This window comes from Canis lupus, chromosome 1, assembly GCF_048164855.1.
Source record: "Canis lupus baileyi chromosome 1, mCanLup2.hap1, whole genome shotgun sequence".
Taxonomy (NCBI): Eukaryota; Metazoa; Chordata; class Mammalia; order Carnivora; family Canidae; genus Canis; species Canis lupus.
The window spans coordinates 99,463,350-99,596,437 of record NC_132838.1 but is presented as its reverse complement, the minus strand read 5'-3'; the positions used below and the strand labels follow the sequence as shown (position 1 = coordinate 99,596,437).

General features: G+C 54.8%; 1 protein-coding gene and 2 long non-coding RNA genes across 12 annotated transcripts; 2 read left to right on the top strand and 1 right to left on the bottom strand.

Moving 5' to 3' along the window:
* The first annotated feature begins 31,343 nt into the window (after window positions 1-31,343).
* Window positions 31,344-131,861, top strand: WNK2 (WNK lysine deficient protein kinase 2). 10 transcript variants are annotated; one of them, XM_072842250.1, is made up of 30 exons: window positions 31,344-32,000; window positions 56,193-56,365; window positions 56,550-56,770; window positions 59,627-59,784; window positions 61,902-61,990; window positions 63,339-63,558; window positions 66,865-67,147; window positions 70,206-70,408; window positions 71,569-71,700; window positions 71,970-72,161; window positions 73,358-73,912; window positions 75,606-75,899; window positions 76,346-76,395; window positions 77,089-77,257; window positions 77,342-77,458; window positions 77,692-77,862; window positions 78,064-78,109; window positions 78,568-78,687; window positions 101,444-102,177; window positions 102,450-102,519; window positions 104,190-104,251; window positions 104,333-105,024; window positions 107,141-107,352; window positions 108,028-108,216; window positions 108,837-108,935; window positions 114,103-114,147; window positions 115,408-115,667; window positions 117,933-118,044; window positions 129,096-129,201; window positions 131,658-131,861. In XM_072842250.1, exons 1-30 carry the CDS (start codon window positions 31,344-31,346, stop codon window positions 131,662-131,664), a joined length of 6,438 nt encoding a protein of 2,145 aa, XP_072698351.1. In that variant the 3' UTR covers window positions 131,665-131,861. The 10 variants fall into 10 exon arrangements, with proteins under 10 accessions (XP_072698351.1, XP_072698373.1, XP_072698358.1 ...); XM_072842272.1 differs by lacking the exon at window positions 108,028-108,216; XM_072842257.1 differs by lacking the exon at window positions 108,837-108,935.
* LOC140641819 (uncharacterized) lies at window positions 32,479-39,469 on the top strand. The gene is made up of 2 exons (XR_012038417.1): window positions 32,479-35,844; window positions 37,084-39,469. It is a non-coding gene; the product is annotated as an uncharacterized lncRNA (long non-coding RNA).
* LOC140641816 (uncharacterized) lies at window positions 40,988-46,103 on the bottom strand. Its single transcript, XR_012038415.1, has 2 exons — window positions 43,934-46,103; window positions 40,988-41,519 (listed from the first exon to the last, which is right to left on the bottom strand). It is a non-coding gene; the product is annotated as an uncharacterized lncRNA (long non-coding RNA).
* Window positions 131,862-133,088: the final 1,227 nt, after the last annotated feature.

The window sequence follows — 133,088 nt, the reverse complement described above, 5'->3', positions numbered from 1 at the left end:
CTGGGTCACACAGGCATGGCTGGGTCAAGGGTGCTCCCGGGTCAGGGGGTGTGAAGTGGGCACCCATGCACGGGTCTGCACCATCTCCCACGGTGCACCAGCGAGATGTGACCTGCCAGGCCCAGGCGGTGAGAGGCAGCAAGCCCCAGAAGCGGAGACACTGAGTCATGGCGCAAAGCTGGCCCAGACAGTGTGACAAGTGGCTTCCTCCCTGGAGCAGGGGCAGCCAGGGCAAAGGTGGCAGGGTCAGCGGTCACCCCACTGTGAGTTCTTCCCTTCTCCCCTGTCCATTTTCAGCTTAGCACATGGCTTCCCAGAAGAGAAGCTGCGTGTCCCTGGCTCTCCTGCCATGAGAGGCCCGTGTGGCTTTATTCTGGCAATGGGAGGGGGTGTGCAATGTCTGGGAGGGGACCTAAACACAGAGGGGGTGCGGTTTTTTATTACTTCCCCCTCCCCCCATGGTCTGGGGGATGGAACACAGATGTAATAGCTGGGGCGCCAGCAGCCACCCTGGCCCATGAGGGGAACTTGGGCCTGGGAGTCTCACGCAGCAGACCTAAGACAGAAGCAGCTGGCATCCTCAGTGCCTGGCCCCAGGCCTTCCCTGCGCTCAAGAAGTCTTGAGTGCAAATAAGAAAAAAAAATCTTATCTTGTTTTGAGGATTCCATAATTTTGGGGGGTCTATGATACAGCTGATTTCGATTATTATTTTTTAATGTGTTATGTTTTTCATTAATAAATGGATTTTCTTCTTTAAACACAAACCATGTAACAGATTGAATCACTTCTCCCTCCCATCTTAGTTTGGAAATGTGTATCAGATTATGTCATTGGCCAGTTTAAATCCCTCTGAAGTCTTCCTGAAAAAAATCCTTGCTCCTGGACCCTGAACACCTGAGACCCTGAACCCTCCCCTCCCTTCAGCCACCCCTCTGCCCTTCCCATTCCATGGACTCTATACCTCAGGGCCTTTGCACTCCCGGCTTACCCCATCTGAAGATCCTGCCCCCAGGCCTCCACGTGGTGGCTCCTTCCATCACCTGATCACAGACTTCTGCAGTGGCCCTGGGCCCCTCTCACCCCACCCCACGCCCTGGGCAGCTCCTAAAAGCACCGTGTTTACATATGCGTGTGTCCTCGTGGGCCCCTCCCTCACAAACACAAGGCCCCGTCCCTGCTGACCCTCAGCCTACGCCCTGTGCTGCCGGGGCATGCCCTAGCCCGGTCTGCTTTGTGCAGCCTCCAGGCACCCCTCAGCCCCACTGGCTGCGTCTCATCCTGCAGGTGCTCCGCAGACCACTAATGACGGGTGGTGGGCTCTGCGGTCCGGGCCCTGACGTCACTCGCTGACTCACAGCCACGCAAGTGATCGTGGGCGTGTGGATGGCTGTCTGGAGTCCCGGGCAGGTGGCCTGTGTGGTTTGGCAAAGAGACACTGCTGGCAGCTCTGGCATAGTCTGGGTTCCTCCTACTGCTTCTGAAAGGCCGCTGGCCAGTCCAGGGAGCCACCGGGAGGAAGGCCTGACTGCAGGCCAAGGGGAGGCCCTCTGGGCCGCAGTGGCTGCGGGACCGTAGGGCCCACACGCTCCAGGCCTGCAGCCTCCTTCCCTGCCTCCCCCTGCCCAGGGCCGGAGACCCCCCATTCTCCAACTCTGGGGGCCACCTCCTCCAGGAAGACTCCGGATACCCCGATCCACCCTGCACACCTAGGTCTCTCCCTGCCCCTCCCAGGGACATCCCCACCCCCTCTGCACACACATGGAGGCTCCTGGTGGCTTCCAGGTTGTTTCCTGCTTTGGGGTCCAGGATCCCGCAGGTTCTGACCACATAGAGACACCACTACCATGAGCCCCGGGATGTAACTGTCAGGAGTTGCTCAGGGCCTCCGCTGGGGCCTCAGTGAGCAGAACCTGTGCTCCCAGAAGGGAGATTTGTCCTCAGGTGTCCTGAGCTCACCCTATCCACCCCAGCTGCTGGGGCCTTTCCTCCGGTGCCTCAGACCCCATGCTGGGGGGTGTATTTGGACCCCAGAGGCACAAATCCCACCCCTGTCCCTGCCCTGCACCTTCCAAACCTGCCAGACACCACACCTTGTGGCCCCATCCAGGGGGATGTCCTTGTCCTGCCTCTGCTCCCATCAGCATCACAACCACTGAGGGGCCTGGCCTTCTGGCACATCCCCAGTTCCCGGGGAGGCTGTGCAGCTGGACTGGGGACCCCAGCTGAGCCCCAAAGTGAGGATTTAAATCAAGCCATGGATCTGACTGAGGGGCACCGAAGGGGAAGCCTCCCACCCACAGACACTGGCACTTGCCACTCCCAGCACGGGGCACATGTCCCCTGCCACGGGAAAGTCCAGGCTCGTCCATCAGCGTGGCATGTTAGGAGATGGGTCTGCATCAGCTCAGGAAGGAAGGAGGCCTGCGGAGGGTCTTCCCAGGTCCCCGGCCCAGCCAGCGCCATCCTCATGCTGCTGCGTTCCTGAGGACCATCCTGTCCCTGGTCACGTCTCGCGGGTGATGAGCAAACTTGGTCCAAGGGAAGGCGAGGCTGCCTTCTCCCGGGAAAGGGTTTGTTGTCCACAAGCAGGGGTCCTGGAGGACGTTTCTCTAAGAACAACTGCAGACGGGGCCACACGGGCGCAGGCTGCCCTTTGCTCTCTGGCCGCTGCCCACCCTGGGACACCTGCTTGGCTTCTCAGCCTGAACACGCCAGGCTCCTAGCTCTCCCCGCAGGCTCCTTGGGCCAGCCTGGCAGCGGGTCCCTGCTTCCATCCAGGGGTCAGCCACGGCTGATCAGAAGGCTGCAGGCTGAGAATTTCTGCTTGGATTCCACAGCGGCTCCTTCCCGAGGAGCGGGCACACAGGTTTAAGGGTGACAAGCTTGCCCAGAAAGCAGGTAGGGGCCAGGCGTGTCCTGGAGGCCAGGTCTGCAGGGGCTGGCCCACCCCAGGGCTGCTCCTGTGGCCACTGCCGCTCGGGGGCCGAACCTCCAGACCGCCAGGGCCCCGGTCACCTCGTCGAGGCCAGTTTGGGAACCAGGACATGCGTGTGACCTGCTTGCCTCTCCGCGGGGCCCACTGCCTGGCCGGACTCGAAGTCGTTGCCCACCCTGTGGGGAGGCTCCCCGAGCGACCCGTCTCCGCCCTGCTCTGCTGGCGTCCAGGCTGGCAGCAGGCCTGGCTCTGGTAGGCCCGTTGCTGGGCAGAGGCCGGGACAGTGTGCAGCCGCTCTCCTTGAGGGCATCTCACAAGTTGGGGGAAACCCAACCAGTACAAAGGGGCATTTATTGGACTCGGGGCTGCGTCTTGCCTGAACACGGGGAGGACAGAAATAGCCTTTCACCGAGCGCCAGTAGGGCGGGGCTCCGCGGTGCACATGTCGCCTCCCGCTCCTGGCTCCTGAGTCCGACCCTGCTCCTGAGGAAACTGTTAGAGGCAGGGAGGGAGGAGGGGGGAGGAGAGGAGAGGGGGAGGGGCAGGGACGGGGAGGGAGGGGGGAGGAGGGGGAGGGGGAGAGAATGGAAACCGGAAGTGGTTCCTGTGGCCCAAGTGCTTCCAGCCACAGCTCACCTGACCTCGGGGAAGATGATAGCAGGTGGCCTCATTCCAAGAAGAGACTCCTGTGTCCCTGACAGTGGCTACTTTTCCCAGCGTGTGCAGCTTTGCTTGTGCTACTCTTTCTGACTAGGAAGTGTCTCCAAAAGTGCACCAGTAAGCAACAATTAAGCCCCATGTGACAACTATCAATAATGTCTAAGACTTTAATGTGCTGAAACCAAGACTAGCGACGTTTTGAAGACGTTAAGGAGCCCAGTTGCTAGTAACGGAAAGTTCAAAGACTTTACAAATACAGGATTGTTCTCTGTCATGAAACAAGCATGAAATCAGGAAGTCTGAGGCTGGCATGACTTCTCCATGGTGTTATTGGGGACTTTTCTTCTCTGCCTTGCATACTGTGGAGTTTCCACCCTCAGAGTAGTAGCCTCATGGCCCAAGATGGCTGCTGGAGATCCCACCATCGGTGGTGCCGGAGGCAGGCATAGGGGCGGCCGGTGGGGGTGGTTTCCGGTTGCCTGGCTCTCCTTAAGGAGCTTCGCAGATGACTCTGTAAATTCTACTTACATTTCAGCGCCTCGCCAATGCTGCAGGAGGCAACCTGCCCCTGGAGTAAAGCCAGGGCTCATTCCCTGAGGGCCGTGGGCAGGCGATCCATGTGGCCTGCTGCAGGCTGGCACCTCTGAGTCCGCCGGCCGTGCAGCTCAGTGGCCGAGCCCTCCAGAGGCAAACCTTACACGCTGTCCGCGAGGGGGTGCAACGCCCTCATGCCCCACATGCATTGACCCTCAATCACTGACCATGATGATCTGAAATAAATTTATTTTTTTTAAAGATTTTATTTGTTCATGAGAGACACACACAGAGAAAGAGAGAGAGAGAGAGAGAGAGAGAGAGGCAGAGACACAGGCAGAGGGAGAAGCAGCCTCCATGCAGGATGCCCGACGTGGGACTTGATCCTGGGACTCCAGGATCATGCCCTGGGCTGAAGGTGGCGCCAAACCGCTGAGCCACCCGGGCTGCCCTGAAATAAATTTCTAGTGGGAAACTCGCGCACATGCTGTACGGCATGCACGTGCTGGGGCAGCCTGTACATCATGGTCAGTGTCATGCGTGAGGACACACTGTAGCTCAGCACAGCACTCGTGCCGTGACTTCAGAGGAAGGACTGGTCAGCAAGATAGGCGTCGTGTCAAAATAGCATGAGTTACCAGTGTCTGAGGCTGGAGGTGCAGGCCGCCTGCAGCGGCCAGATTCCCTTTTCAAACTTTGCGAAAGCTTATTTCTCACACATACATTCTTTACATAAAATAATTTAAAACACTTATATAAATGATAAGACATGAACACTAAAGATGTACATAAACGCTGAAACCTGTTGTAATAATATAAACAATATGCAGTAAATAGACATAATAAAATACTCTAATAAGCAACATAATGTGGAATAGAATTTAGGAAGTGAAGGTGTGGGGCACCTGGGTGGCTCAGCAATTGAGCATCTGCCTTCACTCAGGTCTGATCCTGGAGTCCTGGGATCGAGTCCCACATCAGGTTTCTTGCATGGAGCCTGCTTCTCCCTCTGCCTATGTCTCTGCCTCTCTCTCTCTCTCTCTCTCTCTCTGTGTGTCTCTCATGAGTAAATAAATAAAATTTTTAAAAAGGAAAAAAAAGGAAGTGAAGGTGAGAACAGAGAGATTAAGTCTATGCTGTGGGAGGAGGGGCGGGCTGCTCACATGCATCTGGTACAAGAGCGGCTGGGAAGGTGAGGGAGTGCCCTGCTCGTGCATCTGGGGGTTGGCTGGGGCTCGGCGTGTCCCCGACCTGGGACCACCTGCTCCTTGGGGCCAAGCCTCTCTTTCGGGGGCCTGGGCTCCCCAGCCTCGCAACAGGGCATGCGAGTCCTCCCAAGGCCTCAGGTTGGGACAGCCACTGAGGCTGCAGGTGGCTTGTCCTCAGGTCACCGTGGTAGGAGTGTCCTCCGCCCCGTGAGGGAGGCATGTGCACACATGTCATCGTGACCAGAACTGGCCCGGACACATAGCCTTCCACACCACTCTTCTTTATATGAAGTCATGTCCTTTACACAACAGGATCGTTGTGCTTACGTCATATGTGGCTTAGTTACGTGCGACGAGCACATCTCTCCACATTGTGAAAATTCTCCTTCGGCACAGGACAGCCTACGATGCTTTTGTGGTCGAATCATAACTTACTCAAGTGATGCACGTGATGTTTTCCTTCTCTTTTCTGCTTCTCTCTCTCTCTCTCTCTCTCTCTCTCTCTTTTTTAAAGATTTTATTAATTTATGAGAACAGAGAGAGAGAGACAGAGAGAGAGAGAGAGAGAGAGAGAGGCAGAGACACAGGCAGAAGGAGAAGCAGACTCCGTGCAAGGAGCCCGACGTGGGATTCAATTCCAGGACTCCAGGATCACACCCTGGGCCAAAGGCAGGTGCCCAACCGCTGAGCCACCCAGGTGTTCCTCTTTCCTTCTTCTCGAAGCAAAACTGCAACAACCCTGTCTGCATGCTTCCATGACCTCTTCAAGAACGTGTTTCCGTGAGCGAGACCGTGGCCTCCAGACGCCCTGACGATGCTTGCTTTCACCTGCAAGCCACGTGTGGTCTCCCTCACAGGGGATTGGCCCGGCCTGTGCGACTAGTGACCTGGGCAGAGCGAGCCAGTGCCCTTGAGGCCGGGTCGTCCGGTGCACCGGGGCTCTGCCTTTTCCCTCCTGGGCTGCCTGCTCTGGGGGCACCACATGCTGGGGACACACAGTCTGCACTGTGGAGACCCCCGTGTGGGCAGGCGCTGATGCCCCCAGCCAGCAGCCGGCACCACTGAGGGAGGGAATCTTCTGGAAGCGGGTGCCCGTCCGTGGAGCCTCCAGGTGAGACTACAGCCTCACGGGCGACCCCGTGCCAGAGCCACCCTGCAGAATCACTTCTGGTTCTCGGCCACAGAAACTACCAGACACACTGAATGATTATCAGTTTTTTGGCTACCGCATCTTAGGGTCACTTGTTTCACAGCCATAGAAACGAAAACTGTACTTTGGTCCTAAGGCCGAGCTGCTCTGTGGTACCAGAAGAGCTCCAGCATCTTGGGGACCCACCGGGAGGACGACGTGGGGTTTCCCTGCTGGTCACCCAGGGCCGCAGCGCACTCCTCTGTGACGCCAGGTCACCTGTCCCTTGTGGCAGTGGGAGTCAGTCATGTGACCACAGCTGGACCTGCAAGGCCCGGCTTGGGTTGGTGTCAAGTCAGCACTGTATGGCTGCCGCAGGGATTCATTCACCAGGACCCTTGGACGCCAGCGCCACTGCAGTGACGCAGACAGTGTCATTGGGGTGGCGGGGGTGGGGGGATCTTCCTCCTCCGACCTGTGTGTACTTGCAGGCTCCCCAGGGCATACCCGGTGCAGGTGCAGGTGATGTGTGTGCCGGTGCAGGTGTGTGTGTGCCGGTGCAGGTGTGTGTGTGCCGCCGCCTCACCATGTAACTGCAACAAATGTGAGACCCTCCTGTGGTGACACTGGTGCTCCTAACCCCTAATCGAGGCGCTTCTACTGGCCTTGCTGGCCCCTGTCCGGTGACCTCTTCCCAGCACTCCTGGAGCATCCCCAGGAGTGGATGCAGGGGGTGGGGGGGCCCAGGCAGCAGTAGGGACGCCTTGGGGAGCACCTGCACCCTGGCCCCACCTCCCCGGGCTCCTGAGGACATCTCCCGCATCTCTGGGTCCTGATGCCCGTGATCCCCGTGATGCCTGTGATCTCCTGTGGCCCCATGATGCCCGCGTCCCCAAGATGCCTGTGATCCCCCACAATCTGTCCCCGAGATGCCCGCATCCCCAAGATGCCCCAGTCCCCTTGATGCCCCTATCCCTGTGATGCCTCTGGCCTCCTGAGGATTGTAGGAACCTCCAGCAGTGGCCCTCTGCTCCCAGCCCACAGTCCCCCACGTGCACGGTCTGTGGTGCGTCCTTTAGGGAAGGCTGTGACCTGGCTGTGGGGCAGGAGGAGTGATGCCTGATCATGAGGAAATCATCAGGGGAGGACTGAGGGGGGACGACAGGAGCCTGACAGACCAGCTCACCTCTGGCCATGTGGCCTCAGGCCACGGTCTGACTCTGTGGGGGAGATCCCATGGTGGAGCCCGGGTGCTGAGGAGCACCAACCTGTGACCCTGCTGAAGGGTGTCCTGGGCAGGACGGGCCAACAGCAAGTGGCCCTCACAACAAGCCAGCTATAGGTACTATTATCCCATTTCATAGACAAGAAAACTGAGGCCTGCAGAGTGGTCGAACCCGTGGGTAGAGGGGGAGGCTGGAGAGCCCAGACATCCCCGTAGTGCTCTCCCAGGGTAGCAGGTAGGGTTGGGGTCCCCAGCTCCACATGCTGCAGGTCCCACCCACAGGGACAAGGGCACAGGTGGTGGTCAGGGCCCCGGAATAGCTCAGACTTCAAGGAGGCTTGGGGGCCACCAGGGTGGCTGGAGTCGCTGTGGTGGGGGCGGGCCGCAGCAGGTGCCTCCCTGGCAGGAGTGAGAAGGTCATCAGTGGGAGCCCAGGCCACTGTGTCCCCTCACCCCCCGGGGCTCGGCCTTGGATGTGGCCTGTGGGAAAGCGGAGTGGGGCCTGGTGGCCAGAGGACAGATGGGGATGGTCGCGGGGAGCCTGACCACCACAAGCAACACCAAATCACGGCCGTGGGCACTGGCTAAGTCCCCCGAGGGGTCCCTCCATCGCCATCACACGTGGGCAGAGGCTGCGGGGTGCTGCCGTCGGGGTCAAGGCCGGGGGTGGAGCCCAGCGATCAGGGGACACCAGCTCGCTCCTCACCCCGTGTCCTCACTCACAGACTCCCAGGAAACAGAAAGGATTCAAAAGAGGAGGGGGTCTGGTAAGCCTCACAGAGAAAGATGTGGGGAGAGGGACACAGAGATGGAGAGACAACAGAGAGATAGAGAGAGAGGGGGATGCAGAGAGAGATGGAGACACAGAGAGAGGGAGACAGACAGGATGGAGATACAAGTTGGAGATACAGAGAGAGGCAGAGAGACAGATGGAGACACAGACAGAGATGGAGACAGAGAGACAGATGGAGACACAGAGTGAAGGAGGGAAAGCCATGGGTGGGGGGGAGGCCAAGAGACCCCCATTGCCCCCTCGCTCACCTGTGTAGTGTGGCTGCTTTCGAAGCTGCTGACCACCTATGTCTGTCGGGGCACAGGTACATGGTGGCCCTGGGCTCCTCCAGAGAGCGGGCAGGGGGCCTGGCTTAGGGTGTGTGTGTAATGTGGCTCTGGCCTGAGGGACATGGGGGACTCCTGTGGGTGGTCCTGCGACAGGCCTCCGTGACCCGGGGTCCACCCTCTCGCTGAGGCCCTGGTACCTAGCTCCCCCTGGGGTGGCCGCTCCTCATCAGCACAGCATCCTGGTGATGGCGTCAGCCCTGGACTGAGGCCCAGCCTCACAGGGGTCATAGGGGGTCCTCCAGGATGCAGCCTTGCGAGGTGAGCCTGCCCTTGCCCTGGTATAAAAGACACCTACCAAGGACTAGAGTACAAGTTTCCAGCCATATTTGAAAATAGCAGCATTAATTTTTCTGCCACTCATTTGTTTTCCAGAAATTGCCTAAAACACACGTTCTGATTAGAAAGGCTGCAGATGACCTTTCCCTTCCTTCCATGCTGGGCGTGGTTGGGGATGGAGGGGACACCCGACTCATGGGAGATGGGTTCTGGGAGCAACATAAGCCTGTGGTCTGGATGCTCCGAGTGGGGAGATGCCGGCTGTCACTGCAGCCGGGCGTCAGGCAAGACATTATCACGAGTGGTGGCAGCAGCGATGTCCTCCTCTCTGGCAAGTGGCCCGATGGCAGCCGGGGACCCCAGGCATTCACCCAGTCCTGAGAACTGGTCCTCGGGGGCCGCTGTCAAGCAGGTTATGAGCTAAATGTACCTACCCGGTAGGAACGATGGACGGAGCTTCATGTAACAGAAACGTGATTCCTCCCGTCGTGTCACTAGATCAGGCCTGGCCAGCGGTTGCCTCGTCAGAGGCTCAATGCTGTCTGGGTGGTAGCTCTACGTTCTTGGCCTTCTCCCGTTGCTGCCTTGGGGTCACAAGGTGGTGGCCACAGTTCCAGGCATCGCATCTGTGTGCAGGCCAGGGAGTAGCAGGGACAAGCCACTAGCCCATATCTGCTCCCTTTTCTCCTGAAAGCAGAAGCCCCAAATGTCCCCAGCACACTGCCCTTTGGGGCCCTGGGCTGCTCTTCACTGCAGAAGAGTCGGGAAATAGGAGCAGAATGGACCCTACTTCCACCTGTTGCCTGGGCTGTGCTGTGCCCGGGCGGACACTGCCTCTGAGTTCCCCTGTCGCCCTCCTGATTTTTAGCGACAGAAGCCCTACATTTATCTGGGTCTCTCCATAGAAATACCCTCCCCACTCTACAGTGTGAGATTGGGAAGGAAATCCGCTGCCATGGAGAGTGGAGGGTAAGCAGGGGGCACTCTCAGCCCCAGGGGAAGGGCCAGACTCGAGCTCACGACCACAGAGGACCACCCCAGGAGATCCCTGGGCTCCTTGGAGAAGCCAGCCTCTCTTCTGCTGCCCGGACTGGTCTACAGGTACGCCTCTGTTGGCGTCTAGGGGAGCGATTCTCTCTTCACGACTAAATCCGACGTGGCCGGTCAAGTACCTGGAGGTTCCACCAGGAGCTTACAGCGCCTGAGCGCCGCTCCGCTGGCCGGGGCACCAAGGGGGCACAGGCCACCGGGGAGGCCGGAGCCCTGCTGCTTCTGGGCAGCTGAGTGGAAGGTCCCCCTACCTGGCACCTCCCTGGCCTGCTCCTCGGACAAACCTCTCACCATCTCCAGCTCCCCCTGCCCCCTGGTGAGTCCTCGTCCACAGCAGGACTGTCCCCTGGGCCGGTCTGGACGGGGTGGGACAGGGCAGGGTGGGGTGGATGGGGTGTGGCGGGGCTGCACGGGGCTTGAGGGGATGGGGTGGTGTGGACGGGGCAGGGCAGGGCAGGGTGGACGGGCTGCAGAGGTCAGCGCCAAATTGTGACTCATCCCTGCCTGGAGAATCACATACAAGGACCATCACGAATGTCAACACTTGGGACACTGTTGTCCCCAGAAAGTCCTGTGAGGCAAGCATCTCTCCCTGCTCCACAGGCTGCCAGGTTCACATTCAGCTGCCCGTTCTAGAATCACAGGAAATGAGTCTCAATTAGGCATCCGGCCTCTCTGGCGCACACAGCGGGTGGAGAATCCGGGGAGGGCATGGCAGGAACGGGCATGTCAGGTGCGGGAAGTCAGGAGCCGGCCCTCTCCCCGCTCCCTGCTCCTACCCGGAGCTGCAGGCCGCTGCCAGGCCCACCCCGAGGGCGCCTTCTGAGGAAGCCGCTCTTCACGCTCGCGTGCGAGGACTCATGTAAACACATGTTCACACTGCTCCTGGGCAAACAGAGTGGGATTTCTGGTAGATGCACGTTCACGGAGTCACACACTGCACACGTGGGCCACCGTGTCCTCACAGCGAGGGCCAGGTCCCCTTGTGCACCCTGCCCTTTTTTCGGGGGTCTCGGGGCACCCCGGGGTGCTCAGGGCTGCCTGTGGGCCTTTTCCCGGGAAGCATCTCCTCAAGTCTTTGGCTCATTGCATCTGTTTATTAGTTAATTAATTTTTGGAGAGAGAGAGCTTTGGCTCATTTTAAATTTGGGGTTCATCTTTTTAGCCTTGACTTTAAGGCGTTCTTTCTCTTTATTTGTTATATGTGTATATCTGTTGACTTTAAAAATAAAACAATGATTTTCCCAGAAGAAAATTGATTTATTCAGGAATAGCGGAGAATCCCAGCGAGGGAGCAAAAAGCTGCGGCCCTACCTTCTGGCCACACACACGCGGCGGGAACGGGAACGCCAAACCGGTGAGTCAGAGGGGCGGGGAGGGTGCTTGTGAGGCAGAGGCCCTTGGAGCAACAGGAGCAACGTGGGGGCTCAGGGTGAGGAGGTTTCCCACGGGCAGCAGTGGTGTAGGGTTTCTGTGGGGGATGCGGGGCGCAGCGCCCCCTGCCGGGGATGCAGCACACACGACACCCTCCTGGCGACCCAGGGCACAGCGCCCACTGCTGCCAGGGGTGCATCTGAGAGCTGGGTCTGTGGGGGGACCCAAAGGGACACACGGGGCCGAGGACTGTGTGAACTCCCCCTGCTGCCCTAGGCTCCACTTCAGCCAGGTTTCCTTTTACTAATTTTCACATTTCCCCCTTTGGATCAAGATTTGTTTTTCTGTGGGCGCCTGGGGGACTCAGTCCGTGAACGTCTGCTTTCGCTCAGGTCATGATCCCGGGGTTCTGGGGTCGAGGCCTAAGTCCACTCCTTGCTCAGCGGGGAGTGTGCTTCTCCCACTCCCCCTGTGTGCGGGTGTTCTTTCTCTCTCTCTCTCTGTCTCATATAAATAAATAAAAAATTTTAAAGTAGCACTAACTTAACTGCTACTTTTTAAAAAAAGATTATTTTTCCTAAAAGTATCACTGATCAAGAGTCAGGTTTTTAGAATTCAGTGTCCTTTGTCCCTCGGCACCAGAAAGGGGCTTTCAGGTGTCATGGCCCACGTTGGAGGGAAATTGTACAGACTGGAAGCCAATTGGAGTAACAAGGAAGGTCAGGGGGAAGAAACTCCAGTACCTACCTTCTGTGGTCCACATTTGTCAAGATCCTAAGCACTGGAGATCATCCCCTTACTGTACATCATTTTTACACAGGTTTGACAGGGAACAAAATACAAAACTCAAAATAATTATACAAGACAAAAGAAGTTACATAACAATTCCAAATTGGACAATGATCCTAAACCAGGAAACTTTCAGGTCTGAAAGTAGCCAACTGAAATATCTACTGGTATTTATTACGACTTAGGGAAGAGTGGTTCTCAAGAAGGCAAACATGGGGTCATGTATACCTCCTGGAAGTTTCTGCCTGAAGCAATTACAAAAGCTGATTTGTGGAAACTGTAGGAGCACACGGAAAGAATTAACCAAGTACATTCGGGAAGATACCATGCAGATATAAATATGAAGCAACAGCTGATGAACATTTGTAAAAACAGCACAACTTCAAAGACGTTGTAAAACAGTGTTGTTATCTCAAAAGAACTGTTGGGAACCAAATCTGCTATTGATAACACAGCCTATAAGCCTGCCAATTCAGAGACCAGGAATTCGGATAAGAATCCAAAGTCAGTTAATAGTTCAGAAGAAAGAAGACTTTTGTGAATTCTGAACCTTCTAACCCTTTGAGGAAAGCAAGTGAAAATTAACTTGTCCTGGAATCATAATAAGGCTATTTTAAAAGACATAAAGAAGAGGTTTCCCTCTTTCACAAGGACTGGATAAAGCAGAAAGGGGCATTGTCTCCTTACAAAAGAGAGAAGAAACAACAGTGAGAAGAAGATATCCTGCCCTGGTCCAGACATAGTGAGAAAGCTGTGTGGTTAGGTATCATCTGCTTCCATTCTGGGAAATCTGGACTTCGGGGTCACCAGATGGTGTGTAGGGCCAGTCAGGGTCTGGTGCATTCTTTGCATATGTCACGTGAATCCAAGAGCCTACTCCCTGGAGTTTGGCGCACTTTCCAGCGAGGTTGGAGAGAATCCTGGAGGCATCTTTTCTGATAGCCGAAATCTGCAGTTGCAAGGTGTGATGCGGGTCCCTGTCCCCAGGAGCACACCATGAAAAGATGGCTCTGCCAAACCATGGTTATTTGTAATAGAAGCAGCTGGGCCTCGACACCATCGCAGTGGGTCTCCTTTTATCAGCTGTGGGTCCAAGGAGGCGGAGGCCAAGCGGGCTGAGGTCCTGGGACTATCTCCAAGGATGAGAGTCCAGGAGTTCCAGAGAATGGATCTGAGATTTAGAAAGACCCACGGCAGTGCTTTTGGCCAAGATGTGCAGAGGGGTCTCTACAGATTTGCCCATTGAGACATCATGATGCCATCAGTGAGTGTGACCAGCTCTGAGGACTGAGGATGGTGGGCACAGGGCAAGTGTGGTGATACCAGCCAGATGGCACAGATTTGTCGAAACACTTGACAGGTGAAGCGGGTTCCCCAATCGTTGTGAAGGTTGAGAGGAGTCTCCAGATAGGGACAACCTTTCTCACAGACTTTCAGCCACAGAAGGAGCAGTGGCCTGTCTACAGGGGAAGCGTAGGTCCAGTCACAGAACATACAGACCACAACTAAGCTGTATTGACATCCCTGAGATGGGGAAGCAATATGAGATCCATGCACCAAACCTGGAGTGAGAGTCTGGGAGCAGGACGGTTATCCCTGGATTATGGTTTGAGCAGGTGAGACGAGCAACGTAGGCACTGTGGGTTCTGCCAATAATCGCCAGGGATTTTGCCCATAAGGAAGATGGCAGCTGATCTAATAGGGACGGATGATTCATGTCTTTGGAATTAGCTCTAGTTAGCTCAGAGATGGAGCAAATAAAAGATGTTGAAGGGGCATTGGATTTACCTAGTTGGCTACTTTGATTGCCCCCATCAAGTTGACAGGGGCTGCTTCATTGGGGTGGGGGGGGGGAGGTTGAGCCCTGAGGGTCAATACAGAGATTCATCCCAGTCTGAGGAGTGGTTTCTCCAGGTGGATTAAGAGCGAGGACTGAGAAAAGCCAAGAGTTCCTTGGAGCCCCATCACTGGGAATCAGGAATACTGGAAAACATTGAGTAGAGGGTAGAAGGTGCCTGGAGCACTTAAGTTGGTAATGATCTTTTCTCCAACATCCTGGCCCTTTGCAATAACAGCAAGCACCATGAGGTTTTTGGTATTAGGGGCCTCCATTTGCCAGAGTTGAAAATTGGAGAATTTCAGTGGACTTTGTTTTATGTGACTTATTTAGGATTCGAACAAGCTTGTTTGCCGTACTGACTAAATCTGGGGCAGACATAGTTTCCCATTCCATTCTGGTCCTTTCAACTGAAAGAGAAAGTTTCCAGATTGACCCCTTAATAAATGTAGAGTTCAGTGCTACCAGGTTGGATTCCATGCCTAAAGGAAGACCAGAATTTTCTCTAAAGACCATTTGGAATCAGTGAGCATAATGTAATGAACTGACTTGTTGGATCACTACGTTGTACACCTGAAACCAGGATCATGTATGTCAAATCTATTGCAATAAAACAAAAAGAAGAAGATTGAAAATTTTTGACTAATATTCTTTCAAACTACCATCTGTCATAAGCAACATAGAAAAACAGCAAATAAACTGGGGATGAAACATGGAACTATCTACAATTAAATTGTCAATGTTTTTAGATACTAAAAATTATTTTAAGTCAATAACATAAAGCCAAATATCCCAATGAAAATATCAAAGAAAAAAAGAAAATATAGAAGAAAGAAATGAACAGAGAATGCACAAAAGAAAAAAAATACCAAAGACTTATAACATAAAAGACATTTTACAGCCACAAAAAATATCTCTAATCATAGCATCAACTCGATTGGCTGTGTTGATGTAGAACATATATTAACTTTATGCCTCAATTTACTAATCTGTGAAATTAGGATTAAAATTAGTAACTAATTATAATTTTTGTGAGATTATATAATATACACATATAAGCTATGTACCACAGAAGGTGTTCATTAATGTTGACTATAATTTATCATAGTTTTACAAATCTTTTCCCCCAAATAAACATATTTGAAAAATACCCATTGCTTGTAAGGAAGTATAGAAATGTGCCTTATGTGTTGCTTATGGTTGTGTAAATTGAAATTAATATCTAAGAGTTAAATTTGAAATTACACATCAAGATACTTCAGGTATTATTGTTTACAGTAGTAAAAATAGAAGCAACTTGGAAGTCCAAGGTGGAAATGGAGCATTAGCTAAGGAAGTTGTTAATCTGTACGATAAAATACTTTTCACCCACCAAAGCGAACCTACAGAATATGATATAAGATGTTCAAACACTCATGTTCTTGTCTGATAATGCAAGTTATGGATACTGTGCAATATTAGCACATAAAATGACAATTTGGAGTCTGTTGTGATAGTGATGAGCAGGTGTGTCAGGATTTGGTGTTGGGAGAAGCCCCCCTACATGCTTGCGGGAGGTTCCAGTGAGCGCTCGGGCCTCTGGCCCAGAGTTTGGGTCTGTGTCTCTAAATCCCCTTCAGACTGTTTCCCTCCAGTTAGCTTCCTCCAGTGTTTGGCTTGGTAATTGCTGATAACACGTGGCCTGACTGCTGGGGTCTGAGAAACCAGGTTGGTAGATCTGAGTAACTATTTAAATTCTTCAGCAGGCCAGTGGGGTCCTCTGTCACTTTAGGAAACTCTCTGTGGCTGGCGATTCAGCCTAAGTCCAGGGAACATAAGAAAGTTGGGGTTTATTTGGATCCTCGGAAGCCTTGAGTTTAGAGGGGCCGGTTTAGTACATTTGGGAGGAGGGTAGGAGAGGCTCGGAAGGAAGGGAACGCTGGTTGAGAGAGTCAGATGGGCAAGGGAGGGAGCAGGGGAGGTGGGGGCCCCACGCAAGGAGCTCCAGAGCACACAGTGGCAGTTGCGTGTCAGGAACGGAAAAGAGGGGTGGGGTCTGTCCACACCCCCAGTCTAATTTGTAGGCTGTCTACCTCAGTCTACAAATTAATGCTTTTTTTTTTTTTTTTACTTATTTATTTGAGAGAGAAAGAGAGAAAGAGAGCAAGCAGGGGCAGGGATGGAGGGAGAGGGAGAGAATCTCAAGCAGACTCCGTGCTGAGCATAGAGCCTGATGCGGGGCTCAATCCCACGACCCCAAGATCATGACCTGAGCCAAAATGAATCAGATGCTCAACCGAATGAGCCACCCAGGCCCCCCTCCATCTGAAAATTTTGCAAAGAGGTGGCTTTAGTTGCAACAACCATAGAGCCGTGATCCAGTCAGCTGTGAAGAAAGTCTTGGGTAGCGTGTGGTCCCTGTAAGGTCCACTGAAGTTCTGAAACCTTGTGGTTCACTTGGTCCGTGTAGTTAGAAATGCATGTGTGGAGGGGCTGCAGTGCTCACACGTAGGACTGGCCAGGATCTCGGGGCAGCGGGGGCGGCGGGCAGGCACCCTCGGAGCATTTTGACAACTGGGATCCCATTTCTTAGAGGTTCTTCTCTAGAGCAAAGAGAGAAATCCTTAAGCAGCACACTTTCAACAGGAACAGTCTGTTCCAAAAGAAATCCAAGCGAAGCCAGCACATTTCCAGCTGGGAACAGTGTGGTTCCAAAAGGGACTGGGACCAAAGACCAAACAGATAGTCTCAGAAAGAAGCCTGAACACAGATCCGGAGTGAAGCCTGGAGAGCTCAGAATGCGGAGAGCGTGAGCTGGAGACCCAGCAGACACGGCCCCCGAGCCCAAGGGTCGCGAGGAAGTGGGGTCAGCGGGCTCTGTGGGCACCGCTACCTGCCCGCCTGCCAGCCTTGTGCTGGGCGGGCGTCTTCTCCAGCACCAGGCAGTGTTGACCTGAAAAATAGAACTGCCGGTTATTTTACCAGCAAAAAAGGATTCCTTTGAGAACAGCAGAGAATTGCAACCCGGGACAAGCGAGCGACCTTGAAACCGTGGCGTAGGTTAGAGCAACCGAGAGAGGAGCACAGGTTTATGGGGAAGGAGGAATGATTGTGTGGCAGGCAAGTCGCTGGGAAAGCAGGAGTCCGGGCGATGGCGGTTTGGTGCTGGCTGGCGGGGGGCTGCTGTGCACCTTTCCAGGCACTTGGGGTCCTTCTGTATGTGGCATGGGTGGTGGGCGCAAGGCCCCCTGCCCGCCTCCCTCCCCACTCCAGGACATGGGTCTTGCGGATGGATTTCCCAGCTTGTGCCCCAGTGGGGTTTAGGGATGAGCAGGAGGTTTTACCAAGTCCACACATCAGCCCCTGTGATCGTGTGTCTTGGCTCCCGACCCAGAGCCTCTTCCTCGCAGTGTCCATGCTCTGAACACCCTCAGCAGCCAGTGTGAGGTCAAGCCCCCAGTGCAGGGCGCTGGGGGTCCACAGTGTGGGATGAAGGCCTCGGTGCACAGCGTGCACCTACTGTGACCTTGGAGCCCTGCCTGGCCTAAGGTTGGCCTCCCATGTCCTCTTGACCTGTGTGCCCCACTCGAGGCCTTGGCCTGCGTCCTGTTGCCCCCTGCCCACCTCCCTGTTCCCCTCCCCCTGGCTTGGCCCTTGGGCCTGTGCCTACATTATGGGGGCTGCACATCAGCCTGGCATGTGCAAACCAGCAAGCAGGTGTGCCCAGGGCCTGGGGCAGGTTTGCGCTGTGCTGCCTGCGAGGGCCCAAGGATTGAGGCTGTTTGCTCCTCTCTGCACCCTTGCCTCTCTCAGACACTCCGTGAGAGACACACGTTCTGTGCACACACGCTCCTGTGCACACATGTGTTTACATGCCCACACATGTACACGTGCATGCACGCATGTACTCACACACTTGCACTCCTGCAAGAGTTTACAGAACAGCCTCCCCAACACATCCTCACGTGCGTGCACACACTCACACACACTCTCTTGCTCAGCACCCTTCCCTTTCAGCCTGGTTTCACGAGTGTCTGGACAGCAGGGCTGCGGTGAGGACTCAGCCTGCTACAGCCCGGACCCCTGCTTACGGCGTGGCTGTGGGGCCTCCCTGGGAACACAGCCACTTGTCTGCCTGCTCCAAGGGCATCTGTGCAACGTGTGCAGCCCTGGCTGCTTCTGCTCTGGCACTCAGAGGACTTTCCCGCCACCCAAACAGCAGATGGTCAGGAAATGAAGACTCACTCCAATATCAACCAGAGGAAGATCTAATTCAATTGGCAAAGTGCATGGTCAGAAAAGCATGTGAGTCGACACACCTCATTTTGTTGGGGCCGCAGCCCTCAGACCAGGGTCCAGTGACTAACAGTGTGCCGAGGTCTGGGCTCCTTTCTACCTGCTCCGGGTGCAGCTGAGCCTTTGGGCTGATCCTCGGGGGGTGCTGGTGACAGGCTAGATGCTATGTTGCTCAGGGCTGGGTGTGTCTACAAGGGACCCAACCCCCAAAGTTCGAGGTGCTTAAGCAAGAACGACGTTTCTTCTTCCTCCCGTAGAGGCTGCCCTGGGGCCGGCAGGGCAGGGTTGCTGTGGGGGCTCCCCCGTCCCGTGCCCTTGTCAACGTACAGCCTCCCCTCGTGGCCTGAGGTAGATGCCGGAGTTCCAGCCACTGTGCTTACATCTCACCCAGCCAGAAGGAGGAAGGGAGAAGGCAGGTAGAGCCTCCACTCTGGGACACTGGTCAGACATGTCTGGACACATGTGTTCACATCAATGGCCCAACCCCAGCCACGTGGCCATAAAGAGACATGAGGGAACCGGGGGTGCACCCCTGTGTGCAGGCAGGGTCCCTGGGTGTGAGGAGGGGGGACCACAGTGGATGCACGCAGCCATCGTGCCACACGTTCTTCCGGAAGCCTGCATCTGACTTACATGTTTGGTTGAGCAGTCTGGTCACACAGGAGGAGATCCAGAATACTCCATGGTGAAGCCTCTCCCTCTGCTCCTGGGCCTGCAGGTCGTCGGAGCCCCAGGCCTGCCCGGGGTCACAGGGGGGTTCAGAAATGCCGATTCCAGGGCCCTTACTGTAGACCCACGGCGGGGAGGCCAGGAGTCTGTGCTTCAGGCTGCCCTTGAGGATGCTGAGGTTGAGGCGCCGGCACTGCCCTTGCTGGCCTGCCCACTATCCATAGAGCTGCTTTGGAGACGCAGGGCAGCCCCTGTGCAGCTTGGCTGAGACACAGCCCCTAGAGGGTGTGTGGCCGCGGCCTCCATGTATCCCTGCCGTGCGTCCATCCTCGTCGGTTCCAGGACACTCTGGTCCTCCTCTCATTTCTGGTTTGATCAGTGACCAGTCTTGTTCTCATGACTGAAGCACCTTGAGAAAGCCTCTGCTGCCCAGCCTGTGTGTGGCCCCACACCCAGGGGATGCCATCTTGGGGCCGTTTCCCTCCCAGGTGTGTGGGAAGGATGCCAAGGACTGAGGCCTGCGCCTCCCTGGCCTGCGCCCCAACCTTCCCCACCCTATGGCTGCGGGCCCTTCAGGGAGCAGGACCAAGGCCTCCAGCACCCACGCCCTGGGCCCCTTCTGTCAGTGCTCAGCTCCAGGCTGCTGGCTCGGAGACAGCATCCCTCCTCTTCCAGCCCAGGCCCCAAACCCTGACCCCAGGCCCCGGGCCGGCCCTCAGGCTACTGACCTGAACCCCTGCGGTGTGGATCCTACCAACGTGTGTGCCGGGGCCTGTGCATGTGTCCTTGGGGTGTGTGGGGGTCACTGAGCCAGCCAGCCCATCCCTGCTGCCGCACAGTGACCCAGGACCTCAGACCCACTCCCCCAGGAGCCGAGCATTGCCCCTCCCAGAGCCAGGGGCAGGCCACTGTAAGAGGCAGCTGAGGGGCAGCTCATCCCTCCTGCCCTCTCAGAGGAAGGAGAGCCCTGTAGGCAGCTGTGTGGCTGTGCCTCATCCCTCAGGCTGCTCCTCCTCTGGGCACCGGGAGGGGTGCAAGAGCCCAGGTCTTCGAGGGTCAGAGGGTCACAGAGGGGGGTAGGTGGGCGGTGGGGAGGGCTTGGAGCAGGATGGAAAGGGCCCAGCTTGGACAGAGCCGTGTGTGGCATGTACTTCAACATCCGGTCGGGTACAGACCCCTGAAGGTGACACATGGCGTCTTCAGCACGAACGCACTTTCATGGGTCAGAGGTCAGAGGGCGCTGCCTGGGACAGGCCACCCAGGGAGGTCATGGATCTGACTGCAGCCTCACGTCCAGAGCACACACGGCATCCCTGACGGTCAGCAGCAAAGAACCTGGTTCAGTCAGAGGCCTCGAATAGACATCCCCCAGGAGGTCACCAGTCTCCCAGGAGATGTGCACCCGAACCATGGCGGGATTAGGATGGGGAACACGGGGCCCACGGCTGGTGTGGGGTTCCCCCAAGGGCTGGTGCACAACAGCCTTGGGCCCCAGGAGCCCCACGGGTGCTTACGGGACAACGTGTGGGTGAACATTTGTGGCCCAAATCGGGAAAGAACCCACACAGCCACCACCACATGACAGCGGGTTGGTGGTTGGGGTCCGTGAGTGTGAAGGGGGTGCAGTCGCGGGGACACACTCCAGGGCGACGGGCCCAAGGGCACCTGGCTATGGGGGAGAAGCCACGTGTGGCCTGCAGAGCCGCGTCCCCTGGCACTGCGAGTCTGTCCTGGGTGCGGGCGGTGCGGTGGCTGTGGGTGTCTGTGGCTGTGGTGACCCCCCGGGCACTCACCTGACAACTTCAGTGCATGTGAACTGTCTCAACTGAAAAATGGACGTGCTTGGTGTGCAGAGGCCACCGCCAGGGTGGGTTTTGATGTACCCTACATGCTGCTCGGCGTTCCTGCCCAGTTTCTAGATGTGTCCACTCCGACAAGGCCACGGGCTAGTTTGTTTTTACCCTGTTGTTCTTTCTCAGGGGAGATGTGGCGGGGAACCTGGCCGGCAGGAGCCAGAGCAGGGGCCGTGGCTCTGGGCGGCTGTTTGGGTCGTCCGCAGAGTATTCGCCATCCCCAGGACCCTGCTGGGCCATCCTGGGGTAGCCACAGCCCGAGTGTGCCCTAAGACACAGGATACCTGTCCTGGAGGGATTTCCCTGGGCTGGCGGCCCTGGGCCCAGCGCCAGGTGTTGGGAGCTCAGGATGAGCCCCAGGCCCTGTGCTGCTGTGGCTTCCATCCTGTGAGTCTGCAAGGTGAGTCCAGGGCTGTCAGCGGCCTGCCCAGGGCTGCACAGCTGATCGTATGGGGCCGCTTCCCAGGTGACCCCTGGATCATCTGGGCAACGGCTACCATGTTCGCTTGTCCCTTCCCCGCCCTCCCGTCCTTGCAGGTGGGACACATGCTGGGGAAGGGTGTGGACGCTGCCCCCTGGCTGCCTCCCCAGAGCTGCATGGCAGGTCACGGGGTGCACTCAGGCCCTCCCAGGGGCGCTGCTTGCTCCAGAAGCCCGTCTGCGGGGGCCTGTCCACAGGGTGTGGGGGGAGGCTCCGGGATGTGCTGGGACCCTGCCTGGATTATGACCCTGGGGACCCTGCCTCATCCAGGGCTGTGTCCCTGACCCCAGCACAGCACCTGCCCCTGAGGAAGACCCAGCTTTTCTGAAGGCGTGGACACGCACATGTGAGACATGCGCATGCTGCAAGTGGTCTAGAAGGGACAGGTGGAGCACAACGGCCATCAGGCAGGTGCTGGGGTCACAGGGGGTGCCCTCCTTCTCCATACATTGGTGGCGATGAGGCCACTCACCCCAAAGAGCCCGTCTCACTAGCAGACAGGGGTGGGGGTTGGGGGGCAGTGTCCGCGGCCACCCTGGGTGCCAGGTGTGGCAGGGACACCCTGGAGAGCCTCCGTGTGGTGGGGAGCCAGGGGGAACCTGCGTGTGAAATCACCCTGTAAGCTGCATTCCCAGCAGAGCGCAGGTCCTCGGCGTTTGTAAAACTGCAGAGGACGACGTCGTGGCACAGATTGGGACGGGCAACATGCTGCCCACCGCGTGGCCACTAGGAACAGTGTGGGTACAGCGGGGTCCCCTCACCTCCCAGCCACGGGTAAGCTGCTGGCAGAGGGGGCAGCACCTGTGGTGGCCTGCCCGGGCTCTGGCCACTGTGCTGAGGGCGCCTGACAGCGGAACGGTGGACGCTTGGGCGGTGGCTCTCTGAATGGCCCTCTGCTAGGTCCCTGCCGCCTGCTGGGGGACATGAAGCCCTGGTCCTCCTGCTGGTCGTACACGTGGCGCCCTCGGCGGAAGCTTGAACAGGACTTCGGGCGAGGAGCCTGCTCTAGAAGGGTGATCTGAGGGCGGGAAGCCGTCCCTTGCTCTGCCCCCCTCCCCACAAAGCCTGTGGCAGGCTCATGCAGAACAGGGATGGGAACAACACCGTGGGGACAGGACAGGAGCACCTCGGGATGTGGACACCTGGGGGTGTCACCGGAGAGCGCACTGGGGATTCACTAGGCCGCCCAGTGCCTTCGTGGGGAGTGTGTCATGCTTTGCGGCGGAAAGAGTCTACAACACAAATAGGCTAACAGATGCCTGGTTTTCAGGAAAGGAACATCCATGTGCCCACTGCCCCTGGGTCCCCAAGGCAGGAGGAGCCATGTGCAGAGCGTGCTCTGGAAATGCAGCGCTGGGCCTCCCGTGGCCCTGTGGACAGAAACAGGCGGGAGTGGGGGGGTGGTGGACACCTGCTGGGTGGTGGCCAGCTCTCTCCTGCCATGAATGAAGTCAGGCACATGTGGTCTCACTGTGAAGACAGGTCAGGGCTGTGGGGAGGGAGGGGGGATGGGTGTCCCTGCAGCTGCCCTCTGCGGGCCACCAACCCTGGCAGGGGGATGATGGTCCTGTCGCCAGTCATTCTGAGGGCAGATCCCATGCACCCTGCACTCTGTCCCGGGCCCAGGCGCCGCCCCCAGAACACCTGGGCTCACAGCCTCGGGTCCCAGTGGCACGGGGGACCCTGGCCTCCCGTGGCAGTCCCTGGGGAGGGCTTCAGGCAGGCCTGAGGGCTGGGAGGGGTTGGGGCAGCTGCTCGGGTCCCCGGTAGACGCCCTGTCCGAAGATGCCAGCAGACAGGAGCCTGACCAGCAGGAGCCGGGTGTGGACAGAGTGGTCAGCGCATCAGCTGCGCTCCAGCCATGGCACCGGTGGACAGCAGAGCCGGGGTTGGGGGAACTGGCCCCAGCACCATCTGTGGGAGGCGGGGGGGGGGGGGCGGGCGCAGTCTTAGCACCTGGAGCCCCAGGGACTGATCCTCTTATGATGCAGCCTGGCCGTGCCTTTGAGCCCTGCAAATGTCCCCCCTCATCCTTGCGGTGACCTGGGCATGGTGGGGCCGGAGGGGCGAGCTGAGGGGTGGTGGCTGCCGATGGCGAAGCCTGGGGTAGCCCAGGGGCCGCCACCCTGGCATCCATCTCGGGGCGAAGGCCCTGCATGGTGGGACCCAGGCGAGCGAGGGTGACTCGTACACCTGGCCTAGGCAGCCTCCATGGCCTCTGAGGGGGTGGGGGCCAGGGCTTAGGAGGCGGGACAGGGCGCACAGCCCCCCCACCCTGGGCAGTTAGCAGGGAAGAGATGTTGGGAATGGGGAGCAGCCTGGGCCGTGGGGCAGAAGCTGTGCTCACGCAGCAGGAGATGCGGAAATTACAGCCCTGCTTTCCTCCTCACGCAGAAGCCAATTAACATGCTCCGTGGGCGAGGTGGCCCCTCTGGTGGGAGTGCAAATGGGCACGACCTCTCCCAGGGGCCGGAGAGGATCTACTGCGACCATAGTGCAGAGTGTGACCCCACAGCGAATGGGGGGTGGCCACTCGGGCACACGCACACGCACGGGCCAGCTAGGCCACTGTTGGAGAGACACGGAGGAAAGGGAGGGGAATTCATGCCAATGAGAAGAACACTCTGACATCGGGCATGTTTCCTGCACCAGGTTTCACAGGGATCCTGCCTTCAGCCCTCAGGAGCCTTCCTTGAGCTGCCCCAGGCTTGTGGGGCCGGGATGCGGAGGCTCGGATCCCATGGTTTAGGGGGACGTGGGGTCCCCAGGCCTTAGACATGGGGCCTTCTGTCTGTTGGCAGTTCCAGGAACTCAGGGTTGAAAAATCGTGGGCCCGCATGTGCCTCCCTCAGGGAAGTTCCAAGAGGAGAAGTTGGTAAGATTTTGCCAAATTGCTCTCCTGAAAGCTGGTCCTGCGGACTGGGGGAGAATGGCCGTCCTGCTGCCAGCTCAGTGGCTTTGTTACCCAGGCGAGGTGGCCGACGTCCTGGAGGACCCTTGGGCCCCTCCCACCCCAAGACCACTGTGACCTTGACTGTCTGAGCTCGTTCCTCGGCTCTCCTGACTCTGGGGAATTTGGTCTTTCGGACTCATACTGACTCCCGCGAGTTCTTTGTATGTGTTTTAAAAGGTTTTTATTTAGGGGTGCCTGGGTGGCTCAGGGGTTGAGCATCTGCCTTGGGCTCAGGGCGTGACCCCGGGGTCCTGGGATCGAGTCCCAGGTCGGGCTCCCTGCAGGGAGCTTATGTCCCTGCCTCTCTGTGTGTCACTCATGAATAAATAAATAAATCTTTAAAAAATATTTTTTTATTTATTTTAGAGAAAAGAAGGGGTGAGGATGCAGGAGGGGGAGAGAGAGGGAAAGAATCCCAACCTGACTCCGTGCTGAGCACAGAGCCGCATGTGGGGCTTGATCCCACAATCCCGAGAGCCCAACATCACGACCAGGAGCCGAAACCTAGTCGGACGCCCCCCGCAGCTCTTCCCGTGTTAACAATACCCTTACCCTGCACATCTGCTGTGAACTCGTTTCCTCGAGGAAACGCCTGTCTTGTTGTCATTCCTGAATATTTTGAATTTCAGTTTGCCTTTGTTCTACAGCCCAGCTCCCCAGCCCCACTGCGCCTGTGCTGGGAGGCCCACATGCACGTCTGATGAGTGTTCCTGGAAAGCTCCCTCTGGGCGGACAAGCAGCCTCTCTTCACCAGCCTCTGTGGTCCGCTCGCCGGGCACCCCTCCCCAGGCCTCAGTCACAAGGCCTGCTGTGCCCTGGCTGGCGTCCACACTGGCCTACACCCTGCAGTCTCAGGCCCAAGGCCACCTCTCCCCAGACACAGACCAGAGCCCCGTGCAGCATGCACCACCCCATGTCCTCACCCCGGGATCTCCGGAGCAGGTCCTGGCCTGGCCGACCCCCGTGAGCTGGCAGTCCCGAGGGATGCCAGCCACACCTCAGGTCTCTCTACGGCAGTGAAGGCCTCCGGTCATCAGTGCACAGTTATTTTGCCAAACGGCAATTCCATCTCCAAGATCATGAAGTCTTGCTCATCAGAGGGTCACCGCTGTGGTTTATTGATTGGTGATGGTGTTCCTGCACCTGCAGCTCATATAAAACCTCGCAGGGAATGAGATGCTGCCCCTGCAGCCGTGACCTGTGCCCTACACCTGCAGCGGTGCCCAGCATGCTGAGCCGGGGGGATGGGCAGCCGGCAGTTAGAACGAGCCTCCTACCTGCCAGGCTGCATTTTGCCTGGGGCCCTGCGGGTGAGGGGGACGGGGCATGCCGTGACCTGGGCCTCAGCAGGAACTGGCGGAGAAAGCTCCCCAGCACCTGCACCCATGCTGTGGGGGCCCCACAGGGGACAGCTCTCCTGATTCTGGATGTGTCAGAGGCCAGAGCCACAGGCCTGGCTCCTCACACATCAGAGGAGATGATACTTGGACACAGTGGACTCACGGCAGGCCCTGCTGCACCCAGGCAGATGCAGAAAAGCCGTTGATGGTGAATTCTTGGTCCTTGAGCTTGATGTGCAGATGCTCAGGTGCACAATCCAGGCCACACCCCGGGACGAGGTCCTTGCGTCCAAGGGCAGGTGCGCGTGTGTCTGCAGCCCACGGGGCAGCTGGTGTCCCCAGGGCCGCAGTCACCCTCAGGCTCTCAGCGCAGCCTGTCTGTGGGAACGTAGCATCAGGATGGTCTGTTTACAGCTGTAATCGGTGACCTTTTTATTGTGAGCAAAGTGGCACTTTCCCCAGGTTTTCTGAGGCTGTGTTCTTGCTGTTGATTCTCTCCTTACCTCTCTTGTCTATCTTCCTACTGGCTGTTGGTCTACCAGGCAGAGGCTTATGGGACTAGATTCACCCGTTTGCTCTAGATGCGGCCCAGGCTCAGCACTCGTGGATGGAGTCCATGTTTGTGAATTTACCTACTTGTGAAAGTTTGTTTCTGAGCCATAATCAGCAATTGCCTCATCTTCTGGGTCACCTGTGGCTGCGCTCAGAGCCATGAAAACCACACGCTGCTGAGGCGTGTCCCCGCCACGTGTGACAGCCGATGCCCTGTCTCCTGGTCCAGCTCTCATGTTGCAAGCTGCCGTCCTGCTCTCAATCTCTTTGGCGTCAAGGTTTGTTTTGGCTTTTGTGTTTTTATGCCTTTTGTTGGTGATTTTGCTGATTAAAATGGCCCTGGCATCATGCTGATGAGCCGTGTAGCATCCCTGAGTGTAAGAGGATGCACGTAGGGGACAAGCATCCCTTGGGCACCAGATGCAGTCTCCCCAAGTGCCGTGGCTCGATGGTCTCCGACGTGGCGTTGGCAGTGACTTCATACAACACAAGTGCTGTGAATAATGGGTATTGGCCGAGCATCCCAGACCTTCAGAGGAGACCACCTGTCCATCTTCCTCCTCCCGTCTCTGCCTCCCTCAACGAGTGTGCCTCCCATGATGTGGCCATGTTCCAGGGTGTGTGCCGGGCCTGGCAGAGGTTTAATGCCGCCTCAGGTCACCGGGCGCCTCCTCAGTCTGAATGGCCAGGCCCACGCAGAGGCAGGTGCCATGGGGAGCTCTGAGTAGCTGGAAACCCCATGGAGGTCAGCCCGAGCCCCACAGTGGGTGGAGGAAGTGTGTTGTGCGGAGAGTGGTGGGTCCCCCTGGAGCTTCCACAGGGCTGCATGGGGCCCACCGGGTGCCGAGTGGCAACTCTGGGCAGAAGAGACCCCTGCGAGCCCTGCGGCCCCCGTTGGCAGGACCACGACGAGGCACAGACGGGCCTGAAGACCCCCACCCAGCCTGTTGGGCGAGTGCCAAGACACGGGACTGCCTGGTTGCCCACTTGCCTCCTCTCTGCTCCCTGCACATGCCTGCTCCTCAGCTCTGTGGTCCTGAGCACATGGAACCAGGCTCTTCCTCTATCCACAGCAGGTTCCAGGGAAGGACACGGAGTCCAGGAGAGCCACTCTATCCCCATCCTTCAGCATGAGGACTGACACAGCAGCTGCCACTCCGAGAAAGCAGCTGAGGATGGGCTGAAGGTCAAGGCCAGCAGGCGATACCAGGATCTGAAGGAAGCGTCTCCAACCTTGCTGTCGGCGGAGCCTCCTCTGCGCAGGGGTCCGCCTGAGCACCTTTCCCACTGTTGCCACCAGACTGTGGCGGAGCCACCTCTCCACCCACCATGTGCAGGAAGACGCACAGAGGCAGAAGTGCCCTCTGCTCCCGTCCAGGCATGCTTTCCCTGTCCCTCCGGGGCTTTTCCTGCTGTGTCACGGGGTATGACCTCTAATCACTTGCTGGGTCATACATTCTAGGAAGAGTATTTAAGTAGATTTGTCCTATTGGATCCTGTGAAATATCATTTACCTGCTCATTTGCAACTACTGGGCATTGACGCCATTCCTAATGCCTCTGGTACGCGATCCTTCAGTGGACACCTTTGTGCACTGCTCTCCGGAGTGCACAAAGTGCTCTCACTTCATCCAGGTCTACTGTCCATAAGGGAACTCCCGTTCCCCCCAGGACCTGAGCTCCAGAGGATCCACTTGGGCCCCGAGGTCTCACCTGCAGCTGGGGCCGGCCCCACATACCTATTGAGTGAATCCGTGGTGTCTGAGGGAGCCCCTGGTGGGGAGGGGCCACCTCCCTGTGCTGTGGCCTATGGACTATCGGGGGGCCCTGGAAGGTGGCCTGGCCTCACCGTATCTGACCACAAGCCCAGCTACAGTCCCAGAGGTCTCCTCAGAGGCAGACCCACCCCCAGGTACCTGGCGATAGGGCTTCCTGGGGGCAAGGCCGACCCTGCTCTCCCTAGCAGAAGTCCTCCTGCTGGACCACTCTGGCCATCTCCAGAAGAGCAGTGTGATGATACAGCCATGGCTCCTGCTGGGGTCCTGGCCTGGACATGAGCCTGCATGGGGCAGGTGTGTGCCCTGGCCAGCTCCCTGGCAGACCAGGCCCAGGCACCAGGACTGCCTGCCCTGGAGTCCCAGGGAGCCCCCTCATCTGCTGCGGAGGGGTGGGGCATGACTCCAGCTCTGTGGCCTTGAGCAAACTACTTAAGCCAAAAAGTCTCTGTATTGGGCCTCAACTTACTCATCTGTGATGAAGGACTCATTGTGGCCCTTGGCCTGACAGCTGTAGCAGCTCCGGGTAGTGGCTCCAGTCAAGGCAGCTTGCATGTGTTCCTCTACAGCCTGGCCTCATGGGAGCCTTGGGATAAGCAGCAGAGCAGACGGGCAGTGCTTGTTACCCCATCGGAGCCAGTGGATGGAGGCTCAGAGCTGTCATGAGATCTAAGGACACGGACCTGGCAGAGCCCTGGTCCTAAGGTCCGCCCAAGGATCCCTCAGGCTGGATCCAGGGACCTGCTGCTGAGCCCAGCCCGAGGGTCCTTGAGAAAGAGGACTGTGACCTGTCTACTGGCTGCTTAGCCCTGGACTCCAATGGACATGGGTCAGCAGAGGGAATGAACTCCCTGTCACTGGAGGCATGTAAGCACAGCTGCCTGAAACCACCCCGGAGGGCTCAGAATGTGTAGCACTCAGTCAGGGACAGGTTCTCCCCACTCCCCGTGGCCTAAGCTGCCTCTGTGATATGGGGGTATGGCTGCCATGCTATGCACATCTGCCAGCTGGGGGTGGGCATAGCCTGCAGGCAATGCTGTGAGTGTCCAGCTGTGTCCTTTGTCACCAGACGGGCACGGTGCTCGCTCGTGGCCAGGGTGGCCCAGAAAGCAGGGAGGAGGCCAGGCTGCCTCAGGTCTGTCCACAATGCACTCAGCTCCACCTCTCCTCAGTCTCCCTTGGACAGGCCTGGCTGGGGATGCCTCCCAGACTGACAGAGTCTTGGAGGAACTGGCAGTCTTCAAGGTGGACAAACAGGATGGGCAGGCTGCTTCTGCAGGGGAAACTGAGGCTTGCTACAGGAGGACTCAGCTACAGTCCTGCAAATGGCAGGTTAGCGGTCTCTAGGCTCTGGACAGAAAGAGCCTCAGCAGCCCCTGCCCCCATCCCCGGGCCTGGGAAATCCCACTCAGATCCCTGCCTCGTGGCGTCTCAGGCCAGCGGGGCTGGTGTTGGAGGTTGTCCCTTCTTCCTCCGGGCTCTGGGCTGGACAAGAGGTAGATCTGACAACTGGAGAGCATGTGCCAGTTGCCCAGCTCAGCACCATTGCACCGTGGAACCACACTCTGAGGGGAGAAGCTCCGTCTGCAGCATCTGCCCACGTCCATGGTGCAAGTGCTCGCAGCGCCACAGGGTGTCAGTGAGTGGAGCTGGGAAGGGCTGTCGGCCCTGGTGCATCAGTCGTGACTGGCTCCAGCAGTTGGGAAGTCAGCTGCTCTGGGTGACAGCAGCTGGGCACACCCCTCATAACTGTGATGGTCTGAGGTCCCCTGGGGTACTTTGTGCCAGGGCCTTGGAGCCCACGGGCAGCCCTAGGTCTGGTGGCATGCCAGAGCAGGGGCAGCGCCAAGCTGGGCACCACTGCACAGCTCCCCTGGACAGAAGAGCTCAGGGCCTCCCAGGGCATAGGGGCTCTGAAATGAGCACAGAGGTCTTTGCCATAGGCCACCTCCTGGAAATAAGGTTCAAGATGCCCGAGACAGGGTTCTGTCAGGGAGACCAGAGGAGAAAGAGGGAAGGAGAGATCAGGAAAGGCTCCCAGTGGGAGGTGGCATTTGTCCGGGGTGGGGGACGCAGAGCGCTGTGGGTGCAGGGGCTCCCGGAAGCCTCACAGGCCCCTATGCACTAGCATCCCAGTGCAGCCTCTGTCCTAGAAGCTCTGGGACTTCGGGCCTCCGTCTGCTCAGCCGCAGAGCGGGCATGATGACCACAGCACCCCCCTCCTGGTGGTCAGTCCCCATGGATCCTGTTGAGATGCAGGGGGAAGGACACTCCACCCCTCCCAGGCTCAGCCCCGGGGCTGGGGTCTCGAGCTGCCCTGCCGCTGGGGATTGTGGGGGGACCACCGGCCGGGCCTTTGCCTTGCAGCCCGCCCATTCTGCCCTGGCGCAGGGCTGCGAGGTCTGGCGCGCCGGCGGGGCCAGGCGAGGACGTGGGTGGACAGGCGGGACCCTCCGCGGCCAGCAGCCCGCCGGGCATTCCAGAGCCCGGCCCCGAGCCGCGCGGCCGCGGGGAGGGCGGGGACCAGAGCCGCCCGCCCGCCCGCAGGTGGCCGCGCGCGCCCACGGCCAGGTGGGCGTGCCAGGCCCCGCCCTCCCCGCGCCGGCCGGGGGCGGGCAGCCGAGGCCCCGCCCTCCCCGCGCCGGGTCGGAGCCGGTGCCCGAGCGCAGCAGCGCGGAGCCGGAGCAGCACGCGGGAGTGCGGCCCCGTAGCGGGCCGGACGAGGGAGCAGCGCGGAGACCCGGCCCGGAGCGAGAAGCCCGGCCCCGACAGCGACTCGGCCCCCGGCCCCGGCCCCGGCCCCGGCCCCGGCCCCGGCCCCCGGCCCCGGCCCCGGCCCCAGCGCGGCCCCGCTCGCCCCGCCTGCCCCGCCCGCCGGCCCCGGGCATGGACGGCGCCCGCTCGCCCTGTGAGTGCGGAGCCCCCCGCCCGCCGCCTTTGTGTGCGCGCCGCGCCGCGCCGCCGCAGCCCCCTCCCCGCGCCCCTCCTGCGCCCCGGGCCGCGTCCTTTGTGGTGGAGCCGCCGCCTGGCCGGTGCCTCGCTCTCTCCGCGGGGACCCCAGGGACGCCCGGAAGCCCCCTCCCCGGCTCGGCGGGGCGCGCGAGCCTCTCCCCCGGCCTCCGCCGCAGCCCGCCCCCGGGGAGGCCCCGGCGGGCGCCCCCGGCCCCCGCAGCCCGGCCGGCGGGTCGCGGTGCAGACCCTCCCCGGGGCGGGGGGCGCGCGGGCGGGCGCGGCGGCGCCGTCCCCTCCGCGGCCGGGCAGGTGCGGCGGCGGGCGCTCACGCGGCCGGTGTCCTTGCCCGCAGAGATGGACGGCGATGGCGGCCCCCGCTTGCTGACGGAGGCCGGGCGCGGCGCGGGGCCCGCGGGCATGGCGGAGTCGGCGGCGGTGCCGCGGGCGCGGGCGGCGCGGCCCGGGCCCCAGCGCTTCCTGCGGCGCAGTGTGGTGGAGTCGGACCAGGAGGAGCCGCCGGGCCTGGAGGCGGCCGAGGCGCCGAGCGCGCAGCCCCCGCAGCCGCTGCAGCGCCGGGTGCTCCTGCTCTGCAAGACCCGCCGCCTCATCGCCGAGCGCGCCCGCGGCCGCCCCGCCGCCCCTGCAGCCCCCGCGGCCGCCGCGCCCCCCGGCGCCCCAGCCGACCCCGGCCCCGAGCCCGCGGGCGCGCAGGAGCTCCGCCCGGACCCCGCGCCCTCGCCCCCCGGCGACCCCCGGGAGCAGCAGGAGGCGGCGGCGGCCGCGGCGCGGGAGGACGCGGCGGCGCCCGAGGCGAGGCCCGAGCCCGGGCGCGCGCGCCGGGAAGAGCCCGAGGAGGAGGAGGACGACGAGGATGACCTCAAGGCCGTGGCCACCTCCCTGGACGGCCGCTTCCTCAAGTTCGACATCGAACTGGGCCGCGGCTCGTTCAAGACGGTCTACAAGGGGCTGGACACGGAGACCTGGGTGGAGGTGGCCTGGTGCGAGCTGCAGGTGAGGGTGCGGGCGGCCTGTGCGGTGGCCCGGGGTGCGTCCGCGCCGGCCGGTGGGGCTTGGAGGGCGTGTGTGACGGTGGGGCTCGGCTCGGCCGGGTGGGCCGCAGCCAGGTGTCTGTGCGCAGCGGAGCGCGGCTGCGGGAAGCCAGCGCCTTCTGGAGCCCGGCGAGGTGGAGGTGCCCCGGCGGGGACGGTGGCGGCGGGGACGGTGGCGGGGCTGCGCCCACCCGGGTCTGTGCGAGGTGGGGTTGCCCAGGGCCTGGAAGTGCCTCCGCGGCCTCCCCGCGCTCCCAGAGCCCAGGGGCTCGAGAAATGGACGTGTCAGAGGTCGTAAGACCAAGTCGTACAAAATGCAGGGAGGGTTGGGGCTCCCCCCCTTTTTTTTCTTTCTTTTTTTTTTTTTCTTTTCTTTTTGATGCAAAGGCTCTGGACATGGATTTTTCATAACCTTGCCCTCACGTTGGCTGTGTCAGCCCTAGCCCCGGAAGATTATATAAACGGTAACCTGAGCTGCCTGGGCCAGCCTTGGAAGCCAGGACAGTGCCCGGCAGAGCAGTGTTTACAGGCCCTCCCTCACTGGGGGGAGGTGAGGGGGTCAGCTGCCAGGCGTGGGGCTCTCCTGAGCAAGGAGAGCTGGGGGCCGGGTGTAAGCCTACCCGGCACCCTGTGAAGTTAGCGGAGCCTTCCAGGCCTGATGCAGGGCAGCTCGCCACACTGCAGGCTGCCTGCCTCTGGCTCAGAAACTGGGTTCGGTTGGTCTGTCCTTTGGGCCCCTGCAGCATGGCCTGTGTGTGTGTGAGCCCCATTCACTTGGTGGGTGTCAACCTGTCCTTGGCCCCTCTCCAGAGACAAAGAACTGCGGAGGCCACCCTTTCCTGCAGTCCCTTGGCTTTGCAGTAGGAATGTGGAGTTTTGTCGGCAGGGCTGGTGGCATCCAGTGGAGCCCGCCAGGAGGGACCGAGTCCTGCTTCCTCGTGGCTGAGAGGTGGCTTTGGTGGTTTGTGGTCTTGGGGCCCTGGTGTGCCAAGGATGATGGCGTGGCTTGAGCCTGCTCCCTCCCTGAGCAGCAGGGCTTCGCTGCCGCAGGAGAAAGGGAGGACCGCAGAGGAGCCGGGGACCCCGGGTTTCCGAGCGGGCCCTGTGCCTTCTCTTCCCACCCTCTCCCTCTCACCAGGTGACCCTGCCTGGCGCCGCGGGCCCCCACTGGTGCTTTGCCTTGGAAGGAAGGCCAGTGCAGGGTGGCGGGCAGGACTGGGGGCGGCAGCAGGCGGGCTCTGAGGTAGGCCTCAGCCGTGATGAGGCATTGCAGGCGCACATGACCCTTGGAAGGGTTCTTCGTTTCCGTTCCCTGTAAGGTAAGGCAGGCGGCTCGGCTCTGCCTCCAGCTCCCTGAGCAGAACACAGGCCTGGAGCCTGGCTGCTGTCCAGGAGTCTTTTATGCCTGGACTCTGGGTGGTGGTGGGAAGGCTGGAGAGGGCTTCCCGAGTGTCCTGAACAGGAGGTGCTGGGAGTCCCATCGGCGGGACGCTGTCCTTGTAATTCCCCCGACGACGGGGCAGCTAGTGTTTCCTCCGGTTCCTTGGGCAGCATCTGGGGTCAGCTGCCTCTGCTGGGCCGGTCCCGGGGGGCCCTATGGGAGATGGGGTCTGGAGCAGTCGGGCAGCAGCCAAGAGCCCGGGGGTGTCCAGTGGCCTCCTCGCCAACCAGGAGGCTGTTATATACCATGCGTGTTGTTGGGGACCCCCCAAGGTCACCCTCGAGGACACAGGCAAGAGAGGAAGCTTCTATCCTGGCAGGCCATTCTCTGTGGAGGAGGCGAGGGTGCGAGGAGGGCTCTGGGACCACCATGCGGCCAGGCAGGGCAGCAGGTGGCACGTTGGGTTTGTGCCCGGGGAGGGGTTTCCTAGTGCCCCGCGTGGAGGTGCTCATCAGCTCCCGGCCCCCAGGATTGCTGTGGTCAGTGTCCCGGTAGAGGGTGGGTGACCAGGAGCTGTGCCTTTAGCATGCAGAGCTCCGTAGCCTCCCCTTCCTCAGCCCCCTGGAGATACCTTGGCTGGCGGCTTTGGAATGCCCCAAAACTGACTCTCCAGAGTGTTTCCTTCTCCTGCCCTTAGGACGCTGGGGGGGCAGGTGCACCTGGTGGCCTCCGCCAGAACAGAGGACATCGCCTCGCCAGAGCGGGAAAGGCAGTGTCCAGACCTGGGGCGGGGGTTGGCTCCGAGGACGACCTCTGTGAATCAGTGTGGGAAGGGCTCTGCGACCAGGCATGGTCCCTCCTCAGTCCTCAGGACAGCCCGAGCTCACGTTGGCTGTTAGAGGGAAGCCATTTTAAAGTATTACCTCCCTGCCTTTATTCTTTTGAATGAACTTTTAATCTGGTACCAGACATGTTATGAGAGCAGTAGCAGAAGTACATGCACACACCCCGAGGGGCTGCCCCTGCACATGTCCCATGTCCCCCGTGCTGTCCCTGGCTAGCTCTGGGCCTGTGTAGACCCAGTCCCTGTGTAGGGGCAGATCTGAGGGAACCTGCTGCCACCTCTGAGCCAGTGGGGGTCCCTGAGGGCAGAGAGCGCGGCCAGCCCAGGTGCGGCTGGCACCTGGAAGCTGTGTCAGGTGGGCTACTGGCCTCCCCAGGGTTGTTTGTCACTTGTGTCTTCTTCAGGATCTTGGAGAGAGCCTGGTTTCAGTATCCCCTGTCTGTGGCCCTGCCTTCGGGGAAGCTGTGGTCCGTCTTCAGGAGGCTTTGGGAGCTGCTTTTGCAGGGCTGAGCACTGCTCCGGGGTGGTGGGGGGGTCCCTCCTGGGACCGTGCTTCTTGTGCTGGAGTTGGGGCCTGCGCGCCTTGTGGGGGTTGTGCTGCCTCATGGGGGTGTTGATCCTGGACCCTCTGCTGGGAGTACCTGTGGGGCCCTCGTAGGGCAGGATGAATCTACAGATAAGCTGTGGGGGGCTGAGCACAGCAGCCAGGCACGGGTTCCCAGACCCCGTGGGTGCTCTCGTGATGTCGTCCTCTGCTCTGCCTTGCCCAGGGGTGATTGGGCTTCCGAGGGGCACGCCAGGCCTGGAGACCACAGGGCCTGCTGACAGGGGACCTCTGGCATCCCCCTTGTGTGTCCCCAACGTGCCTGCCATACCAGATGTCTATGTGCCGCTCACCTGGCTGCACCCGGGGAGGCTCATTGCGTGTGGGTGTGTGGGTGTGCTGGGTGTGCCCGTCCCCTTGTTGCCCTCAGAGCATCGTGGGTCAGCCTCCCTCCAGTCCAGCCCAGCAGACCCTCCATGGCCGCGTGTGCCCCACCTGTGTCTTCCGCAGACCAGGGACACCTGCTGTGCTGGGTGGCTTCGTACCCGGGTTGAGAGGCCCCCTCGGTGGCCTTGTGTGCTCTCTCAGTGGCCATGCGTGGTCAGACCTGTGAGTGGGGGCTACATGAGGAGGCCGCTGTGCTTGCTGGAGCATGATGTGTGGCCCTTGGGGCCCAGGTGGACGCTGGCTGCTGGGCATCTTGCGTGTCTTTATTTGCACATGATGTGATTGTGCAGTTCTGTCGACAACTGGGGTTTGAAGTCAGCAGGCCAGCATAGAGCTTGTTGCCTTGAGCCACGTTCCCCGTTTCCGATGCTGGGCCCTTTGTGGTTCTGGTTCTGGTTTGGTTGCCGGGAGACCTCTGTTGACAGGCTCTCTGTCCCCCTGCCTTTGCAGCCCTGGGGTGCCATGTTGGGGGGCAGTGTGGTCAGCAGTGATAGATGAGCACCCCAAGCTGTGGTCACTGTTGTGGGCGCCCTGGATGCTTGTGGCATGTTCCCACGGCTCAGCAGGTGCCTTTCAGGGCATCTTCGGAGGTGGGCTGAGCCAGATTTGGGCCTGATGATGGCCAAGTCACATGGGCCCCAGACTCAGTGTGGGGGGCTAGTGGGCATCCTCACCCCCCAACTGCCAGTGTCATTTCTGGGTCGTGGCTTAGGCAGGTGCACAGGCTTTGCAGGTGGGCTGTTAGCTGGAACACACGTGGTGGGGAGCTGTCCCAGGAGGTTCCAGATGCCAGGTCCCCTGTCAGCGGCACAGGCGGCTGTGGCTCATTGGCCCAGCTGGCATTTGTTGAGCGCATGCCCTGGTTCCAGCCTGGGGGAGCGGGACAGACCACCCCACGGTGGGAGAGCAAGGCCCTTACAGAGGAGGGGTGTTTTCTAGAAGCTTGTGGGAGGCGGGACGGACACGTGTCGGGGGAGGCCATCCTGAGGTCCTGGGCTGGCAGGCTGGCCCTGTGCGTGGCTGTAGGCCTCACTGGGGGCCTGTAGCTCCAGCCCAGCTGTAGGCTGAGGCTGGATGATGTCCAAGGTGACAACATGGAGCTTCAGGTCAACCTCTCTGAGGGAATAGAACTTGACCCGGTCAATGGAGTTTCGGGCTGTGTGCCTGGGTCTCCTTTGCCCCACATGTAGCCGAGTGGGGTGGCAACTGGCCTAAGGTGCTGGGGGGCATGTAGGAGCCTGGCAGGTGGGCTGGGCATCCCAGGCCCACAGTGTCCCCGTGGGGAGGCCTGGGGAAGGCACCTGCTGTGAGCCTTGGTTTACCTGCTTGTGATGTGGGAAGAGTGCAGGCTGACCGTCCTGGGGTGGTCGGGACTGTCGGGAAATGTCTGGCATCGAGCCCTGAGCAGGGTGAAGCACACCCTGCACATGATTGTGAAAGCAGAGACTGGAGTGAGAGCTGGCTGACCCTAGAAGAGCATGGAGGCCTGCCTGCAGGCGTAGTTGGTCCCCGTGGGGTAGGCCCCCCAGGTGCAGGCGGGCTGGGGCCTGTGCTCCCTGCTGGGTAAGGGAGGGTGTGACCCCGGTAGCTGGAGTTTCTGAGGAGCTGCCGAGGATCTGCCTGTGGCCACACGCAGATTAGGGCCCATGTTGGGGGTGGAGAGGCCCCAGGTGGGGATGGTTGGCTGCAGGTTTTCTCACTTCAAATAAGTTTTCAGACCTGGTTCTGTTCCCCGGAGGGCTGAATTCTAAGATTTTCCGGACTGCTCGATCATTGCCTCTCATTGGTGTCAGCTTTCTTTAAATACACGTTAAGTTTTTTTGGAAAAGGATAAAAGAAAGAAGATGAAGTGTGGAATGGGCGAAAGAGCAGACAACTGGTTCAACGAGACAGGACAGACCCACGTGATGGAGTTAACCGCCCTGCGACAAAGGAGCAAAGGGAAATCAGTGGAGTGGAGGCCGTCTCTTCAACACAGGGTGTTGGAACAACTGGACGTCCACGCACAAAGAAGTGAACCCACATGCAGACCTTACTCTTCTCACTCCTTCCTCCTGTCACCTGTCTCCCCATCCCCCCCACCTCCCCTCTGGTACCAGCAGTGTGTTCTCTGTAGCTAAGAGTCTGTTTCTTGGTTTCTCTCTCTCTGTTTTGTTTTTTAAATTCCACATATAAGTGAGATCATATGATATTTGTCTTTCTCTGACTGACTTCACTCAGCATAATATCCTCCAGTTCCATCCACGTCAATGTAAATGTTAGGTATTAATCCTTTTGATGGCTGAGTAATATTCCGTTGTATATATATATACCACATCTTCTTTATCCTTTCATCTGTCAAAGGACATCGAGGCCCTTCTACAGTTTGGCTATTGTAGACATTACTGCTATGTACACTGTGGGGCAGGTGTCCGGCGTTTTACTGCATCTGTATCTTTGGGGTACATACCCAGTAGTGCAATTTCTGGGTCACGGGGCAGCTCTATTTTTAACTCCTTGATGAACCTCCACAGTTTTCCAGAGTGGCTGCACTGGTTTGCATTCCCGCCAGCAGTGTAAGAAGGTTCTCCTTTTTCCACATCCTCTCCAACATTTGTTTCATGTCTTGGTAATTTTCGCCATTCTCACTGGTGTGAGGCAGGATCTCCTTGTGGTTTTGGTTTGTATTTCCCTGATGCCAAGTGATGCAGAGCATTTTCTCATGTGGTTGTTGGCCATGTGGAGGTCTTCTTTGGAGAAACATCTGTTCATGTCTCCTGCCCATTTCATGACTGGATTGTTTGTTTCTTGGGTGCGGAGCTTGATAAGTTCTTTATGGATCTTGGATACTAGCCCTGTTGTCTGATGTGTCATGTGCAAATATCTTCTCGCATTCTGTAGGTTGTCTTTTAGTTTTGTTGACTGTTCCCTTTACTGTGCAGAAGCTCTTTATCTTGATGAAGTCCCAATAGTTCATTTTTGCTTTTGTTTTTCTTGTCTCTGGCAATGTATCTAGTAAGAAGTTGCTGTGGCCAAGGTTACAGAGGTTCCTGCTTGTGTTCTCCTCTAGGATTTTGATGGTTTCCTGTCTCAAATTTAGGTCTTTCATCTATTTTGATGTTATTTTTGTGCATAGTGTGAGAAAGTGCTCTAGTTTCATTCTTCTGCGTGCAGTTGTCCAGTTTGCCCAGCACCATTTGTGGAAGAGACTTTTTTTTTTAAACATTGGATGTTTTTTCTTGCTTTGTTTAAAATTAATTGACTCTGTAATTGTGTGTTCATTTCTGGGTTCTTTATTCTGTCCTACTGATCTGTGTGTCTGTTTTTGGGTCAATACCATACTCTCTTGATCACCACAGCTCTGTAATATAACTGGGAGTCAGGAACTGTGATGCCCTCAGCTTTGCTTTGCTTTTTCAAGGTTGCTTTGGCTATTGGGGGTCTTTGGTGGTTCCATACCAATTTTAGGATTGTTTATTCCAGATTGCTTTGGGTGGTGTAGACATTTTAACAATATTGTTCTCCCCATCCATGAACATGGAATGTTTTTCCATTTCCTTGTATCCTCTTCGATTTCCTTCATCAGTGCTTTATAGTTTTCAGAGTATAGGTTTTTGCCTTCCTTCATTGGTTTTTTTCCTTGGTATTTTATTGTTTTCATGGCAATTGTAAATGGCATTATTTTCTTAATTTGTCTTTCCACTACTTTCTTATTCTGTATAGAAATGCAACAGGTTTCTGTACATTGATTTTGTATCTTGGGACTTTACTGGTTTCATTGATCAGTTCTAGTCATTTTTTGGTGGAGTCTTTAGCGATTCTCTATAGAGTATCATGTCATCTACAAATAGTGAAATTTTTGTTTCTTCCTTACCAATATGGATGCCTTTTATTTCTTCTTGTCTGATTGCTGAGGCTAGGACTTCAGTGCTGTGATGATCAACAGCAGTGAGAGTGGGCATCCCGGTCATGTTTGTGACTTTCAGGGAAGAGCGCTTAGTTTTTACCCATTGAGTATGTTAGCTTGGGTTTTTCATATATACGTGTATACCTACACGTATGTATAACTGTTGAGAGCTTTTTTCCAGAATGCATGTTGTACTTTCTCAAATGTGTTTTCTGCATCTATTGAAACGATCACATTGTTCTTGTTGATGGGATCTATCACGCAGATTGATTTGTGCATGTTGAACCCCTGCAGCCCAGGAATAAATCCCGCTTGATTGTGGTGAATGATTTTTTAATGTAGTGTTGGATTCAATTTGCTACTGTTTTGTTGAGGATTTATGCATCTGTGTTTATCAGGGATGTTGGCCTGTAGTTCTCTTTTTTTGTGCGGTCTTTGTTTGGTTTTGGTCTCAGGGTGATGCTCTTGGCAGTGACATTTTAGGTACAAACCAAGGGCACAATCATGGGAAAACAAAACACAAACTTTTGCTGTCGCATAACATAAAGGAATTCCTAAAACTCAGCAGTTAGAGAACAAACAACCTGATTGAAAAACGGGCCAAAGACCTTATTCAACAGACACCTCACCGGAGGAGACAAGCAGACAGCAAACAAACACGTGAAAAGATGCTCCACGTCACGTGTCAGCAGGGAAATGCAGATTAAAACAGGATCCCATCGCTCGCCTGCTGGCCCAGCGGATGTCCAGGACACCAACAGCACCTGGTGCACCCCGGCAGGCTACAGGGGACACAAGTTGCCACCCTCGCTGCTGAAGATGGCTCGGCAGGTTCTCACAAGACAAAACATGCCAGGGGTGCGTGGGGGGCTCCGTCGGTGAAGCCTCTGGCTTCAGCTCAGGTTGTGACCCCAGGGTCCTGGGATCGAGCCCCATATCAGGCTCCTTGCTGGGGGAGAGGGTCTGCTTCTCCCTCTGCCCCAACCCTACTCTCTCTCTCGCTCTCCCAACTAAATAAAATCATAAAAAAAAACCCACAACCAAAGAAGCTAAACACGCTCTTGCCATTTGATCAGCAGGCAAACCCTAGGTGTTGACCTCAACCAGCTAAAAAACTTAACTGCACACAAAATCCCACACTCTGATGTTTACCCAGCTTTATTAGTAATTGCCGACACTCGGAAGCATCGGGAACGTCCTTCCGTGGGTGCTGGACACATCAGCTGGGTCCATGAGCCCAGGGAAGGTGACTTGGCAGCGAAGGAGATGTGCTGCCAGCTGTGGGAAGACAGAGATGAGCCCTAACTGGACGTTATTAAGAAGAATGTGGGTGGAGAAGGTTCCAATGACGTGAGTTCTGGAAAAGGCTCAGCTATACAGCTGTGAACAGGTCAGGATTGCCACAGGCCGAGGCGGGGACCGGGTGATGGGGGGCGGGGGGGCTCAGGGCGTTTCCAGGTAGTGAAGCCACCCGTGAGGCGAGGCAGAACCACAACCCGCTACGGAGGGAGATGCCTCGGTGAGGAGCTCACCTGTAGGAGCTCACCTGTAGGCCAGCCGGCAGCTGTCAATGTCCCTGATGTGCATGTTGACAAAGGGAGGCTCTGGGGGGCGAATTCTGTCTTTCCTGCTAAATCCTTGCAGGGACCTAGTACCTCTGCAAACACGGTCAGAAAAGCCACCGTCACAGCCGCCTAGATAATGCCTGATTCCAGTCCCCTTTATGTTCTGATGTGGCCTGACCTTCGGGTTCTTGTCCCTACACTGTGGGTGTTCTGCACCTGTGGCCTCTATCACAGGGCGTCCCGGGATTGAGTCACCCACCCACACATTCATTCATTCATTCATTCAGTTTTTTAGGATTTATTTTATTTTTAGAAAGAGGGCATGTTTGCGTGTGGTGGGAGGGGCTGAGGGAGAGAGGGAAACCTCAGTGGACTCTGCCCTGCGCAGGGGGCCATGTGGGGCTGGATCCCAGGATCCTGAGATCACCACCTGAGCTGAAATCAGGAGTCGGGCGCTCATCCGACTATGCCATCCAGGTGCCCCAGGGGGGTGTGACAGGTATTAAAATCTTTCTGTGTCTAAAGGGTCTTCTCATGCCGTTGGTTTTTACATGGAGGCTGTGGTTCAGGGTTTGTCGCTGTCTGTGTGCTGTTCTAGAAAGTTCTCCACTGGGCTGGCTGTGCGGGGAGAAGCTGGTGCTGGACTGAGTCTTCCTGGGCACAAGGCGGCAGCTCTGGGTTAGGGGCTCCCCGTAGGTCTATCCAGGGGTGTTGGTGCCAGGAGGGCCCGGACAGGTGGTCCCTCTCACGCCCGCCTTCCTGAGGTGGTGAGTCTCCCAACATGTTCAGGAGGGAGGCCTCCCCACAGTGATCCCTGAAATAAAGATGCCACAGTATGAGCCCTGGGGCAGAGGAGCCACTGGGGTGGAGGGGCATGTAGTGAGGCTTGGCTTGGGGCCCCGCATCCTGCCCTGGCCTGGGGCCTTGTCCATGGGGAGGTCTGGGCATGGCTATCAGCTGGCTGCAGCCCCAAGGGGTGGGGAGGCCCTTCTCAGGCTCCCAGACCACTTGCGCACTAGTTGGGTCTGCAGAACCACCATGAGAAATTTTGGGTTTCTCGCTTTTACAGGAGAGGGGTCTCGGCCTTGGGTGAAGGGTGGGGGCTTTTGTTGGCGGGAGGGGGTCAGGCTGTGGGAGGGTGCCCGCCCAGGTCTGTCCAGATACCTCATGTCTCCCCCCGCCACCCCGGACACCTTACCCCTCGTCAGGCTTCCTCCCGCACCAGCGATGCTGTCTCCATTTCCCCACAAACATTTTATTTAGAAAAACTTAGGGAAGTTGGATGGCCAGGGTCTGTGTCCTGCCATGTGTCTGGTCCCTGTGGCTCCGCGCACTTGCCCCCTTGCGTGCCCATGAAAGCACCTGTGCGTCTCGCTCATGTCTGACTTGGTGACCATGCTCTGCCACAGGCTGTGCCTCCCAGTGGAGCTAATCGGGTTTGGGTCCAGGATCCAGGCCCCAGTTGTGAGCTATGTCTGGTCGTCATGTCGGTTTTTGTCTAGCACAATCCCTCCGCTGTGTCCTGTCACTGTCTGAGTCTTTGTCCACTGCCATGTCCCACAGAGACTGTGTCCTCGCAAGGTGCCCCTGGGGGCGTGGGTGCGGGTCTCTGGCCAAGGCAGGTCCAGATCAGGTGACGAGGAAGGGACTCTGTGAGGGAGGGGCTGCTCTGCTGCCCCACTATCTCTGACCTGGGGCCTTGGGGTCTGGGGACACTGTGGCTAGAACCATCCAGACCTTGGGAAGGATCATGCTGGACCCTCCCAGGGGGTCAGCAGTGGAACAGGACACGAGGCAGGACGCTGGGCTGCGGGTGCGGGGGCTCTGGGGCTCGGGCTGCAGGCCTCCTGCCTTCGGGATCAGGGAGCCCCAGGGGACCACACCCCAGTCCTCCATTTGGGCTGAATCGTCCATGCCCGGAGCCCCTGCTGGCTCTGTTCACTCCTCTGTTCACTCCAGCATTGGGCTGCTGGGCAGGGGCGGGGGGGTTGTGAGGACGTGGGGGTGCTGCAGGGTGGGGTTCCCTAGGGACCCTTCTGGGAAGGTGCTGATGGGAGGGACGCCGACACTGCCCCAAACCTCTTTCCTGATGCGGCAGCCCTCACCTGGGCCCCTGCCCTTCTTTCCGCTGTTTTCTGTGCTTTGGTATTTTTGCAAAGTCATGATTGTGGTGTCGGAGCTCACACGTGTGACAGTGACTCACAGCCCACAGCCCGCGGCCCGCCTGCCTCCCCAGTCCCTGGGGCCTTTGTGGGGGTGGGCTCACACCCCTACCCCCACCCCAGCCCTGCCCACAGCAGGTGCTGGCCTCCAGCAGGGACCAGGTGCACGGTGGTGGTGGGGGGGGTCGTCCTGTGTCCTCAGTGCGGCTGTTGTTGGGGCCCCAGAAGGAAGCCACCAGGTTGTGTCTGTGCGCTGGGGAATTCCTGGCTGGGTGGCCAGCACAGGGCCACTGGCACCTGCCTGGACGGCTGTCACACAGCAGTAGGAGGGCCGTCTCCTGGGGGCAGAGGGGCCGTAAGCTTGGGTTCAGGGAGAACTCTGTCGTCACTCTGCACGGGGTCCACGGGGTCACCGCTTCTCAGCAGCCTGGGGTGGAGGGGCCCTTGGAGGAGGACACCCCCATCCTCCGCAGGCAATGGCCCCCGCTCCTGGTGGGCAGCGATGCTGAGGTCTCTGTGCGGAGGGGCCCAGGTGGAGCCGGCCGGCTCCCGGACCGAGGCCCAGCTGTTTTTCTTCTCAGCACCCCCTGAGCTGGACTTTTGAGGGTTCTAGGCGGGGGCTCGGGGCCCAGGCATGGGGGCCAGACTGTGTGGGTGCCCGGGGTGGCCAGGGCAGGAGGGGAGGGAAACAGGAGGGCAATTGTCTCTCAGGGTGATGGCTTGTCTGATCTCAGGAGTGCTTCCCCAAGTCCGTGGAGCTGGGAGGGTGCAGCGAGGGTGCGGCAGAGACCCCAGGGAGGCTGCAGGGGGTGGGACAGGGCATCCCCAGCCCTGGCTGTGGACTGGGTTCCTGGCCTCTGGGTGTCAGCCGACTGCCTGCCCCACCCACAGGGTGTCAGGGCGTGGGTGCAGCCCCGGGGCACCTTCTCGCCAGCTGGGTGGATGTGCTCACACCACTGCCCTCCACTTCCCCCAGCTGCCCCACCTGGCCGGCCCTGGGCTGCGGCCCCCCAGAGGACACGCTGCGTCCTGCTGCAGGAGGCCCCGCCTCGCCCCACCTGCTCACCTGCGCCTCCGCGTGTCCAGGGGAGTGCGGCAGTTGGCTCCCAGCGGCCTGCCTGGAATAGGCCGTGAGCCCCTGTAAATATTTGATGATGGCCGAGATAGCAAACAAAGGGCTGCTCTGTTCCGAGGGATGAGACGGTGATCCTGGAACGTTCCGGCCCCGCGGGCTGCTTCCTGGATGGCTCACGGATTCGCGCTTTGAGGCAGGCCCTTTGTGCTTCTGGGCTGAGCGGGCCCCTGTGGCCTGGTGAGGGGGAGAGGGCGGCCTTGCTAGCTCTCCACCTGGAACCGGCTGGGCCTCTCCGGAGGCTGCCCGCCTGGCCAGAGGTCACTGTGGGGTCTTGCCCTTCAGACGCGAGAAGAGGGACCCATTCTTGGTCACAGGCTCTGGGGAGAGGTTCAGAGAAGCCAGGGGACGAGGGCTTGGCGGGGACACCCCACGGCCCAGCAGAGGGGTGCGCGCCCAGCCGGCACTGTAGGGCCCTGTTGGTGCTGCAGACGTGTCACACGCTTGCCCCTGTGGTCTGCGTGTGGCAGCAGCAGCTCCTGATCCTGTCTTCTCTGCTGGCTGGCTGGGCATGCACACGTGCTGTCTTGGGCTGGCACGCCTGGGGACAGGCCTGCCTGCCCCGGAGTGCTTCCGTGGGAAGGCCGAGCCCTTTGCAGCAGCCCTGCCGACGACCTGGAGCAGGTGCTTGGGTCCTCGCAGGGGAGCCACAGCCCTGCCCTTGGGCGGGGCCTTTGCCCTTGGGCGGGGCAGTACCTGGGGCATCCCGGGCAGCCTCACTGCTGATGGCCTCTGGCAAAGGGTTCTGCTGCGTTCTCTCTGGGGAAGGAGAATACTATGGGCGAGGCCAGGATAGGGGTAGCTGGTGGAGGTTGAGTCACGAGGGTATAATTATTAGTGGTTGTAATAAGCAGGGTGGCAGTTTCCTGCCAGTGCACCGAAGCCCTGTGCAGACCTGCTCACCTTCTCTGGTTGAGCCCTGGCTGCACCCCAGGGAGGCTGGCCTCTACTTACGGAGGCCGTGGTGCTGGAGACACCCTCACTGCCCTGGCAGGCAGGGGTGGCCCGGGGATGGTTGGCGGGGAGTCTGCAGGGGCAGCTGCCCTTTCCAGGCCCAAGGGTATGTGGGAGGCTGGGTGGGGGCTGCACGCCTCAGCCTGTAGCTTTGCCCCCTTACGGGAGGGACTCTGCAGGTGTACTTGCGTGAAGAGCCCTGCTGGGGGTACCCGGTGTCATCCCTTGGGTGCTGACCACAGAAGGACGTGGTGGCCTCTAGAATGTGGACAGGGGAGAGAATCTCTGAGGAGCCCCCCCGGGGGGGGGTGGCCCTGTGTAAACCTTGTTGACTTGGCCTGGAGGCCTCCTTCCTGCCTCTGGCTCCTAGAGCTCAAAGAAAGAGGGTTTGCGGTGTGGACCGCACGGCATTTGCTGGGCGGCGACAGGAAGTCATCCTGCCTCCTTGTGGACGGCGTGCAGCCCAGGGCCCGAGGGGCCACCCGGACCACAGAGGGCCATGGGCAGGGCTCCTTATGAGCGGTGCTGGGGCCCGCGGGGCTTCGTGTCAGGGGGTGATTGGGTACTGCTCAGGAGCAGCCCAGGTGCCCTGACTGCCTGGCCTGGTCAGTGGGTGTGCGGGGACACTGGGGAGTGGTATGGAAGTCCTCTTCAAGGACAAGGGCAAAGAGCTAGAGGGGAGGAGCCAGGAGCAGTGAGGGTAGTGGGTTGGTGGAGCCCCTCTCTAGGAACCCATCCCTGCGGGCAGCGTCCTGCTCACCCCTCCTGGGGACAGGGCCAGCACCATGGGGCAGAACCTCAGGCAGTGGGGCAGGGCCAGCCCATGGCCCGGGGATTCCTGGAGGGGCTCTGGGGGTCCTGGGGAGCTCAGGCTCCTGCCCCTGGGCCCGGCACTTAGAGGGGTTGGTGCACAGGCCCATCGCAGAGCCACACACGTCCTGGGGCCACAGGGAAAGTAGACCTCATGTGCCAGGTGGGGCCTCAGGGCCCGGGGTCCCTAGGCAGGGAGTCTGGGAGTGGGGTTTCCTCAGGGTTCCACTGGTGGTGCTGCTCCCCTGTGGGGGCACAGTCCAGATCAGAGGGTCAGTGCCAGGCTAGGAGTCAGGGCCATCTGGGGCCCCCCCTCCCTAGGAGGTCCACTTTATGCCCTGCTTTCTGGTGCACACACTGCCCTTCAGTACCCCCCCCCCCCCCCCCCCCCCGCCACCAGGTCTGGCTCACAGCCCAACTTCCCAGGGCTGGGTGTGCAGGGGGACGCTTGGCTGGTATGGCCTCCACAGCATAGACTACCCTCCCCTCCTCTGGCTCTGCCTTCCTCCATCTCTGTCCCCCTCCCCCGGCTCTGCCTCTCCCCCATGTCTGCCTCCATCCCTGTCCTCATCTTTATCCCCCTCCCCATCCCTCCTCCATCCCTGTCCCCTCCCCCAATTCTGCCCCTCCCCCATCCCTCCCTATCCCTCCTCCAGCTCTATCCCCCTCCATCCCTCCCCCATCCCTGCCCCCATCTCTGCCCCCTCCCCATCCCTGCCCCATCCCCTCCCTGAACCCTCCTCATCCCCTGTCATCCCTGCCCCCTCCCTCCCTCATCTCTGTTCCCACCCCCCTGCCTGCTGGAGCCCTGTATCCATAGCAACAGTTACTGCTGTGGAAGCTGGCGCCTGCTCCCTCATCCCGAGGGGAGGTATTTTTGGCACTGCGGAGAGATTTTATTTTATCTTTGGTGTTGACTTTTACTCTTTGAGTGAGCACCGCACAGAGAGAGCTGGGGCAGCTTTCAGGGAGGTCTGAGGGCTTCGCGTGGTTGTGTAGATGCTGGCTCTTCCCTGTAGACAGGGTGGAAGATGCTGGCTCCTGGGAGCTGCCTGTAGGGGGTCCACGGGCTGTTTGGGGCTCAGGGCAGTGACTCTGGGTGATGGGGGGATGGGGTGGCCGTGGTAGAGGCCACTCAGAAGCCCCTCAGCCTCATGGCTTAGCCGGTGGCCATAAGAGCAGAGTTTAGGGTGGTCTTGGGTGTCCCCTTCCAGGACATCTTCCTGCCCCTACAGGGCCCGCATGGATGGCGTCATGTTGGGCTCGGGAGTCGGGACGCCCCTCACTCTCCTGGTCCTGGTGGCCATGAGCACAGGTGCAGTATGTGCAGGTGCAGTATTTGGCACCTGCTGCTGAGGCATCTCCAGGGGGGCACCGAGGAGACTCTGGGGTATGACCCCCACACATGTGGGCGTTGTGGCTGGGCTGTGGATTTCCAGGGGCCCTTGCTTGGGTGCACGTGCCTGGGGAGGGGCAGGTGCACCTGTGTGCCTGTGAGGACTGCTGGGGATGGCCTGCGATGCACCTGCTGTCCTCAGGAGGGGAGTGCCTGAGGAGCAAGCCTAGTGGGTTGTGTGGCCCCGGCCCCTCAGACGCTGGAGATGCCCTCTCCCGGGCTTCCCTGGGACACACGTGGTGGGGTGGCTGGGTGTGCAGTGCCTTGGGGTCCCTGGAGCCACTCCCTGCCTGACCCTCCCTCTCCTCATCTGCAGCTTGCAGGGGGCTGTCGGGCCGGGCCAGGCTGCCCCCGCAGGGTCAGGCCTGGGGCATCTAGATCAGGGGCTGAGGCCCAGTAGAGCGATTTCTGCCTTGTCATCCTGGAAATCCCAAACAGGCCAGAAAGAGAACTGCCGTCCAGCCTCCTCTCTCAGTGTTACTGGTTGTGTCTCATTCATTAATCTTCCCAAAGTCTGCATCTCGCGTGAGCTCCCAAGTACAGGCTTGGGGGGCAGGGGCCTCGGGTGCCCCCCACGAGGCTGTCTCCTGCCACATCTGCACCTACAGCACCACCCCCCCCCAGCCGGAGCAACAGGGGGAGGCATTCAGGTCTGTGGGTTTTACAGAATGAGGACTTCTGCTCCTGGAAGCTGTTTAGGGAACAGACAGGGGAGAGGGCATGGTGGTCCCCACCCTAGGGAGGGGACAGAGGCAGGCTGAGGGCCGCTCTGCTCATAGTGGGTGAAGTTGAGCCAACTGCAGAGGACTGGGCGGAGAGGAAGTGGTGCCCCCATGCCTGCCTCCTGAAGGCAGCCCTTCTCCTTCACCGTTTGGTCGGCCCCTCGGCCTGCCCCTGCTCTCCCTGTCCCTCCACGGCCGCCGTGGGCAGGCTCTGCTATAAATAGCCGTGCGGTGGAGGCTCGGCGGGCACCCAGGCCACGAGGCTTGGATGGCTTCCCTGCGGGGGCACAGCCTGCCTTCTGGCACGTGTCGTCTGTGTAACGCGGTCTTTGCGTCCTCCTGAAGGCGGTGGAAGAAACAGGTTTCCGTGCGGGAAGAGCACCCGTGCTGTTACCGCCCGCTCGCCCTGCATGCGCCCTGCCTGGGCACCTGTGCGCCCACATGGCCCACTTGGAGGGCGGGGGTCTGTAGGGATTGGGGCATGCTGGGGGGACCAGCTGGGACAGAGGCCTGCTGGGGGCGAAGCCATGTCAGGCTGTGTGGCCCTGTGTGGCGCTGCCTTGGTCAGGTGGCTGTGTGTGCGCCCTGGGGCTCCCAGTGCCCGCTGCCCCATGTGGGACACCTCCCCCAGGCTCCTTCTGGATCGGGGACGCCCGGCACATCTGGTGGGCAGACTCCCTGTGATGAGTGCTACCCCAGAACTGGGGGCCGAGCACGTGGCACAGCCTCAGCAAGAAAGCTGACAATCCATTTGTACAGGTCACACATAGCCTGAGTCCTGGCCCTGGCCCCGTCCCGGGGAATCCTGATGCCCATACACGGGAGGGAGGAGCCAGCCTTTGTCCAGATGGACAGAGGACATGCTCAAGGACACTGATACGTGAGGCTGGCCCTTCCCTCAGTGCTCTGTGCCCTGGCAGGCAGGGGCAGTGCGGGGAGGGTGGTTGTGGGGCTGTGGGGTTCTGTCTAGGAGTCTGGGGTGGGCAGGCCCTGTGGGGTGTGGAGGACTCCGTGCCATAACGTACCCAGTGTGGTTTGTTTCCTGTGCTTCACCTGCTCGTGGTTGATACAAGCGCCTCTTGAATCTATGTCTGAGTGTCTTGCTTCAGTTTTGGGAAACTTTGGACTTACTATTTTATGCATGTTGCCTTATTCCCATCTTTATGCCTTGTTCTTCCAGAATCCCATTTATGCACAGGTTGGACCTTCTCACCATGTCCTATGAGCTGCGTTTCCTCTTCCTCGTGTTTCCAGCGTTTGTGCATCTGTGTCCCAGTCTGCGTGTTTCCTGTGGGCTTGCCTTCCACTTTGCCGATCCCGTCTCCAGCCATGTCTTACTTGCTGCTGAGCCCCCGTCTCAAGTTCCCTGTTTCCTTTCTTAGTTCCAGTTTCCATTTGGTTCTTAGCACACAGATTTTGGTGAATCTCGGTTATCTATTTGACTTCTTGCATAAGAAAAAGACATTTTTAAGAATTTTTTATGTTTCAGATTTTTTGGATAGTTTTTTATGTTTTTAAATTTTATCCTAATTCCAGTTCACATTCAGTGTAATATTAGTTTCAGGCATTCCTTCCTCCCGTCACCTGTCTCCCCCAGCCCCACGCATTTCCCCTCTCCTAACCATCAGTGTGTTCTCTGTAGCTAAGAGTCTGTTTCTTGGTTTCTCTCTCTCTCTCCCCCACTGTCTCTGTCTCCCCCCATCTCTCTCCTCTTTCTCCCCCCCTTCTGTCTCTTTCTCTCTCTCTCTCTCTCAGTTACATATGTTCTTGACTACAGCAATCACAGGACTGCTGCTGTCTGTCTGATACAATATTCGGATCCTTGGGGGGGTTTGTTGCTATTGTTTGCCTTTTTCCCCTCTTGCTGTTCTGTCATTTGGCCTTGGCCAGGCCTGGTCGGTCTGGCCATTTTTGATCAGCGTATTTGAAGCTCATGGAGATCTTTGAAATGGTGGGGGATCTTGGTTTCCTCTAGAGAAGATGGACTTGTGCTCTTAGCAGATGCTGTGATGAGGGCGGGCCGTGTTCATCCTGTCTGGACTCGAGCCCAGCCTTTGCAAGGCCTCTCTGCTCCATTCTGTTCATTCTCCCAGTGTGGAGGCCTCCTGGAGAAAGTAGACAGAAAGCTCGTGTGTTCACCCTCAGACGCCAACGCTCTGCTCAGTGGCCCAGCGCCTGGTGTCCGCCTGCTGCTGACGCTCTGAGGCCGGGCTGTGCAGGAGCAGTGCAGTGTGAGCTACGTGGGGAGTACGTGGTTTAATAGCCACGTTGAAAGTATGAAAAGAACAGGTGGAGTTCATCTTAATATTTTTCTATGGTTCAGTACATCCAGGGTATTGTTTTTTTAAGATGTGAAGCGTGAGCTATTAATGAGGTTTAAACAATTAAAAGGGAGTTACCGTGTCTCAGAAAGCTGGTGTACTGTCTTACACGTGGATGACCTCTGTGTTGGGAAGAGCCCATGTCAGGCACTCACAGCCACGTGTGGCCTGGGGCTGTTGTCTGGGGCAGAAGGTGGGGGCTCCTGTGTCTCCTGGAGTCACGCCCAGAGCTCGCGGCTCATTTCAGGTGTGTGTGTGTGTCTGTGTGTGCGCGCGTGCGTGCGTGTGTGTGTGTGCGTGTGTGTGCTCGCGCGCGCCGCTGACCCCCTACCATCTTGTCTGTTCAGTGGCCCTAAGGCTCTCGCTGCCCCCCTTGGGAGGAACTGCGGAGTCAGTTCACAGCCTTGGGGCAGACGTGAGCCCTGGGGCCTCAGCTTCTGTCACATGTACTGGGTCTGTCTGGCAGAGTGTCCCCTGGTGCAGCGCTGGCCCTGGGGGTCACCCCCTTCCCCTGTCCCCCCAGTACAGTGCTGGCTCTGGGGGTCACCCCCGTCCCCCTTCCCACCCCCTGGTGCAGTGCTGGTCCCAAGGGACACTGTAGATACTCAGGCCTGGGAGCATGTCTCCCCTGGCTTGAGCCCATTGGTGGCAGAAATCCCTGCAGCCTGATCTCTGGGGCCATCTTAGACCTGTTGGCAGGATCACCCAGGCTGGACAGGGCCTCTAGACAGGAGGGGAGTGAGGTCCTGGCCACTTCTTTTAGGGGGGGTGGCACTGGGAGGTGTCAGGATCCCCTCCTCCACGCCTTAGTAGCCAGAACTGCGGTTCTGGGGGTTCCGTGGGTTGGAGGCGGGCAGGGGAGAGGGGTTCTGCTTCCTGAGGAGACTCCAAGGCATTCAGTACATTGTCACGAGGACCTCACACCTTAACTGCTTCCCGGTGTGCCCCAGTGTTTGTACCCTGTGCGAGGGGGCACAGCCACAAGGCAAAAGGGAGGTGACTCCTGGCTGGCCCCGCCCCACAAGGGTGACCTGGCAGCAGCTGGCCATGAGGTGGGGCAGTCCTCAGTGTCCTCACCCTCATCCCTGCAGGCCCATCCTTGGTGCAGGTGTTCATCTCAGTTGATTGTGACCGAGGTGTGTCCACATCTGCCTGAGGCGTCCCTGCAAGGGTGGCCTGGGGTGAGGCTGGCCCCTCCTAGAGGGTGTGGGGCCTCAGGTCACCCACCCAGGGCAGACACTGCCTATTGGGCGGGAGCCCGGGAGGGAGGGAGGGCTGGTGGGTTTCTCTCGCTGGCTCCCGTGCCCATAGGCCCCTCTGCACATGTCACACCGTGGTGGCCCACATCTCTGGCCCAGGGGCCCAGGGTTCGGGCAGATGTTCCCCCGAGAACACCTCGAGGTTCTGACCCCACTCATGGTTTCCGTTGTCCCACTGCCCTGATCCCCCGTCCACCTGCCTCCAGGAAAGAGTGGACTCCAGCAGGAGACGGGCCAGCAAGGCCTCCACTTGGAGCCGGGACCCTGTGGCCAGCCAGGAAGGGGCCAGCTGGACTGTGGGGGCTGACTCAGGCCTGAGAGCAGAGGAGGCCCATCTTGACCACATCCATCTGGGTGCCCGGGACTATCTGAGGTCCAGATAGTCCTGAGGTCCTGGGAGAGGTTTGCTGGGTAGACAGGCTGGCTTGGGCCCCCAGGTGGCTCAGGCTTGCCCCATGCATTCCTGCCCTGGACGTGCTGTGCCCTGTGGATGCTGGTGCATGTGGCCGGGGGCCCCGAGCAGGCCTGGACTCCCCCTCATCCTCCTTGTCTCCTGCTGGTTTCCTGCCAGGGCCCGTCTGCCCTGTGACGAGGGCGGTGGGGGTCCTGTGGCTGCTCGTGACCCAGGACGCCTGTGGTCTTGGGGGCCCAGCGGCCACAGTGCTGTTGCAGCTGTGCTACCCTTCCCACCAGGTCTCAGGGCTTTACCTCTGCCCACCTGTGCCCTCACCCTGTTTCTGGGCATGTGTGATCTGGTGTCTGCGGGCCCAGAGCCCTGTGACTGGTGCCTGAGGGAGGTGGATGCCTGTGCTCTCCAGTGCGGTCACCACCTCAGGGACGCCCCAGGCCCTGGCCCACCTCCCGCCTTAGGCACGTCCTCCAGGCCTGGGTTGGCTGGGCCCTCTCCCTGGGGCTGGGGACCACAGAGACCCCTTCCTGGGTCCGCTGTCCCTGGAGCCCCCGCCCTGGGCTGATTCCCCGACTGGGATGGTTCTCAGCAGAGGTCCTTGAGGCGAGCATTTGTTCTCATTTACAACCAAATGGCAGGATGGGGTGTGAGTCAGCTCGTCCCCCTGGGACTCTGCAGATGTTGGCACCTTCCTGCTGGCCCTGGGTGTGGATCCTGCCTTCTCCTGCCTGGGCTCGGGGTCGCGGGGCAGCTCTGCTTGGCTGAGGAGATGGCTTCCCAGGCCCCTAGGGCTGCTGACTCTCTATGGGTATGGGAGAGGTCGGGGGTGGGGGTACCCATGGCTGTCCCCTGACCTCAGACCACCTGTCCCGGGAGGCTGTCCATGCCTCACCTGGCCCTTTGCTAGAGGGGTGAGGGACATTTCCCAGGATGTTTCTGTCCCTTATCTGATTGGCCCCCACTATCTCTGGGGACCTGCTGGGGGGAAGCTGCTGAGTGACTGCTCATCCGTGTCTGGTGGGGAGAGCTGACCCCCCAGACCCCACCCTGTGCAGAAAACCACCTGATTTTTCTTAAGTAAATCATCACGTGTGCTGAGTCTTCTTGGACACTCGGGGTGGCTTGTTGGCCATTTCTGTATCTTATCTGCTGTGCAGGAACCACCTGACTTGGGGCATCCCTCTGGCCTGTTTCATGACCTTGAGGCCCCTAGCAACTCCATTAGGACCTCAGCCCACACACAGTGGGTCTCCCTCTGTGGGGTGACTGAGCAGCTGGCCACATGCCGTGGCCGGGACTGGGCAGCTCCATGAGGGGCACTGGGCAGCACTCTGAGGACATGCCAGCTGACCTTTCAAATGATCAAATGGTGTGTCATACAGTTAAAAATAGCCAGGTGGCTGAGAATATAAATGAGACCTGCTCCCTGCACTTTCCTCTTCCAGGCCCGGCCCTAGATGCTCCCGCAGGGCCTTTGATTTCTCCCCTTTGGCATCAGCGGGGGGCTGTCCATGTTGGTTCTACTGTTTATGACACAAACTTTTTCTTTGAAAGTCCAGTGAAGTCTCTTACTTCTGTCGAACGATGGCACATAAAGGATGTGGGGGTTCCTCAGCATCAGGGACCAGAGGGTGGTTGGTGGTTGGAAGGGCCTCGCAAGCAGAGTGGGTGGGGGGCGCCTGGGGAGCGCCCGTGCCCCCCCATGAGGCAGGGCCTGCCTCTGTCACCCACCCTCCAGGCCACGACCCCCCCCTGCAGGAGCTGGGTTTGTGGGTACCCTCTTGCAGTGACTGCCTGACAGGGCGCCCAGAAGGAAGCTGTGGTTGTCACGTGGGAGAGAATGAGCCGTTGGCCTTGTGGTTTGATGTCCATGTGGCTGGGCTCCAGGACTGCGATCCCCCGCTCTGTGCTGGGGAGCCTGTATTTCAGGGGCAGGTCTGGCCTGGGCGCCACACACACCTTCACCAGGCGGCCATCTCCCTTCTGAGACCTCAGGCTTTCGGCTACCACTTCTGCTCCTCTGATTCGGTTATTGGATGTTTTCACTTTAATTTTTGACCTTTGAAAACCCGAGCTATTATTTACATGTAATGAGATGCAGATATTACGTGTCCAAGTGGATGAGATGCACACACATGTGACCCGCATCCTTTGTGAGGACGCAGACTATTCCCCCTGCCCCCCTGCCTCCAGGTCCTGCACCCCCCATCCATCCCCCCTGCCCCCCAGTCCCCACCCCAGAAGTGAACATCCTTGGCCTCAGGTGCTCTGATTTTTCTGGACTTTGGTGCTGTTCTGTGTGGAGCTACTCTGAACCCGTGTGCCGCCCTGGGCAGGTCCCTGGGTGGGTCCCTGAGGGTTCCTGGTGGGTCCCAAGCGGGTCTGTGGGTAGATCCCTGGGTGGGTCCTGGTGGATCCCTGGCGGGTCCGTGGTCGATCCTTGGGTGGGTCCCGGTCCTTGGAGGGTCCCTGGTGGGTCCTTGGAGGGTCCCTGGAGGGTCCCTGGTGGGTCCCTGGAGGGTCCCTGGAGGGCAGTGGCTGGGCCCTGGGCAGGTGTGAACCCTCCTTGTACCCCTGATGCGTCCAGAGGCCTCAGCTGCTCCTGGCGCCCCCTGCGGTTCTGTGGCCCCCTTAGTTGGGCCTGCTGGTGGGCATCAGGTGTCATCTCAGGGCTGGAAGGGACGTCTTCTTGGACACTCGGGATGGCTTGTTGGCCATTTCTGTATCTTATCTGCTGACACCCTGTTTGGTTGTGGAATTGCAGGGGTCCTGTGTGTTTGGGTGGAGTCCCATGTCAGAGGTGTCATTGGGAACCATTTCTCCGGTCTGTGGCTTGATTTTTCTTAAGTAAATCATCACGTGTGCTGAGTGAAGTATGTTTCCATGTCATTGCCGGGATTAAATGTTAGTGTATTTGTACCTGATGTTTCATCTTATTTCCAAACTGGAGCCTTCGTGGGACACTTGGTGGTTCAGTGCTTGAGTGTCTGCCTTTGGCTCAGGGTGTGATCCCCAGGCCCTGGGATCGAGTCCCATATCGGGCTCCCTGCAGGGAGCCTGCTTCTCCCTCTACTTGTGTCTCTGCCTCTCTGTCTCTCATGAGTAAATAAATAAAATCTTAAAAAAAAAACAAAACTGGAGGCTTTGTTTGCCAGGGCACTTTCTTGATTGCTACTTTAAAAAAAATGCTTATCTATTTACTTACATAGAGTATGAGTAGGGAGGGGCAGGGAGACCCTGCAGCAGACGCCCCTCAGGGCTCCATCCCATGGCCCTGAGATCATGACCTGAACCCCCCCAGAGTTGGACCTCCACCAGCAGAGCCACCCTGGTGCCTCTCAACTGTTCCTTTTTAATGAGAATCTTGCTTTCACGTATGTGTGTCAGCCTCCTGCATTCCACTGAGCACATAAACTAGATTTTTTGAAGTGCATCTGTCCCCGAATTATTTTTCTCTGGGGTCAGCTACGGGATGGTTCTCCAGGTGTTTCTTTGCTCTGCTGGGGGTTGTGAGGCCAGGGAGGGTCTGTGGGGGCAGGGCTGGAGGGTGCAGGTGTGTGAGCTGGGGCCTGCGGATGGCCGGTTCCTGGGGTGTGGCTGGCAACAGTGGAGCCCTGTGGTTGGCTCTGAGCACTCCATGGGGTGAGCCCACCTCTGCGGGCTGTGGCTGTGGCCCCAGGGCAGGGTGCAGGGTGGGTACTGGAGGGGTCTGTGTGGTGAAGGGTGTTGGTGCCTCCCTTGCAGGGCGTGGCTATAGCCTTGTGTGGGCACCGCCCCATGGGGACTCCCAGCAGGGACAATGGTGTTGCTGGGTCCTAGGTAGCCATAATGTCTGGTCAGCTCAGACCCTAGAGGCCTGTGTGCTGTGCCCCCGGCACCGCTGGCCTGCCTGGGACCCTCGTTCCTGGGTCTCGTCTGCTCTGGTCGCGTGTCCTCGAAGTTGCGTGTACATGTACATTGGAAGGGAACCGATGTGTCTCTTGCGACAGCACCCAGAATGCGGGTGTTGAGGACAGGAGGCCTTACAGGTGTTTTAGGGGAGGATGTGCGAGTGTGGCAGTGTGGGTTCTCCAGGAGTCTCAGGCTCCCAGAGACCGTTTTGGTTTGTCCAGGTGCAGGGGCTCATCCGGGGCCACGGCGCTGCTGACTTGGAGGTTGTGAGTGGGAGGACCCAGCATAGGGGCCAGGGCAGACCCTTTACAACCCCAGACGCCAGGCCCCTCCCTCTGCTGTGCCCTGCATACCAGGAGCCATGAGGAAGGCAGGCAGTCCCCGCTTGGGCCCCTGGCTCCGGGAAGGCCTCAGCCTGTGTGTTTCTCCAGGACCGGAAGCTCACCAAGCTGGAGAGGCAGCGGTTCAAGGAGGAGGCAGAGATGCTGAAGGGCCTGCAGCACCCCAACATCGTGCGCTTCTATGACTTCTGGGAGTCCAGCGCCAGGGGCAAGAGGTGCATCGTGCTGGTGACCGAGCTGATGACGTCAGGGACACTGAAGACGTGAGCGTGCCCCTGCCGGCTGGCCGGACCCTGGGGTGGGCCGGGTCCAGGGCGCGGGGCCTCCGTCCGCCAGGGCCTCTCGCAGGAGCAGCCCCGCCTGGGGTCTGGGTGGCACATGCACGTCCTCCGGTCTTGGAAGCGCCCTCCTTGCAGGAGCCGCTGGTGAGCCGCGCCCCGCCCGCAGGTACCTGAAGCGGTTCAAGGTGATGAAGCCCAAGGTGCTGCGCAGCTGGTGCCGGCAGATTCTGAAGGGGCTGCTGTTCCTGCACACCAGGACGCCCCCCATCATCCACCGGGACCTCAAGTGTGACAACATCTTCATCACGGGGCCCACTGGCTCTGTGAAGATTGGCGACCTGGGCCTGGCCACCCTCAAGAGAGCATCCTTTGCCAAGAGTGTGATCGGTAAGCCCTTGCCCCGGGGCCCCAGCTGCAGCCCTGATGGCCTGCTGGGGGGTCCCCGGCTGTGGGTCTGGTGCTGAGGCTGGTGGGTGCCCTCGGGGCAGTGGATGCTCAGCAGGAAGGAAGCCCCAATGACAGAGGGACTCAGGCTCTGTGGCCAGTAAGGCTGGCACAGGCAGGGAGGTCGGTGCCCTAGGGCCTGAGGCCCACAGACAGGAGTCCCTGGGGATCTGGGCCCCGAGGAGCCCATGGGGCATGGGACCAAGGGGATTTGCTGTGGCTGCTGGTGTGCTAGCCTCTTCTTTCCGAGTGTTTGGTCCTGCTCTGAGAAGTGTCCCCCATAGCCTTTCGGGGTGAGGCCCCATCCACAGCTTCCCTGCAGGGATAGGCTGCACTGGAGTCCTGGTGGCAGCGGGCATTGGGCTGGGGCCTCTCCAGGGCTTTGTGGAGAGAGTGCTTGGAAGGGCAGCAGGCAGACAGGGTTTGAGACATCTAGGTAGTGCTGCAGGGCTGGGCCGCCCTGGGTGTGGCTGCAGAAGTCCTGGTTAGCAACTTGGGGTCAGGGGCCAGGAGGGGGCCATCTTGCCAGTTGAAGCCATGTGTGGGGACAAAGCAGGACAGGAGGCTGATCTCAGGTTCTGCACGCTTCTTCTGATGAGCACATTTGGGGACAGAACTTGGCCTATTTGTGGCAGATGAAACCGCTGGGGATCTGGAAATGTCTCGGGCAGGGTTAGTGGGTTTGGAACGTGACATCTGGGGCAGGGTGGCTGCCAGGGGTGTCATGCAGGCCTGGTCCTTGGTCTGTGAAGTGGATGGGGCCTGGCTGGTGGGAGCATGCCTCTGAGCTGCTGGGTTTCTGAGCAGGTTTTGTAGGTCCGGCCTTGGGTGTGGGGTGCTTGGCCAAGCCCCCTGGGGTTCCCATGGCTGGTGGAATGTCAGTGTACTGGGTGCAAGCTGGATGGCCTAATGGGGGGATGTGAAGGCTGGTGTCTCCAGCAGGTGCGTCTGCCCCAAACCCAGTACAGGGTGTGCAGCTTTGTGGGGTCCCTGATCACCTCAGTTTTCGTCTGCTGAGGCCACAGAAGCTCCAAACTCACAGAGAACAGGGGGTGATTTGCACGTCTCCCCGGGCACTGGGCACTGGGCAGCAAGGCCCCTTCCTCAGCAAAGGGCCAGCACCAAGAGGGTCCCTTGGTTAGGTGTGTGTGGGGAGGGGTCCCCACGCCTGTGAGTCAGGCTCCCAGCCCTGTGCTGCATCCTGCAGGGAGAGTTGACGCTCTGGACGCCCTGTTGGGTGCAGCTGTAGGGGTTTGTGCCTGCATTTGGGTTTGTACTTTAGATGCGGCCCACTTTGCACATTGGGTGGAGGTGTCCAAGGACCTCTCCCCTTGCTCTTGGGGGCCCTGTGGTCCCAGGCCCAGGGGCTCTGTGTCGGCTGACGGGAAGGGCCCGTGGGTGGATTGGGTGAGATGGTCCCCAGCGCCCAGGCGATGACCTCATCACAAGCGCTGTGGCCACAGCCCCTCGATGCCGTGTGCACACACAGCCAGGGGTTACGTGCCCCTTGGGGGGTTTGTCCCCAAGAGCCGCCCTCATCTGATGGCATCACTGTGCTCTTGCCGCACTTACGTTGGCCAGGCCCTGTGGTTCAGAACCTCAAAAAGACAGAGACATTCGGACTCCTGTTCTCTGTCTCCCTTCTTTCTGTCATTTCCAGTTTGGAATCCCCTAGAATTCTTCATACAGATCCATAAACCCAGAGACAGATTCCTGTTTTTGCCATTTCTCATCCAAAGTGTTAACTTGTTTTGTTAAATATATGATACGGTTTAAGTGGAAATTATGGGTAAAGGAGAAAAAGTTGGACTCTCATGTAACCATCCGCATCCCTGAGAGCCACAGGCAGCGCAGTACATCACATCATGTGCTCCTTCACATGGAGTCTCTGCTATTCTGCACCTGCTTGTTGAAGAAACGGGAAGATTTTGAAGGCTTTGAGGTGGAGGAAGCCCAGAAGGTGGAGACGTGACAGTGTTGCTGAGAATGACGTTCCCGACATCTCCCTTTGCTTTGCGTTCGGCTGGACCTATTTTAATAAGAGGGTTTTGTGAGTTTTAAAGCAAAAGTTTGTTACAGAAAATTAAAAAAAAAAAAAAAAAGCCAAGACCAGAGAAACTAAAGGTGGAATCAGCGGGAACCCCCTGCCTGCCCTGCCTCCCCGTCATCCTGGGTCTGTGCTTGCCGCTGTGTGGCGACGAGGTCATTGTGCACTAACAACCGAACGCTTGGTTTTATTCAATCTGTTGAAAAATGCAGAGTAAGCAATGTTTTGAAACAGCCCGTGTTTGGGCACCTGAGCACTGAGCGGGCACCTTGTCTCTGCTGCCCAACATGCGCCCTCGTGTGCCTCTGGGTACATCTGGGGCCCTCCTAGGATTTTGCAATTTGGTAGCTCTGTGGGGACCATGGTTTTTTGTCTGTAGTGGTTGTCCAGCCCAAGGCCAGGAGACGTGTGCTGCTCTGTGGTTGACACCCCCGGTGTGGGGCGCACAGATGCCTTGGGGCGTACCGGGTTCCGAGCTGTGGGGGCTCCTAATGATGTGAGCGGATCTGACCCGGGATCAGGAGGGTCTGGGTGTGTGTGTAGGACCCCCAGGGTGCAGAGCACTCTTGTGTGAACCTCAGGTTCCAGGACTGACCCTGACTCTAGCCCTGACCCTATCCTAGCCCTGACTCTGACCCTAACCCTGACCCTTACCCTAGCTCGATGCTGACCCTGGCCCTGACCCTGACCTTAGCTCTGACCCTGACCCTGGCCCTGACCACTGACCCTGCATCTGCTGCTCCCGGGCACAGGTACACCTGAATTCATGGCACCCGAGATGTACGAGGAGCATTACGATGAGTCCGTGGACGTCTATGCCTTCGGAATGTGCATGCTGGAGATGGCCACCTCGGAGTACCCCTACTCAGAGTGCCAGAACGCCGCCCAGATCTACCGGAAGGTCACCTGTGTGAGTCCCCTGGCCACTCAAAGGGCCGCTCTTTGTGAAACGCTTTGTGGGAGCAGGGAAAGGATGCTGTCACAGGGGAAACTGAGGCTGCCTAACTCAGTGCAGTGGTTGCAGTGGTGGTGTGGGTGCAGGGGTCCTTGCAGACTGTTGGGGTTTCTCTGGGAGGCACCCCCACTGCCTGCCCGAAGAGCCCCTTCTCTGGCCACCCCTGGGCCACTGGTTTCCTGTGTCCTGGTGTGTCCCCAGGCCAGCCGGTAATCGGGTAGCTTCGGCTCTGCAAACACATCTCCCCGTCCTCCCTCCATGGCTGTTCTACCTGGTGAGGCTGACTTTTCTGGGCACCAGGCCCCATGGTCCCTGAGTCCAGGCTGCCTTGCCCCTGCCTGGTGCCCCCTCACTTTTGCAGATGTATGAGGAGGAGCATGGTCCTTGGCGCCCTGGGGCACCTGCCCTTGCCCCGCCCTCCCCCTGCATTCCCCGCAGGTGTAGCGCAGGTGTAGCTTGTTTCTCTCCTCCAATCTTAGTTGCTTGTTTGAAGGCCTCCCTGCTGCTCAGGGTGGAAGGTGGGGGGACAGGGCTTTGGCTGGTGGCCCTTGTCAAAGATGCATAGGTAGGTGTGCGGCCCCCTCCCCGTGATGCTGGCTGGACAGGACGGGCTTGACAGCTGTGGGCAGTGGTCCTCCATGGGGAGGGGTCACCGAGGAGGTTTGGGCCTCCTTCCCGGGCCTTGGAGGGGTGCAGGGGAGCAGCCCACCAATCCTGCTCTGCATGCGGGCATGCACGGGGCTGTGGTCCGTCCGCTGGGCTGGGGAGACAGGATGGGTTCCCTTGGGGTGCTCCTCAGCCACCATGGCTCCCCCGTCAGCCCCGGGAAATGGAGCTCAGGCCAGGGCTCCTGAGTGGGCCCAGGTCAGCTTGGGTCCTGCTCCCTGAGGAACGCAGAGGGCAGGCGTGTTCCCGGATCCTTGGTGTGGTTTGTGGTCATGCCCTGTGGGCCCACTGGTCCAGCTGCCGCCCCTGACTCCAGGGCTCTCAGGGATTCTGTGTCCCTGCTGCCAGCTGCCCGGCTCCTTGCCTCTGAGCCTGGGGACAGGAGCCCCTTGGAAACAGCACCTGTTCCTCACCTGCTTGGGGGGCCCCAGGCCTTCAGAGGTGCGAGTGGGCACAGTAATTGTGGTGGTAGTTGGCCACACCACCTGCCTCCCGCAGGGACCCAGGCCCCTTCAACCTCCTTTCCTGGTGGCTTCAGGAAAGGCCAGGGCTTTGCATCTCCAAGGGGAACCCCTTGGCTGTGCCTGGAGCCCAACATCCCTGTCTATTGCTGCAGACTCTGCTGCGCAACACAACCCCCATCGGTTATGAGCCAGGGGCCAGGGGGCCAAGGGTGCAACGGGCCCCGCCTGGGTAGCAGGAGCCACTGGAGGTCCTGAACTCCTGTGGCCGCCCCTGGGCTGGAGGCCGCTCCTGACCTCTCACCCTGTGGGGGAGCATACATGTCCTATGCTTTACATCAGAGTCTTATTGGAAGACCTGATGGGTCAGGCCCTCAGTGAGTTTAAAATGGTTAAAAATCAGTGGTCCCTGCCTGCAGCCCTGTGCCATGCAGCTCAGTCCCAGCTCCTCCCGCAGGCCCCTTTGCCTGCTGGGCTGCACCAGTTCCTGCTCCCCCACGCCATGGCTGTCGCCAGCTGAGCTGTGCCATCCCACAGGCACCTGCTGTGTCTGTGGTCAGTGTGGGTGCTTCTGAAGGCCGCCTGGCTGCAGAACTCCGTGGCTTGGACCTGCAGCCACCAGGCCTTGGAAGTCAGCCCTGCCCGAGGCCACAGCAGGGCCAACGCAGTGACCACACCACGCCCTGGGCACCCTCGAGGGAGGGCATGGTGAGCAAGGCCGCTGTCCTGCCTGTCGTGGCTGCACTGTGTATAAGTGCTCTTGTCCACTGAGGGCCAGGCCAGGCTCCTCCCCAGGCCCCACTGCTCCCAACAGCCCCTCCTGGGGATTCCGGAGGACCTGGGTCCCCAGCCAGCTCGTGCCTCTTCTGCCTTCCCCCTGTCAGGTTAGTGCCCGCCGGGCAGGAAACAAGGCCCTGATGGGACACTGCTTGTCTGATCTTACAGGGTATCAAGCCTGCTAGTTTTGAGAAGGTGCATGATCCTGAGATCAAGGAGATTATTGGGGAGTGCATCTGCAAGAACAAGGAGGAAAGGTGAGTCGTGGGGTGCTAGGCCTGGGTGACATCCCCACCACGGCCCACATGCTGGAGACAGGCTGCTGCTTCAGGCCAGATCTCGGCTCTACTGCTTGGAGTCTAGGCCCCTGCTTGGGGGCCACCTTGGGGCCTCCCCACTCTGCTGGCTGCTTCTCACCTACCTGGCCTGGAGCAGGGGCACCCCCAAGCCCTCAGCCTGCCCCCCCGCCCCCCCCCCCCCCCCCCCCCCCCCCCGTCACCTCCAGGCTGTGGATCCCTACACCAGAGCCCACCTCAGGTCAGACCCTGGGGCTGCCCCAGCCAACCAGCCTCCTCAGCTGGCCCTCCAAAACGCTGCCCTTCCCTCTCCTCCATTCCTCCCCCGCCCTTTCTCCTCTCACCTCTCTTCCTCCTCCCCCTTCTCTCCCTTCCTCTTCCCCCTTCTCTTTCTCCCCCTCCCCCTCCCTCCCTCTGGCCTTCCCCCTCCTCCCCTCTCCCTCCCTCCTCCTGCCTTCCTCCTCCCCTGCCAGCCCCTCCCCCTCCCTCTCTCCTCCTCCCTTCCCCCTCCCCTCTCTTCCCCCCACCTTCCTTTGCCCTCCCCACCCTGAGCACCCAGCATATGGCCACTCTGTCCCTGTCCTCAGCCTCCATCAGGCCACCATCAGGCCACTATCATCTCACGCAGGCACCCTGTTCTCATCCTCGGGCACTCTCCTGCCCCCTGCAGGTTATCGTATTTTATTCTTTTAGAGAAAGTAACTAAGAAACCCTGAGCTGTATTTCCCCTCAGAGAAGTACAGAAAGCCATGTGGAGCTAGAGAACCCTCTGCACAGACCCCGCAGGACTGGCAGGGGCTGTGACCTCTGCTCTCCCCAGGGCTCAGGGCCCCCCTTTCCTGTGTGCTCCGTGGCCCTGGGCTATAGACGCCACCCGTAGTTAGGGCAGGGCTGACAGATGGGACTTCAGGAGGAGTCCAGGACCACGATGGATGGCCGGCCGGATGGGGAACCAAAGGCTTGTCTGGGGCTGGGGAATGGTTTCCATGACAACACCCAGCAGCTGTGCCCCCCTGCCATGCCCCAGCCCGAGGAGCCCCTGGAAGGCCCCCGTGTCTGGGAGCCAGGACCCCCACGGCCTGATGCTGAGCAGTGGGAGGGGGGGTGCCGCCTCCCCTGCGGCCCCGGGAGCTCGGTGGTGCCTCTGCAGGCCTGCATCCCGGGGAGCAAACTGCTGCATGTGGTCCTTGAGGACAGAGCTCAAGGGTGTAGTTGGGGAGCTTCCTAGAAGGAGCCAGGCACGGTGTCTGGGGCCCTGCCAGCAGGCATGCCCTCACCCCCACCTCCCCTGTCGGCTGGCCCTCCTCAGGTACGAGATCAAGGACCTGCTCAGCCACGCCTTCTTTGCGGAGGACACAGGCGTGAGGGTGGAGCTGGCAGAGGAGGACCACGGCAGGAAATCTACCATTGCCCTGCGGCTCTGGGTAGAGGACCCCAAGAAGCTGAAGGGGAAGCCCAAGGATAATGGGGCCATCGAGTTCACCTTTGACCTGGAGAAGGAGACGCCTGATGGTGTGGCGCAGGAGATGGTAACGGGGCGCTCGCTCGTGGATGGGGTGGTGGGGACGGTGGGTGTGGGGGTGTGCCTGCGGAGGTGTGGTCACCAGATTCCAGGGAGGACTGAACAGGGTGCGGCCCCACGGTGAGCGGGCGTATGCCACTCGGGGATCACATGGGCCTGGGAAGGACAGCGCAGGTGGCCCCGCTGCACGGACGCCGGCACTGTGGTGAGGGCTCCCATGGAGCGGCCGTGGGGGACCCAGGATGTGGGTGACTGAGCCTTTGCTCTGACCTCTCACTTGGCTGCTGAGGCACCGTGTCCAGGAGCGGGGGTGGAAGGAGAGAGCTGGATGTCAGCAAGGTGCTGATTTTTGCGGTAGAAAGTGAGCACAAGTAAAAGTTGGCATGCTCGCTGCCGGAGAGGCTGCCTCCTCTTACTGACTGTAGCTCGCCTTGGAAACCTGGTTCCTTACAGGCACCCGGCCCCAGAGGCTGGACGGAGTCCACGCCATCCTCGAGCCCTTCCTCAGATGAGGAAATGGGCCAGCTGTACCACAGAAGGTGCGGGTGGTGGGCCGGGCTCGGTGTGGAGGGCAGAGGGCACCTGGGACTGCGGCAGGTGAGGGTCCTGGGATCTTGATGTGGGGCTGCGTCAGGGCAGTGCTGACTGAATGGGGCTGCATGGTTGGGCCCCTGCTGGCCTTGGACAGTGGCCTGTGCCCCTTTGGGCTCCTGCACAAGTGCTGTGGCATCCACTGTGGCCGGAGCCCTGGCCAGGACCACCCCACCTTCCCAGCTGCCGGTCACATCCCTGGGCCCAGAGACGGGACAGCGCTCCTGTCGGGTCCCTGCTGGTTGGGCCTTCCCTGTGGGTGTATCGTAGCTTCCCTGTCCCTCACTGCCCAGCCACGGCAGACGCCAGGTCCTACCTCGGGACGGGGCCCTCCCACTCTCGGGGCTTCTGTAGCAGAACCCAGGCCTCTCCTGGGTCATCTCTGGGTGGAGCGCTGATCCGAGGAGCCCACGGGCTGCAGCGTTCTAGGGCTCAGTGCCTCCGGCCGCCCCGTCCTGGGCAACAGCTTTCACTGGTCACACCTGCTTCTTGCAAAGTCAGGGTGGCACCAGCACGATCCCAGCCCCAGTGTCATCACCTAAAACCACCTCCCAGCAGGTGGCTCCCGGTACAGGGCCAGATGAAGGGCGTGGGGGGCTGAGAGCAGGGCAGGTGCTCTGGGGTCCTGGGCTGGCTTTGACCTAGAGGCAACCTCTTGTGAGGACCCCGGAGACGGACTGGAACCCTTCCCAGGGTCCACATGTCTGTGCCAGCCCTCCTGCCCTGGCCGTAGCTGCTGTGTCAGTGCGGCAGAGAATGGGTTCCCCTCTCTGGGAAAAAATAGAAGAAAAACCTAGGAAAGGATCACCAATGGGGTGATGGCAAGGATGGAGACGGAGGAAATCTGGGCCATGGGCAGAAAATAGAAGCAGCGGGCGGGCATGTCTGTGGGGAGTCTTCCTTCCTCTGGTTGTGGCGGCAGACAGACAGCGCTGACCTCGGGCATGGCCCCCCACCCGCATCCTGGCCACTCACGCTGCCACTCAGACTGCCACTCACACTGCCCGGGAGGCTGCACACTGGGACATCTGTGGGATTTCAATGCAGCTCATCTGCCCAGCGGGGTGGTTTTCTGAAATGGGATTTTGACCTCACCCATCATGAACTCACAGAAAAGTTGCAGATTTGCGACAAAGAGTCCTTAGACGTCACCCTTAGAGATGACATCCAGGCCATGCCACACCTCCCTGCATGTGCCTACATCTTTGGCAACAGAGCAGCTTTCCTCCTCGGCCACCTCGCTGCCTGTGGTCCTTGGCAGGAGGCGATGCCTGCACGACAGCAGCTCCTCAGGGCAGTGTCTGCCTCGCCATCCTACCACGTGTGAGCGTGTCCACGAGAGCACTTGGCAGGGGCTGAGTCCTTACCACAGCCGCCCCCCGAGGACATGCCCTGTGATTGTGTGGTCGAGGGGTGTCTGTCAGCCGTCTCCGCGTGTAGTGACGATTAAGGACACAAAGTTGTGCCTTGAAACCATATAAATACCCATTTTCACCAAACTTTCCGTTTATTTGGATGTCTGTGGACTCACGGTTTTGTTGGTGAGTCGTCTGGCCACATGATGCATTGCCCAGACTCAGCACTCATGGTTGCATGCCATCCTTGTGGTCAGGAGCCTGCGGGTGGCCTCGTGGGCCCTGCTCATTCTGGGTTGTCCCCGCAGCGTGGCTGGGTGTTAGCCGCGCCTGCTCGGGGCTGAGGGTCTTTCGGTGTCCCTGCTTCTCACCTGGCTGCTGGCAGGAGACTAGGTTTCCAGCCGGTGGGTTGTTCCTCAGGGGCCACTCATAGCAGCTTCCTGTGAGCCTGGGATCCCGGGCGGGGGTTGGTGGTGTGGTGTGTAGGGAGGGACAGAGGCTGCACACACAGGGCATCCTGTGACCTCACACCAGCAGTGTGCACGCTGCTTGGATCATCATGGTGACGCTGTGTAGTTCAATGCCCGGATGTCTGTGTTTGCCCCGTGGCCCTGGCTCCTGTGCCCTGCACGTGCCCTTGTTCTCTCAGCCCGTTCTGGCTTCAGGCACAGTGAGGTGTCAAGGCCCCTTGTTCTTCTCCTGACACCGTGTTACCTGGGGGACGCATACACTCACGCTGGCCAGGGTGCCATGCTGGGCCTGCCCAGTGTTCTGTACACTCACACATGTGCCGTGCCACATGCACACGTCTGCATCTGTGTGCACTTGTGTCTATTGTGTGTCAAAAGCCGTGAGCTCACACGGTTTCTGACAAATGCCAAAAGGTTTGTGTTTTTTGCCTTTCCCCACGAGGCTGTCACAGTGACTGTGGACATTGGCTGCTGCCGTGCCGTGGTTTTGTTGTTCATGTTCTCTGGGAGAGCCTGGGCTTCTGCTCACACGCTCTCCAGTGCTGTCCTGGGTCCAGGATTTTCTGGGCATGGGTGCCAACCCTCTTGGTCTCAGGTTACGTGGTGCCCCCCCTTCCCTCCGTGCCTTCTCAGCGAATGCCCAGGGTGCACCTGGCATGAGGGCAGCTGAGGGTCTCTCCCCTGCACCCCCTCACTGTGGGTACAGCCACCTGCTGCATCCTTACTGTCCTGGGCACGGCGCCATGCAGGTCAGGGAATTTACAGTTGGCAGGAGGGCATATCCCAGTGGGAGACGAGGTGGGGGCCTGGAGAGGGACTTCTGCAGAGACCTCATGGGTTGGAGGTGGCGGTGCCGTCAGCAGCGCCCCCGTATTGACACAGCGCCTCCCTTTGCAGATTGAATCGGGATTCTTTCATGAGAGTGACGTGAAGATTGTGGCCAAGTCCATCCGTGACCGTGTAGCATTGATCCAGTGGCGACGGGAGAGGATCTGGCCGGCCCTGCAGCCAACGGAGCAGCGGGACCCAGGCAGCCCTGACAAGGCCAGGGGTCCACCTGCACCCCTGCAGGTCCAGGTGACCTACCACACGCAGGCCGGGCCGCCGGAGCCCGAGGAGCCTGAGGTGGACCAGCATCTCCTCCCCAGTGCACTGCCGGCCAGCGCCACCTCCCTGGCCTGTGAGTGCCACCCTCCCTGTGCCCTCACACCCTGTGCATGTGGCAGGTGTGGACTGCAGGTGTGGGCGAGCCTTCTTCCTGGGGTGGGAATTGGGGTGACTCTGGCTCAGTGAAGCTCAGTTTCTCAGGACAGGTGAGGACAGACAGGCAGACAGACCCAGGACCTCCCGTGCCCCAAGCCAGTGGGATGGAGCCAAGGATGTCCTGGCCTCCACCTGGTGGGGCGACCGGGCTGAGACACCACTGCCCTGGGGCCGCAGGTGGCTGCGGTTTGGTGCTCTCAGCCGGGACCTTTGCCCCCAGGAGTATCTGTCTCCCCATCCTCTCCCTGGTATTACCCAACCTCTGAAACCTTTACCACACTTCCCCGAATGTCACCCATGGGTTGCTGGAATCCCTCTAAATCTCAGGATGCTGGAAGAGAGAATCTGGGCAGAGCAGTGTCCTGCCTGTGCCCTCAGTGATCTAAAAATGCAGCTGTGGGCTGAGGATCAGGACGTGGTGTTTCCTGTCCATTTTGCGAGTACGTGCCAAGTAGATCTGAGCCTGCCCAGGCTGCTTTTTCAGGTTGTTCGTGTGGAAAGACCAAAATAGCCCGTTCAATTTATGTAATAGGCACATACTTCATTTATCATTAAAATTATAGCTAATGTTCTTCAAACTAGGCTGTTTAAATTCAAACCGGTGGCTGGTTGTCACTTGGAGGCAGTTTGTCGTTGGCTTCCTTCCGACTGGCTCAGGTTTGCCTTGAAGAGTAAAACCACTACATCATCTCTCCGTTTTTTTGATAAACCAAAATATTAATTAATGAGCATAAATTCTGTAGGAAAAAGCTTTTCTCATGCTGCACCACTTCACGCTTTAAACACCTGACCATGGGGAACAGTTTCCAGGAAGGAATGGAGAGACCACCTTGACCCAGAGCACACTGGCAGGAGTCAGGGGTCACTGCACACAGAGATCTGGGTTCAGTGTTGGGGGGCATTTTCTCTGGACATCCTCTTCCTGCCGCCTCAGCAGCTCTGTGAGCTTTGTGCAGCAACCACCTTGTCAAGGGGGGGTTTTACCTGTGATGTGAGATTCAGACAGTGGGAGAGGGTGCACGGCCGAGCCAGTGAGAGTTCCTCCTGGGGGCTGTTAACTGCCTCTCGGTGGTAACTTTAGAGATAATGTGCACTTGTGATCATTCACACACACGCGTATGCATATGTGTACACAGCCCACACATGTGCACCTAGTGCACTTGCACATCTCCCTCTGTGTCTCTGTCCCACAACCCGCCACACCCTCACACACGGTCCTGACCCCCTGCGTGTCCTCACCCCTTCCCTGTGCGCCTTCAGCCCCCACATGCACACCCTCACCCCCACATAGGTGCTCTCACCCCTCCCTGTGCGCCCTCACCTCCCTCCCCACGCACCCTCATCCCCTCCCCGCACGCCATCACCCCCCGCATGCTTGCCCTCACCCCCCTCCGCGTGTCCTCACCCCCTCGGCTGTCCCGCTGGCCAGTGTGCGTGGACGGCCTGAAAACTGCGTCAGGACGGTGGCATGCCAGGACTCCAGCCTCACTACCGTCCCTGGAACTTGGGACCGAGCTTAAGTGACAGGATGAGTGATGGGCAGGCAGACACACTTGCAGGGTCAGAAGGGACAGCAAACATCCTGGGTAGGATTCTCCCAGCCCTGGTTGTGAGCTCCTGCCTCAGCCTGGACCGAGCTCAGCCAGAGGGTTGGGTCCACCAGTGACCTAGTGGAGCACTTTGTCAAGGGCTTTAAAGATGGTTTTTAAATTTTCAATTTTACTTATTTATTCTTAGCATGTTGGAGGGGATGGGGCAGAGGGAGGCAGAGGGGATCCCAAGCAGACTCCATGCTGAGCATGAGCAGGACAAGGGACTCGACCCCACGACCCTGAGATCATGACCTGAGCCAAAACCCAGGGCTGGATGCTCAAGTGACTGTGCCACCCTGGTGACCCTAAGGATGATTTTTTAAAAAAATATTTTACTTATTTATTCATGAGAGACACAGAGGCAGAGACACAGGCAGAGGGAAAAGCAGGCTCCCTACAGGGAGCCCATTGTAGAACTTGATCCCAGGACCCCGGGGTCATGCCTGAACTGAAGGTAGACACTAAACCACTGAGCCACTGGGCATCCCCCTAAGGATGATTTTTAAATTAATATTTAATTATAGAAGTAAACATATTCCCTTTAAAATTTTTAAATGTTGCTTATATGGTTGGAGTCAGTTTATGTTAAACTTGCCAAGTTTGTACACATTTCTCTTTTTCTCACATACACTCTGTGTGTGTGTCTCTGAATGTCTCTGGGTCTCTGTATGTCTGCAGGTCTCTCTTTTTGTGTCTCTGTGCGTGTCTCTGTCTTTTTGTGTCTCCGTGTGTATGTCTTTGTATCTCTCTGCATGTCTCTATTTCTGTTTTGGCGTGTCTCTCTGTCTCTGCGTGTCTGTGTCTCTGTCTCTGCATGTCTCTGTGTCTCTGTCTCTGCGTGTCTCTCTCTGTGTCTCTGTCTCTGGGCGTCTCTGTGTCTCCCTCTGTCTCTGTGTGGAATCCACCGCCAGCTGCCCCATGACAGGCAGGGCGGCCGTTGGGTTGGCTCCGGGCACGTGGCATTCTCATGCCCTCCGGGTTGGAGGGTGTGCCCGGATCAGCCCTGGAGCAGTATCTGGACATCAAGGCAGCAGGATGGTGCCAGCACCCTGGAAGTGCCACAGGGCGATGCTCTAGCTGCGGGGGAGGTTGGGTGGGGTAGGGAGGTGGGAGGGGCGCTGGGCTCTGTGGCGCCCATTGGGGATTGCCCAGATGTCAGGCAGTGTTCTGTGGGGTGCGAAGGCATCTCTGGGTGCGTTCCAGCCCCATCCCCCTCACCGTCCTGGGGCCTGTGGTCTGCACATGCAGTTACTACTCAGGTGGCTGGGGACCCTCACTGCGTTGGGGTTCACAGAAGCCCATGTGCATTCCCGGAGAGTTGCGTGGGGTGTGTGGGGGGGACACGTAGGGTGTCCCCCCTGAGCCTGCTCTGGTCCTCCCCAGCGGACAGCACCCTCGACAGCGGACAGGGCTCCACCGTGTACTCAGACTCGCAGAGCAGCCAGCACAGTGTGGTGCTGGGCTCCTTGGCAGACGCGGCACCGGCCCCGGCCCAGTGTGTGTGCAGTACGCCCGTGAGCGTGGGCGATGGCCCCGTCCTGCCCTACAGCCTGCCCCCGTTGGGGACCTACCAGCAGCCAGCCACAGTGAGTCAGCCCGCCCCCTCGTGCCCCAGACCCCGTCCCTGGGGCCCCGCCATGTCCCCAGGGCTGGTGGGAAGTCGAGCACCAGCCACATTGAGGCCTCAGGTCCCTGAGCTGCTGACCCCAGCTGGTCCTGGGATGCGGCCCCTTTGGCTCCGTGGCTTCAGATGAACGGGGAGCATACGGTGTGCTCACCTGCACCAAGCGGTGGCAGCTTTGCTCGTTCCCAGCCCCAGGATACCGGAGGGCCTTCCCAGTTGGCGTGGACGGCTGGGCCCCCAGCTTGACGCCCTCCCCGGTTCAGACCTGCTCCCTCCTGGTCTTTCCCGGGAAACCTCAGAAAGCTGTTTTGTGTGTAGAGGGTCCAGTCTGTATCTACAGGGTCAGGATTCTTTTTTTTTTTTTTTTTTTTAAGATTTTATTTATTTATTCATGAGAGAGAGAGAGGCAGAGAGATACAGGCAGAGGGAGAAGCAGGCTCCATGAAGGGAACCCGACGTGGGACTCGATCCTGGGTCTCCAGGATCAGGCCCTGGGCTGAAGCGGTGCTAAACTGCTGAGCCACCAGGGCTGCCCCAGGTCAGGAGTCTTGAAAACAGAACCCAACGTTATTACCCCTAAAAGTGGCCATGTTATTGGCTGTCCTTATTAGTACCAAACATCCAGCATTCAGTCCTCAAACTCCCTCCTGGGTCATGTGAGTGCTGCCTCTGGCGGTGAGGACGCCTGTCTGCCACCCATTGTCCTGCTGGCCATGCCACTGGAGGTGGCGGCTCCATCCCCCTCTGTGCACATTCTTTGTATCCTGTTTGTGACGTGTCTCCATACACGGGTCTTACCCGGTCCTATAGATGGGAAGCAAGCGCCGCGTCCTGAGTGTCTGTCCCTGGTGCTGCAAAGCCCCTTAGGATGTTTTTTTTTTTCTCTCGATTGCATAATATTCCATGGAGCTGAAGTTCCAGAACATTCCTTGCTTGGAGTAGTGGCCATCCTCAGCTTAGGGGCCCCCACTTCTCATCTCTGCCAAGCTCTGTGCCCAGGAAGGAATCCCCGGAGGGGTGACAGGCCTAGGGAGTGAGGGTTGGGCCCCTGCAGCCATGGTGTGCGGGCCGGGAGGGGCACCTGGGGCAACTAGTGAGTGTGGCCCTTGGTGCTCCCTGCAGCCGGGCCTGTCTGTGGCCTCTGTCCCGGCCCCCACCCACCCTCCGCTCCCGCAGCAGCATTTCCCGGAGCCGGCCATAAGCTTTGCCCCCGTGCCGACCGGCCCAGGCCAGCCTGTGCCCCCTGGCCACCAGGTGAGTACGGGCTGCCCCTGCCTGCTGCCTCATGGGTACTCTTCCTCGTGCCTGGCCTGGTGGTGGCAAGGTCTGCCAGCCCAGGGCCCGCGGTGCAGGTGGGAGTGGGGTTCACAGATCCACAGCACGTAGAGGGCCCTTGCATGCACAGATCTGCATGTTGGGTCCACTTTGGGTGTTTGTGTGTGTGAGTTAGTTTTCCCTGACCCGGCGGGGGCGGGGGTGTCTCAGCAGGACGCTGGTCTAAGAGAAGCCCCCTCTCTCCCCAGCCGCCTCCACTGGCCCAGCCAGCACCCCTGCCCCCTGTCCTGGCCCCGCCGCCAGTTGGCCCTCTCCAGCCGGTGCCCCCCCACCTGCCTCCCTACCTAGCTCCAACGTCCCAGGTGGTGGCCCCTGCTCAGCTGAAGTCCCTCCAGATGCCGCCTGCACCTCTGCAGCCGCTGCCTCAAGTGCCTGCTCAGGTAAGCGCCCCCCCTCCCCCCACCAACCCCTTGCCTCCGCCCCCACTCTGGCGGTCACTCTCTCCTCTGGGCTATAAGGGCTCGTGGGTTGTGGGGACAAGAACGCTACCTAGGTAGGTGGCCATGCCCATCTGCCTTTGGCGTCTTTCCCGAGCGTGTCCAGGTCAGGGACAGGTTTGGTCCAGGATCAGGGCCAGTGGAGCCAGGGAGGAGCCCAAAGCTATGGCTGCTGTCTGTGCTGTGCCCGCCATGCTCCTGGGGAGCCCAGGGCCTCTGTGACCAGTGACATTGGATGGCACGTGGTGCCCAGGTGCTGTCACCCAGGCTAATGCCATTGACGGCTTATTCCCCATGGGTCCATCACATCATGTTGGTGGGACTCGGCCGGGAAGCGCCGCCTCATGATGAAGATGTGAGTGTCCCTGCAGTTTGTGGATACGGTGTGGATGCATATTTCTTGTCACCATCTTCGTCCTCAGCTTAGCCACGTTGGGATTGTTTTCGGTGTTGAGTTAAATGGCTGTTCGCTGTCCGGAGGTAGAGGCATTCCAGCACACGGAGGTTGGTGTGCCTACTCCAGCTGCTTTATAATCGTGCTAAGGCGTGTATTACATGATGCTGCTCGAGCGCCGGCCACAGGGAAGGTTTAGGAGAATCACTGCAGGATCTGAAATGATGGAGGTGCTCTCTCCAGGAAGTCAGATACTGGGTGTCTCTGGCAAGGATGACCAGACGTAGAAGGTTCCAGAGCTCTGCTGCAGGGAGAGGCCTGCTCCCCAGGCCCCACAGCACAGGGGCGCTACCTCAGCACGTTGGCACTGGGAGACGCATATTCCCTGAGACGGCCCGCCACGGAATTTGGATCACAGGGGTGGGGAATCAGGCAAAGTGCTTTCAGATCTTCAGGGCCAGTCTGGCAGCTCTGACCATCCTGATTCTCTGAATGAAAATGTGTGGAAGCCGCAAAGCTGGCGGTCACTGCTTTGAGCACAGACCAGAGCTGCCCGCTGTTCTTGCAGCTACCCATGGGGACTGGGCGGGGGCATGGCATGGGCTTCCCATGGCACCAAAGGGGGCCCCCCGGGCCTGTTTACATTGGGTCTGTGGTTGGGTTTCTTCCCAAGGCAGCTGCCCTGTGGTGCGGGCAGCCGGGCCCTGCAGCCCTGGTGACTCCGAGGTGCTCCCATGTCTTTCAGGTGCCTCCGCTCCCTGTGGGGCCCCCCATCGCACCCCTGGCCTCCCTCGACAGCCTCCCTGCGGCTCTCCCCGACCTGCCGGCCGCTGGGGGGCCCACCGTGCCCGCTCCCTCTCAGTATTTCTCTCCCGCCGTCATCTTGCCAAGCCTTCCACTCAGCGCCGCCACTGCCCCCCTGCCCACGTCCCCAGCGTTGCCTCTGCAGGCAGTCAAGCTGCCCCACCCCTCTGGGGCACCGCTGGCCGTGCCATGTCGGACCATTGTGCCAAACGTGGCTGCCACCGCCACTGCCATCCCTCTGCTGGCCGTGGCCCCGCAGGGTGTGGCCGCCCTGTCCCTTCACCCAGCCGCCGTGGCCCAGCTCCCGGCCCAGCCCGTGTACCCGGCAGCCTTCCCGCAGATGGTGCCTAGTGACGTCCCGCCATCTCCCCTCCACGTAGCGCAGAGCGTGCGGGCAGCCCCTCCGCAGCCCGCGCCTTCCACGCTGCAGCAGCCCCACCAGCCAAGTGTTGCGCGCCTTCCTGAGCAGACTGCTCCGGCAGGGGCGGGAAGCCAGGTAATCCGCCTGCCTCTGGGGTGCACCCTCCAGGTGGAGGGGGTGGGGTGAGGGGAGTTGGGGGGACATCTCTAGTATCTAACTTGGGAATGAGGTTCTGGGGGCAGATGAGGGAGGGGCGAGCAGGCGGTTCTGTTTCTTGGCCCTGGCTTCTGTGTGCAGGGTGTCTGCCGGGCGGGGCCTCATGGTACCTGCCCTCCTCCCCTGGGCTGGCAGCTGTGGTATGGTGGTGTCAGCTCTAGCATGGGTGGGGGGGCCTCCTAAGGGAGGGGCGAGGGAGGGGCTCACCACTCCCCCAACAGCCAAGGACAGTGTCCAGGGTCAGGTGGGGACCTCAGGCAGCATGCCACACTGACAGGGAGGGATGCAGGGATACACACCTGAGGCCCCACATGTGAACCCCCACCTGTGTTTTGGAGCTCCAGGGCTGTTGGCCAGCCTCATGTGAGGAGGGGAGCCAGAGTGGGGGCCTCTCCCCTAGGAGCCCCCTTTTGTAGCCTGTTTCCCAGGGGCCTCTCCCCTGGAGCCCCCGTTTGGCTCTAAGCCTCAGCGCTGTGTACTCGTAGTGAGCTCTTTGCCTTCTAAGCTCTCCTGTGTGGTAGGGTCCAAAGCCCCTTCATCTTCATGGTGGAGACCCACCCCAGAGTGTGTGGAGGCCTTAGGGGTCATCCTGTGCCTGCTCCTGTCTGGTCCACGTCCCCAGAGCACACGGACTTTCAACATCTGATTCCAGAAAGGATCTGTTCTTGGAGGAGGAGGGTAGTTTTGTTCGATGGCAAGATGGGCTGTTTTACCATCAGGTTTGCGGTGGTGCCGCAGTCTGGAGCCCTACTGAGCCAATGCCTGCTGGTCTGTGACCTGGGGTGACGCCTACTCATGGGTCAGGGCTGTTTCAGGAAAGCCAAGGCCACGCGGAGGCCTGGGGTCTGCACTGGTTGCTTGCTCAGCTGGTGGCTGAAGAAGGTGCTGTGTGCACAGAGGTTGTCGGCCTGGCCTAGCGGCAGGCTCCCCACTCTCTACAGCCTGTTGACGGGCTGGGCTGGCCGCCTCATGGGCTTCCCAATGCTGAGAGCAAACTCCCCTGAAAACAAAGCTGGGGTCCTTCCAGCAGGAACAGTGCCCGCCCAGCGGCGGCTTTCGTATCTGACCGCATGCACCACGTAGCTGATCTGTCCTACACTTGTGGGGCCAGTGGTGGGCCTTCCCGTCCCTGACCGCGTCCCTGAGGTTGGCGGGATGGAGGCTCCCAGCAGGAGCTTTTAAAGGGGAGGCCGTGAGGAGTCCAGCCCACCTCCAGAGCTGCCCACCGAAGGCCAGCGTCCCTGGTTCCTCTTGAGTGCGGCTGACGGTGTGAGCGAGGTGCTAGCGCATGGGGCTGCCCATGGGGAGCCATGTTCGGTGCTAAGTACATGCCACCCTTAGAGCTTCAGATGGATTCAACTGAGGGATCATAAGTGAGGCGTGGATTGAGGTTTGATTCTGCACACAGGGACCTGAGAGTCCCCGTTCTTAGTGGTTTCTGCTAAATCTGTGTGCTAATGTGCTGAGGCTGTGCTGGACCGGCGAGGACAGCTGTTACCCCCACTCTGGGTGCTCACCCACCTGCATGGGGAAGCACCTGCCTCGCTCCAGGACCCTGTGGCAGAGGCATGGCTGGCCCTCCAACCTGCATCCCTGCCTCCTGTGCCCCCAGATCCTGCTTGGCCACCCACCTCCGTATGCTGTGGATGTCAATGCCCAGGTCCCCACCGTGCCCGCACCTGCTGCCATCCTCTCCCCACCTCTGCCAGAAGTGTTGCCGCCTGTGGTCCCCGAGCTGCCTCAGCTCCCCAGCTCCCTGGCCCCTGCAGTGGCCGCAGCTTCTCAGAGCTTGCCCGTCCAGACCACCGCACTCCTGCCGCCTGCTGCCCATGTGCCACCGCCCACCGGACCTGGGATTACCAGCCCCTGCCCGGCCGTGCAGCTAACAGTGGAGTCGGCCCCAGAGGTGTGTGTTCCTGCCTTCGGGGCTTGGCCCTGGTGCCTCGCCCTGACCCCCACCCCAGCATCCCAGTGGCCCCCTGCATGGTGGTATTAGGTCTCAGCTAAGGAAAGTGTGCCCTGTGGCAACCCTAATCCTCCTCCGCTGTCCCTGTACACTGCACTTTCCTTGGACACTTCTGCCAGAAAGCATGGTGGTGACCTGTGGAATTGCGGGGCCTTGCCTCGAGGATGGGGGCAGGCCCACTGCTCCTCTACTGGGAAGATCAGAGTGGGTCAGCGTGTTGGCCAAGGGGAGGCCTGGCTTTTAGCAACCGCACAGGAGAAAACCCTTACACCTGCTACCTCTCGTGGTCAGCTCCCTCAGTGGGGAGGTGGGAGGGGCCAGCCAGGAGCAGGTGCACCATGGGGGGCCCGGTGTGACCCGTCCTCCCATCCGTGGCTTTGTTTCAGGAGCAGGCCTCCCAGGACAAGCAGCTCGGGCCCCCGCAGAGCTGTGAGAGGTAAGGGCCCAGTTGGCCCGTGGGGTGGAGGGGGCAGCCACGGCCTCACACGGATCTCCCTCGAGAGTCAGGGTTTCTTGCGATGTCACCCATTCCCAGCTGGACATGGTGGAGCCGTCTGGGTTGTCTGGGCCTCTGTCCATACTCGTTGGCCTGGTCGTCACATGCTCTGTGTGTGTCCTGCATCCTGGTGCCTGTGGTGCCCAGGATGTTCTAGAAGGGAGAGGCAGTGGCTCGCCCCCCAGCCCCATGCACCCGGCCACAGAACGTGTCCCATTGGGTGGTAACTGGACACAGGGAGTGGCCTTGTGTCCTGGTGCACCAGCACCAGACTCAGTGCTGTGCAAACCCCTCAGACCCTGCGGTCTTCCCAGGTGGTTGTCACATTCCTGTTGCTGTTACACAGACAGGGAAACTGAGGCACGGGGGAGGATTTTCTTCATCCTGTTGTTTTCTGTGAACCAGTACAGCCTGAGTCACAGGTCAAGGGTCAGAGAGGACAGAGGTCCTGGGTCATATGGCCAATGTGTTCTCCACAACCCCAGCACCACCCTAGCCGGGTGGGACAGCAGGAGGAGGGGCTGGGGGCCCTGAAGGTGGGGTCCGGGCCAGCTTCACACCTGCCACATTTTCTGGCCGTTTCCATGTGTGGCTGGTGTGCAGGCTGCTGTCACATCCTGGGTTTTCACACAGCTACGGAGGTTCTGATGTCCCCTCTGGAAGAGAGATGAGTGACAGCTGCGAGGGAACGTTTGGCGGGGGGAGGCTGGAAGGCAAGGCTGCCCGGAAACATCACCGCCGGTCCACGCGTGCCCGCTCTCGCCAGGAGAGAGCCAGCCGCCCGCGGCTCACCATCCTGAATGTGAGTGGCCAGGCAGGGTGGGCCCAAGGGTGCAGGGCTTCCTGACCGTGGCCCACGGTGGCCTCACCACCCGGGTGCCCGTAGGTGTGCAACACAGGCGACAAGATGGTGGAGTGCCAGCTGGAGACGCACAACCACAAGATGGTCACGTTCAAGTTCGACCTGGACGGGGATGCGCCCGACGAGATTGCCACCTACATGGTGAGGCCCGGTGTCTTCCTGGGGTGGGCAGGGCTGTCTCCTTGGCTCCCTGGGCCCCGCAGTGGCCACCTGCTGTGGGTGGTGCCCATCACCTGGAGGGTGGCCTCTGTCAGCCACCCCCTGCCCCAGCTGGGTCTTCCGTGAGCCAAGTGCCAAGTAGAGCGAAGGAGAGATATCAGGGAAGGCCAGTGGCCCGTGGTGTGCCCCCAGCAGGGCTGTCTGTGCCATTGCAGGTGGAGCACGATTTCATCCTGCAGGCTGAGCGGGAGACGTTCATTGAACAGATGAAAGACGTCATGGACAAGGCAGAGGACATGCTTAGCGAGGACACGGACATTGACCGCGGCTCTGACCCTGGGACCAGCCCACCATACCTCAGCACCTGCACCCTGGGCGCTAGGGAGGTGTGTCCTGGGGGTGGGGTCCTGGGAGGGCCGGGGCATGTGGCCACCTGGGGCCCCCAAGTGCAGGGTGAGGGGCAGGGTGGGGGGGGCGCCTTCAGCTTAGCGGGAGAGGCCCCCTGGCGTGTTTTGAGGCTATGCTGCCTCTGAAGCAAACTCTTGTGTCATGTGGTCTGCTGATTCCTGACCCTCTACCTCTGCCAGGAGAGCCGCCAGTCCCAGGCCAACGCCCCTGTTTATCAGCAGAACGGTACGTCTGCCTTCTGGGCCCATCTGCCCTCCGGAGGAGGCACTTCCACCTCACTCCTTCTGCCTTTTAGCGGGTGTTTATTAAGACCCCCCTGAGCATGTCATCCGGGTTGGGCCATCAGAGGGCGAGTGCTGTGGTGTGTGCTGAGCATCTCCCTGGGAGTGGGTAGGCTGACCTGAGGGACCGGGTCTGGTGCTGGTGGGGACTGAGTGCCATGTGGTCTTGCCACTGCCACCTGTTGCCCAGCTGGTGTTCCCCCTTCATCAAGGCACTGCAGGTGCCCTGGGAACTGAGCCCATGTTGTGGGTGTCATGCGAGCCCAAGACTGCCTGCACATGGCCCCCGTGGGGTGAGCTCCCAGTGCCCTGATGACAGGTGCGGTGCAGTTGGGGAGGGGTCCCACTGGCCTCGGGAGAAGTTTACGGGGTCCCTCCCTCCCTCTGTGTCCTGCTCCGTAGTCCTGCACACAGGCAAGAGGTGGTTCATCATCTGTCCGGTGGCCGAGCACCCCGCAGTGGAGGCTCCTGAGTCCTCGCCCCCACTTCCTCCGAGCTCTGTGCAGCCAGAAGCCAGCCAAGGTAGGAGCCACTGTGAGTTCCTAGCCCTTGTCCCTGTAGTGTGGTGTGCTGACTCAGTCAGCTCCCGTCACCCCGAGGCCCCAAGCAGCCTGGCAACCACACTCCACCTGGTGAGCCCAGCCAGGGAGGCTCTCAGGCTTGAGCCCATCTTTACCTTCATGGTGCACGACACAGGTGACAACCTTGGGCTGCTTAGGTGCAGACTGAGGGCTCTGGCCTCACCCTCTGTACCCAGTGTACCCCACTTCTCACCCCCCTCTATGCGACCCACCCTCAGGGAGTGCTCCTTCTTGCTTCTCTTGTCCTGGGGGTGGGGTGGGTAAGACTCTCTCATTTTAAATCATCCTCAAGGAAATCTGCCTGATAGTGAATTGCCCCCCGTCTGGACCTGTGTCTGCAAGCTTGCCCTTGGGGCTATCGTTAAATCCTGATTTTTTGGTCCCTTGGGAGGTCGAAAATAGTCATTTGAACAGATTTTAGGTTTAATTCCTCGTAAGCTGGCAGGAAAACAGGAAGAAGTTGCCAATTATGTAACCTGACCTAACTTAATGAATGGCACATGCATGAAAAATAGTTCTAAATCATCTTTCATTTCGTACCGTGTGTTCCCAGCGACGTCCATCATACTTTTGGAGGTTTGTTCCCGTAGGGAAAAGGTCAGCCTGATAATGAAATCCCTGAGGAGCCATAAACAGACCTGGTAACCTGAGATAAAGGGTCTGGCCCATGCCTTGTGAAGGATCAGGGGAGCAGCAGCATTGTCTGCAGTGGCTCAGCTTTAAAATAAGAATATGCTCACCTACTACTTCTTGATTTTATGCATACACATCTAGTGACCTGTCGGGGGGAGAAGAGCCCTCATAGAAATAAAGCTGAATTTCAGTGTGGTGCAGTGATTCATAGGACAGGCCGAAGTTAAGCCCTGGTTCCCTCATCCGTGCCCTGAGCTCAGGAAACCTTTGGAGCCAATTTCTTTATTTAAAAAAAAAAAAAAAGCGGCTACCCCCAGGGATGGCAGATCTGTTCATTGGGGTGAACCATTCACAGAGGACAACCAGAGAAGTTGGATGCATTATAAAGATCGTTGGCTGGAAGGTATTTGGGCCTCTAAAGACTGTGCAGATTAGGCCAAAGTACAGGGCAGGGTGGAGACTAGGATGCAGGGGCGCCCGGGCTGGTTCTGCTCCCCGGGAGGCCATGCCCATCTCTGCAGGGTGATTGAGAGGCTGGGCATAGAAGCTTCCACCGCTCGGCAGGCTACAGGAAAGGGGCTGAATCATGCTGTGAAGTGACAAGCCAGGCAGAGAGAGGAGCCACCTCAGCACAGTGCCCACGTTAGGGTGATCTCGGAGCGGGCACTCAGTCCTTTCTGCAGGAAGGCAGCACCATTCTGAAGCTTGCCATTGCATGGCTTTATGAACACGGTATTTGACTCAGAGTAAAAAATAACTGGGCAGAGAGTCCTGGTTCTGGGTGAGAGGGTGTATGCATGCCATGCCAGCGCTTCACTCACGAAACCCACAGTGCGCCGGGGCCAGGGCAGGGCGCAGCTTTTGGAGATGTGAGAAGTGAGTAGCAACAGGAAAAGAGGGAAGTGTGCCAGAATTCCAGGGATTCCTGGGCTGGTGGTGAGCTTAGTGTTTCTCTCTGATGCCTTCTGGCCTGAGGTCAGGGCAGCATGAAGCCTAGGAGTGAGTGCTGGACTCACACAGGGGAGCTCTAGCAGATGCCCACTGAGGAGGGAGCTCCTAAAGCTCAGAGCATGTTGTGAGTCCCTCGCCACTCTCTACCCCCCTCTGCGTGCCTCAGCCCACCTACCATCCTGAGGGGTAGCAGCCAGGAGAGGAGCCAGCTTGGTGATAGGGGACAACCCTTCCCCCTGCTGGGTAGAGCCTGGGCTCAGCCAGTGCAGAACCAATACCCACTGCCTTTTCTCACTTTTTCTTCTGCCACTTGGCTCTGTTTCTCATAGTTGTGGGAGGAGGGGAAGGTCTCTCTCCAGGGAGTTGGGAGGGGATCACAGAGATCACGCAAAAGGAGGAGCTTGGGGAAGCAACAACATAGTGTCATTGATGAACTCCCAGGCTCACCCCCGCCTGTGCGTGTATGGATCTGATTCTTAGTAGCATATAATAAACAGAACTGAGTGATGGATAGATTGGCCCCTGAGTAGTACATGCCTGTTTCAGGTCAGGTTAGAGCTGCAGAGACACTGAGAACTCACCGGACATTATAGCCTCAGGTCACAGAAGGTGGGTTGTAACTCACAGTGTGAACCCAAGCAGGTCGATTGCCTGCATCTCACCATAGGGTTTAAACAGACTTAGGGTCTCATTCAAAGCCCAGTCCAATCCAACTCAACCAGTGCAATCCAAATATTCACCAAATGAAAAACCACAAAAATGCCAACTTGCATTAGAAAAAGACAGCCAACCTTGACAACGATGAGATGAAATAGATGTTCGGATGGTCTCACAAAGACGTCAAGGAAACTATTATAAACATGCTTCAACAAGCAGTCACAAATGTTCTTGAAACAAATGTTAAAGTGGAAAGTATTCGTGAAGAAATGAGATACAAAGAGGAGACATGTGGGGCACCTGGGGGAGCTCCATCGGTGAAGTGTCTGCCTTTAGCTCAGGTCATGATCCCAGGGACCTGGGATCAAGTCCCACCTTGGGCTCCATGCTCAGTGGGGAGCCTGCTTCTCCCCGTCCCTCCCCCCTACTTGGGATCTTTCTCTCATTCTCTCTCAAATAAATAAATAAAATCTTTAAAAAAAAAATACATACAGAAGAGGAGACACATGGAAACTTGAAAAGTGAAAAATAAATGCCTGGAACTAATCAGAACTTAGAGAAAAATGAACAGAGCTTCATGGACTGTGGAATGGCAACAGAGGGCTAACATTTGTGGCATCAGTCCCAGAAGCAGAAAAAGTGTGCAGTGCTGAAAAAATAATTGAGGAAATAAGGTGGAAGACTTCCCAAGTTTGGTGAAAGACAAACTTACAGATTGAAGAAGCTGAATGAATCCCAAAAAGAATGAACCCAAAGAAATCTGTTATCTGGACACATCACACACTGCTGAGAAAGAAAGACAAAAATTGTGAAAGCCGCCAGAGGGAAATGATGGAGGGCCTGGAGGGGAGCAGTGGTTAAATGACTGCGGATTTGTCACCAGAAACCATGGAGTCTGGGATGGAAGTGGCACAGCATTTCTGAAGTGTCAGGAAAAAACCTGTCAACCCAGGAACCTGTTTGCAGAAGAAATATTCCTTGGAAATGAAACTGAAAAAAAATTTTTCAGGTAATGACAAGAGCATTTGTCGCCAGTTACCAGCTCTAAAGGAATTGGTAAAGATCCTCAGACAGAAGATATAATAGAAAAAAATAACTTAAAAAAAAACAAAAGAAAGAAGAAACAGAGTTTTTAAAAGAGAGAAACAGGGAACAAACAAATTCCTAGACTTACATCTGAACATAACAGTAATTGAATTAAATGTAAATGGTTGTAGCACATCATTTAAAAGATAGACATTGTAAGAGTGGATGAAAAGAAAATCTAACCTAATTACCATCTATAAGAAACTTCAAATATAATGATATAGGTAAGTTTAAAGAAAAAGCATTGTGAAGATATCCCATGCAAACACCAGTCAAAAGATCACTGGAGTCCCTTTAATATCATACAAAATAGACTTTAGAGCAAAGAAAATTACCAGGAATAATTACCAGGAACAAAAACATTACAAAAAATGGGTAAGTTCCTAGAAACACATAATACCCCAAGACTGAATCGCAAAGAAAAAGAAAATCTGAATAGACCATTACAAGTAATGACATTGAATCTGTAATTTAAAAAGTCTGACCAGGGGTACCTGGGTGGCTCAGCGGTTGAGCATCTCCCTTCAGTTCAGCTTGTGATCCCGGGGTCCCAGGATTGAGTCCTGCATCAGGCTCCCCACAGGGAGCCTGCTTCTCCCTCTGCCTATGTCTCTGCCTGTCTCTCTCTGTGTTTCATGAGTAAATAAATAAAATCTTAAACAAACAGTCTGCCCCTAAACAAAAGTCCAGGACCAGAAGGCTTCTGGTGAATTCTACCAAATATTTATTTTATCTATTTTTCTCACAAGGGAAATTTGTTTTTTTTTATTAAGAAAATAAAAACAAAATATAACCAAATGTCCGCAGCTGAAGTTTTGTGTAGAGAGCAATTTATAGGGAGAAATACTTATATTATAAAACAACAAAGTTTTCAAATCAGTTATTTATACCTCCACCTGAAGAAACCAGGAAAAGTACACCTGAATCTAATGTAACAGTGTATGTCAACAAGATTGGAATTAAAATAACTTTTTTGAGTGATACTCAATATTTTTATTTTTATTTTTAAGAATTTTATTTTGATCACCTGGTGCTCATCACAATTACACCCCTTAATCCCCATCACTGACTCCACCCACCTCCTCTCTGGTACCAGCAATGTGTTCTCTGTAGGTTAGAGTCTGTTTCTTGGTTTGCCATCCTTCTCTCTCTTTTTCCTTTTGCTCGTTTGTTTTGTTTCCCAAATTCCACATAGGAGTGGGATCATACAGTATCTTGTTATGTTCTTTAGCTCCACCCGTGTTATGGTGAATGGCAAGGTCTTCTTCTTCTCCTCCTCCTCCTCCTCCTCCTCCTCCTCCTCCTCCTCCTCCTCCTTCTTCTTCTTCTTCTTCTTCTTTCTTCTTCTTCTTCTTCTTCTTCCTCTTCCTCTTCCTCTTCCTCCTCCTCCTCCTCTTCCTCCTCCTCTTCTTCCTCCTCTTCTTCCTCTTCTTCTTCCTCTTCTTCTTCCTTCTTTTTTTTTAGTGGTTAATAGTCCATTGTGCATATACGTGTGGTGTGTGTGTGTGTGTGTGTGTGTGTGTGTGTATTTCTTTGTCCCTTCATCAGCTGAGGGACACTTGGGCTGCTTCCATAATTTGGCTTTTGTACCACTGCTGCCATAAACACAGGGGTGCATGCATCCCTTTGAATTAGTATTTTTATATTCTTTGGGGGTAAATACCCAATAGTGCAATTGCTGGGTCACAGGGTAGCCCTATTCTTAACTCTTTGAAGGACCTCCACACTGTTCTCTACAGTGGCTGCACCAGTTTGCATTCCCACCCACAGTGTAAGGGCATTCCCCACTCTCCAATACTTTTTTTTTTTTTGCTGTTAATTTTAGCCATTCTGACGGGTGTGATATGTCATTGTAGTTTTGTTTTGCATTTCCCTGGTGATCAGTGATGTTGAGCATTTTTTCATGTATCTGTTGACCACCTGTATGTCTTCTTTGGAGAAATGTCTATTCACGTCTTCTGCCCATTTCTTCACTGGATTATTTGGTTTTGGGGTGTTGAGTTTTATGAGTTCTTTGTAGATTTTAGATACTAGCCCTTTATCAGATGTGTCATTTGCAAATATCTTCTGCCAATTTGTAGGTTTCCTTTTAGTTTTGTTGACTTTTTCCTTTGCTGTGCAGGGGCTTTTAATTTTGATGAAGTCCCAATAGTTCATTTTTGCTTCTGTTTCCTTTGCTGCAGGGGCCATATCTAGAAAAATGTTGCTTCAGGAGATGCCAGAGACATTACTGTCTGTGCTCCCTTCTGGGATTTTAATGGTTTCAGATCTCACATTTAGGTCTTTAATCTATTTTAAATTTATTTTTCTGCATGGTGTGAGAAAGTGATCCAGTTAACTTCTTTTCGTGTAGCTGTCCAGTTTTCCCAACACAGTTTGTTAGATTTTTTTTCCCCCATTGGATATTCTTTCCTTTTTGTCAAAGATTAACTGTGTAATTGTGGGTTTATTTCTGGGTTTTCTGTTCCGTTCTGTTGATCTATGTGTCTTTTTTTATGCCAGCAACCTACTGTTTTGATTATTACAGGTTAGTATTATAACTTGAAGTCTGGAATTGTGAGGCCTCCAGCTTTGCTTTTCTTTTTCAAGATTGCCTTGGTTATTCAGGGTCTTCTGTGGTTCCATACAAATTTTAGGATTGTTCATTCTGGTTCTGTGAAAAATGCTATTGGTATTTTGATAGGGATTGCATTAAGTATGTAGATTGCTTTGGGTGATACAGACATACTAACAAAATTTTTCTACCAATTCATGACCATGGAATGTGTTTCCATTTCTTTGTGTTGTCTTCAGTTGCCTTCATCAGTGTTTCATAGTTTTCAGAGTATAAGTCTTTCCCCTCCTTGGTTAGGTTTATCCATAGGTCCTATTAATGGGGCAATTATAAAAGGGATCGATTCCATAATTTCTCTTTCTGCTGCTTCATTATTGTGGTATAGAAATGCAACAGATTTCTGTACGTTGATTTTGTATCCTGTGACTTTACTGAATGCATGTATCAGTTCTAGCAATTTTTTGGTGCAGTCTTTCAGGTTGAAAATTTGACTTCTTCCTTGCTGACTTGGATGCCTTTTATTTCTTGTTGTTATCTGACTGCAGTGGCTAGGACTTCCAATGCTGTGATGAATAGAAGTCATGAGAGTAGACATCCTTGTCTTACTCTCGACCTTAGGGGAAAGGCTTTCAGTTTTTCCCTATTGAGGGTGATGTTAGCTGCAGGTTTTTCTTTTTTTTTTTTTTTTTAAGATTTATTTATTTATTTTAGAGCAAAAGAGGGGGGAGGGGCAAGGAGAGAGGAAGAGAATCTCTAGTAGATTCCTTGCTGAGTATGGAGTCTGTGGGGCTTGATCTCAAGATCCTTAGATCATGACCTGAGCCAAAACCAGAAGTTGGATGCTTAACCAACAGCCACTCAAGCGTCCCAGCTGTAGATTTTTCATATATGGCCTTTATTATGTTGAGGCATGTTCCCTACAAACCTACTTCATTGAAGGTTTTTATCATGAATAGGTATTGTTTCATTGATCTGTTCTATTGTTTTGTTTTGTTTTTTAGTTTCTATATCATATATTTCTGCTCTAATCTTTATTATCTCCCTTTTTCTGCTGGCTTTTGGCTTTGTTGTTCGTTTTCTAGCTCCTTTAGGTGTAAGGTTAGGTTGTTTATTTGAGATGTTTCCTGCTTCTTGAGGGAGGCCTGTCTTGGAAGTATGTAGCACATTCTTCCCTCTTAGAACCACTTTTGCTACATTCCAAAGGTTTTGGACTGATGTGCTCTGATCTGCTTGTGGAATGAGACTTGCCACCAATGTTGCCAGAACAGAGCCACTGCAAACTCCCAAGTTGGGAGATGTGGTGGGTAGGGTTTTAGGCGAGTCTTCTAGGGGAGGGTGCCCACTGTGCTGGGACTGAGACAAGTGTAACTGGGAAGTGCATTTTTTCTGGAGAATGGTCGGGAGTAAGGCTTGGTATAAGCAAGTTAGGTGGTGAGTGTCAAGCTGCTCTGGTTCCCACAGGTGGCCCTGTGTTTTGCTGAGGAGCAAGGGAGAGAAATGGTGCTGGAGAGTTCCTCTGTTCCTAGAGTAGTCTGTCTGTGGGATAGGCTCTGAGGTGAGCACACAACCTCCCCACAGTGTGCCCGGGAACTGTTTAGATCCCTGTTTCCACATTGTATGTGTGCAGGTTGTTTGCCTGCCTTCTCTCGAAGAGCTGGGCTCTATCCTAGCCAAGACCACTGACCTTTAAAACAATGGGCTTTAAGCCCTGTTGGTTGCAAGAACTCATGAAATTTAGCCCCTTTTGCTTTCCAAGCCAATTACTATGGGGTTCGTTTTCCTCATGTGCTCCGCTCTGTGCTAGTTTGTCTCTCACCCATCTGTGACTGTGGCTCCCTCCCTACCACTGCAGCCACTGTCTGTTTCTCTCCCAAGTCCCTTATCTACACTTCCTACTTTCTTCATGTGGCTTCTTCTTTACATTTAGTTGTGGAATTTGTTCTGCCAGTCTTCAGATAGATTTCTGGGGTACTTAGGATGATTTCCTAACTAGTTATATTTGTGTGTTTAAATGAGCCTCGGGTCCTTGTACCCCACTGCCATCTTCCCCTCTTGGATTCTACAAAACATTTATTTATTTATTTTATTTTTTATTTTTTTTTTTTTCTACAAAACATTTAAAGAAAAGTTACTACCTATCCTTCTCAAACTATTCCAGAAAGTTAAAGAGGAATGAATGCATCCAAACTCTGTGAGGCCAGCCTTACCCTGACACTAAACCAGACAAGGACACTACAAAAAAAATTACAAATTGGTATCCTTGATGCAGTAGATGCAATAAGTCTCAACAAAATATTAGTAAACTGAATTCAACAATACATTAAAAGAACCATTCACCATAATCAAGTGAGATCTATTCCAGGTATGTGAGGATGGTTCTACACCTGTGCTACATTAACAAAAGAAAGGATAATCAATCATGTGATCATCTCAATAGATGCAGAAAAAGCATTTGACAAAATTCATTATACGTTTATGATAAGAACTTTAAACAAAATGGGTATAGAAGAAATGTACCTCAGCAGATTAAAGGCCATATATGTCAAACCCACTCAATAGTGAAAACATGAAAGCATTTGTCTAAGATCAAGAACAAGACAGTCCACTTTCATCACTTTTATTAACAAGTGTTGGAAGTTATAGTCACAGCAATTAGGCAAGAAAAAAAAATAAGGGGCACCCAAATTAGAAAGGAAGAAGTATAATTATCACTATATGCAGATGATATGATGCCATATATAGAAAACTATTATACAAGCATACCTCAATTTATTGTGTGCTTTATTGCACTTCACAGATACTGTATTTTTCTGCAGATTGAAGAATTGTGGAAATCCTGTGTTAAGGAAGTCTGTTGCCACTATTTTTCCAACAGTATTTGCTCAGTTTGTGTCTCTGTGTCACATTTTGGTAATTCTTGCAATATTTCAGACTTGTTTATTGTATTTGAATTGCTGCATTTTAATGATAAAACTTGAATGGATGAAGAGTTGCCTTTTATGGATGAGCAAAGAAAATAAATTGGTTTCTTGAGGTGGAATCTACTCCTGGTGAAAATGCTGTGAAGATTGTTGGAATGACACCAAAGGATTTAGAATATTATATAAACTTAGTTGATAAAGTAGTGGCAGCATTTGAGATGATTGAGTCCAATTTTGAAAGAAGTTCAGTGGTATCAAACAGCACTGCATGCTACAGAGAAATTGTTCCTAAAAGGAAGAGTCAATGTGGCAAACTTCATTGTCATCTTATTTTAAGGAAATGCCACAGCCACCCCAATTTTCAGCACTATCGCCCTGGGCAGTAGCCACTAACATCAAAGCAAGACTAGAGAATGATTTTGACTCACTGAAAGCTCAGATCATGGTTAGCATTTTTTAGAATAAAGTATTTTTATTAGAGAGAGAGAGCAAGCAAGTCGGGGTGGGGTAAGGGAGAGGGAAAGAATCTTAAGCAGGCTTCACACCCTGTGTGAAGCCCAACTCCTGGCTTGATCTCACGACCTGGAGCTCATGATCTGAGCCGAAATCAAGAGTCAAGACACTAAACCAACTGAACCACCCACACATCCAAAATTAAAGTATTTTTAAGTTAAGGTATATACATTGCTTTTTAAAAAGACATATTGTTATTTTACACTTAACAGATTATAGTGTAAATGTAACTTTTATATGCATTAGGAAATTTTAAAAATTCATTTGACTTGCTTTCTTGCAATATTCACTTTGCAGTAGTCTGAAACTGAACCCAGAGTATCTCCAAAATATGTCTGTAAATGAATTCAGTAAAGTTGCAGGATACAGAATTAACGTATATAACTCAGTTGTATTTCTATACATTAACAATGAATTATCAGAATTTGCGATAATTCTATTTACAATTGCATCAAGAAGAATGAAGGACCTGGGAATAAATTTAACCAAGAAAGAGAAGGACCTATACACTGAAAACTGACGCTGAAGAAAGAAATTAACAGTACAAATAAATAGAAAGTTATACCTGTTCATGGATTGGAAGAATTAATTTTGTTATAATGTCCAAACTACCTAAAGCAATCTACAGATTTAATGCAATCCTCATAGAAATACCAATAGCATTTTTCACAGAACTGGAACAAATATTGCTAAAATTTCTGTGGAACCACAAAAGGCCCCAAATAAGCCAAAAGACCCCAGAGAAGGACAAGAACAAGGTGAAAGACAAGAACAAAGGTGGAGGTATCATGCTTCCTGATTTCAAACTACATTACAAAACTATAGTTTAAAAAAAAAAAAAAAAGGATCGTACTGGCATGAAAACAGACACATAGATCAATAGAATAGAATAGAGAGCCCAGAAACGAGCCCATGCTTATGTGTTCAATTCTATATAAGAATTGTATATTCTTGTATACAATACTGTACACAATATTCCCCAAGAATATACAGTGGGGAAAAGACAGTTATTCAGTAAATAGTGTTGGTAAAATTGGATAGCTCCACGCAAAAGAATTAAACTGGACCATTATCTTATACCATATATAAAAATATATTCAAAATGGATTAAACACTTGGAATCATAAAACTCCTAGAAGAAAACAGACCATAAGCTGTTTCACATTGGTCATAACAGTATTTTTTGGACCACTATCCTTAGGCAAGGGCAATAAAAACTAAAATAAACAAATTGAATTACATCGAACTAAAGAGCTTTTGCACACAGTAAAGGAAACAAGAAAATGAAATCGACATTTTCAGAGAAGATATTTGTAAACCATGTATCTGATAAGGGTTAATATCTAAAATATATAAAGAACTTACACAAGTTAATATAAAAAACACAGCTTGATTAAATGGGCAGAGGACTCGAACAGACATTTCTTTGAAGACATTCAGATGGCCAAGAGACACACGAAAAGATGGTCAGCATCACTGATCATCAGAGAATGCAAGTGAAAACCACAAGGAGAATGATTTTGACTCACTGAAAGCTCACCTCACAGAATGGCTAAAAAAAGAAAGAACAAGAATTGATGAGGATGTGAAGAAAAGGGAGCCTTTGTTCACTGTTGATAATAATTGTTGCAGCCACTATAGAAAGCAGTATGGAGGTTCCTAAAAAACTTAGAACTACCATATAACCCGGCAATTCAAATTCTGGGTATTCTTTTTTTTTTTTTTTTTTTTTCAAATTCTGGGTATTCAAAGAAAAATGAAAACACCAGTTTGAAGAGCTATATGCACTCTTGTGGTCATTGCAGTATTGTTCACAATAGCCAAGATACAGAAGCAACCTAAGTACCCATCAGTAGATGAATAATAAAGATGTGAAATACACAGGAATATTACTCAGCCATAAAAAAGGGATGAACGCTTGTGATTTGCAACAGCATAGATAGACCTAGAGGATACTGTACTAAGTGAAATAAATCAGAGACAAATTCCATATTATTTCACTTATATGTGAAATCTGAAAACAAATGAACAAAAAAGAAAAGGAAAATGAACAAACAAAACAAAAACAGACGCATAGGTAAAAAACGAGCTGTTTATCAGAAAAGGGAGGGGCTGGGGCATGAGTGATGCATATGAAGGAGATTAATAGCTACAGATTTCCCACTTTATTATTTATTTATTTGATTTTATGTATTTATTTGAGATAGAGCTTGAGAAAGCACATAAGTAGGGAGGAGCAGAGGGAGCCTGATGTGGAGCTTGATCTCAGAACCCAGAGATCATGACTTGAGCTGAAGGCAGACACTCAACTGACTGAGCCACCCAGGTGCCCCCAGACTTCTCATTTTAAATAAATAAGTCCTAACGGGCAGCCCGGGTGGCTCAGCAGTTTAGCGCCGCCTTCAGCCCAGGGCATGATCCTGGAGACCTGGATCGAGTCCCACGTCAGGCTCCTTGCATGGAGCCTGCTTATCCCTCTGCCTGTGTCTCTGCCTCTCTCTCTCTCTCTCTCTCTCTCTCTCTCTCTCTGTGTCTATGAATAAATAAATAAAATCTTAAAAAAATAAGTCATAAGAATGTAAAGTACAGTATAAGGAAATCTCTGATAATAGAGATTCCATAATTATAAAAGAGTCAATTCATCAAGATGACATAACGCTTTTAAATATGAATGTACCTAACAGAGCTTTAACAACGGAACTTCCAACAACATAGCTCCTTTCTTTTGAAAGGAGACATAGACAAATACACAATTATACCTGGAGATCTCAACTCTCTCAGTAATAGATAAGTCAATCTGTAAGTCAAAAAAAGAAGTCTCAAGGAAAATTAGAACCATTTTGAAATGAACAAGAATGAAAATGTAACATATTAAAACTTGTGGAATGCAGCCAATGCAGTAGAGGAAAATTGATAGCACTACATGTGTAGATTAAAAATGAAGTTTCAATTCAATAACCGAAGCATCCATCTTAAGAATTTTTTAAAAACTCAGAAAATATAAATCCAAAGCAAGCAGAATGAAGGGAATAAAGAGCAGACAGATATCAATGAAATTTGAAACAAAAACAGACAAAACTGATTAAAAACTAGTTCTTGAAGAGAATCACTATGATAAATCTCTGATATTGATAAACCAATATCAAGAATAAAGGAAGAGATATCACTACAAATTCTGCATAAAAGAATTAAATAATCATGGAATACTACGAAAAAACCTACACCTGTGTGGATCCCTGAGTGGCTCAGCGGTTTGGCACCTGCCTTTGGCTCAGGGCATGCTCCTGGAGTCCTGGGATCGAGTCCCACATTGGGCTCCCTGCATGGAGCCTGCCTCTCTTTCTCTGTGTGTTCCTCATGAATAGATAGATAAAATCTTTAAAACACACACACACACACACACACACACACACACACGTGAATATAACAACTTAGATGAAAGGGACTAATCCCACAAAAACTACAACCTGCTAAAACTCATCCAAGATGGAATAGTTAACTTGAATGCTCCCGTACCAATTAAAAAGATTGAATTTATAGTGAAAAGTCTCCCCAAAAAGCATTCTCCAGGCCTAAATCCTGAATGGTTTCATTGATCTAGCCATTCCATTCCTAGGTATTTTTCCAACAGAAATGAAAGAAGATGTCCATAAGGGAACTTTCACAGGTGTTTATAACAGCTTGATTTATAATAGCCCAGACCTCGAGCCATCCCAGGTATCCATCAGCAAGTACAGGTAAACATATTGTGTTTTATCCATACAGCATAATGCTATTCTGCAATTAAAAAAATAAAAAGAATGAACTATTTACTACCACATGAATGATTTTCAAAATAATTATGTTAAAGGAGCCAGACAAAACTGCATGTTCTACAGTCACATGTAAAAGACTAGAAAATGGAGAATATAGGGACAGAAAGCAGATAAGTACTTGTCCGGGAAGGAGGGTGTGGCAAGAAAGGGGTAGAGGGATAGGTTACAAGGTTCATGAACAAACAGTTGTGAACAGTGTTTACTGTGGTCATGAATTTGCTTATATATCCAAAAACAAAAACACAAGAAATCCTGACTGAACCAGAATTGTAGAGCTGGAAGATACAGTAGTTAAACTAAGACTCACTGGATAGTTTGTACACCACTGGAGAATTAACAAAGTAAAAGGTAACTCAAAAAATATTTAAAGTAAAAGAGATTCAAGATATAGGGATTACAGTGAGATAGTCAAACACATGATATAATCGGTGCCCCAGAAAGGAAGAGAATGGGACAGAATTAAGGTTGAGGAGATAATGAGAACTGCGAGGCATTAACCACAAATTCAAGAAGTCCTCCAAAAAGAAACAACTATACTTGTGTATATTGTAGTGAAAGTAGTGAAAACCAGAAGCAAACAGAAGAATTGACAGGATGCTTGAAGAGAAAGCAGGTGCCTCTAAAGGGCAACAGTGATTTGGATGGCCCATGTCTTGGTAGATACAGCGATTGCCAGGAGACCAAGAAATAACACTACCCTCAAGTGATAAATAAGTGCCAGCTTTGACCCCTACCTGGTGGCAGGATCCTACTAAATGAAGACAAAGTAGAGACTGAAGGAGTTCCCTCCCTTCACATCTCACCTGAAGAAATACTGTAGGGGATGTTTTTAAGCAAAAGAACAGTGATCCTGATGGAATGTCAGAGATGCAGGAGGGAATAAAAGTAATGGCATTATAGATATACGGACAAATCTAAGCGAATGCTAACTATAAAAACATAGTGTCTTCTGAGAGTTGAAATATATTTGTTGTGTTAAAATATATTAAAATACAGGCATATTTATTAGGAGGAGAGAATTGTACTCAGGGCTCCTGGGTTTGTGCATTGCCTGGGAAGAGCTAAAATCAGGAATGTATACTGTTGTCTCTAGAATGCTTCTGTGGGAATTATAAAATAAATCACTTACACACTCGTGGTGGGGTGTAGTGGGGAAGAATTCTTAAAAAACAAAAGACAAAGAAGGAGAGAAAAAGTAACATTGGACATCCATGACACATAGATAATCATTAGGAAGATGTAGTTTTTACCCAAATAGATCAATAATTAAATATATATGAACTAAATATCAAAGGTTGCCAAAAAGAGAACAAACCAATAACAACTTAAGACCTTGGAATACAAAATGTTAAATGTAAATAAATGGGAAGAACACAGCATTGCAAATACTAGAGAAAGCTACTGTTGATCTTTTTGTATCAGACAAAATAGGCTTTAAGTCAAAGATGTAATGGTGAAAAGTTCAGCTCTCCAGGAAGACAGAATAATTCTATATTTTTGTGGCTTTAATAACATAGCTTCGACATATATAAAGCAAAAACTAACAGAAGTGAAGAAATAGATCTATAATCGTTATTCAAGTTCTAGCCTTTAGAACAGGAAGACAAACATCAATAAGGACATAATGGATTTTAACAATAGAATTAGCAACAGTGGTGTATATGTAGAACACCCAGTGGCTGAAGAATACAAAATTGTGTTTAAGTCCACATAGAGTATTTTAAAATTAGCCATATGCAGGAAACAATGCAAATCTCAATAAATTCCAAAGGATCAAAATCATTCAACACATGATCTCCAATTACATTTAGATGTAAGCTGAAATTCAAATACAAGAGATTCCTAAAAAGTCTCTTAATGTTTTTCAGTTAAGAAATGTACTTATTTCTAAAAAAGAAATGTACTTATAAATATCCCATGAAGCAATGAAGAAATTATAATGGAAATTAAGAAAATACTTGGAATGGTAAGGACATGAAAATCATGCAAGTGAACATATTACATATCGAAACTTGGCCATGCAGCTAAAGCTGTAATTTTGCAGAAATGTATAAGGAAGGAGAAAGGCTGAAAATCAACAGTATCCAGTACAAAAAGAAAACCCCAAATAAAAAGGAAATACAACAGAGAATAGCACAATTTAATAAAATAAAAAACAAGCATACAAAGGAGTGTCTACAAAACTTGAAATTGGCTCTTTGAAATGTCTAATAAAATTGATGTGCCCTTGACAAGACTGACTATAGAAAAGATAAGGTGCGATCAATGTCAGGAATGAGAAAGACAGTGCTGCAGTCTGACCAACACTGAGAAGAAGAGTAGAGTAGATTATGTAACTGCTTGCCAACAAGATTGAAAACGTGGATGATGTCCTGGAGAAATATGACTTACAAAACTTACATAAGAAGGTACAGGAAATCTGAAAAATGCTATAAATATAAAAAAGTTAGATCAGTAATTTTTTTTTGAAGATTTTATTTATTTGATACAGAGCACAAGCAGGGAGAATGTCAGGTAGAGGGAGAAGCAGACTCCCCACTGAGCAAGGGAGCTCGAGGTGGGGCTCAATCCCAGGACCCTGGGATCATGACCTGAGCTGAAGGCACACACTTAACCAACTGAAGCACCCCTCATCAGTAATTAAAAACCTGCTCACACTTGACCTTTGTGGTGGTGAGATTGCTGGAAGGTCTCAGCATGTTGTCTTCTAGGGTCACATACAGGCAGAAAAGAGAATTATTTCTGTTCAGGGGAATTCTGAAGTTCTGGGCCTGACTCCACTCTGCAGAACTAGGCATCAAACCTGTCTCTAAAGCAATAATGTGGACAGGCTGCTGGATGCACACACAGTTACATGCATATCCCTGGAGTTGACAGTAGGGACAGCTGTTCTCCACCACATGAGGGAGGCGGTGGGTGCTGCATTGTCACAGCCAACAAATGTTCATCAGAATGAAACAATTGGACTCAGACAGATGTTGGAAAAGAGATGATAGTCGTTGAGAAAAAGGGAAGGGAAAGATGGAATTCATGTGAGGAGTGGAGAACTCTGCTCAGATTAATACCAAGGAGAGAGAAACAGGTGCCTCCAAGGGTAACTGGGAGGAGTGATGTCAGTAGGAGGCACCAGGCTTCATGCTCACATAGAAACAACGTAGACCTCTGTTCATTAATGGAAATAGCCTCGGGAGGCTCAAATGTCCAGTTAAGAACCTGTGGCAACATAGCAGAGCCAAATGCTACTGCGAGAAAGGGTCCCTTTCTTGAAGACAGGCTTACATGTGGCATCAGGATATAGCTAGGATCAAAGAAGGTGGGGGCACTAACAGTCCCATGGCGGGTGCCACCATGGTCCCTATGGCATGCTCTGGGTAGGGCCTCAGAGGACCTCTGCAGCCCCTGTGGCAGCCTGGGTTCCCCACAGCTTTCACAGCAGAGGACCCACATGCTTGTTGGCAGACCCCAGTGGCCTGTTTCACAAAAGACATGTTTGCTGTGGGCATAACCAATAGCCATTGCTGCCCTAGACCCCCTAGGGAAGGAGATAGTGCTGCACCCTCTTTCCAGAAGGATCTGCCCTTGTGCCACTCTTGGATCAGGACTGCCTGCTGCCTCCCCAGCCCTGTGCAGACACCAGCCCCTGGCTACTCAAGGTGCACCCAAGCTCCAGACCTCACCTCAATGGCAACTCCACACCTGAGGCCCTGGAGCCATCATCATCATGGGCTAGGCTTTGCCCCAGAACCTGGAGCCATCATCCCCCTATGAGTGCCTGCACTCTAGACCCCTGCTCACTATCTGTGCCATAGGCACTTGCACATCAGACACCAGTGCTGCCACTACTATGAGGTCCTGCCACAGCTGGACCCAGTGCCGGGAGGGATCACCTTAGCTGTGACATTCCCATGAGAGAAGAAGATCAGGAGATACCCAGCAGCCTTGACCACTGAAGACCCCAACAGCTTCCACAGCACCTGCAGGTGAGGGTCCCTGCCATCTGTGCTGATGCTCACCTTGGCTCATAGATCTGCACAGAGATCGCACTACTGGGCCTGTCCTGCAGCTGGAACCACATAGCTGGTGGCCTGCACCCACTCACAGGTGGTCTTTCCCCACCAAAGCCCATCTGTAAAGGCTGCAAGAGACGGCTGCTTTATCAAATGCAAAATTAGCAACACAAGGTTATAAGAAGCACTGAAATGATGCTGCCAGGCTCCCAAGGAACACAATACTTTTCCTGTAACTGACCCCAAAGGATTGAAGATGTATGAATTGTCAAAGGATTCATATTTGCTGTTTTAAGGAAGTTTGGTGAGCTACGAGGAAACAGAAAATAAAATGGAGCTCAGAGGTTGCCAGGGGAGCTCTCATACCAAGAACTGGTTTCCAATTGCAGACCCACCTGGAAGAGAGGACCGCACAGGTGTATGCTACCTTACTACCCCAGCAGGAGAGAGGAAGCTTTCTTCCTTCCCAGCAACAGCCCAGCCCATGAGAGGCAGCCACAGCTCAGCCAAAGAGAAGCCACTACATGTCCAGGTCCCAGTTCACTCCAGGGGACCTTTAGTTTACAACAGCCCCTCCCTGCACCCCCTTTCCTCTCTGAAAGAGCCTCATCTCCTTTGTTCTCCTGACTTGCCTATGGTTTTGCCATAGCTTGCTTGTGCCAGACTACAGTTCTGTCTTATTCCCAAATTAACCCATTTCTGCTGGTAAAATAAGTCACAGTTTTATTTTTAACACAGAATATATGTAGACAACTCAGCAGAATCAAGGGAAAAGTATGTGAGGAAAATGAGAAATTCAATAAAGAAACAGAAATCTTGAAAAGAGCCAAATAAATATTGAAGCTGAAGAAAACAATGAAGGAAAATTTTTTAAAAATGCAGTAGTCAGCATGAAGAACAGACTTGATCAAGCAGAAGAAAGAATTTGTGAACATTAAGACAGGTCATTTGAAATTACATTATCAGAAGAGAAAAAAAGAATGAAAAAAATATGAAGAAAGCCTATGTGATTTATGGAGCACCATCAAGCAATGAATATTTGCATTGTGGGAGTCCCAGAAGAGGAAAGAAAGAAAGGGCAGAAAGCTTTTTTAAAAAATTCCCAAATCTAGGAAGAACTATGTACATCTAGCACATGAATCTCACAGGACCCCAAACAGATTCAACCCAAAGAAAACTTCATTAAGACACATTAAACTATCAAAACTCAAGACAGATAATTTTGAAAGCAAGAAGGCATAGAGAAAACCCCCACTTCATTTCAAACAAGTGACTATGTACAAACTTGCAGCAGATTTCTCAGCAGAAACCTTGCAGGTCAGGAGAGAATGGAATGATATATTTGAAGTGCTGAAAGTAAAAAACTGACAACTAAGAATACTGGCAAAACTCATTCAGAAACGAAGGAGAAAGAAACTTTCTCAGATAAAAGCTGAGGGAGTTCAGCACCACTATATCTTAAAGAAATGCTAAAGAGAGTTCTTTAAGCTGAAGCGAAAGGATACTAATTAGTAATATGAAAATATAAAACTCACTGAGGAAAGTACAGTCATTCAGAATATGATGGTTGTGTGTGTGATTCACTTAAATCTAGTATAGATGTTAAAAGACAAAAGTATTAAAAATAACTAAGTTATAATTTTTAGTAGATGTAAAATACTAAAAAGATATACATTGTGTTATCAAAACAAAATGTGTGTGGGGAAGTATAAGTGTAGAGTTTCAATATATAATTGAAGTTATCAGCTTAAGAAATAACTACATTTTTAATGTAAGGTTCATAGGTATCACAGATAGCTCTAATAAAATAAAAGAAGAGAAACAAAGCATGCCACTACAAGAAATCATCAAATCACAAAGAAAGATAGCAAGAGAGGAAGAAAGTCATAAAAGAACTATAACACAGCCAGATAACAATAAGATGGCAATAGTGAGTCCTTAAAGTAATTCTTTTTTTTTTTTTTTTAAGATTTTTTTATTCATGAGAGACACACACACACAGAGAGGCAGAGACACAGGCAGAGGGAGAAGCAGGCTCCATGCAGGGAGCCTGACGTGGGACTCGATCCCGGGACTCCAGGATCATGCCCTGGGCTGAAGGCAGGCGCTCAACCACTGAGCCACCCAGGGATTCCCAATGTGAGTCCTTACTTATCAATAATTACTTTATACATAAGTTATTAAGTTATCCAATCAAAAGACATAGTGTAGACTTAAACACCTCACTTCCAACAACGGGAAGATCAGATAGAAAGTCAATAAGGAAATACTGACTGGAATGACACAAATTTAGAACAAATTAGAACAAATGGACTTAACAGGAACTTACAGAATACCTCCTTCCCCCTCAAACGATAGCAGAATACACATTCTTCTCAACGCACATGGAAAGTTCTCCAGGATAGATCATTTTGTTAGATCATGAAACCAGTCTTAACAAATTTAACCAGTGGGTCAAAGAAGAAATCAAAAGAGAAATAATAAAGTACCTTGAGACAAATGTAAATACCAAGAGTTTTGAGATGTGGCAAAAGCAGTTTTAAGAGAAAAGTTTGTAGTGATAAAAGTCTACGTTAAGAGATGAGAACCCCACTTCACACCTTCAAGAACTAGAAAAAGGAAAACAAAGTAAGCCCCAAAGTTTGCAGAAGGAAAAAAACAACAAAGATAAATGCAGAAATAAATGGGCCAGTAAAACAATACAAAATATAAATGAAGAACAAGCTTTTTTGAAAAGGTAAAAACTGACACACGTTTAGCTAAACTAAGAAAAAAAGAAGTCAAAATCAGAACCAAAAGAGGAAACGTCACAACTAATTCCATAGTAATACAAAGAATCAAGAGAAACTACCATGAACAGTTATATGTCAACATATTGGATAATCTAGAAAAAAATAAATTTCTAGACTCACACAACCTACGAAGATTAAATCATGAAAAATAGAAAATGTAAATGGATCTATAACTGTGAGGAGATTAAATCAATAAACAAAACTCTCCCAACAAAGAAAAGTCCAGACCACTGGTGAATTTCACAAAACATTTATTTATTTTTTAAGATTTTATTTATTTCAAGCGAAGAGAGAGTGCAAGTTGGGAGGAGGGGGGAGCAAGAAAGAGAATCTGAAGCAGCAGAATCTGCACTGAGCACAGAGCCTGACATGCGGCTCAGTTCCACGTCCCTGAGATCACAACTTGAGCTGAAATTAAGAGTCAGACACCCATCTGACCAATTCTGCCAAACATTTAAAGAATTAACACTAATCCTTTTCAAACTCTCCCAAAAATATTGAAGAAGGAACACTTCCAAACTCATTTTATCAAGCCAGCATTACCCTGATACCAAAGCCAGAGAACACTACAAGAAAAGAAAATTTTAGGCCAGTATCCTTGATGAATATTATAGATGCAAAAAAATTCAGCCAAATACTGGCAAATTGAATTCAACAGCACATAAAACGAATCATAACCACAATCATGTGGGACTTACTCCTGAGATGCAGGAATGGTTCAATATATGGGCAAATCAATAAATGATACACCACATCAACAGAATGAAGGATAAAATCATATGATTATCTTGGATACAGAAAAAAAGCATTTGACAAAATTCAACATCCTTTCATGGTAAAGCTTTCGATAAATACAATATTAAAAGAATGTATTTCTATATAATAAAGGTCTTATATGACAAAGCGACAGCTAACATCATATTCAGTGGTGAGGAGCCAAAGGCTTTCCTTTTGGATTAGGAACAACGCAAGGATGCCCACTCACCACTTCTGTTCAACATTATCCTGGAAGTTCTAACCAGAATAATTAGACAAGAAAAAGTAATAAATGACATCTAAATCAGAAAGGAGGAAGCAAAATTGCCTCTGTAGATGACAATCTTACATCTAAAATCTTTAAAGACTACATCAAAACCTGTTGGAATAAATGAATTCAGTGAAGTGGGAGGATACAAAATCAACATGTAAAAATCAGTTGCACTTCTATACACTAATAGCAAACTATCTGAAAAAAATATATAAGAAAGCAATTCCATTCACAATAACATCAAAAAGAATAGCATACTTAGGAATGAATTTCACCAGGGAGGTGAAAGACCTGAAAATGATGAAAGAGGCTGAAATAAATGGAAAGGCATCCCATGTTCTTGGATTGGAATAATTAATATTGTTAAATATCTGTACTACCCAAAGCCATCTACAAATTCAGTACAATACCAATACGAACGGCATTTTCACAGAAATAGAATAAACAATCCTGAAATTTATATGGAGTAACAAAAGGCCCCAAGTAGCCAAAGCAATCTTAAAAATGAACAAAACTGGAGGCATCTCATGTCCTGATTTTGAACTAAATTACAGAGAGCTACAGTAATCAAAACAGTATGGTATTGACAAAACCAGAGACATGTAACAGCCCGGAAATACACCTGTGCTATGCACCCTGGGAGAGTAATCCTGGCTTCTAACCTCATGCTATTAAACTCCTTACAACTGGATTGTGAATCTCAATGTAATCGTGACTTTGGAGAACATCTTCACAAAAAGTGCTAAAGGAAAGACTGGCTAAGAGTTAAATTTGATTATGTTCAATTAGGAAGTATTGTTCCCTGAAAGACCACTAATGGAGCAAATGGGCAACATGCCACGTGAGAGAAGATAATCTAGAATACAGGTAGGCAGCAAAATGTACTCATCCCATGCACACAAAGAACTGTCCATCCGAAAACCTCAGCAGAAAAATAGGCAAGGGTCCTGGTAGGTGTGGATGCATGTCCCAGATCCAGTGGTGAGAGAGAAACCCCATAGAGAAGAACCAACGTAAGGTCGCTCATGTGTCAGAATTAGGCCAAATGGCCTGTGGCATGACACCACGTGTTTAGGGGGCGGTGCTATAGTGACAACTGGGGCAGCCTCCACCTGGGGGTGGGGAATCCTGGTGCTCTTGCTCCCCACTGGCTCCTTTGTAAGCTTCTCATTTTTGTTTTATGCAGTTTTACATAAAGTAGGCTCCAAAGGACACGTCAGTTGTGGACACAGGCCATCCTGCGTCCTCTGAGGCTCCCAGGCTCAGGCGCTGTTCCATCACTAGCTCCCGGTGCCTCCCCAGGACCCCCTCCCAGTCCCTAGCAGGACGCTGGTGTTACCTGCTTCTAACCCTATCAAGCCGGGTGGTGGGAAGTTTCTGCTCACTCTGGGCAGTACAGGGGTGTGGGGGGTCCCTACCTGCACACCTTGCTGTGTCTGGGATACGCCCCCAGCGGCTGTGACCGGAGGCGTGGGCTGTGCCTGATGTCCTAGTGCTACAGGAGGACCTCAGGGAAGGGGGTGGGTGTGCTTGTGCCACCCAGGGGGCACAGCCGGGGTGAGGGGCTGCAGGACTGCGGGAGGTGCCTCAGGCCACCTGTGCGTGAAGTCGGTGCACTGGACACAAGGACAAGAAGACCTGTGCAGGGCCTCAGGTCATAGGAGGCCTCCTGGCCAGAGAAGCACCAGGTACATAGGACTGCAGGAGGCGGGTACAGGCTGGTTTCTCCTGTTTCTTCCAGACACAGCACCCTGTAAAGATCAGCTGCCCTTAAAGGAAAAATCCGGCTTCCCAGCCAGTTCGCAAACTCTGAGCCAAGCAGGCCCCAGGGACACCCCTGGTGGCACATCAGCCCCTTTGATGCCATCTTCCCCTCCTGTGACTGCTCTGCCCCAGGACCCGGCTGCACCAGCTGCCAGCCCCAAGCCAGACCCAGCCATGGGGACTGCTGTGCTGGCAGGGGCCCCAGGGACCTCTCAGGGGATGGCCAGCGAGCGTGACACCCCCCAGCTGCTGGCAGAGACTCAAGACATCCCGCTGGCTGTGCAGCCTCTGGGTGTGGGCGGAGGGCCTTGTGTCCCACCTCTGGAGGCCCCCCGTTACCCCACAGGTTTGGGAGAGCCCGCCTCAGCCAGGGAGGCCACTGCCCAGGGCACCCCCAGTGGGACCCCTCAGCCCGTCCTGGGCCAGCCCCAACCCCCGCTCCCCTCTGCAGTGGGGGCCATGAGCTTGGCCACCCCCCAGCTCCCCAGCCCCCCACTGGGGCCCACTGTGGCCCCCCAGCCGCCCTCAGCCTTGGAGTCTGATGGAGAGGGGCCACCACCCAGGGTGGGCTTCGTGGATAGTACCATCAAGAGCCTGGACGAGAAGCTGCGAACTCTGCTCTACCAAGAACATGTGTCCACCTCCTCAGCCTCGGCCGGGACCCCTGTGGAGGTGGGAGATAGAGACTTGACCCTGGAGCCCCAGTCCGTGGTGAGTCCTGGCCCCCCGGGGAGGCAGGCATCCCAGGCACAGACAGCTGCCCCTCTCGGCCCCAGCGGTCTAGTTTCAGAGGCCACCCTTGTGTGTGTTGCAAATGTGCCACACTTGGGGAATTGGGACATGTGCGTGCGGGGTTGGGACCCGGCCTGGACCGGCTGTGCCAGGGCGGCCTAGGGGGGAGCCCAGCCTGTATACAGGAGACTTGCTGCTTAGCCACAGGGGTCAGTGGCAAGGCTCATGGCCATTTCCATGTCTTCCTCCAGCTGGGAAAGTCAGAAACAGCCCCAGGGCCAGGGGCCGCACTGGAGCAGGCCGGGTCCTTGCCAATGACAGGTAATGAGCCCCAAACCCCCCATCAGATCCCCAGTGCTCGTGGGGTGCCATTCCTTGCCCCAGACCATTTTGCCTCTCCATCCTGCATCCCCAGAGCACCTTGGGTGGGACTCAGACCTAGCAGGAGCCCTCACGATGTGTTAGTGAAAACCCACCGTGTTCCCCCAGACCATTACGTACTCAGGCCCTGAGGTGGGAAAGTCCTCCATGGAAATGGGTGAAAGCCTGAATGGCTGGTGTCAGGGTGCGATCAGGGACTGTCCCACTGCCCGGTACTCTCTGAGCGCTCTGGCAGCGGTCCCCAGCCCCACGTTTCTTCAGAAGATTGCAGGGCTGTGGCCATCACATTCCCCAGTCCTCCAAGGGTCCCGGGTGTTGTGCGTCTCTATGGGCTCATTCATTACCTGAACACCTCTGTCTCAGCCCAGGGGTGTCAGTCTGACCTTGTAGGGTGTGGGATTTCTTCTTGGCCTGGCATTCCTTGGGAGATTAGCAAGATACAGATCAACTGGCCTTGTACGAGGACCCTGGGTGTGTGTCAGTGGGGTCCCCATCTGCAGAGGGAGGGGAGCAGTCTGCTGGGTTTTGGTTGGACCCCTGGATGCTGTGTTCTTGGTGTCACACCATAGAGGGCTGGGGACAGCCGGCACTGGGGTCAGAAGCTGCACCACATGGTGTGCACCCAGGAAAGCAAGGGTCAGGGGGTGAAGTAGGAATGTTCTGGGGAAGGGACGCTCCATCCCCTGACCGCTGTGCTTGAGAAGATGTCCACAACAGAGACCGCCAGTGCTATAGCCACCCCCACATCGACTCCTCCCAGAGTGCCAGCCTTGGGGGACAATTCTAAGGAGACACACTGTGGTTTGGAAAAGGTGAACGTTTCTGGAGGTCAGAGCTGTCCAGAAAGAGAGGGAGCATGATCGACAGTAAACCCCCCCTCCGGAGCTGTGCAAAGACATTTTGGGTGGTCCCCACTGCAGGGATGTGAGGAGGGGCATCAAGCATTGCCTGTGGGTTAGGGGTGTGTGACATTTGGGTCTGGGTCTCCCCAAACCTTGCCGGCAGCTGTCACCCCCACTACAAGCGTGTCATCCTGACCGTGGGCTGACCCACAGTCCCTGTCTGCCCATGGCTCCTGCTGCCCTGTCACTCAGCAGTCCTGGGAAGGGGATCAGGAATGCCAGGCTGCATCCACACTCTGTAGATGGGGGGATGGAGACAGCCTCAAATGGCAGGTCCTTCCCAGACAGGAGCATCAGGGTTAGGAACTGGCTCTGTTGATGCAAGACTCGCGAGACCCTTTATCTTCAGAGATGTCAGGGAGGCCCTCAGGTGTGGAGATGACAGGTGACACAGATGGACACTGTCAGGTGTTAGCAGTGACAGGTGGGACAGGTGATGGCCATCAGGTGTGTGGAGGGCATGGCTGTCCCGAGGTTCTGGAGCAGGTGCCCCTGGGGACCTGAGTGGGGGTAGGCCTACCCGTCCTCCCCTCCCTGTCATTTGGTGTCTCCTGACCCTTAGCTTTCCTAGTTGCTGAGCACACACCCTGCGGGGGCCCCCTCCCTGAGGGGTCAGCCTGCCCTCCCACTGATCTGATTCTGCCTGAGGCACCTGCTCCGCCCTCATCCTGCACACCAGCCTGAGTAATGATTTTGATGTTCCTACAGCAGAGTCATCTTCGAGCCAAGTGATGGCGTCTGGCTTGCCCGCAGCACCAGGTGCCCCCCAGGTAAAGAGGGCTTTCCGGGCACCCAGCAGGTGGCAGGGTTTCCTCTCTGCTGGTGTGCTAACCTTCCCTTTTCATCTCAAGGATGCTGCTGCTTCTGCCTTGCCTGCACATCCAGAGCCTGCAGACCGCAGCGGGGGGGCCCCTGGGGAAGCCTCAGCCAAGCCTCTGCAGAGCTGCCTGGGGACAGGGACCAAGGATGGCCAGGCCAGCCACCCCCAGACGCGGGGCTCTCTGGCCCCAGAGTCCCCCCAGAAGCACCCAGGACAGCAGGAGGGCAGCTCGCCAGCCAAGACCGTGGGCCGGTTCTCGGTGGTCAGCACGCAGGACGAGTGGACCCTGGGCTCCCCCCACAGCCTGCGTTACTCGGCGCCGCCCGACGTGTATCTGGAGGAGGCCCCCCACAGCCCCGACGTGAAGCTGGCAGTCCGGCGGGCGCAGACAGCCTCGTCCATCGAGGTGGGCGTGGGTGAGCCGGTGTCCAGCGACTCTGGGGACGAGTGTCCACGCAGGCGGCCCCCTGCACAGAAGCATGCCTCCCTGCCTGTCAGTGGTGGTGGCGTGGCCAGTGACTTGGTGAAGAGGGCCACCGCCTTCCTGCACAGGCCCTCACGGGCCGGCTCCCCGGGTCCCGACACACCCAGCAGGACAGCCGTGAAGGTGCCCACCATCAGCGTGACCTCCTTCCATTCCCAGTCATCCTACATCAGCAGTGACAATGACTCGGAGATCGAGGATGCAGACATCAGGAAGGAGCTGCAGAGTCTCCGGGAGAAGTAGGTCCTGAGAAGGGGCCATGGGGCTCAGGGAGATGTCCGCAGCCAGGTCCTGTGCTGGGGGTGGGTCTGCTCCCTGGTCCCCACCTGGCCCTTGTGGGCCTGCGTTCTCCCCCAGCAAGTGTGACTTGTCCGCTGTGCGGGGACACTACGCCATGCAGACCTCCAGCATCTGGCCTTGTACATGGGGGTGTGCACAGTGGGGAGGGGCAGAAGTCACCTTCCTCCCACCTGCCTGCCCGGCCCCGCCCCCCACCCCATGCCCAGCCCCACCCCACTCCAGCCCTACCCTACCCAGTCCTGACCCACCCCACCCCTCCCCGGCCCCACCCTCCCCTACCTACCCAGTCATGCCCCATCCTCCTCCCACCTGCTCCGGCCCAGCTCCACTTCCCTTATCTACCCACCCACCCCTGCCCCACCTTCCCCTACCCCTACCCAGTCCTGCCCTGCCCTCCTCCCACCTGCTCGGCCCTGCCCCACCCTCCCTGGGACCTGTCCCAGACAGGGTCCCAGGACCCGCCCTAAGGCACTTGCCAGGCACTTGTAGTCCCTCTTCCTGGTGCCCTGGGCACTGGACTTGGAGACACTCAGGGAGGCGCTTGGTCTTGGGATGGATGTCCTTGTGGAGGAGCAGGGGGTTTGGTCTGTACACTCTCACTCTGGGGGGGGTCACCCTGGGAACCCGCCGGGAGAGGAGCGGGGCGGAGGGGGGCAGAGGTCTAGAGGAAGCTGCCAGGAGAGCTCCGAGGGGGCGGGGCAAGTCCAGAGGTGCCACCTAGGAGAAGGGTTTGGGGAGTCTGAGGGGGAGGAAGTCCAGACTCGTTTTTTTTTTAAAGATTTTATTTATTTATTTATTTATTTATTTATTTATTTATTTATTTATTCATGAGAGACACAGAAAGTCAGAGACATAGGCAGAGGGAGAAGCAGGCTCCTCACAGGGAGCCGGATGTGGGACCCGATCCCAGGACCCTAGGATCATGCCCTGAACCAAAGGCAGATGCTCAAGCACTGAGCCACCCAGGCGTCCCTAAGTCCAGGCTCTTGCCTGGGGGGCGGGGGGGGGGCTGTGGATTCTGTTAGGAAGGAGGGACCATGGAGGGGCAGGGAGATTCTGTAACTGAGTTGAGGGAAGCTGATAGCACCTGCTAGAAGGTAGCTTCCTCAGACCCCATGGGTACCCCAGGGCAGGGCACTTGTGGTTCTTAGAGCCCCAGGAGCCCTGGGCTTTGAGACCTCACAATGGCAGTCTCCTCATAGTCCTTCTGAGGCAGGTGCTCCTGATGGTGGCATCTCTCTCCCCCTCAGCAATTTCACCTAAATATCACCTTGTCAGAAGCTAATCTGACACAACAGGTAGTTTGCTGTATAGAATCATTTTCCTAAAGTCTGGGAGGCATTGAAGATAAAAGAGGTAAAAATGAGAATTTGCTTCCTGTAGTCTAGCCCAGAGAAGCAGCTGCTTCCCAGCCATGCATTGACGAGATGGGCTGGGGTGTGGCTGAGGGGCATCAGGCCCCCAGAGTTCTGGCAGGTGAGCAGGCAGGCGAGCACAATGGCAGGGAACTGGCTCAGCAGATCCCCTAGGGAGCCTTCTCTACTTTGTTCTAGAAACTTCCATCACCCTCAGTCAGTAATTGCAGCTGGGTCTTCATGGCCGCTTCACACCCGTGTATGCAGGGGGAGCCGTTGCCTATGCTGGGAGCCCCCCTGGCGGTAGCTCCGGGAAGCCCAGGTCCCTGGCTGAGGAGACCCTAACGTGCAATGCCCCACCTCTGGTTCCCTGGCTCAGAGGAAGTGACACGTGTTCCTGGAAGGGCTGAGGCAGCCGCTCTGTTCTGAGCACTGATTGTTTTTCTGTTCACTTGGATTTATGTGTAGGGTATGTGTTGGGAGCCTAGGTATGCAAACTTATCTGTCCCCTGCTTCCTGGCCACTAAAAGCGGCAGCTTTGTGAGATAGGCCACCCAAAAACTCGAATCTCCTGGGACTCTTCCTCAATGGGCCCCTCTAGCTCTCCCGCATGTCCTCTGCCCTGCCGCCCCTGGGGGCTCCCCTAACAGCCGGTGTTGAAACAACCATGATGCCCACCTGCCCCCCTCCCCTCTTGCAGGCATCTGAAGGAGATCTCGGAGCTGCAGAGCCAGCAGAAGCAAGAGATCGAGGCTCTGTACCGCCGCCTGGGCAAGCCGCTGCCCCCCAACCTAGGCCTGTTCCACACGGCCCCTCCCGCTGGCCGCAGGAGGAAGAGCAAGAGCAAGCTGAAGGCTGGCAAGCTGCTCAACCCGCTGGTGCAGCAGCTCAAGGTTGTGGCTTCCAGCACAGGTCTGTGCCCTCGTGGCTGCGGTGGGGCTGGGGCTGTAGGGGGCTGGGCCGGCAGGCGGGAGGCAGTTGCCCACACCCCAAAGACCTCTTTTTGGGTCTCCTTTTGCTGGAGTAGACCCGCCTTTGCAGGTATGAGGGGCCAGGGTCTCTCTCTCCAGCTTGCCGCCCTCCAGGGTGCTGCCTGGGTCTGGGGCTGCTTCCTGTCACCCGTACAAAGTGGGAATAGAGCAGCTCCTTTCAGGGAGCGGGATAGGGGGTGCCCTCTGGAGCTGGAACCCCCTGGTGTGCCCACCAGGAAGCCAGCTGTGAGCGCAGTGTGTGTCCGGGAACTGCAGGTGACGCAGATGACGTGAATGCCAGGATGGTTCCTAATGCTAACTGGAACCCAGTTAGAGTGAGCAGGTGTGCAGGCCTCTGAGCCCAGGTGTGCCCTCCCATGTGTGCCATGGTCCTCGCGCTATGCTGGCACACGGTAGGCCTGCCGCAGCATTGGCGATGGGCAGAGACCGAGGTCATTGTCCCTCACCTTCCTGACCCCTGCGTGTTGGCTACAGGGACTCCAGTGCCTCCCCAAGGTCACCCAGCAATGAGCAGGGAGGTAGGAGGCACTCCGCGCTGGCTGGTCTGACCTGCAGCGCCTCACTGTGCCTGTCGCCCCTTCTCCCCCTCCCCCAGGTCACTTGTCAGACTGCAGCAGAGCCCCTCCTGCTAAGGACCCTGCCCACGCCGGGGCAGGGCCCGCAGCAGCTTCAGACCCGAGTGGGAAGGCAGTTCAGACTCAGCAGCCTTGCTCCGTGCGGGCCTCCCTGTCTGCAGACATCTGCTCCGGCTTAGCCACTGACGGAGGCGGAGCGCACGGCCCAGGTGATTGCCAGCTTGCCCTCTCTGAGCATGTGCTAGGTGCGCAGGGCCCCGAGGTGTAAGAGGGGCGCCGGCGGCACACAGGCATCTTGAGGAGAAACCGGTAGCTGTAGCCCTGGAGTGAGGACAGTGGGCGGCCCACCCGGCACCGAGTCTGGCGGTGTGAGGCCCAGAGGGAGGCGTGCTCTGGTCAGACGAGGCGTCGGTCCCTGGGCGCTGGCCCTCCGCCCACCCCCGCCGCCCCGGGGCCTTTGTCAGGAGGGACGGCCAGGGGGGGATGAGGGCGCGGCGCCCGAGCGGGTTTGCCTGGACAAGGAAGTGTCGTCACCTGTGCCGTGGGTGCGGCAGCCGCGCGGGGGGTGCTCTCCCCAGCATCTCTGTCCAGAGACGCCGTGGCGACCCCGCCGCCACCTGCCCCGCATGCCCGCCCAGGTCGCTGCTCGGGCCGCCGCGGGGCCTGCTTTCCATCAGGCAGTCGGTGGCTGCGGGCCTCCGGGCTGGGCTAGGTGGAGCCGTGGCCGCTAAGAGACGAGGCTCCCGTGGCTGGTGGTGTGTAGCAGGGATCCCAGAGACTGTACTTGATGCCTGTCTCTCTGTTCTCTTCCCTCTATATTCATTTGCAGGCTGGACGGTTTACCACCCAACGTCTGAGAGACTGACCTATAAGTCTAGTAGCAAACCTCGCGCTCGATTCCTCACTGGACCCGTGTCTGTGTCCATCTGTCTGTATTTGTTCTTTGTATTTTACCACCTCCTGGCCCTTGGTTTCTCCCCGCCCGCCCCCCCCCCGCCCCCTCGCCAGTCTTCATCACCTTCCATACGTTCCATAGGACGCTCCCCTCCCACCGCAGCCACCCGTCCCTGCCCTGCCCCACGCAGAGCCCCGGATCGCGCCCGCGCATGCCCGCGGCTCAGGCCCGGCCCCGCAAGCATGTGCAGTGGCGCGCCCGCCCCCAGCCTCAGGCACCCCGCCCCAAGCCCCCACAGCGCTCTGCGTTTTTCTCCTCCTCACCCGTTTGTTTGATTTCGTATTTTTTACGTTGGACGTAGTTTGATTTGTGTTGCAATCGTGGCGCATATACACGTCCGCTGTCCCCAGCTCCAGCGACAACAAAAAGCCAGCCCCGGCCTTCTTTAGACGCATGGTGTGTCTCACACGTGTCTGGATTCTGAAGACATGCATGTAGCGAGCTGAGACAGTTCTAGAAGGTCCCTGGAGGGCGTGACTTCTGTACAAGGGCCGCAGCACTCCGCAGCGTGACCCCATGCCCGCTCCCTGCATGTGGAAAGCCTGAGAGAAGGTGCTGCAGCTAGGACAGCCCTCCCGTCCCCGCTCCGGTCACCTGGGGAACCTCTCGGTGCCCCAGCGGGTCCCAGCCCCGGTGCTGGCTCTCCCTCTGGCCGCTGCCACTCTCTGGCTGGAGCCCAATACTCTGTGTACCCCCTGCCCTCCCAGACCTCAGACATCAAGACAGTCATTCCCCTCCTCCAGCCTTGCCTCACGGCCCTCGGGTTCCTGGAATGCCCTCCCAGCTGGCACCCGGGACTCATGTCCAGAAAGGGTGCATGGCTCAGGGCCTTACTTACGACGTTATTTTATCCCCCAGAACAATTGGAAAATGAATCCAAAGCTGGGGGGAAGGGGGCTTTCAGGTTTTTGATTTTTAAACCAAAAATTAAGCTTCAATTGGGTTTGAAATGCTAGTTTGGGGCACGTGGCTTTTTGCTGGTACAATAAAGATACATTGTATTTGTCAGGACCTGAGGCCACATCCACAGTGGTCATCCATCCCCATCAGGGGGCTGTGTCACCCTCCCCCAGGCAGCACAGGTCACAGACACAGAGCCACAGGGATTCCCAGGGACCCTCCGGGGTCTCCTAGCCCATGGCCCAGCTAAGCCTCTTAGTTGTGAGTTGAGGAGGGTGGGGGTGGGGACTGAGTGCATCCTGCTCCCCGCTCACTGTGGGTCCCCTTCTGCCCAGGTGTGCGTGGCTGTCCCCTGGGGCCCGGGGAGAGGGCCCCTGGGTCTCCAGGCATCTTGCGATCAGACAGGTGGCTGCGGCGTCGGGTCAGGCACGGGAAGCAGGGTTGGCAGAGCAGGTGTGGGGGGTAAACAGGTGCGAGCGGTCAGGCACTGTGTGCCCCTGTGAGGTCGTCCCCATCCACGTTTGTATCCACGTGGTTCTGCATTCTTACTTTAGGGTTTTCGTTTGTTTTACTGTGATTATTCTAAGATTTTAGAAAATGGAGGCACAGCGGGGATGTATGATTTAGGTTTTACTTCCATCTGTGGCCGAGAAGAATGTGTAGGGCAGGGCTTGGTGGCAGACGGGACGCCTGGGCCGGTGGGGCTGGTTATAGGTGGTGGTATGTGCAGCCCAGCTCGCCTGGTCTTCGCTGGGGCTATGGGCTCAGTGATGTCATTGTTTTGATGTGGCCCTTTTCAGGCAGGACTCGGCTGGGCCCTTGCTGGTCTTGGCCACGGCATGGCACCTGCATGCTCTGGGTTTGCTGGTCAGGAGCATGTGGGACAATGGTGGCCCTGGCTTACCTGCAGACGCGTGGCCTATGGATGTGCAAAGATGCGCCATGTGTCCCGGTGTCTGCCCAGACTGCCAGGCTCCTCAGGGGACCAGCACCAACTGGCTCCCTGGTGACTGGGGTGCTTGGAGGCCTGAGGACACTGTGTGGGTGCCTGGTAAAGCCTGGGCACCACCCCAAGGGCTGAGAGAAGAGCATTCAGGGCAGGGCTGCAGGAAGACCCCAAGGTGTATGCCTGGGGCCCAGGTCCCTGGGATCTAGGCCAGCCGAGAGGGGAGGGCGCAGCTACAGGCTGTGGGTGCAGCTAGACACGAAGCCCAGAAGTTTTCTGTTGGCAGAACAGGTGACAAGACTCTGGAAAAACAGTCCTGGGTTAAGTTACAAAGTAGAGAAAACGGTCCCCAGTTCTTTGGTGCTCAGAGATGGTGAGAGCACGCAGACCAGGTCAGAGACAAGCTGGGGAGGGGCCCAGATGACCTGGAGGGGACCCCAGGCCACGGAGGAAGTATGCAGAGGGCAAGGCATGGGTGCCCCGTTGGGGTGGGCACCCGGACAGGCCTGCTGTTGTGAGGGAAGGACTGGACCCCACAAAGCACAGACCCTTCCTTGTGGCCGATGGGGGCCTGGGGGTCTCAGGGACTATGGTTCAGGGTTCAGGGGGTACAGGCAGGTTGAGAGGCATCTGTGTGGGAGCTGCTGCCAGACCTGCCGGGCCTGCCTGCCTCTGGCTGCAGCTCACCCAATTGGCACAGGAGCCAGCACCTCAGGGCGTCTGCACGCAGAGCATCGGGCCCACTCTGTTCCTCTCATGGGCCCATCCACTGCCCATCCATGCTGTAGCAGGTCTGTCCCTGGGACTCCCCAGGAGGCTCCCACTCTGCGTGGCCCAGGCCCAGCCCTGCCCCTGTGCTGTCCTGCACCCTCCCTGCAGGGACCTGTGGCAGTGGGGGTGGAGAGGGGCTTCGGGCAGCCACTCCCACGAAGGCCTGCCCAAGCTGGACATCCTTGGGGCTGTCACTGCAGGGCGGGGCAGAGACAATCCCATTTCACGCTTCAGGTTGCTCAGCCGTGTGAGGACTTGATGGCTTGTTGCAGAGAAGCCCCGAGTGGCGTCTAGTACTGGAAGCTTATCTGTCTCCAGGCCCGGAACCAGGTGGCCAATGCTGCGGTCCAGGGTGAGGCCGAGGCTTGGAGACGTGCCTCTCGTCCCGGGGCAGGGAGCTCCCCGTGAGCCTCATCAGTGTTTGGAGGCTGTGGAGCAGCCCCGGGCCCGGCCACTGTGTACCCCGCCCACAGCAAAGAACCTGGGCTTTACCTGAGGCATCCTCCTGGCAGCCAGGCCAGGGTCTGGATGGCGGGGGTGCCTGGCTGGGCAGGCCATCCACACCAGCAGCCGCCTCTGCCAGCCTCACCACCGCGGGCCTGGGCGCTGCCTGTCAGCCTCGCCCTTTCACAGGCCAGGAGAACACTTTCCCAACAGCTAGCTGCGTGGCTTTCCACTGCCACCCCTGCTCAGGTCAAAGCTCCCCAGGTACTCCTGGGGCCCCCAGCCTGCTCTTCCCAAGGCCCTGGCTAAGGACGGCAGTCTGTACAGGAGACCTCCTGCCCCACATGGACTTGCTGTGGTTTCCTTTAGGTCCCATGCGTGGCCGTGGGCAGGGTAGCACCAAGGCCGGCTGGCAGGGGGTGTGAGTGGAGCTGGGCGTCTAGGGCAGGGCACAGACACTGAGGCGGAGGTCAGGGCCCCCGGTGGGGGGGGCAGGGCGGTGGCTTGAGTGCAGTCTCCTCCCCAGACACTGCAGCCCTGCGCTGCACCGCATGGCATGACCGTGGCATGGAGAGGCCAATCCAGTCAGTTTCTGATTGAAGGTTCACCAAGGACAGGGAGTGTCTGTTCTGCTCACTGTGGGCCGTGCCCCAGGATGGCGTGGAGGCCTCTGTGGGCTGGTGTGGCTCTGCAGCTCTGAGTGTGGCAGCTGGTGGCCGAAGGACCTGGCCCTGTGTACCCTGCGAGTCTGGGCCCTGAGCACAGGCCTGGGCTCCCAGCAGGCAGCTCCTTGGCTGAGCGTTATTGTCAAGGAGATGGCGGGAATCAGCCCTGGAAGGTCCCACTGCTGTGGGGCTGTGGGGCTGTGGGGATCTGGCTGGCCGGTTGGTCCCTCATCCTTGGACCATCTGTATGGGGCTGCTGAGACCCAGAGGATGGTAGAGCCCCAGGATCTGGATGGGGAAGGCTGCGCCCGCACACTCAAAGCCAGAACCCCATTCCCCCATGCTGTGGAGCCTCCAGAGGGCCCGGTGCTCCCAGTGGGATTCCAAGTCAGGAAATGGACCAGCAAAAGCTGTTGCAGCTCCCCTGGGGAACAGCTGATCTGGACCACTCCTGCTCGGCGCTCTCGTTTTTATTTGCACGTTAGAGACCCCTGCAGAGCATTGCCCCCTTTTCCCACATCAGCCTCTGAGCTAACATAGCAGCAGCTTACTTGGAGCCTGGGCCTGCCGACCTTTGTGCTCTCTCCCCAAATATGGGGTGGCAGGCTGCCTTCCTGGGCACGGGTGTGGAGCACCCTCTGGGCGTGGAGCCAGGGAGGGAGCACAGACCTTTTTGGACAGCACAGCCTTGCTGAGTGACCTTGGGGACGCCTGATTCGTCCTTGCCCATCCCCCTCTACCCGCCCTGCTCCCCAGAGGGCCAGCTCTGCCCTCCAGCCTGTCCATGTGGACGCAGGGCACCAGATGAGGCAGCAGCAGTTCAGGACCCTGGGGCCAGCCCCACCCCTCCTCCCTAGATAGGACCCCTCATGCTTTCCCCTCCATGGGCACCTATTGGCCTCAAACCTGCAAAACAATGTATCTTTTTGCACTTGGAAAACACACCCCCAGGGCCGGGGGGGGGGGGGGGGTGGCTGGGCGGAACCTGCGGCTCTCAGAGCTCTCCTGGTGGACTTCTATGGGGTTTTCTGCCTCAGTCCCTGGGACTCCTGAAGCCTCTTGTTTGAAAACCGAGTAGTCTGCTGCTTTTTTCTTTTTGTTTTTTTCCTTTTTTCTTCTTTCCTTTTTTTTTTTTTTTTTTTTTTTTTTTGAATACGCTTTTAGAGACACACTCACTTCTACCCGAAGCTTGGGGCCCGGCCCTGCACCTCCGCCCCTCGGCGCAGCTCACGTGAACCCGCACACTGACTTGGGGCCGCCCGGGTAGCCCAGGTGGCTGGTCCCCTCTCCGAACCGCTGGCCTTTGCTCCTCCTTGCACACTGATGACTTGTGCTTAGAGTGTGGTGGCTTGTCCCCCGTGTGTGCTGTCCTGCCTAACGCTGTGGTCTTGTGTCGTTTCTTCTTCCCTTGCAGGGTCTGCCCTGAAGCGTCTCTGTCTAGGCAAAGAGCACAGCAGTCGTAATTATCGGGTTTTTTACCCTTTGTCCGCTCTCCATCGCATGGGCTTTCATGTGGCTAGTGCGCGTCAGGGTCTCTGTGGCCGCGGGGGGGGGGCTGTGTCTGCCCTGCGCCCACCCTCCAGGGCCCCCGCGGCTGCACCTCGCATCTCCGTGGCTCCTAGAGTCCGTGTGTCCTGGCCGGTGGACATGCTGACGCCCCCTTCCCTGGAACGTGTACACGTGACCCATCGTTAATTGGCTCCTTTTCCAAAACCGTAGGAATGAGTATGTCCTTGAAGTGCTAAAGATGAGTGCCCCCGAGGAGAGATGCCGGGAAGAAATGGGTATCTGTCCACCCGGGCCACCCACCGCCCTCACCTCCCACCTTTTTTTTTTCCCCTGTCCTTTTTTTTTTTTTTCTGGCTGAAACATTCCAGTAGAAGTAGCTCCGTGTGTGTGATGTTCCATCACTAATGTTGAACTGTTTGTGTCCATGCTTTTCCATCGCTAGCCATCGCACACTACATTTTGCAACGGCTTGTTTGAAGAGATGGTCGTTATGCCATTTTAATACAGAGAATTTTCAAATTGGCTTATTCTAAATTGCCAAACCAGAAATTGGATGTTGGGGATGAGGACACAAAAGTTCCCTGTTGGACACTGAAACATAATCTTCCAGTGAAGTAGGCAAGCGTGCCTTCTCTGGCCAGCTCCCCTGACCCATGGCCCCGGACCTCCCTGTGGCCTCCCTGTTCTGCCAGTGGAGGCCTCACCCCGCAAATGGCTCCCGGCCTGGGGCCCGCAGTGGAAGGCTTTGGGTGCTTGTACCCCCACCAGCACCTCCCTGCCCGCTCTGCTGAGGAGAGGCATGGTGGTGTGTCCTCAATTCCAAACCACAGAGCCCTTTGGCCTGTCCCACGGTTGCCCTACACTGGGTGGACAGCAGCGTCCTGTTCCCCAGAGCTTCATGTTCCAGTCCGGAGTGCAGAGGCCTTGGGACTCTCTGCCCGCATTTTCTGAGCTCCCTCCCGTGTGGGAGTCTGGGGCCCTGGGCCGCGTGGGCACACAGTGGATGCCGAGCACGGGTGACGGCTGCACAGCACAGCCTGGCCCTCGTGGCCTGGGGAGCGTTCCAGAGCGCCTGGCACTGGTGCGTGGGCCCCCGAGCACAGACCATCTCCTGAAGCAAGGCGTTGCCTGGCCTGAGCAAGACACTGAGAGTGAGCGCCCTGGCCGGCAAGCGCAGCGTCCCCGACGTGGCCTGTGTGTGCTTCCCCAGGGTCCTCCACCAGCAGCCTGGTCCCGGGCCCCGAGCCAGGCGCCCAGCCCGCCCTGCACGTCCAGGCACAGGCCAACAACAGCAACAACAAGAGGGGCACCTTCACGGATGACCTGCACAAGCTGGTGGACGAGTGGACGAGCAAGACGACGGGGGCCGCCCAGCTGAAGCCGTCGCTCAACCAGCTGAAGCAAACCCAGAGGCTGCACGGCATGGAGGTCACGGCGGGCTGGCCCCCGGCCCCCGGGGAGGCGCGGGCTGTAAGTGGGGCGCAGTGGGTGTGGGCGGAGGGCTGGGCGGGAGCGGGCACGGGGGGTCGTGGCCTGGGGGGGCGGCAGCCGTGGGATGCGTCCCGGGGATGGGGACGGGGCTGTGCCCACCTGGCAGCCCCTCTGGCGGAAGTGCCCTGCTCCGCGTGGAGGAGCCTTTGCAGGCCATGTTACTTCTTCCTGAAAAGTTGAGCAGGCGTCACGGCTAAGCCTAGCCTGGGAGTTGTTGTTCTGGGTGGGTTGGTTTTTTTGTTTTGTTTTGTTTGTTTTAGTGTGGGAAGGGTCCCCTGTGACCTTTCATTTCGAAAAATTTCAAATATACTGAAGCATTGGAAATTGCACAGTGAAATTTTGTGTGCCCTGCCTGCCCGTGGTGGCTGACATTTTGCTGTGTTTTTCACACATCCCTCCATCCCCTGGAGGGTAAGGTTTTTGTCACGGATCCAGTTTCCTCGTTTATACTTTTTTGTGCCATTTGGATTTTCTGTTTTTTCTGTTAAGCTCTGCTTTTTTAACATGTTGGTAGATACCTAAATTTATCCAAGTTTTCAGATTAGCTGACAGAAGCTGCTGATCATATCCTATCTTGGCAGCTTGTCAGGTGTTTTGGGCCTGACATTAGTGACGTGTGCGTGGCCCCCTCCCCGTCCCGCGCAGTGCCCCGCGGCCCGCCTGGGAGAACTCGGAGAACTTGTGGTGGCTCAGATGACCCTTGTTATGCGTTGTTAGTTTCTCCTTCTGTGCTCTCCTTCTGTGTCTGGGCTGCTTTTTGTTGCAGTTGTTCTAGAAAGTTCCTTGATGTGTGCTGGTCATCGATTTAGCGCCTTTCCGGTTTTATATGACAGGCGTTCAACCTCTACAAAACCCTCGTCCTGGTTTCCATCTCGATCCTGGAGGGTTTGACATGTAGCATTTCCTTTGAGCTTCAGTTCAAAATAGTTTATCATTTCCGCTGCGGTTTGAAGCGAGATAGGCATGTGTTCCCTCAGAATCTCTTTGGGATTGCTTTTTGGCCTGAGTTTGTGAGAGGACGAACTCTGGGTGTTTTCAGTTCTTTGACATGTGCTGGGACTGGCTTTTCGGCCCAGTCGTTGATCCGCCCTGCTGGCTGCTGCCGCCACAATGCTACACATACACCTGCCACACTGGCGGCACCCAGGCCTCGCTGTCCCCTCCACGTGACGAGTGAAGAGTGTCCCTCCCAGAGCTGCAGCCCTAAGGCCTCAAACCCCCCAGTGTTAGAAACAGCAGCCACCTGACCCCACAGGGTCACCATCTGCACGTGCCCTGACTGCCAGCTCCCTAATCCCCTTGTTTGAATGGCAGTGAGTCTTACGAAGGTTTTTTTAAAATATTTTTTTGCTGTGGTAAATCTGTATAACGTAATATTCACCATTTCAATCATTTTTAAGCGTGTAATTCATTAGTATTCTGCTCCTTCACGAGGCTTTGCTGCCATCACACCATCTGTTTCTACAACCTTCCTTATCCCAGGTCGAAAGTTCTCACTGAGAAATACTCCCTAGCCCCCCCCACCCCCCCGCTGCTGATCCAGGCCCCATTACCATTTTTTCCCCTTTCTATGGAGTGTTGTCAAATCTCCAGGTCCCTCACATAAGTGGGATCGGGTAGTGGTGGCCATTTCCTGGCTGGCGTGTTTCATTCAGCATAATGCTGCCAGGGTGTAGCTGTGTGGCCTCAGGGCATTATTCCTTTGGGGGCTGAGAAGTACATAGGGGGTACAGTCAGTAGTGTCGTCAGTCGTTTATCAGGGTCAGCATTTTGTGATGTACGTGTATATTGAATCACTGTGTCCCACACCTTAAACTAATTTAGTATTTTATGTCAACCATGCTTCAATTAAAATTTTTTAAAGTCGGGGGATCCCTGGGTGGCTCAGCGGTTTAGTGCCGCCTGCATCCCAGGGTGTGATCCTGGAGTCCCAGGATCGAGTCCCATGTCAGGCTCCCTGCATGGAGCCTGCTTCTCCCTCTGCCTGTGTCTCTGCCTCTCCCCCCCCCCCCCGCCTCTCTGTCTCTCTCTCTCTGTCTCTCATGAATAAATAAATAAAATCTTTAAAAAAAATTTTTTTAAAGTCACTTCATTTTTTTCCCCAATTTTTTTTTTATTGTGAAATGCATGACATCAAATCTGCCATCTTAACCATTTTCAAGTGCTAGCTTTAGGTGCACTAAGCATTCATAATTGTTCAACCATCACCATGCATCTCCAGAATTTTTTCATCTTGCAAAACAGAGACTCTGTCCTCATTGGAAAGGAAGTAAAGGAACTGCCCATGCCTGTACCCCTTCCGCAGCCCCTGGAAACCACAATTCTCCATGTGGATCTGACTGCTGTCGGTTCCTATGTAAGTGGGATCCTACAGTATTCGTCCGCTTTGTGACTGGCTTGTGTCACTCATTATGTCCTCGAGGTTCATCCATGTTATACCATGTGTCCGAATGTCCTTCCTTTCTAAGGCTGAGTAATACCACAGTGTAGGTACACATCACATTTCATCCTTTTATCTCCTGATTCATACTTGGGTTGCTTCTCCCCATTAGCTGTTGTGAGCAGTGCTGCCATCAATAGGTGTGCCGGTACCTCATTGAGTCCCTGCTGAATTTCATTTCTTTTGAAGGAATACCCAGAAATGGAATCACTGCATCTTGTAGTAATTCCATTTTTAACTTTTTGAGGAACCGCAAACTGTTTTGCACAGCAGCAGCAGCAGTTTGCATTCCGGGCAGCAGTGGGCAAGGGCTCGTGTCTCCTCATCCTCGCCAACATGTTTTATTTTCTGATTTTTTTTTTTAATAGTAGCCATCCTGAAACCACTGTGGTATCTCACTGTGGCTTTACTATTTCCAAGATGATCAGGGATGTTGAGCCTCTTTTCATGTGCCTATTGGCCATTTGTAGACCATTAGGAAAATAGTAGTTCAGGTCCTTTGCCTGTCGGTTATTTGTTTTTGTTACTGAGTTTTAAGAGTTCTCTGTATTTTCTGGATTTTAATCTCTTATCAGATACGTAATCTGCAAATATTTCTTCCCGTTCTGTGGATTGCTTTCTTACTGTGTATTTTTTTTTTTTAGACTTATTTATTTATTTGAGAGAGAGAAACAGGAGTGGAGGGGAGGGCCAGAGGGAGAGGGAGAAGCAGAATCTCACTGATCAGGGCACCTGACGTGGGGCTTGATCTCAGGACCCCAGGATCATGACCTAAGGGGAAGGCAGATGCTAAACTGACTGAGCCACCCAGGTGCCCCTGGACAATGTCTTTTCATGCACAAAAGTTTTTTAATTTTCGTGAAGACCAATTTATCTATTTTTCTTTTGTGGACAGTGTCTTTGATGTCATAGCCAAGAAATTATTGCCAACTCCAGTGTTGTGAAACTTTCTCCCTGTTTCTTTCTAAGATTTAATAATTTTAGCTTTTATGTTTAGGCCTTTTATCCAGTTTAATTTCTGTATATGGTGTGAAGTAAGGGTATAGTTTCATGCTTTTGCATGTGGATAATGAGTTTTCCCAGCACCATTTGTTGAAAAGACTCCCCTTTCCCCATGGAATGGATTTGGTGCTCTTGGGGACTATGAATTGACCATATTTGCAAAGGTCTATTGCAACCTTTGGTTGGTTCTCTGTTCTGTTTCTTGGTATATATGTTTGTTCTTTTTCCAGTATCACATCATTTTGATTTTCATATCTTTGTAGTAAGTTTTGAAATCAGGAAGTATGAGTCCTCCAACTTTGTTTTAATTTTTCAAGATTGTTTTGGTTATTGGGGGGGGGGGTCCCTTGAGAATTCATATTAATTTTAGGATGGGTTTTTCTACTTCTTGAAAAAAATGCCATTGGGAATTTAAGAGTGATTGCAATGAATCTATAGATCACTTTGGGAAGTTTTGACAGTTACAATGTAAGTCTTTCAGTCCATGAGCATGGGGTGTTGTTCCATTTATTTATGTCTTCTTTCATTTCCTTTGGTGGTGGTGTGTGGCTTTCAGTGTGTAAGTCATTCAATTCCTTGAAGTTATTCCTAAATATTTTATGATTTTTCTGCTATTGTAAATATAACTGCTCTAATTTCCTTTCAGATTGTTCATTGTTAGCGTATGGAAATGTAGCTGATTTTGTATCCTGCAACTCGCTGAATTCATGGAGGAGTTGTGTGTGTTTTCTTTAGGGTCATCTACATGTAAGATTTTGTTGTCTCTGACAACAAAGGAACCATTTTACTCCTTCCTTTCCAATATGGATACCTTTCTTCCATTGCCTCATTTCTCTGGCTAGAACTTCTAATATTATATTGAACAGAAGTGGCAGCAACAGGTATGCTTTTCTTGTTCCTGACCTTGGAGGAAAAGCTTTCAGACTTTCACTGTTGAGTATATAATGTTAGCTGTGGGTTTTCACATATGGTCTTTATAATATTGAGGGAATTCCGTTTGTAGTTTGTTGAGTGCTTTTGTTATGAAAGAGAGTTGGATTTTATTAAGTACTTTTTTCTGCATTAAATGAGATGATTGTAGGTTTCTTTATCCTTTATCTTGTTAATGGTGTATTATGTTAATTGATTTTCATGTTAAACCACCCTTGCATTAATTCCTGGGATAAATCCCACCTTGTTATGGTGTACATACTCTTACGAATTCAGTTTGCTAATGTTTTATTGAGGATTTTTGCATAAATATTCATTAGGGTATCAGTCTGTAATTTCCTTGTGATGTATTTATCTGGCCTTGGTAGCAGGTTAATGCTGGCCACAAAGAATGGGCTAGGAATTATTCCTGTCTTCAACTCCTGGCAGGGTTTGAGAAAGATTGGTGTTAATTCTTCTTTAAAAGTCTGGCTTCTCTTTGTTGAGAGGTTTTTGATTACTGATTCATCTCACTACTTGTTATAGGTCTATTCTGATTCTCTATTTCCTCTTGAGTCAGCCTTGGTAGTTTTTCTGTTTCTAGGGATTTTTCTATTTCATTTAAATTATCTAGTTTGGTAGCTAAAGCTTTGCCAATTTGCTGATTTTTTTCCAAAGAATCGACTTTTGGTTTCATTTTTAACTTTCCTTTATTTTTTTCTTTATGACTTCCTATTCTCTACTTCATTTATCTTTATTATGGTGTACAGTTAGGTTATTGATTTAAGATCTTGTAGGCATTTACAGCTATAAATTTCCTTCTGAGAACTTCTTTTGCTTTATTTCGTAAACGTTTATGTTTTGTGTTTCCTTCCCATTTGTCTCAGAAGTTATTTTCTAATTTGTCTTGTGATTATTTCTTTGACCCCTTGGATTGTTTGAGTATGTGCTTAGTTTGTTTCTGCATATATGCCAGTTTTCTAGTATTTTTTTTAAAAGATTTTCTTTATTCATGAGAGACACAGAGAGGGAGGCAGAGATACAGGCAGAGGGAGAAGCAGACACTCAACCACTGACCCACCCGGGTACCCCTCTAGTATTTTTGTTGTTATTGATTTCTAATTTCATTCATTGTGTTAGAAAAGAGACTTTGTAGAATTTTAAAATGTTCAGGTTCGTATTATGTTTATATTTGTTTTATTTATTAGGACTTGTTTTGTGGCCTAATATACGGCCTATTCTGGAGAGGTTCCATATGCACTTGAAAAGAAAGTGTATCCTGAGACGCCTGGGTGGCTCAGCGGTTAAGCGCGTCTGCCTTCAGCTCAGGGCATGATCCTGGAGTACCAGGATCGAATCTTACATCAGGCTCCCTGCATGGAGCCTGCTTGCTTCTCCCTCCGCCTTTGCCTCTGCCTAGGTCTCTGCCTCTCTCTTTCTGTGTGTCACATGAACAAATAAGTACAATATTTTTTTTTAAAAAGTGCATCCTGCTCTTGTTGGGTAGAGTTTTATTTGGGCTGATTGGTATATGTTGCTTTTCAGGTCCTCTCCTTATTGATCAGTCTCATTGTTCTAACCTTTATTAAAATTCAAGTTTATAATGGTTATTTTAGAACTGTCTGTTTCTCCCTTCAGTTCAATGTTTACATCATATAATTTGGGGCTTTGTTTTTAAGTGCATATGTAATTGTTGTACCTCAGTGGATCAAACCTTATATCAATATATGGTGTTGTTCTTTGCCTCATAATCTTTTTGACTTAAAATCAGTATTGTCTGGTAATAAAAGAGCCACTTCAGCTCTCTTTTTCCATCTTTTTACTTGCAACTTCTTTGTGTCTTTGCATCTAAAGTGTGTCTCTGGGGTGGGTGCCTGGGTGGCTCAGACAGTGAAGTGTCTGCCTTTGGCTCAGGTCATGATCCCGGGGTCCTGGGATCAAGCCCACCTCAGGCTCCCTGCTCAGTGGAGAGTCTGCTTCTTCCTCTCTCTCTCTCTGCCCCTCCTCTCTGCTCATGCTTCTCTCTCTTTAAAAAAAATAGGAAAGAGGGATCCCTGGGTGGCGCAGCGGTTCAGCGCCTGCCTTTGGCCCAGGGCGCGATCCTGGAGATCCGGGATCGAATCCCACGTCGGGCTCCCGGTGCATGGAGCCTGCTTCTCCCTCTGCCTGTGTCTCTGCCTCTCTCTCTCTCTCTGTGGTGTGACTATCATAAATAAATAAAAATTAAAAAAAAAAATAGGAAAGAAAAATTGCAAAAATAATAAAAATAAAGTGAGTCTCTGGGAGCAGCATATAGATTGACCATGCCTATTTACCCATTCTGTTAATCTCTGCTTATTAATTGGAAAGTTTAATACATTTGCATTTAAAATAATAAAGTAAAAGGAATTATGACTTTTAATTATTTGTTTTCTGTCTTATAGGTTTTTATTTCTCAATTCCTCTAGTTATTGCCTTTTTAAATTTTAGTTGTTATTTTGTATTCTGTAATTTGTATTCCCTTCTTTACTTTGTTATATATTTTAGTTTTTTTCTAATTGATTCCCTGGGGGATTACAGTTAACATCTTAAACTTATAATGACCTAGTTTGAATACCAGCTTTGTTTCAATAGTATATAAACACTTTGCTCCTGTACATCTCCATCTCTCCCCCCCTTTGTAATTTTCCCCTCACTGACTGAATTTTTATATGCTCTGTGCCCATGAACATAATTATTATTATTGTATGATGCATTTACCCTTTAAATTATATAGGGAAAAAGGAATTCGAACCAAAAGTACATGGGATGTCTGGGTGGCTCACTGATTGAGCATCTGCCTTTGGCTCAGGACATGATTCCAGGTCCAGGGATCGAGTCTCTTATCAGGCTCCCCACAAGGAGCCTGCTTCTCCCTCTGCCTGTGTCTCTGCCTCTCTCTGTGTGTCTCTCATGAATAAGTAAATAAACAATCTTTAAAAAAATCCACATATAACTTGACTCCCCCAAAACTTAGCTGCTGATACCCTTACCAATAACATGAACAGTTTATTAAGAAATATTTTTTAAGAAATATTTTATGTTGTTATATACTGTACTCTTACAGTAAATTAAGCTAGAGAAAAAATATTATTAAGAAAAAAGTAAGAGAAAATACCTTTACAATAATGCACTATAAAAAAATCTACCTACAGGTAGACCTGTACAGTTCAAACCCATGTTGCTCAGAGCCAACTCTATATTTTAGCTTAAATCCATTATCTTAGTATATATTTTCTGTTTGTCCTATTTGTTCTGTGTTCCTTTTTCTCTCCTGTGTTCTTTCAAATTTGTTAGATATATTTTCTTATTCTTTTTTCCCTCCCACTATTAGCCTGAAAATTTTACTTTCTTTTAATGTTCATTTAAATGATTATTCCAAATACGATAGCATACATCCTTAAATTATCACAGTCTAATTTTCTTTTACCCATTTCCTAGACAATGGAAAGACCATAAAACACTTTCATCACTTTTGCTCCCTTCCTAACATTTATTTTTTTCGATTCCAGGTTGAGTTTCAGTCTCACAATGTCTTTTTCATCGATCAATATTCACCGATATCTGCATATCTATTAATTGTGCTTTTTCATTTCTTCTTCTAATCTTCCCTCTAAGAGCATTTTCCTCCAGAATTTCCTTTAATGTATGTGTACCAGTGACTTATGTCTCAGTTTTTGTCTAAAAATGTGTTTTCAAAAAAGGAAGAATTATTTATTGATTTATATGAGAGAGCGAGCAAACACATACATGAGGAGGGAAGGGGCAGAGGGTTAGAGAATCCCCAACAGACGCCCCACTGAGCAAGGAGCCTTACATGGGGTTCAATCCCATGGCCCTGAGATCACGACCCAAGCAGAAACCAAGAGTCAGATGCTCAACCAGCTGATCCACACAAGTGCCCCATAAAAGTATCTTTATTTTATTGTCATTCTTTTTTATTTATGATAGTCACAGAGAGAGAGAGAGAGAGAGAGAGAGGCAGAGACATAGGCAGAGGGAGAAGCAGGCTCCATGCACCGGGAGCCCGACATGGGATTCGATCCCAGGTCTCCAGGATCGCGCCCTGGGCCAAAGGCAGGCACCAAACCGCTGCGCCACCCAGGGATCCCTTTTATTGTCATTCTTGAAGGATATTTTTAATGGGTATAGAATTCTAGGTTAGTGACAATTTTCTTTAAGCACTGTGGCATTTTCATTCTGTTATTTGGCTTCCCTTCTTGTAAGTGAACTGCCAGCGTGTTGTTCCTTTGAAAGATAATTCTTTTTCTTCTGGCTTCTAATAGTTTTGTTTCTGGAAGATTTATTATGAGATGCCTAAGAATATACATTTTTATTCCACTTAGACTTCATAGGGCTCCTTAACTCTGTGGTTTCATTTTTTTGATCAAATTTGTATGTTTTTCTGCCATTACCTTGTCCCATACTGCTGACCTCCTCTCCTCCCCCTATTTTCCTCCTGAGACTCCAGTCCATATATAAGATCTTTTACTCTATCCTTGCTCTCTTAAATGTTTTCTCATTTTTTCTCTCTTGATACCTTATTCTGGATATTTTCTTCAGATTGTTTAGTTCACTAAATTATTCCCAGTGTCTGTGCTGCTATTAACCCTGTCAATTGAGTTTTAAACTCTAGTTCCTGTGCTTTTTAAGATTTATTTATTTGGGAAAGAGAGAGGGGGAGAAAGAGAATCTCAAGCAGACTCCCTGCTGAGCTTGGAGCCTGACACCAGGCTCCATCTCACAACCCTGAGATAACGACCTGAGCTGAAATCAAGTTGGCTGCTTGAGCCACCCTGGTGCCCCCAGTTATTGTAATCTTTTAGTTGAAAATTTTATATTTGTTTTCTATACCCCATCCACATATGCTTTCTGTACTTCAAATATTTCTTTTCTTTTTTTTTTTCTTATCTGACTGCTATGGTTAGGACTTCCAGTACTATGTTGCATAAAAGTGGTGAGAGTGGGTCTCCTTGTCTTGTTCCTGACATTAGGGAAGAGCTCTCAGCTTTTCCCCATTAAATATGATGTTTGCTGTGGGTTTTTCCTATGTGGCCTTTATGATCTCAAGGTATGTTAGCCCTAACCCCACTTTGTCAAGTTTTTTTCATGAATGGATGTTGGATTTTGTCAAATGGTTTTTCTCCATCTATTGAAATGATCATATGGTTTTTATGCATTCTCTTGTTGATGTGATGCATCGCGTTGATTGATTTCCATTTCCTGAACCACCCTTACAACCCAGGAATAAATCCCACTTGATTGTGGTGAATAATTGTTTTTCTAATGTCTCCTTGGATTTGCTGTGCTACTATTTGTTGAGGATCTTTGCACCTGTGTTATTAAGAGATATCGGCCTATAGTTCTCTAGCTTTGTGGTGTCATTATCTGGCTTTGGGATCAGGGTAATGCTGGCCTCATGGAATGAATTTGGAAGTTTCCCTTCCTCTTCTATTTTTTGGAATAGTTTGAGAAGAATAGGGATTAACTCTTCTTTCAATGTTTGTAACATTCACCTGTGAAGCCACCTGGTCCTGGACTTTGGCTTGTTGGGAGTTTTTTGATTAGTGATGCAGTTTCATTGTTGGTGATCAGTCTGTCCAAATTTTTTATTTCTTCCTGATTCAGTTTGGGGAGGTAGTTTATGTTTCTAGGAATGTATCCATTTCTTCTAGGTCGTCCAGTGTGTTGGCATGTAATCTTTCATAGTACTCACTTACGGTCTTTTGTGTTTCCCTGGTGTTGGTTGTTCCTCCTCTTTCAATTCTGGTTTTGAGTTTCTCTCTCTCTCTCCTCTCTCTCTGTCTGTCTCTCTGTCTCTCTCTCTCAGTTGGGCTAAAGGTTTATCAATTGGTTGATCTTTTCAAGGAACAAGTTCCTGGTTTTATTGATCAGTTCTGTTGTTGTTTTTTTTAGTTTTCATTTATATCTGCTCCCATCTTTATTATTTCCTTCCTTCTAGTGGTTTGGGTTTTGTTTGTTCCTCTTTTTCTAGCTCTTTTAGGTGTAAAGTTAGGTCATTTGAGGTTTTTCTTGCTTCTTGCAGGAGGCCTGTATTGCTCTCAACTTCCCTCTTAGAACACTTTTGCCACATCCCAATGATCTTGGATCCTTGTGTTTTTATTTTCATTTGTCTCCATGTACTTTTGGGTTTCCTCTTTGATATCTTGGTTGACCCGTTCATTGTTTAGTAGCATGTTATTTTGTCTCTACACCTTTGTGTTCTTTCTAGATTTTCTACTTCTGGTTGGTTCCTACTTTCACACCATTGTGGTTGGAAAGATGCATGGCGTGACTGGAGTCTTTTTGAATTTGTTGAGACGTGTTGTGTGGCCTAATATGTGATCTCTTCTGGAGAATGCTCCATGTGTCTTGAAAAGAATGTGTGTGCTGCTGTCTGGGGATGGAGTGTCTGAATCTGTCTGTCACATCCATCTGGTCCAGTGTATCATTCAAAGCCACTGATTCCCTATGACTTTCTGTTTGGATGATCTGTCCGTTTAGGTCAGTGGGGTGTTACAGTCCAGCCAGACCAGATGTGTGCTTCTAGCCCAGTGCTGGGGCCGCAGCTGGACTGCTGTGTGTGGATCGTGTCCCCTGTCCCAGGGCAGGCGTCACTTTGTGGTGAGGTTGGCCTGTCAGTGCTGCTTGCACACTGCTGGGCTGGTGGTGCTGCTTTAGAGGGGTTCCGCCAAGCATGTACGGGGTGGGGGGCGCAGGTCTGCAGGAAAACTGGTGGCGGAGTGTGTGTGAGTAGCACATTTTGCGCAGGTGAGCCGGAGCGGGGGGTCAGAAGTGCTCAGGGCTGGTGCAGAAGCTGGGGTGGAGGTGGGCATCTGCAGAGGAGGCAGGCGGGGGCATGCTGTCGGCAGCAAACGGGGCGAGTGTCCCCATTGCCCTGGTTCCCAGAGGTGTCTGTGTATCCAGGGGGGAATAGCAGCCACAAGCTCATCCGTTCTTGGGAAGGTTTCCGAGCCTCCTTGGCCCTGCAGCACCTGCTCTGAGATTAGCAGTCAGTCTTTGTGTAAACGCAGGGGTTTTTCAGACCGTGGCTTTTGCACTGTGTGTGCTCAGCCGTTGGCTGTGCTGTCTCATCGGGGATCTCAACCTTTTAAAAGTTGAATTATCTCTTGATTATCGATGTGTGGGAGTCCATTATAGATCCTTTCCCATATTTACATGTTCTGGATACATTCTATCCGTCAATGGCTTGTCTTTCATTTCATTAAAATCTCTGCCATTTCACATTCACCATTTAAAAAGTGGGAAAAAAAAACAGAATGATTTGATTTCTTTGTCCTATATTAGGGATCTTCGCCTCTTTCAAATCTAGATATTCTCTTAGATTCCTGTGTTTTTTCTAGAACCGTCATTATTTTAGCTGCTTCATCGAGGCCTGCAAGCTACGTCAAATTACCTGTACGGTTTGCTGGAGGGCTCAGGTAGTTTTCCTTCCCCTATATGCGTATCTGGTTGTGACAGCACCTTCCTTTCCACGCTGAGTCACACAGATATTGGTCAGGTGGTCACGTAGGTGTCAGTTCACTTCTGAACTGTTTTGTCACATTGAGCCATTCTCTCATCCCATGATGGTGCCACATCCCCTTAAGTCCTGCGGCTTTACTGTGTGTTTGGTACCAAGTTGGGTATAACCTCCCAAGAATTTGATTTTTCGAGGTGCCTGGGGGCTCAGTCGGTGAAGCATCTGCCTTCGGCTCAGGTCATGATCCCAGGTTCCGGGATGGAGTCCCACATCGGGCTCCCTGCTCAGCAGGGAGTCTGCTTCTCCCTCTGCCTATGCCCCTCCCCTTTCTCATGCTCTTGGTCTCTCTTTCTCTCTCTCTCTCAAATAATAAATAAAATTTTTATAAAATAAAGAATTTGATTTTTCTAGTTCCTTAATATTTCCATGTACGTTTTAGAAACGGTGTCTTTCTACTTAGTAGCCTGCTGGGATTTTGCCTGGGATCATAATGCGTTGGTCAACTGGGTGAAATCTGATGCGTTAGCAAAACTAAGTGTTCCTGTCAACATGACATCTGTTTCATTGTCTTTTTTTCCCTCAGCAAAGTGTTGTAGGTGTTACACATCTTTTATTAAATGTATCCCCAAGTAAGTGAAGTTTCAGAATGTGGAAACAACTGTATCCTTGGCTTCCCAGTTGTAGGGTGCAGTGCCAGGCTTGTACCTGTGTCCTACCATCCTGCTACAGCCACTGGTTCTGGAAGTCTGTTAGTCTTGTCTCTAGGGTTTTCTCCAAACACAATCTTGTCCTCTGCATATGAGGCTGGTTTTCCTCTTTCTTTTCCAGTCTGTTCCTTTTCCCACCTGGGCTGGCACCTCCCATGGAGGATGCCCAGGGAGCAGGGCGACCATGGGGAAGGGTGTTTGGCGTTCCATGGCAGCGGAGATTTGGCTGCAGGTTCCATTGAGGCCCAACCAGTGGGGAGACCTCCTCTAGCTGCACTCCCTGCTTCTGTGGAGAGGGTTGCCCGGGCTCCCTAGGGCAAGAGGCGTGATACCCACAGGGAGAGCTGCCTTGTCTTTCTGGGCCGACCCTACTTGGCTACGCCCTTCTTGCGGCTGCTTCACTACATCTGCCTGCACTTGGGGGCTTGAAGGCTGCTGGCCTGCATCTCTGTATCATGGTCATGCTGGTCTGTCCAGTTGTCTCTGCTCTCTCACCCCACCTTGTGTGCTTCTCCCTCTGAGGTATGGAGGTGGAGGGCCTGCCCTGCCATGGGCTCCTGAGCCTTGCTCCTTCCATTCAGGCCCTGACTGGTCCACAGCAGGCCCTTTGTGTGGTTATTCGCTGCGCCCATGGGGGTCCAGCCCCCCGGGGTCTGCTGTGGGCCCTGGACGGCCAGGCTGCAGCTCCAGGGAGACCGGGAGGGCGCTGGCTGCTTTTTGGTGCCAAGCCGTCACTCTGGCATGAGCCGCGGCAAGTCTGGGACTGACTCTGCTGAGGATACAGCATCTGTGGCGCCCTGGGGCCGGCCGTGGGCAGCCACCTGTGCCTTCCTATTCTTGTCTTGTAGATGAACGTCCCTCGAGCAGCAGTGGGGATGCCGTGTCTGGCTCCAGCACCCGGCCCTCTGTGCACCGCAGCCGTTCCCGGAACCACCCCAGTCCTACCCATGCCAGGTACTGCCCTTCCCAGCCTCGCGGCCCCGCCCTGCACACAGCCCCTGGGTCAGTACGGAATCCTCTTCCCTCCTCCGGTGTCCTGGGGGCCCTGGGCAGCCCGGGTGGATGGCCAGAGCCTCAGCCCTGGCCTAGGCTCGGGGGCAGCGGGCGTGCCTGCTCTGCCCGTGTTCCTGCGGCCACCGGTGGTCAACGTGCCTGGCCCTAGACTGCACATCACGTAGCTCTGTCTTAGCACTTGCGGCCGGAGTGCCAAGCCAAACAGTCCATAGTGACGGGGTTGTGGCTTGGCCTCCGGGTTCTGCTCCGCCTGCCCGGGGGTGCCTGGCGTGGGGGCCGGTGCGCGGGCAGCCGTACCTGCGTCCTGCACTGCAGCTGACTCCAGGTCCCCGTGGTCCACACTGGCAGCCTCCGCACCCACCTCCTGTGCTTGAATCGATGGTTAGAATGTTGTGCTCACCCTGTGGAAGTACAGTGCCTTGAATTCCAGCTTCTGTTCCCTGATGGAAGGAGATGTTAAAAAAAAAATCACATGTTGGAAAAGTTATATATCATATTTACAGTTGGCTTGTGCAGTGATACCCAACCCATTTTAAGTCAGAGATACGAATCGTTTATAAATCGAAGGCAAAAGCCTGACCTTTAGGTTTCCATTGTAAACGAGGTCTCCCTGGGCTTCTCTGGCCACTGAGAGCAGATGGACACCCCCCCCTTCCCTGGCTGCAGGGCTCTGGGTCCTGCCCCCCAGTCACCCAGGGCTGTGTGGTGACCAGGACAGCGTGTCGCTGGCAGCCGTAGGGCTCTCAGGAGGGAATGTGAGCAGCTGTGTTGGGCTGTGCTGAGCTGCTGGAAAGTGTTCAATGAACTCCCACACCATGTTGACCCCAAGCCTGTGGGGCACAGGCAGGCCTCCCACCCCGCCAAGACCGCATGGCTCCCTTGGTCCTGGGCTCTGCTGACCCTCCCGCCAGCTGCCCCTCCTTTGTTGTCACTCCCACAGAGGCCTGCGTCTCACTTGGCCTTGTGCATGCAGGTCGCCCTGCCCGGGGGGCAGCATTGGGCCCCTGGGGGTGAGGGGACTCGTCCAGCCGGGCCACACAGCCCTGGGAGCTCAAGTCCTCGTCTGAGGGCTGCCACCTGGCTGTGAGCCGGACAGTTGTGCTCCACTTTGGGCCCTCACCAGAACTGGCTAAATGATCTTAAGTGTATTATTCCATCAATTCAGTTAGAATTGAGTTTTCGAGGTGATGCGTGGTCTCAGCCGGGCACGATGCTGTAGTCAGAGATTTCTGTTCTCTGTAACATGCCCTTGCTTCCTTGGGGGAGAATTTCGTGCACCTGATTCCCGAACGTGGCGGAGGCTGCCTTCTCTTGCTCCCCCACCCCTCGCTGCCCGCCGCAGCAGAGGTGAGATCTGGGGTCCTGGCCTTGTACATGAATGGTCAGTGGCACGGAACCCCCAAGAGATTGTATCTATGAAGGAGAAAAATAAACATTTTTGCTTGAAAACAGTGTGGCGCCACCTCTCTTCCTTACCCCTCCCCCCGCCCTCGTACAGCAAGCCAGCCAGACTCCCAGGTGCAGCTCTACACACGGCTCCACAGCTACAGTGGACGCCTTGCCCAGGACGCCTGCATACTGAATGCCGGCTGCCAAGCCGGCTTGGGGCGACCGCGGGGTGTTAGGAGGGATCCCCGTTCTCTGCATGTGGCCCGGGACCTGAGGACCCAGCTCTGCTGGCCTCCAGGCCCATCTGCTCGGCTTCTAACCTCTCTAGACCTGAACTGCATGTAGTTCTTGGGGTGGGCTCTGCCTCGTGGAGGGCGTGAATCTCACCTGTCCCCATGGGCTGACTGGACAAAGCCGGGTTGGCGGTCACTCATCACGGCCAGAGCTGGGGGAGGTGGGCACCTTAGTACCTTCTCCTGAATCAGCACTGGGTTCACAGGGACGGCTGGGGCACGGGCGTGTATGGGGAGGACCCCTATGGCACTGGGCCTGTCTGCAGCCAGCTCACCCTCGAAGGGTCCGGCTCCCTAGTCTGGGCTCCTGCACGCGCCCCACAGGTGCTCAGGCTGGGGTTTGCTGTGCCTCTTGCCCCTGCCCGCTGAGAGGCTGTCGGCTTTGTGGCAGAGCTGCCGGAGGGAGGGCCCCTCTCAGAACCAGTGCAGACCCCACGGCCCCATCTACCTGTCGGAGCGCTGGCCCCGGGGTGCCTCAGGGCTGCAGCTTCTCTCGCTGTACCCGGGGAGCTGGATGCAGCACAAGCAGGTGCTGGGTGGCCCCATGTGGCCCTGGGCGGCGGCAAAGGCCACCTGGGGTTGGCCCCACACGGTGTGAGGTCATGGGCCACTGGCTTCTCAGGGAGGATGACCTCTGATGATGCTGTTCCGCCTTCCAGGGCCTCATGTGGCCGAGCTGGGCCTGTAATGAGCTGTGGCGGTTTTGTTTTCTAGATTCTGAGAGTGAGAAGCCCGACTGAGCTCACGCAGGCCCGCCCGACCCCGACGCCAGGCCCTGTGTCGTCACACGTGGAGAAGGCGAGTCCACGCCTCGTGTCCAGTTCACGCTGTTTTGTAACCACTTTCTAAGCATTTTTTATTCACAACTGGAAACACAAATGTAATGCAAGAATAAAGAATATTTTGGGGGAAATGGGACTTTGGTTTTTCCAGCTCTGTCCTGTCTGGTGGCCCAAGACAGCAGGGAACATGGGAGGCCAGAGTGTCCCAGAGCAGCAACAGGACCAGTTCCAGGGGCCCTTGGGCTGAGGGGTTCCTGGCCTGCTGGTCAACTTCAGCATTTACCTGGCGCTTTACAGAGCACCTGTCAGCCCAGCATCCTCAGACGGATCCCACTTTGCCCAGACAAGGCCAAGGCCGAGGATGGTTTCTAGGCATCTTCCCCATCATGCCAGGGCAGCTCCGGAGCCACAGTGGCCATCTGTGCTGGTGGCCATCCCTGGGCTCACGTGGCTCCACCCAGCGTGCTGGCCTGGGACTCCCCCACTCGGTCTCTGGAAGCTTGACATCCACGCTCTGGGCAAGGGGTCCCCAGAGCAGCCTACAACCTCTGGCTACAGTGCAGGGTGGGCTGCTGGCCAAGGTAGGACTGCGCCTCACTTGGGAAGTGGGAACCATGCCAGCAGCCTCAAGGACAGATAGAGGAAGATTGGCCACATGGCTGGTGGTGGGGGTCTCAGGGGCCACCCTGGAGTCAGCTCAGAGGTCTCACTTGGGGGTCAGGACAAGGAACTGGAGCTTTGCTGTCTCTAACCTTGGGCAGCAGCACACGGGGCCCCGCCGCTGCACAGGACCTGCGGTTGTCACAGGGGACTTGTGTTCATAGTGAGCAAATGCCAGCCTCAGACTCAGCTCCTGGCCAGTGTTTGACGGGAGCAGAGCAGCACAGGCTTTGCAGAGACGTGCAAGTGTGGCTCGGGGATGTGGCCGGGGACTGTCCCCCCAGCTCTCGCCAGTTCTGCAGGCCGCTGCTCACATTGGGCTCCCCCTGCCCTGGCGCGGGCCTAGGCCTCCCCGCTCCCTGCTGCAGAGCAGACGGCCCAGGCGGCATCCTGTGTTTTCTTGTCCTTCTCGTCCCCGTCTGTGTGTGTCAGTTCCTTGTTTTCTGTCCACAGTGGGAATGCACAGTTCACTTTTTCATCCTTTTAAGCGAGTAATAGCGTAGGTGCCAATGGCAAATGTGACGGGGGTAGAAGGCTGAGGCCCAGGGGGCTGTGACCGTCTGACTGCGCTTGCGCACAAGGACAAGGGCCCGGGTTCCTTCAGAATCTGAGTGCACAGTGCCCAGGTTCCTGCAGGGGATGGGTTGGAGATGGAACACCTGTTCACACCACAGCATGGGTGAGGGCTTACCCAGTACCCCCA

Bases quoted from the DNA above. Each gene is read 5' to 3' on its own strand.
- WNK2 (XM_072842250.1), top strand. From the start codon at position 31,344: ATGGACGGCGATGGCGGCCCCCGCTTGCTGACGGAGGCCGGGCGCGGC. The intron at 63,559-66,864 runs GTAACGGGGCGC...CTCCCTTTGCAG, and splicing joins ATGGTGTGGCGCAGGAGATG to ATTGAATCGGGATTCTTTCA. The intron at 118,045-129,095 runs GTAAGTGGGATC...CTTGTCTTGTAG, and splicing joins TGACTGCTGTCGGTTCCTAT to ATGAACGTCCCTCGAGCAGC.